The 138150-nt window shown below is 38.8% G+C and overlaps 1 protein-coding gene across 8 annotated transcripts; it reads right to left on the reverse strand.

The window, feature by feature from the left end:
* Window positions 1-2226: 2226 nt before the first annotated feature.
* Window positions 2227-77627, reverse strand: ano5 (anoctamin 5). Of its 8 annotated transcripts, none has more exons than XM_062967783.1 (23): window positions 77345-77627; window positions 53435-53505; window positions 50374-50439; window positions 48921-48968; window positions 43762-43806; window positions 41354-41467; window positions 34507-34575; window positions 31598-31882; window positions 28236-28349; window positions 26381-26496; window positions 24987-25121; window positions 24533-24638; window positions 24370-24430; window positions 23003-23154; window positions 21306-21383; window positions 19598-19820; window positions 18211-18380; window positions 16631-16728; window positions 16217-16347; window positions 14654-14859; window positions 12954-13135; window positions 10745-10850; window positions 2227-9129 (listed from the first exon to the last, which is right to left on the reverse strand). In XM_062967783.1, the coding sequence occupies exons 1-23, from the start codon at window positions 77406-77408 to the stop codon at window positions 8905-8907; spliced, it is 2865 nt and encodes a 954-aa protein (XP_062823853.1). In that variant the 5' UTR covers window positions 77409-77627; the 3' UTR covers window positions 2227-8904. The 8 variants fall into 8 exon arrangements, with proteins under 8 accessions (XP_062823853.1, XP_062823854.1, XP_062823856.1 ...); XM_062967784.1 differs by lacking the exon at window positions 21306-21383 and adding an exon at window positions 20772-20846 and having other exon boundaries at window positions 77345-77625; XM_062967786.1 differs by lacking the exon at window positions 50374-50439 and having other exon boundaries at window positions 77345-77626.
* Window positions 77628-138150: the final 60523 nt, after the last annotated feature.

A 138150-nucleotide genomic window follows, 5' to 3' on the forward strand; every position in this document is an offset into this window, starting at 1 on the left:
GGGACAGGTTCCTGTATGATGGCTGCAGATTGGATAGGTGGATGTGAGAACTCTTCATTAGAAATGACATTGAAGTGCTGTCATCATCTCTATAAGACATCAGTAGGGCACCAGAGGACGGTGCCATTAGCAGACTTGATGGTAGTGATATGTCCAACTTATTTAGTGGTTCAGTTTCGTATCTTAACTAAACAGAATATGGACTTCTCACCTTACCTACTATCCAAATTTTCGTAAAGCTTCTTGTAGTCATTTGCCTTTGCCATGGAGACAGATTTCTTTGTGTCTCGCTTTGCTGAAAAGTAGGTCTCACGATCCTGGGCCTGACGGGTCTTCATCTAACACTTGTATTTCAACTTCTTTTCTCAGATCTTCATTTGCACTTCCTCACTCTATCACTGGGTGACTTTATCCATTTAAGTCTTGTCGGGAGATGTGTTTCCCAAGATAGTGGCTGGTCTACTTCATGAAATTTGACTCATGGACCAAAGGTGAGTAGAAAGAAAAACAGTTCTCAGGTCTGTATGTATGTGCTAAAGTTCTTCTGTTTCTGTGTTTCTCCCACATAATGACATATATGCAGAAGAATAATTACCACCTTCACATCAAGTACATTGAGGGCACAATCCTGGGAAACTGAGGATAATCAGATCTGATTCATGTTAAGGTATCTTTGGAATTCAAAGCATGAAGCAAATCCTAGCAAGGTATTTTTAATTATCTTCTTTCTGTCAGTAATTTTGTGCAAATGCTACGGTATGGAGGTTGACAGTGATGTTCCGTTGTGAACGCTTAGTCTACTCTGGTAGAGAAATGGTTGTGACCATGGTTTATCATGGATGAAGTATGAGGAGCAGATTCCCTGTTGAGGTGTCATGAATGCACTGAATTCTACCTGATTTTAGATAAGTTATGCAAAATGCAGACTACAATGCACAAAATAGGTTTAACACTTAGGATTACTACTATATACACAATTCTATAACAAATTCCAGGGCAGATTGACTGCATGCATGATATAGATTCCTCCAAACACCCCAGTGAGAAACTCTTTTGACATCCAGAAGCAGGCCATCTTGAGGGAATGAACTAATGAGATTGAGGCTGAAGACTATCTGAGGGAAGAGGCAACAAGAAAGAACATGAAAATTAAGATACATGACCTACGCTCTTATTCCATGGGACCAGATTTGTAAGATAGTGCATCTGTCATTACAAAATGTGAAAATTTAGGGCAGAAATAGAGCCTCAGAGCTTTACACTGAAAAATCTGAATTATAAAAAATCTATTTGAAATGTTATTTGGAAGTAGTGCAAATACAGTCCAAAATGGCTTATTAAAATATATGAACACAATCAGCCTTTCTACCATGTTTAAAAAATGCCATTTTGTTGTAAATTGGATTTGCCATTCTCATTAAACACCGTGTTCTTAATCTCTTCACATAATTAAAGAACTATTACTTTAATTTGCCTAATATTGATTCATTGTCTTCGAAAATGCATCCACTTCACCTAGAGGTTGTGCATAGGTCTTTAAATGTCATTAGAATAAATTTTAACAGTGCACACATATTACGCAATTCATCAAGACCATTCCTTCTATTCCTGGAATGATCCTGAAAATATTTTTAAGGCAGCTGTATTAAAAATAAATTAAATCCTACATGTCTCAACTAACATTTTCCCTGTAGACTATAAATGCAATTCATTATTGATGTCCATTCTTCATCTTATGCATGTAGAAAAGAGGAAACCAGCAACAGCATACAGGAAATGCTTTTGCATGCTGACTAAATAACAGCGAGGCACACTACTGTCATGAAAATGAGGGAGCAAAAGCTGTTTATCCTATCTGTGGGGCAAAGATCGCCCAGAAAGGGAATCCCTGTAGTAACTTTGCAGAGGGTGTGGAGGAAAGGGATCACAACAGAAGATAAGGCTTGTGAGCTTTATTCCTATGCAGTGCCATCTAGGAAAGGTTATCTTGGGATTTCATCCTGAATGCATAGAAAAGCCAGGAAATCAAAGCAATGCATGTAGACTATAAATGGGGAATATAAATCACACATGGTTGCAGCTATGCATTTAATCAAGTAGGAATAAAGGGTTCCTGTATGATAGCTAGTGGTTGAATTGCAAGGAACTGGGCTGTAAACAAACCTTTAATTAAAGACATTCAGTATTTCACAGATTCAGTTGAATACACTTGCCATAAACTAAGTATTAAAAAATAAACACACATTTATTGTCTGGTACATTCTGAATCCAATTGTTACTTAGCAGACATCACCATGTTTTTTCACATTTCATAATTGAAGTATTAATGTACTGCATACATCAGCATGATGGCTAACAATCTAACATATCAGTATCTTTAGACGACAGAAGTCAAACAAGCTAAGACATCAAGAAGCTCCACTAGCAGGACAATTTTAAAATCAGGAAGAAAATGTTGTATTTTCTCCTCATTTATTTAATCAAAAATAGGGCATTTCCCCAAAATAGGGGAAATATCCTAACTGAAGTTACACTTAACACCAAATGTTGACATGCCTTGTACTTGTTTGTACTGGAACATAAATATTTTACAACAGTGAAGGAGTGTGGTACCTTTAGTTGCACTCAATTCCAACCTGAGCTAAAACAGTTTTCTGCAGCATTTTTAAATTGAAATATGTGTGTCATACTAACAGTCCTCTGATGGACTAGAAAATGAAATTAAACCTAGCTAGAGGCTGTAAAAACGCTGATGTGTATTGTAGCAATTCAAATGAAGCACATATTGTCAGTGCATATTGAAACTCTTATGCACAAAGGATACTGAGTGTAAGTGTTCCTTTTTCTTCAACTCCAACTCTAGTGCTATAACTATATAACTATAGCTGCCAAACTGGCACTGAATGCCACATAAAAGTTTTAATCCTTTGTTAGTCCAACAGAGCTACTGACTTGACCACTGTACTTATATGTTGACACCCATTTAACCATTTATTAAATTGATGTAGTTTAGTTGGGACTAACAAAATTTCAGCCACTGTGTTACGAAGTATCAGTACTGGCCACCAGTTTAGAAAAGTAGGAAGGATGAACCTTGCCTCCTTCCAACCTCTAACCAAAAGCACTGAGTATTTAGCAGATACATGAAGGTAGATATCCTTATTCTATACCTATAGCATGAAGATCTGAGGCCAGGAACATATGGATGAAATGTTATACTGTTATATTCTCTGAAGAGCAAATGTTACTGAATTCAGTAGACCCTGTTTCTGAGTAGCTTGTACAGGGATGACATGCACACCATTTAAAACTTGCTGGAAGGAAATGTGAACATTTGGAAGCCCAAATACGTTTTGAAATAAGTTTTAAAATCATTACTTTCATTTTTTTTAAAACAACTCTCAAACGTTTCTACTCCTCAAGGTAACCCACTCATCTCTGAAACTGCATGTGACATGAAGTAAATATTTCATAAATATTTTACACATGAAATCTGAATGTATCACAAGACCTATTTGCAAAAGGAGGTGTGTCTCCTTTAAGTTCAAAAGACTAAGGTAGGCTCTGAAAAAAAACCAACATTGCTCAGCCTACGGGAATGACAATGGATAGCTAGAATTCACGTAAGGAGTGTCAAGTAGACTGAAAGAGATACAGAAAAGTCAAAAGATTAAATTGATATACAGATGTAGAAGACAATATAAACACAAAGAGAGTAAGAGTGATATGGACTGGGTCTCTGAAACTGTTCAGCTCAGCAACAAACCAGTGTGTATAGGCAAGTATATATGCCATCAAAACTAATTGACTGAAAGTAAAACACAACATTACTAAGTGTCTTTAGAGATCTAAGTGCATGCATTCCCCGAGTTACAAACATCTGACTTAAAAAATGACTCATAGTTAAGAATGGGAGTGAGACAACAGGAAGTGAGAGAAATCTACCCCTAGGAAGAGAAAGAGTTATCATGGCGAAAAGGTGTCTCAACTGAAGCTTTCTCACCAATACTTGTTTCCATAACAAGCCAGATTTTTCACAATCCAATTATCACAGGGACAGAAAGTGAGGTGAAGCCTTCTGAACAGGGGCACAGATAGCAAAACAAACACTATAGAGGTGTTAAACCTTCCCTATGCTATCCAAAGTGAAAAAAATCAATATTTTTGGCTGGAGTTACACTTAAAAATGTACCTGTTCAAACCTACATACAAATTCAATTCAACAACAAACCCACAAAACCTATCTTGTTTGTAACTTGGGGGCTGCCTTGCAGGATTATTTACTAGGTTGCTAGGAAGCAAAAAATCTGTCATTTGGTCCTCAGCTTGATTTTGATGTAAAACTGATTCAAACATACCCTGCAGGATTAATTAGTTGCAATCCTATGCAAACATAGTCCAGTGTAAAATGAGCCAAGAGGCTATTCATTTTGATTTGGTCTGCAAGTTTAAAGCAGAAGTCCAAAAGACAAAAGATCATATTGAAAAATACTAACAAGTTAAATAATGGCTCAAAGGAAATTGCATACAAATACAAATAGTGAATAAGAAACAATGACAGTGTTGTGTGGTTGTACAAATGGACATGTCACTAAAATTACAATCCAGTAAGAAAGTGCTGTTGAACTGTTGATCCATCAAACAATGCATGAATACTGGGTACACAGAGTCCCAGGAGCATTTGTTGTTACTAGTACAAAACAGACTTGATTATAAGCCAAACAAATGACTGATGATGTGGGTGGGCTTCTGCCTCAGAAGTTGACTTCCCTGCATACACATTCAGGTGTTTGACCCAGTTATCCACAAGCAACAGGGTGTGAATTGTGCAAGTAAACATATCACTTCTTTAACACTCCACTTCCTTTATGCCTTTGGCTACAAACAGTATGAATAGAGGTTATAACAACACGACTTGGGAAAGTTTTTATTTTACAACTCTGGGTGGGATATTCTGAGAAATGTGGTCTAAAAAACAACTGCCCCAAAGTCTGAATAACAGCAACTACTATCTGTGCAATTTCATTTTGTTTGGACTTCTGGAGATAACAATATAGTCATTTTGCCTATGTCAGTTCCTTCCATCTGTGCCACTCTATTTTTAAACTGAACATCCTTAGTGTGATACATTAAGAAACAGCCAACCAATCTATATATGGCTTAAAACCTATTATTAGTCCCAAGAATGGAGCTACTGAATTAATTCTGTTTATCTATGTTTTGACTCATCATTCAACAAGAGAATGAATGAGTCTACTTTAGCTGGGAATTAACAACATTCTTGCTTGTTTGAGAACAGTATCACTTAATTTGGTATACTTGGCATTTTTGTGTCAAGTATTATAATATGTATTTGGCATGGGAATGTTAGGTTGTTAGCCTGTATGAACCTCATGCTGTTCAGTTTTGCAAACACTGGTTGGTTACAAAGTTTTTCAACAATAATACAAATACAACAAGAGTAAAAATACTTCACATTCTCTATTTAGATTTGTAAGAACATTTGAAAAGAAGCAGCAAAATGTTTGATACTCAATTCTAAGAAGGCTTTTTTGGTGTTATATGTAGATTTTGGTGATTGCAATGTATCTTTGGCATACTAAATACACAGTATATGATATACATGCACTTCAATAACAAAAAGATGGTGTTTTCAAAATGAGAAATCAAGCCACTTTAAGATGCAAAAAGGGTGTCAACTCAGAATTTGAGTCTGAAAAAATACCATACTTCATTCTCAGTGCTGTCCAGAGCAAAGTACTAACACTGCTTCTCTGATTCTATGCCTAACTCTGTGATGTTATTTTTCTATGAAGCTTCACAATTATACACAATCAAAAGGGACAATGGACGCTAGAAGGGAAAGAGTACAAAAACACTGACATGGCAGGCATCACACAGCTGGCTATCCTATCCAGTAGTGCAAAGTAGAGATTACAGAAGCTTTCAAAGATGGCCCTATTCTTGTATTTTGAACTGTAATTGTATAACACACTGCATTATCTGAACTGACACCTGCTTTCCTAAAATGATACCTTTTGTCTGATACTAAGCTAATACGTCTACCGCAAAACATGACATGAGGTTCACTTGGCAAAACAAATCAGCATATTTGGACAGGATCCTTAGCATATAGATATACTCTGTAGACCCTTCCATTGGAGCAGTGTATGATCTATATAATTTTGTTGCTAAAATAAGCATGTTTTATTTGTGGATGAAACCAGGGCATTCTGCTCATGGATTTAGGACTTGTCTGTTAACCAGTGAGCCCATGTCTTTGGAATATTTTCCAGAAGTGTTTTAAACTGGGCAGTTGCTGTTATGGTATCAGAATTAGCACACAATGCATACAAATACATGAAAGAGCATATTCAGTGGTTCACATGCAAAACACAGACTAGGATATTTGTTTCAATGCTTAACAGTCAAGCATAACTTCCAAAGTGCAAATATTTCAAAAACATGATACTATGACGACATTCAAAATGTTTCCTTTTTGAAAAACAGAATCCAGGAAACACCTGATGTCTCTCAGGTTGCATTCTTCTGGTGTGCATAGAACTACTCAAGCTAGGAAGTGTGCAAAACCTGCCCTTATTGTTACCAGATACTCCGTACATGATTGAGTGAGAAAGCTTTTTGATAGCTACGAATTCACTGATAAAATACAATATACTTTATGCTAGGCAGTGAGCATTTTCCAAATAAACTTTACCTCAAGTGCCAAGAAAACAAGGCACTACTAAGCAGTGTTATATAGACTTAGCTTTAAGAAATGTAGCAAACCCTCAAAAAACACTTGTGGATAATTGAAATTATATAACAAAACAAAGATATTCTGACACATCCTATGCAGAGTAGAATGTGTATATGACTGCAAAATTGCCTGAAAACTGTCCTCTATAATAATTTCTTCTTCTTCTTCTTCTTCTTCTTTTTTTAAAAAAACAAGAAAATTTCTTAGAATTAGATGTCTGTCTATATCAAGGTACACAACCTTTCAATAATAAAATATAAAGAATACCTGTTCTGTACAAACATGAATAGGTCTGTTACTAAGGCGGATTAATAGCAAATGGCTTTGTTAACATTTTGTAGCCCTGTTGATGTTTTCTTCCAGGATTATGAAACTATGAAACCATTACAATAAAAACAAGAGGCTAACAAAAGTACATAACCGAATTCAAGATCCTCCAGTGGTTCTTGTCTTTATACAATATGCTACCCATTCAATATTACATTTATATAATGAATAATCTTGCCTTCCTTGAAACTATCCGCCCCAAACTAGTCATTTAAGAATGGTTTTCTTTTAAAAAGGGTGAATAGTAAAGTAAACCAGCACAGCATTTGCATAACAATAACACAATATTTGCATAAACCATCTCCATATAATATTTAATGCTGAAAAAAGCTAACTGAAAGATTATTTGAAATAAAACTAAATTATAAAAAAATGTCTACATTTGGATTTCTTTAGATTTAGATTAGGGTTGGACAAATTGTGCACCTCCAAATGTGATGAAACTCTCAGCATTTCTCACCATTGGCTATGATAATTAGGAGTGATGGAAGTTATAGTCTGGCAACATCTGAAAGACAACAAGTTGGCTAAGTCCTTTTAAACAGTGAAGTAATTATATTTAGCCTTTCTGCTTTGTTTTTGTTGTATACATTCAAGTAATTTCTGACTTATGGCAACTATATCACAGGATGTTCTTGGCAAGGTTTCTTCAGGAGCTCGCCTTTGACTTCCTTTGAGGCTGAGAGAATGTGATTTTCCCAAGGCCACCCAGGAGGTTTCCATGGCTGAGTAGGGATTCAAACCCTGGTCTCCAGAGTCACAGTCCAGCACTCAAACCAGTTCACCACACTGGATCTGTTGTACTGTTACTCTACACTTAGGCTATCTGAGCATTAAAAAACCTACAAAGTCTGTTGTAAGGCATTTGAAGGTGCAGATCTGTGCAGAAGAAGTGCACACTTGTGATATGTTTACAATTTTCCAAGTATCAAATGCTCAAATCCATTATGAAAGTCACAGCTAGAAAACTACAAGCTGTTGAACAGTCACTATGAGTAAGCAGGGAATTGCAGGCTAAGTCTTCTTTAATACTGAGCAATGTCTCTGCTTTTCTAAAAATTAGGCACAGTTTGTGTGTTAATAGTACCATTTGGCAAAATCTTCTCGAACACTCATGTACTTGGGGTACCAAGCCCTTTTTGCCTTCCCCAGGTTGACTAAGAGGGGTAGATCAGTACTTCAGTTCCCAATGTCTCCACATTTGGCGACAGACAAACATCAATGAGACAAAGCCACCAGAGTCTGTTGCACCCTATAAAATCTAAAGAAGAGAATGATAAAAGGGTACAAATATTCTTTTGCAACAAGTGAAAGACTATACTTCAGACTCTTAGCATTATAGACTCATATACACTCATGCATGCATACAAAAACAAGACCACAGTTTATTTCCTTCTGGCAACACCCTGACTTCACTGGGGATCGTCTTCTCACATTTGCACAACATGACTTCAAGCCACCACTGAAAATAAAGTACTTTGAGAGCTATTCATTAAGACATTCTTGGTTCCAAAAAAAGCCTAAATCATCTCAGAAAGGCAAGGCAGTGAAAGAGATGCTGCAATTCCACAACCAGAAGCTTGTTTTTCAAGGTTACACAACAGCAAATGTACAGAACTGAAAATGGTTGGTGGACCAACTTCAGTCCATGCCACCTTGTTCTCTTTCCAACTGCTTTGAGAATAACTTTAGGTTCAGAAAGAACTGATTAAAAAGACTGAACAGCTTTCATGACACACTGAGCAGCTTGCCCATCACAGATCCTGAACACTAAAATTTCAGAGGCTGGAATTCTAGGCAGTCAGTCTTTCCAAATGCTACATGAGTTCTGATAATTCAACCTTCCCTTCAGTGGCCATCACCACCTTTTCCATGCTTGCATCAGTCCTTCCTTCACATAGCTTCTGCTTAAGTTTATAGAGTTCATATTCATGTAGTATTTTTTGTGTTAAGTACTTCTCCCGCTTTATTTTGGCTTTCACTTCAGCTGGGACATCAGGTATCATCCAAGCGACAAAGAACTTGACAACGAAGACAACGTGCTGGAAAGTAGGAGAACAACACACACAAAAACAAACATTGGAAGTAAATAACTCTAATGTATAAAGTAACATGCCTTAAGACTTTAATGTTCATTGTTAAAGGCAAAATAGATGTGAGGTTAATTGTGTTAATTGCAGTTACCATGCATATTTTGTTATACAAACAAAAGATATCAAAAGGTGTGGAAAGGAAAAGTTAACTCTTCCACCAAACATTAGGAAGACCTTCTCAGTGGTAAAAGCTTTTTGACAGTGGAATATGCTGCCTCGGAAGGTGGTTGAGTTTGCTGGAGGTTTTTAAACAGAGGTTGAATGACTATCTATTGGGGGTGCTTTGATTGTGTGTTCCTGCATGGCAGGGGGTGGACTACATGGCCCTTGTGGTCTCTTCCAACTCTATGATTTTATGACTCTCTGGCATCATCCAGAAAAAAATCCACACAATGGGTGCAATAGACACTTATATTGAATTGCAAACAGGATTTTTTCCTTGAAATCATGGCAGAAGAAGAAAAACATAAATATCCTATACTCAGTTTTCCTAGTTCAAAAGCTTCTCAGCTTTTCCTTTGGCTGCTATTTACATAACAAAATCATTTGACTGTGTCTCAGAGGCAACGTCACATCTATTTTGGTCATAAAACAATATTGAAATCTGGAAGAAAAAGTAAAAACACAGATCGAAAGAAGATCATAGACATTCCTTAAATAGATGACACACATAATTCTTAAAATGATGACAGATTAGAAACTACTTGAAATTGCTGTCCTACCATAGGAATAATGAGGCCAGACACAAGATATAGGATGAAATATGGGCAACTTTGTTGCCTATTTAACTGTTTTTGGTGATTAACAAAACTAAAGGGAGGAGTATTCTGGTGTGAGACTATAAAAAGAAGCAGACTATATGTTAAGGTGTGAATTTTATGTTTAGGACTACGTCTATTGTGAATGAATTTATTATAGAAACATAAAAATAAAATGCAACAGTAACATACACCGTCCCCAGCCTCCATGGGGTGGAAATTCCAAAGCTTCTGAAAGGAATCCCTGAAACTCAGGGTTGCTCCCAAGTCCAGCTAATAAACTGGAAGGCTCATCAGAGAGTGTAAACATACAAATTGTGTGGCCCCTAGAGAGACCAGTGCCAAGAATAATAAATTTTTCTCACCCTGTAGATCACTTGATACACAGGGGCAAATTCCCATACTTGACCAAACTAATGCCAGAAACTCCTCAGCAACTCATCTCTTCTATCTCTCTCTCCCCCCCACCCTTCACAACACCTGCCAGGAAGTCTGATTTATAACACCACCCTAAGCCAATTGTCAAGTTCTCCATCACAGTATAGGGAAAGTAACAAAAACCCCTATGGAGGCCAGCAAATTGACCTCCTCCTTCCCATTGAACTAAGGTGAGGAGGGGGAAATCGCAGTCCATAAAATAGTGAGTTTCCCTTTGTTTCTATTAACTTATTTGTACTTTTAAAAAGCTACCTCCTTTATGTACAAAAAAGTATTTTATACTATCAAGACTGCCACTTGCCTTCATTAAAGCTATAGTAACTTTCTATTTTAACTAATTAATGTCAAGAGAGAAGAAGAAGATTTACCTCCATAATAATGATAAAAGCCATTTTGGCAGCCAGAATGTGCCAGAACTGCATGGTGTGTGTATACTGCTTCTCATGGTCTGGTGGATACCGATAGTCCCTATACCTGTTGAATACAAACATGTCAAGGTGAAGGGTCACATTCAAACACAGACAGATGACAAGATCTGTGGCACTTACAATCAAGTACAGCTGTCATTTAAGAAGACTTTCTATTCTGATCTTAATGTTTTTCTTTATTTATTTCCCCTAAGGACAAGGCTCTTGTAACTGGCTCATGTCTCCCATTTGCTCATTCTTAGCAAACACAGATTGCGAAAATGTGATAGCAGAGCTATGTACACAAAAGTGTATGGCTGTCATAAGGTGATGTTTGGACAGTATTTATATATCAGAGCAGATTGGAGGCAGAATAAATCAGTGAACAGAATCATAACACAAGGTGGGATCTAAGACATCGATTCTAAACAAACCACCAAGGCTTAAATGATGCAAATTAAAACCTTGGAATTCATGTAAACAAATCATATACTTTAAGAATGAGTTTTCAATACTGATTTTGCCACCAACAAACAATGGTGAAATATTGTACATAATTATGGGAGGATCATGGACTGAAAACCCATGTAGTATCTTGTACTCTGGTATCCCCACACCACTATATGTATCTAACATGCATAGGGCTAGCAGGCATATTTGAGGGAAAGGAATGGAGAGAACAAGAAGATAGCAACAACAACAACAACAACAACAACAACAACGCTTTATTTTATAGCCCACCCTATCCCCGGAGGGACTGAGGGAGGCTTACAACAAAATAAAACACAATGGCAAACATTCAATGCTGAGAATAACATAACAAATCAAAATACAAGTTCAATAAAAACGATAAAAGCCACTTAAATAAACATGACATAATATAATTCACACAATTACAACATATTTAAATATTTAAAACTCTTAAAATTGACTTAAAATGAGATGTTCAACAGCTAGATGAGAGTGCATATAATGTCATTAGTCCTAAGAACAGACTACATAGAATCATAGAATTGGAAGAGACCATATTGTCCATCCAGTCCAACCCCCTGCTGTGCAGGAAAAGCACAATCAAAGCACCCCCAATAGATGGTCATCCAGCCTGTTTAAAAGTTTCCAAAGAGCTTCTAAAACACTCCAAGACAAAGAGTTGAACAGCTCTTACGGTCTGGTCATATGTAACTTTCTTGCAAGGTAACTATAAAAATTAATCATATAGTACAAAATAGTACTATCTAGCACTCAGGCTAGATATAGTCGATTGTACAGGGTTTCACTGAAAAATGCAAATCCATGCTAGTTCCTTATTTTCTTCCAGAGCCTTTTCACATGATAACATTATTGGTTTCTCATGATCTGTCATAGCAACGGCCTATGGAATGCTGTCATTAGTACTTTAGTGAAGGGCATTTACACTTCTCCTTCAGAAGTGTCTCACCAATGCCAGCATTCCATATAATGCAACCACAGCATCATAGTGTGAAAGGGCATCAAATGATATGTAACAAAAGAGTAACATCACCTTCTATGTTATATAGTAAAAGACTGACATCACCTCCAGACACAATACATTCTTTGCTGTAAGAGCTGTTCAACAATGGAATGGATGGCCATCTTCCTGGAGTGCTTTGGCTGTGTATTTCTGCATGGAAGTGGGTTGGAATAAATGACCCTTGTGGTTCCTTCCAACTCTCAGATTATATGATTTTATGTAATGATGCTATGACACATGAATCATTTAGCTTATATGAAAGTGTATGGATATGTAGGGGAAGGAGGCAGTAGTGGTGGTGGTAAACGTGATTTAGCAGTTTTCAATAGCAACCCCAAGATCAGCATTTCATCTATTTTTAAGCTGCCTAATTCTAAATATATGGTAAGAAGTCACTGAAATGCTAGAATCTCTAGACTTCCATAAGTTTGCCTGCTTTTGTTTTTCTGCTATCATATTATAGTTTGCTCACAAGGGGACAAAATATGTTCCCAATATTTCCTGCAAACAAACAAAACCCCAAGTTCTTATATTGCTGGTTAAAGTGGCCTCCATTTCATTTTATAAAAAGAAACAGAATATAGGTTGTGAATTTCACGTCTAAAACTACTACAATTGTGAATTACTTTATTCTAGCAACATACATGCAAAATACAGAAAAAGCTAATTTGTACTTACCTGCAAGTGGAAAAGTTGCCAGGATTTTCTTCAGGCCTGTTTTTCTCAAGAAAATCTGATATTCTAAATACAGAAAGGCTGTCATTGATATATCCACTCATGGGTGAATCAGATTCCGTAGAATAGGCATAATAGTATACTAGTCGAGGAATCATATCAGATGTGAAGGCTACAATGAATGCCTACAGGAAAGAAATTGTGCTGAATGTTACATAAATTCTTTATTTCCCCCATTGAATGAAACATTCTATTATGCTTTGGATAACAAAAAGTAATTTGTTTTCAAACTGGACAGGCTACATTTTATACACAAGTAAATTTTAAAAGTGTATTTGCCCACTAGAATGAAATTCTTACTGGAAGGATATTATTATTTGTTGCAAACTACAGGCTGGTTGAGAGTCAAAATGATGCAACAGAGCATAAACACATGATAAAGAGCATTCATGCTCTGTTGTACAAATCCACACTCAAATAAGTAGTTTGCTGGGTGATTACTCCTTCTACCTCGTCACATTCAAAGCAGTGAGAGGTACAAGTAATAATAACATCTTAGGACCATGGCTTGGAAAAGTTACTGCTTTGGACTTTAATTAATCCCATCCCCCAGTCAGCAAATCAAGTCCAGTGGCAATTATGCAATTCTGTTCTCACTTGGACAAAGCACTATGAAAAAGGAGGTATCTTTGGAAAGAGCCCAGATTGTGTTCTAGCCAGACAGTAAAGTGCTTTGATGTGTGTGTGGGTAAATCAGTAAATTTTTAAAGTGGTTTCTGCTCTTTCTGCATCCTCTTTTGGGCAGAAAACTGAATCCTCACTTCCATCTCCAATGCAGTATGTCACTTTTTTATATCTGGACTTTGGGGATGGGATTCCTTGGGCCTGCCTTCCAGAAGATATCCAGATGAAGAGCAGCACAGCTATTGGGCTGCACTTGGAGCTCAAGTGTTTCACCCTGAAGAAGGCAGCAAAGGCCAACATATGCCCAGATGATGCAGCACTAAGTTGGTTCTTTTTTTTCTTTTTTGCTCCTTTTCAGATTCAACACAAATTAAATAGTCCTTTAAGTTAAAATGTCCCTAAGTCAACCTAATCTGCATCTGGTTTTGGTATTCTTTGGGTGGTCAGAAAATTATCTCAAAAGTTTAGCAGAACAACTGATGATAATAATAAGAACATGAGGAAGATACTTGTCAGGAAAGACTGATATAGCTTGTTATGAAACCTAATATATGTGTCCAACCATTCAAGAAAGTCAAGTAAGGAGAAAATTCCTTCCTTTAATGGGACAGTCTCACATGTAGTTCCTCAGAAGACTATGCTAAGATTAAAAGAATAATCAGGGTTGCTTATGTTACACATCTATTACTATTTATATTATAGAAATGTGATTTTCTTGGAGAGTATCAATTTCTCTAGCAATAGGGAGTCTGTGGCTTTCCAGGTGATTATCCACTGCAACTTCCATCTGTTCCATCCAACATGACCAAATAATCAGAAATGATAGTAGCTGCAGCAAAGTATTATCTACAGATTTCCAGACCTTGGATTAAAAGCATCTCATAGTTACATTAGCACTATCCCCTTAGGAAATGTTTTTATATGACAATAGGCGAGGTGATGATGATTTACGTATAAAGGGTTCCCTGTTAAGTTTTTTAAAAAACAAAACAAAACAAAAGCAAAAAAACAAAACTTACATTTGTGACAACAGATAAGATTGCCATCCCATTGAGAATTTCTTGCCAAATTCCTATGCTGTGTGCTTTGGCTGCCACTGGCCTTCTAAACTGAGTGGTTAGCTTCCAAGAATCAACTCGAATTTCCAAGATATTGTTCATCAAAGCAAGGAGTGGGGCCAAGGGAAAGGAGGCCACAAACAGGGTAATAAATCCAAACTGAATGACTGTTGGAGAAAAACAGAAGGTAAATATTTGAACAATGCCCCCAAAATCATGCCTACTGACATAAACAATTCACCAAATTTATTTATTTATTTATTTATTTCCAGAATTTATACCCCGCCCTTCTCACCCAGGGGGACTCAGGGCGGCTTACACAGTTGGCAACATTTAATGCCAAGAACATAATAATAAAACAAAAACAGTACATATAATCAATTAAAACTATAAAAATACATCATTAAAATACATTATAAAAATTAAAACATAAGTAAATTAGATCCATTTGTCTAAAAACCTCATGGTTCAGCCTTCAATCGGACCATGTCGACGTTATAGAGACATAAGCATATGCCAGAAATTAAAACAATGCAAATATTCTGAGAAAAGGGGAAAATATCTTTCTGGGAAAAAACAAATTTAGAAATGTAGTTGTAGTTATTTATTTATAATGTGAACGAAGACTGAACTTGCAAGATAAATTTCAACATAACATACATATCTGCTCACTGAAAAAAGGATAAAGTAGAAAAAAGAAACCCACTGATTCCCAAGCCTTTAGCTCTACCTCTTAGTTCCCATCTCTAGTGAAGGTGCTGCAGGTGTATTTTGACCTATTATCCCAGTACTTTGATATATAAACATGTACTTATGAATATCATGATATGTATAACATGTAAATAACCTTGTTTAGTGTTATTGTTTCTGAGACTTTGATTACTGCTTCTAATAAAGCTAATAATGCAACAGCCATGCCGGCAATATGTCAGAAACAATATTCTTTGTAGTTGATATGCACCATCTGTTGACTGCTATGTGAAATTGCAACAAAACCACTGGATTCACATTTTCTAGTACAGTATCTTATACTTTTCATACTGCAACACTAGATGACTTATGTCAGTTAAGGCTCAGTGTGGAAATACAATGTGTTTTTTTATTACACATGAAATCTATTTGACTTGAAGGCTGGAGGGATATTCCTGTTTTGAGACTGTAAGAAAGTAGCGATAACTGTACATAAAAATGTGGTTAGAGGTGGAATGTCCAATGGAATGTAGTGTTATGATGGAGTTGCACTGTGTTTTGTGTGCAAGAACTCAACTTTTTCTTAAAGGTCATATATAACTATGAAGCTACAGTGCATACAGAACCATTTATAAGCATGGTACTTTGAACAACTTAAGTTTGGCAGGTCCTAACCCCTAATACAGGTCCATGTTAAAGTGATCTAAATTATTCATTGTTGGGTTTGTGGCTCAACATGAATACGGGGCCAAAAGATAAGATCTGACAAGACCCATGTTAGCAAAAGCTCTTAACAACTGTGCTTTCGATGTCATAGGCAACATTTGTGCTTACCCATTTCCAAATACTCATAGAATAGGCCTAAAGCTCCAAAGTTCTGTAGATCATGGTCCTGCTCCCATCGACCATACAAATTTTCTGGATTGTTCCTGGCTTTCCGACGACCCCACCAATTCCATATCCACCTGTAGTTTAGGAAGACAGAATCCATAGGATGGGATTAATTCCACCAGGGACCCAAAACTAGAGAACAGAGTTTTGTTTTCAAAGCATTTCATCCACAAATTGCAGTTTATAGGACTACGTCAAGGCTGGAGAAGCCCAAAATTACAGGATCACCACAGATCTATTTCAGGATTCCAAATCACACAATTGCAATCACATGCTGAATACAACGGAACTCCTCATGGAATATTTTTTTGCTGTCTTTTAAAAAGACAATGGAGTCAGTATTAGTGCATAACTTACGGTACAAAGGCTTCTTGGATGTTACCCCAAATTTGTTTGCCAGCCATGATAATGGTAAGCTGTGTTGTTAGTTCTATCAAGCATCCTGCAGGATCACACTAAATAAAAGAAAAGCAACCAAACATGTAACTAGTCTGTCACTTGAAAACACAGTGCTATTTTTTTTAAAAAAAAAATGTGGGAAGAATACTCAGTTATGAGGTTAACTCTCTAGGCAATTCCAGAGTCCAAGTATGTGAAATTCTTTTTTCTCATTCTCCCTAGGAAGGGAGAATATGTATGTTTATATTGAGAAGTTCCTTCTCTCTTAAGATCTTCCTTCCTAAAATAGGCTAAGGAGCAATAAAATAATATAACATACATCAGGCTCTGGAACTGAGTATCCTAATGCATGATGCCCAACAGTCACAGTATCTATTGATTCAAGCTATTTGTACAACTTTATAACCACAAAATACCATGGAAGACTTTCTGGCTGTACTGATAGGAAGAGTCAGAAATAGGAAAATGTGCCTGTTTCAAATACTGCATTTCATTGCGTACATTTCATCACATAATAGTTACACTTTTTATCCCTTTTTTGACCAAAAAAGGAGGTATGTGACTATTACACAGTGAGAAAAGATCAGGCCACTGTAAATCATCTAGTTAGGCTTCCTTCTCCATGTCTCTTGCTGCATTATATAAACAACAGCTTCACCCACCTGCCTGCCTTTTGGGTATGATGTTTCATTTGCCCATGCACCCACCTTTCAGGTACACTGCTTCACTTGCCCGTGCATCTGCTCCTTTCAGCTATGGTGCTTCCTGAAAGGCAGGTGAGCAAAGCTGTTTATGTAGTGCAGCTAGACACTTAGAGATGGAAGCCCAGCTAGACTGTTTACAGCAGGGAGGCTGCCTTCCTCTGCTACACTTTCTGTGGGTCCTCTCTCAGCAGTGCATTGGGATGGTGAATCAAAGATGAGACTATTATGGAAGGAAACAAAAAAATACTGATCTGGGAGAGAAAAATAGGAGTGCAACTATTGTGTGGTGGCAACTAAAATGTGATGAAATATGGTATTAGAAGTTAGTCATCCAACATTTGGTGGAGAAATTTAAATAGATAATTCTGCATCTCTCTTTTCTACCCATGTATGACTCTCTTCTTTGCCCATTCTGCCTCCTAGTTTCTCATTCCAGAGGCCATTTTGCCTGTTACTAGGATGGCTTTACCAATGGCTTAGAACTTGGTAATAAATGAAAATACTCAATCATTTTTTGGATAAAAAGTTAGTCAAACTCATCAGTGCTCAAACTGGAGATGAGCCTATTGGTATCCTGAGAACAATAGAACACTATTGTCTGCTGTACTGTTTTAAAGCTTTGAGGCATGCAGCCAAGGAAACCTTGTCCGCAGATAGTCAGAAATATATTTCTAAAGGTATCTTCACCTATGTATATCCTCTTTTTTGTAAGGTCAGAATAATAGATAAAATGTTTATAACACAAATGTTTTTTCATGTTAACCTAACGTTAACTTTCTGGACTATAATGAAAAACTTTTGGGTGGTCTGTTTAGTTGTAAAAATATTACATACCTCTTCATTTCTCCACCGATCAAACATATATGTGTAAGAGCCAGGGTAGCCCACAAACTTCCCTTTGAAGAAAGCCACATAGAAACATGAAGAGTAGTAGTTGACAAACTGAAACAAGAACATCTTCATAGTGAGTCTGTTCTCATATTCAAAGTGAGTCCTTGGGATTTCTACAAGACCAAAAATAAACAGATTTCATAAAGTTTACACCACTAACAGCAAGCAAGTTCATCAAGCCACTATCACAGGCTGACAAATTAGAATTAAACTTTAGCATTGAAAAACAAGTACCATATAGATTCATGTATAAGTTGACCTCATGTATAAGTTGAGAGCAGGTTTTGGGGCCAAAAATATGAATTTTGATATGACTCATAAATAAATTGAGGGTCATTTCATAGAAAAAGGGAAGCACCAATTCAGGGGACCAGCTGTCCCTGGTTGCCATCGCAATTTCCCCACCAAAGCATTCAAAATGGCCAGAAATGGTGCCATGACGGAGAGGATAAAGGGGATCAGTGTTTTTTTAAAGGTTCTCCCAGGATGGATAAGGCTATTGAGTTTTGTCACTCTAACCATGGAAGGGGATGGTTCGTTTTTAATAAGAGTGAAAGTACAACACTCACATCAACTCGTGATAAGCTGACACAGGTTTTGGGGATTATTAAAAATCTAATACATGACTATATAGGATAGTCTTGGAAAAGAAATCAGTTTCCTAAAACACTGTGAGACCATGAATTACCTTCTTACCAGTAGAGGGCACTAATGGAGTTGTCAACAGGTTATTCTTATAAAAACGAAGAGACAAAGTATAATAATATCAATTATGCTTTTATAATCTCATTACTGATAAAATATATGTATGCGAAATAAATACCACTTAAGTGAGTAAATTAACAACACAAATGAATGTAACAGTCCCAGTCTGAGAGTTGTGGTGTTAGCACATTATAATACAGTATAGAATGTCATTTTTTTTAATTTACAAAAGTAACAGAGCTGTAGCAAATGCCTACACATATTGTTGACTCATGTCAACTTGGAAGGAAATTCATAAAAAGGGTAAACTATGAATACTATAATCACTAGAAGAGGAGGACTGGATCATCTGTGAGTATTCTCATCTTCTTTTGTGATACTGCAAAACTGGTAAGATGTCATCAGCAAATTTAACCCTGCTTCAATGATATATGCCCAAGCTCTTATTTTAAGATTATTAAACCAGAATGGAAGTTGTGGACAATTTGGGACCAAATCTTTTTCTCAGGGATGCTAGATTCCAATTTGTATCTGAATGTTTACATCTTCTGTTTCCAGTGCCAACTGAATCACGTGTGTGTGCACACATAGTTCTGTCATTTCAGACTTCTTGCAACATACCTACCCATATCAGTGATCCAGATAGCTATCCTCTCATATAAGAAATTCAGAATCATAATGATGACAAAATTCAGGAATGATGCAGTGACTGAAGTGGCCAGTTGAGGCGTCAGTAAACCTCGGATGGGCTGCAGAGTTTGTGTGTTCTCCATGATACTGGCAAAAGCAGCATAAACAGCAAGGCGATAAACTATCACAGCAATCATACTTGCTATGATTAAAGAGATCTAAGAGAAACCAAGGAGAGGCAAGAACATTGGTAATTCATAGGAACAGTTTTTACTCTTTTAGAATGTGCAAAACTGAAAGAGCCAAACTATATATCACAAATAATAGTGTAACATGACCATGCAGCGATGTATCACTTCAGATTGTAAACAGGAGGGTTTTTAAAAATATTCTTCCATTGCACATATCCTTCTTTCTATAGAACACTATCAAGTCAATCAGAAAGCAAGCGAGGCTTTTCCCCCTGATGTCTTAATTTTCTAAATTAAAGGAACATCCTTTTTTTATTTAGCATCTAGTTAAAGCAGGCAGCTCCCATCTTCAATCAAAAGTGATAGTTCTAACATAGTTGTAATTGTTGATTTATTCAAAATATTAAAAATGACTACAAGTACATCATGCAAGTTCATGCAAAGCACACCAGAGGAATTTCAAAACACACTGGTACAGTTATAGGTAAAGGAGCTGGATATTCCTTATGTAGATTAAAAATATTGTATTCTGTCTCACTTTCCAAACATGAGCATTCTCTTCTCCCTGTCTTGAAATAGAAGATGGATGTGGTACAACCGCAGACTGGAAAGTTGAATTGACTGTGCTGAATTGACGCAATCCATGACACAATTTTTCCAGACCATTAAGATCACGGAGGTTGGTCTAAAGTTAAATGTCCAGTGATTATGACAATAAATTTTATAATTAGGTTTTCAGGCATCTGAAGATATTCTGGGAAATTTAGGCTCCACTTTATAATTTACAAAGAATTGACTACTGTGCTATATCACTGAATGTGTGCTTTGCAAGACAGCAGGAAAACAGCTGGGAAAATTTATGTCCATGGGCCTTGTAGCAAGCAGCACACCAAGAAGAGGTGCAAAGCAAAGTCAAGCTTTAAAAGGTTACCAGTTACTGTTATGTGTGTCCAAGTGAAGATTCAAAAAGATGCTCACCCAGAACAACACTGTCGTCCCTGAGATGCAGAACCGTAGAGCCTGACTAGTTAGAGGCAAATAAGGCTCCAGCTCCTGAAACAAGTCAAGCAAGCATAGCACACATCACCACCCATCTTGTACTGAGCACAGCAGAAAGCAACCTCAACCTCTGTGAGAAAGCAAACACACCCCAAGAAAACCATTCGGATAACCCTGAAAGAGAGCATTTTGGCACATTTCCTCTTAAGGGAGAAAGATAAAAATGGAGGATTCAAGAAACAATATATGGATGGAAAGGCAAAAACAAAGAATAGTTATCCTTTTGAGAAGGCACAGTCATTTTATTTTTGTCCTTTCCAGGTTTGCAAACTGAAGGGAGATGCTGGAGCTGAATGCGGCTTTCAGCACTCTTCATCCATCACACACAGTTATTTCTTATTCACCATCATCCTCCATGATTTCAAGTTTTTAAAATTATTTCCCCACTTGAAGAAATGTCTCATTTCGTTAGTTGCCACTGAAAAAAGCAGAGGTCATGTAGACCTGTCTTACCCAAAACAACACTCCAAAGTACAACAAGCTTAGTTTCCCATATTCATGTAAACTCTTCCTTTTAATCAATTCTAGTTCCTAAAATATCAGACCACGCAGTTACAAAAAAGGTAAAGAATTTGACAATATTTAATTAACAAACACCAGTTATCAGTGCAAGACTTGTGCAAGACTGGACTTGTGCAAGCCAAAAACATCTGTAATTGTTTTGGTTACATACACACTGCCTTTGCTCATTTCATAGCACACGGAGTCAAACCTAGAGGGCTCCAATTAACTCTCTTGTTTAAACTAGAAACTATGCTTGCCAGCTTCAGAACAAATGGTCTTAAACCAGCTTCAAACTATGGTTGAAGATCTTGGTTTAGTAACCCAAACTGAATATTATATGTTGTTAACTGGTAATTTTCTAACTGTATTTCTGCATACACCATCAAAAGAGGAAAGGTAAAGTTGTATATCTGCAAATACCTTAGTTTATCCAAATTTGGACTTTGTGTTGCCTTGTAGCCACCAGATCACATTGAAGGTGCCAAGAGAGGCCATAGGACTGGTTGGTTACATATTTCACTTTGAGGGAACTGCTTGGTGGGGGTAAATCAGCTCCCTTCTCCAAGCATAAAAACCAGCTAGGAGCATGGGAGTTAAAACCTGACTTATAGTACATATTTGTTTGGAGAACTTTTAGGTTTGGAGAACTGAAGGACTTCAGCCATTGTTTTGCTATTTCTCTCCATTCATTTAGCAGTCTGGGAGCTGGCAATTGATTACAAAATACACCTTTTCCCCAGGTCCCCTAGGATTGCCGTATTCCAGAAGGAAAGGCAAAGAACTTATTTATTTATTATTTATTACATCACTTCTACCCCGCCCTTCTCACCCATCAGGAGACTAAGGGCGGCTTACAATATAAACATACACATCAAAAAACAGTTTACATCAGATTTAAAAATCCATCGAGATTAAAAATTTCAATAAAATTAAGAGTATACATTAAAAAATATACATAATTATACATTTAAATATACATTTAAGGCACTGAATGATACCCATGCCCAAAGAAACAAAAAGACCTTACACTTAAAACTAGCATCTCAGGAACTGGTTAGGTAGCAGCTTCCTTCCTGAGGAATTAATTGTATTCAAGTATACAATTATCAAGTATATAATTTTCAACCATCACCATGAAACATAAGAATGATCTCAATTTAATGGTGAAGAAAAATATGCTTTTTCACGGGAATGCCTATCTTTCACAATTGGAACAAGAAGCAATAATTTCAATATCTGACTATACACATAATTGGAATTCCATATATTTATTCTAAGAACTGATGTCTGAGGTGCAGAAGTTACTTTTTTGGATCATAACTTCCAGAATCCCAAGACTAGCGCAGACATGGTAGATGAAAGAATTCTGAATATTACTAGCCAACAAGTAAACTTTCAAATTTTGTTGAGTTGTACCTCTTTCCAAACATTTGCACAACTGTATCTTCTGATGACACAGGTGAATCAACACAGTTCTGTAATTTTTTGGCACAATTCCATACTAAAGAATGAAAAGCTGTCCTATCAGGATGAATGACCAAACTGTTAAAAGACTGCTAATATCTAGCTGAATTCTTATGTATTCTTTAAGCTCTACATTTGTATTTCAGTATTCTGGAAAGCAGTCTCTTCCTGCCTCTAATTACCTGAGTCACTGGATTCTTTCTCTTTTGGGTACATTTTGCTTCATACTCTGGCCTTAATTGTAGTTGCTGCTGTTCTTCCTCAAAATCAACTAAATCCCACTCATATTCAAGTCGAGCTTGACGACGTTTCCAAAACTCCAAAAAAAGGGTAACTGCAATTGGAGAGTATGAAAGAAAACAAGAACTGACAAGGTTATGCAACGCGCAGTAGGTAAGTATAAAGCATAAACACTGCCAAATATATCTTTTTGGATCAATTAGGTATTTGTTTAGTAAAGCTGATCTGAATTCCCTTTGATTCATTTCCTCAATCAGAATCTAATATATCTGCAATTTTGGGACCTGGAAAAAAAGTTTGGTCAGACTGACATGCTTGCTTATTTTTGAATATTAAGGGTTGCGCATTGGAATAATCTATGCACAATAATATGAAGTCTCAGAATGTAAAGAATGCAATTGTTTTTGTTCTCAATAAAATATGATATTGAAATAAAATGTCTGTTTGCAAAGACCCCTCCCCCCATTTTCTAGTGAAAAAAAATCAACCTTTTTTGAATTAAATCACAGAAAACTCTGATTGATATCTTGCATTGGACACATAGTTATAAAGCTGTTCCAATGCCCTGTATTCTCACCCAGCCTTCACAAACACACTGAAAAATCCAGGCAAGTGGGCACCACAGAATGATTTATCCAGACCTCTCTTGCTGGAGAGAGAGGGGGTGAAATTCATCATTCTTCATTTACCAACCCGTGAGTATCTCTTGATATAGCTACTTAGATGTAATAGTGTATAGGAGGCACTTGCAGGCATGGCAATTGTATCACAATCATAAATGTGAATATCAAACAGTTATGATGTTGTACGCCTAGCTTATTGCCTTGTAACAGCTTAACAAGGTATCAGTCACTGTTTCTTCTGGAAAACACGCTTCTTCAAAAATGTTAAATATCTCAAAAAATGGCAAACTCTTAGAATCTCATCCAATGAGTAGAAAATTCTTGAAAGTATTCATTCTAAGATAAGAATGAAATAAGTGACAGTTGACATTTATATAGGAAACGTTGGTTAGCCCTATAGAAACTACATCAATCATTACTAAATGGCCCCATTTGACAATTTTCTTTTGGATTTAACCAATGAATTGTTGCACAGACATGTATTTGGCTGGGATCTGACTATACACAAGACTTAAATTATTTACACAGAGTCTTTTCAGAGTTTCTAATCACATGGAGGCTTTGCTATATAATGATTATAACTTTTGCAAGCATCTGAACACAACTTTTGTGTTAAGGAGTGAATTCAGAATCTCTGTTCCACAAGTAGAAGATCTTGTGTTCAGCAGTAACACAAATATACTCACCCCAGATACCCATAAAAATGGCAAAAAAGAGGGTTGCCACATTGTCAAACAAATGGGAGTACTGAAACAGAAAAATAAATAATTATTTGAAAAAAACTATACCAGAATAAATGAATTTATTGTTTTTAAAAAGAACTCAAAAGCCTCAGGAACAAATACTGACCTCTGAAGTTTCACATGTGGAGTTAAGCCTCCAGTAGTCACATTTTATATCACATAATGGGCACATGATAATTTCTCCCCCAATGCTGGGTTCACAAATTTCTCGGCTGAAGAGGACAAATAAGATTGTCTTACATGTAATTAGGCATGATCTTACATAATTTATGCTTTTTCACAAGTATACTGCTACTTCATGCAGGCATATGATATGAAGCACTGCTATCCCTTTCTGTGCAAAATTATAGGTAGTTTTGTGCTTAAGATATGATAACCAATTCAGCAACTAGTTTATGTGTTTAATATTTCTACAAAAAGCTCACAGAACCAGGCAGTAACTTCACATAGTTAGAAAAATTACAGGAAACATAGTTTTAAAAATGAAAACAGATTCATAAGAGTAAACAAACAGCTTTCTTCAAACATTAGTCATATAACGTTTTGCAGTTTACACTTACCTACTCATATTTTCATTCATTGTAAAGGCACCATAAAGAAAACAAATTGAACCAACAACAGCTGCAAAGAAGAGCATTTCAGTGTAGAAACCCAGCCAGGCAAAATAGATGCCAATTCTTTCTCCATAGTATTTCCTGCAGGAGAATCATGCAGTGAAATAAGAAAACACAAGAAAAAGTCAGCATCTTTGGAAAAGAATGCAACAAAAAGATAACTACAAATAAAGGTAAGTGGGCACATTTCCATTTAATGTTACCAAACAAATTTCAAAGTACAGTGTTCCCTCACTTAGCATGGGGGTTACGTTCCTGGACCACCAGCAACAAGTGAAAATCCGCAAAGTAGGGACACTATATTTATTCTATGTGTGGAGGACAGCAAACTACAGACCACTTACTACAATGGAGTATGTACTTTATTTTAGCAGTTACAATATACAGTATACCAGCAGAGAAAAAGAATGGAAGCTAAATAACCCTTTTTTTATTTCCAACCCTTCCCTACCCTCCCCCCTCTCCATTTATTTCTTCCTTTCCCCCTTTCAAACCCATTTGCACACTGCAAAAACCCACGAAACAGCGAGGGAGTGAAAAGTGAACCACGAAGTAGCGAGAAAACACTGTAATGCTGATAAGCTTACGGTAATACAATTCTAGTTGCCGGCAAACCTTAGTTAACGAAGTCTCTAACAAGAAGCTTCTTTTTATGAAGTCTTTTTACAGGAAATCAGCCCAACTCCAACCCCCCATTTTTCTTGTCTTTTGTCTAGTTGAAAGGAGTGCCTTTGGGAGGATGGTGGTGGAATGGAGAAATACAGGCAATCATCACAGGTAAATGTCATATAAAAGGAACCCAATAAATTAAAGCAGCTTTACACCAATAAATGATGAGGAAAACCATCAACTTTTTGGGTTTATTTGCGAAGTAAATCTAGCTTTGGAATGACTGCATGATATGCTTGACCTGTACTAATCCCAAAAGCTGGATCCAGAAGTGTCATTCTGCTAATGAAAATGGAGAAGAATGTCTTCCTCTTTTCCCTGACAGTCCTCAAAATTTGCTCTCAATAGCTAGAAAAAAACATCTGGATCAGATATCTGGGATGACAACAGAGAGCTGTGAGGGAGAGCAAAGGAAGCAATTCCTGTTACATAGGTGGAGATATACCATTCATTACTCATAGTGTATCATAACAATGGATTTAGCACATTATCTTTTGGCAATGCTTTTCATAAAATTCTGTTTTTATTTTTTTTTTAAAAAAACCTCCAGTGCTGGTCCAATTTATTAAAAACTGTTTTCTATGCAAGTTCTTTGCAACAATGGATCAGCTTTAAAATGTCCACAGTACAAGCCCACAAACTCCACAAATATCAACGTGCAAAGCCCTCACCTGATAAGATCCAAAGGCTGCTCTTTGAAAAAGCGAGGGAACCTTGCCCACTCCCTGTATAATGTGTATCTCTCATTTTCACATTTTGGATCGTTTGCCTTCCTCCAGTACTGACACTGTATCAGTGAACAATTGAATAAAATAAGAAGCAAAACAGAGGAGTTAGTGGCAACCTCAGTTTGTTCCAATACCAGAAGTCTGCAAATGATAGATTGGCAGACAGACAGACAAACAGACAAAGAAGAAAGAGAGAAGAGACACCCAGATTTCAGTGTGTTTTTAGTTGCAAGGAAGGGAAGAGGTAACATTCAGTTGTATGTTCATAGTAATAAATATATGTTTGTAATAAGAATTATGTGTTCAGTTACAAAGGTGAAGGTGTGGGATGGAATAAAAACATTGGTGTAGGGGAAACATTTTTTTCTCTGGGAAAAAAAACAGATCAGGCAGCAAAACAGAAAAAAATTATGGAATATTTTCTTTTAGATTAAACAAGACAAGGTTTTGATATATTAGTATCCCAAAATTGTTTCTAAACGCTATGAAAGAGGAAGATGTCTATGTAACAATATCTACATTATCAAGATCTGGGCTTGGTTTCATTTCTGCTCATTTTATGGAAATAAGTGCATAATGTCTGCTTGACACTATGGAAAAGTAGTGGAGACCAAAAGGATTTTTGGTCTGTTTTACTAATGTTGATGTTTTGCTCTATTTATTCAGCTTTTTTGCCAGTTTCTCAAACTGAGAAAATCAAAGGTTCCTTATAACTTAATTGTCCCTTACAATTCAGGATAAGATAACATATTATTTAGCAAAATACAAACATACATTCATGTTTTCAAAAGTAAGTTCAATCTGCATTTCTATTCTGAATAAACTGTACTTTTAATATGGCAAATGTGATAACTTTATAACAAAGTTATATATAATGGTTGACATTCACAAATGTTTAACCCAGAATATTCATATTCATGATCCCACATATTCACTAGTTTAGGGGATACGTAACGGCAACCCATTTCCCACTTATTAGGTAGCATCCAGTGCAATCAATGGCTAACCGAGAAGCAGCTGAGTGGAGTCCCTTTCAACTGTACGATTCTATGATTCAATGGCTTATGGGGGAAGATGGGAACCTCAATCAGCTGCTTTCTGATTGACAGCGAAACAGACTTCGTACTGACTACTGTGGCTGTTGACCATTAAATAGGGATGGAAGATTGTTAGGCAGGGGACACAATGTCATTATATTACTAAGGTGGTTACACATTCAGAACTGCCTTAGTGAACTCTGGCATAAGAATTTTGAAATTCCTAAAATAATAAAATTACTTTCAAACAATATATTACATTATTGTTATAAAAAAAGATTTTAAAAATTTCTGAAACCCCCCTCAAGAATTCCTCCCACCATCTTCAACATATCCCAAACCTCCTCCTATAGCTTCAACAATTTTACCTCTGTAGTCCTGACAGAAGGGGAAAAAATAATTGAACAAGTAAAGCTATGACTGCATGCCAACAGAGGGCACTGTGACATAAGAGTATATCCAACCTTGCCACCTTAATATTAATTACAGCACTGCTGTAATTACTGGTCTCTTTCCGCTTCCTGTTTTCACTTCTTTTGCAGCCTGCAATAAGCGCCGTCTCAGCTTAGCAATGTGCATTTACATATATGTGTTATAACAGTCACAATTACAGAGAAATGCAGGTGTTATAAAGCCAGAGGACATAATGTGTTATACAAGCCAGAGAACATAATGTGTCAATTAAAAACAGATATGGGGGGGGGGGGGGGCAGACATTTTAGGAATAAAAGACTGAAAGAATTTATGACGATGTTACTTACATCATGGAGAGGATAAGCAGCAGAGTAGGTGCCATTATTTATCAACCTTTTGATGCCAAACTTTTTCTTCCCTTCTTCAGTTCCATAAGGACATCTTGTCAAAATATAGAAAACCTAAAAGAGGTATGAAAGTTAGAATGCACAGCTTAAAATCAATATCTTCCTTGCCAAACGAAATGTATTTCAATGGCAATGAAATTTCTTTCTCTTCCTCTTTATCATCCAAAAATAGGTATATCCACCAATTAAATGAATTTTGATTGTTAAAATGGTAAATTGTTTCATTTAAATACTAAAATATTTCTGTATAAATTTTAGAGAGAAAGAGAAAAACCAGTTTGCCTTATGAAAAAGTGTGTCATGTGCTGTGTCTTTCTGTACATGACTTCACCAACAAAAGTCTATCCTGTCATTTGATTTGTCATCGATCCACTCCTTTGGGTTTCATGCAAATCTACCATTTGCCAAAATATACAATCCTGTGTTGTCGAAGGCTTCCATGGCTGGGATCACAGGGTTGTTGTATGTTTTCCGGGCTGTATGGCCATGTTCCAGAAGTATTCTATCCTGACGTTTCACCCACATCTATGGCAGGCATCCTCAGACATTGTGAGGTATGGAGAAACTAAGCAAGGAAGGTTTAGATATTTGTGGAAAGTCCAGGGTGAGAGAAGAGCTCTTGTCAGTTGGAAGCCAGTGTGAATGTTGTAGTTAATCACCTTGATTAGCACTGAATAGCTTCATCTCCTGGCTTCTTCCTGCCTGGGGGCATCCTTTGTTCAGAGTCGTTAGTGGCCCCTGGTTGATTCATGTCTAAAACTCCTCTGTTTTCAGAGTGTTGCTTCTTATTTACTGTTCTGATTTTTGAGTTTTTAAATACTGGTAGCCAGATTTTGTTCATTTTCATGGTTTCCTGCTTTCTGTTGAAGTTGTCCACATGCTTGTGGATTTCAATGCTAATCAAGGTGATGAACTACAACATTCACACTGGCCTCCAACTCTCACCCTGGGTTTTCCACAGATATATAAACCTTCCTTGCTTAGTTTCTCCAAACCTCACAACCTCTGAGGATGCCTGCCATAGATGTGGGCAAAATGTCAGGAGAGAATACTTCTGGAACATAAGGCCATACAGCCCAGAAAACATACAACAACCCTATACAATCCTCTGCTTTTCTTTTCTATTTCTGGCCAAATAGCTTAACCATTGGCTCATCCCATCAAATACAAAGTCTGCCTAAGGGCTGCTTGTGTCCTCTTGGTATCCAGTTCGTTAGTCGATATGTTCATCGGTTGAATTTTGTTTGTGCTTTATGTCCTGCCCATCTTCTAGATTTCATTGACTACGTCATATTATTTGACACAGCTTTTTATTGCTGACTTTATCTCTTATCGTCATGCCAAACATCCTTCTTCCCATTGGTCTCTGAGTTACCACCAGTTTTTCCTACTCTTAACTTTGTTGTTGTCCATGTCTCAGATGCATATAACATTGCCAGTAAAACTATAGTGTTGAAGATATCTGCTCTGACTTTCATTGTCTGACATGTCTGCTATCTCCCCATGTTGTCAGATGAAAATGGCTAGATCTGAGATGGTGGCGCTCAACACACGTTGAGGAAGAACCAGTGTCAGCTAAAAGCAGACAAATTGCCCAAAATTGGTTCCAGATTGAGCCCCAAAACAGATGGAGGAAAAAAAGGCTATAGGGCCACAAGGGCTAGCAATGACACTGCCGCAAAATTTAATTGCTAAAAAACCCAATTAAAGCCATTATCCAATATATTAATGGGTGCATTTCACTGTTTCACTATAAAAGTATTATTTTTACTTTAGCTCAATTAAGCAGATACTAAAATACTTTTGTAAAGGGAAAAATCATACATATAATCTATGATTGAAGAGAAGTGTGGGCAGGTGGTTGAAGCCTTGGTGCTGCCTTCTGAACAGTGAGTTTCTAGGGTCATAGCTGCTAAAAGTCTCTATGAACCCAGTCTGGTCTGTCAGATCAAATGTTTTTGTGAGCAGGAAGCTAGCAGGGACATAGCAATTTGGCAATTTGGCATCTCACATCTTAAGATATTATTTTTGTTTTAAAAACCCCAAAGCATGTGGTTTCATCTTCATCAGCTGATGCACCAGAGATAAATAGCTTTCTTTGCTAAAGCAAAATATTTTTGGGAAGAAAATAAAGGTCTGTTCCACAAGGCTAGCAACTCTAATGATACACTGAATACTCAATACAGCTGCACTAAAAGTTCTAGTTTCTTAATTGTATCCGTTAGTTGACACATCCCTGTAGCATCGTCCTAAATTCATAAATGTGCTTTATGAATTTAGAGCAGATTTCATCCAATGGAATATTTTCATAAAGAAGTATCAAGTGCCTGGTAGCAAGGCTATTATGGGGAAAGGTAGTTGACCTACAGAAATACCATATAGCCAGGCCCGTAGCCAGATTTTGTTTCGGGAGGGGCTGGGATTTTGGTTTGGGCGGGGGGGGGGGGGTTGAGTCTGTGCAGGAGAGGGTCTACCCTAGCAAACCTTTTATATTATTATCCCAATACCCCCCATGCATATGGGATATATTGAGCATGGTGATCAGATCATGATATGAATGAACTTAACAGTTGAAATAACAAATCTAAGGCCTTCTTGTGGACCACCCTGAGAATTTCGGGCGGGGGGGGGGGGGGGGGAGGCTGAAGCCCCTCAAGCCCCCCCCCCCTCCAGCTACATGCCTGCATATAGCTCCATCTATGGAGTGAGGATGAAGAGAGATATGGCTGCTTTTGTACTGTACAGTGCTTTTGTACTGTAGTAGTATATTCTCAGTGAGGGATACATGTAAGCTATTTCTTCATTTGCTCCAAACATTTGAACATGTCACTCTACATGGGTTCATAAAAAAGTTGGCATGGTGCAGTGATTGGAGTGATGGGTCGGGGCTCTGGAGTATCATGTTCTGAATCCCTAAAACCCATTGGGTGACCTTGGAAAACCCATATTCTCTAAGGCTTAAAGGAAGCCAATGAAAAACCTGCCTTGAATAAACCTGGACAAGAAAACTTTATGACAGGATCACCATAGGTCATGGTCAACTTGAAGACATGTAATAACAAATAACAGAAATTCAGAAAGAACAATTAAGTCTTTTGCTTCTGCATATGCACTTCGCCATTGTAAGCTGTGTGTTGTAAACTGGCTTCCTATTTGTTTGTGGCAACTACAGTAGAACCATTCAATCAACTGAATGGTGAATCAGCACATCCAACTGATAAAATTAATTTATCCTAGCCAAGGCTGACAAAAGAACTGAGCCCTGTGTGTGTTTGAATTGCACAATAAATGGAAGCACTCACAATTCTGTTCCTGACAGATGGGGAGAAAAATGTATTCTCATCATCAATGAGGTAGAGTTCCTGCCTTTCCTTGCTAAATGGGGCTGTAAAGTAGTCTGGTTCTGGATGCATCACAATCTCAGGTAGCCTAAATGGCCAAGCCACCCAGTTAAAGGGGGTTTCTACAGCACAGGGGATATCGTTTTCCTTGATGGGCATTTTGATGTTCAGCACTTCAGCATATGTGGTCAGAACCTCCCATGGTGCATGTATCTTCACAAAATAAGTTTTGCCATTTTCAGATTCCTGCAACAACAAAAAATGATGTCAAACATCTCTATATTTGTTTTAAAACTATAAAATATACTACATAAGACAACTATAATCAGACCCTGCTCCACAATACATACTCATAGAATCATAGTTTCCAGGATGAAGAAGAACCATTGGTGAACATCCTTTGTGTTTGGTCAGACAACCAATTACAAATCCACCTAACAATAGTATTGTCTAGCCCACATTTTACTAGTCTGTTTGCAAGAAGATCATGGGGGACTTTGTCAAAGGCCTTACTGACATCAACATATGCTACATCCATAACATTATTTATCATTTATTTATTTTTATCCTGCTTTTCTCCCATGGGTGGAAGTCAAAGCAGCATTCCCCTGCATCTACCAAGCTTGTACCTCTATCAGAAAAAGAGGTAACTTGTTTGTTTTTGAGAAACCAAAGCTGACTTTTAGTGATCACAGCATTCTTTTCTTAATGATTTGTTCCAGAATCTTTCCTGGTATGTACACATATTGTTCTATTTACACTGTACTACATCTATATTCTATTCACTGATTTCATCACCTTCTCTGTGTTCCCACTATCACTGCTCCTGGCCCACAACAAGCTCCTAGCCAAGCTCTTGACCATTGTGAGTGCTTTTGGAATCAGAATGGGGTGCCCATACAAGCAGCAAGGAATAGAGATGGATGTGTCCTTCTTTGTAGTCACACAGACAACCTGTCTGACATTAGCAGAGAGGTCTGCAACAGCAGGAGCTTGGATGCAGGCCCATGGCTGGCTAGGAGCAGAGACAGTGGCACAAACATGATGCAACCCCTTTTTCGTGTTCATCAGCACAAAGGAAGGGTGATGGCAACCGTGTCTGTTTGCACAAAGGATCAGACTGAATCAAACCCAATCTCACTGTCCAAACTGCCCCCAGACCCCAGGATACGCTGGTATTTCCACTGTAGTTTCCCTGATTTTTCCCATAACAGCAATTTGTATGACAAGACAAATATGAAAATATAACTACAGTCCAGGCCAAATTCCAATTATTAATCACAAACAAGAACCCAGCTGCACATATAAGTAATTCTCAACATATATAGAAATGTATTTATATATTTCACACATTTGTATCTCGTCCTTCTCACCCCCAGGGGGACTCAGGGACCTTTGGAGCAGGCAGCAATTTGATGTTAACACATTTAAAATCAAAGTAAACAAGTACAATTAAAATCCATACAATTAAATATTAATCAAACATCAATTCAAATCACGCAATTCAAAGCATACTCCAAGGCTTGTCCACTTGTCAATCTTATTACTCCATATCATTATTGCACTGTTTCAAATTATTGGTTGAATTATTTGAAACTGCAATAATAATACGGATATATACAACAGCCTTTCCGAGTTTTAATAGAAGATCATTCCATAGAGAGATACTGCATAAGGGCTAGTTGTAATGTATTTAATCATGACAAACTTTCCATTTCAAACACAATGAATAAATGAAATCAAAAAATTCTGAATTGCAAACCAGAAAAGAAAAAAAAAAGATCAGGGTAATATTCCTGGACATAAATCCCATAAGTTTTTTTTTTTTGGGGGGGGGGGTTACTAGGGAGTGAAAAATTAGAACTATTTCCTTTTGATTGTATCTGTAGTCTATAAAGCAGTTTACAGTCCAAGCCTCATACTTATCACTGCACACCAAATGCCACTTACTTCCCCTCAAAAACAAAACATCTTGCTTCTGCATGGTATTAAAATGCTGGGTAACCGACACTAAACCAGGATAAGTAGCATAATAAGCAATACCCTAAATCCTTTTTAATGGTGATAGAAAAATATGATCTCTGTAAAAACAATATAACCCAGCCTCTAAAACAAGGCAGTTATGTTTTTTTTATTTTAAGTCCTAATTTAATATCAGTCAAAAATTGAAACAAAAGGCAGAGAACACCAAGAGTTGTGAATTTTACAAAACAGCATGTTTTAAAAGTACATTTTCTATCCCGTTGTTTTATAATTTTCAATCTTTTGACCCAAATCTTTGCTGTGTCTTAATAGTCCTCTCTCATTTCTATGTTTTTGGTGTAGCAAAACACTCACCAAGGTTTACACAATATGAACAAAATATATAAAAAAGCTCTGCTGCGATGGGTCAGTCCTTTTCATTTCCCCAAATACTCCATACATGCAAACACAAAGTATGCTGAGCACTAAAAAGGAAGTGAAACTTTTCAGGCTTTGAATATTTCATTGTGATTTGAAGTCACGTTGCTGGCTGTTACACAAATTTAGTCTTCCCAATAGTACATACAACCAGGATTTACCAGGGCAACTCAAAATAAGATGGGGATAGCTATACGGTAGAGCTGAGTCGTGCCTGTATAAATTGCAAGGTAAGAACTGAGTCACTATATTAATTATTGTCTGATCAGCATAAGGGTGGGAAACTCCATTCACTGCTCAATCATATTGTCATTACTTATGTGACAAATATTCTATTTCCTATGCATTTTCAAGTTGAGAGCTTCATCTCCATCTTGCTTGTGTGTATATATATGTGTGTGTGTGTGTGTGTATGTATGCATGTATATTATATATTATATTATATGTATATATGTGTAATAAAAATTTACCTTCTTGTCTTCAGTTTCTAGCTCCAGACCTGCCTTTGCTAGATTGTTTTCGAATTCTCGTCTCCGTTCCTAAAGATAAAGAAAATAAACATTTTTCCCCCAAATAGTAATGGCATATAATACTGACAGAAATAAACTTCTAACATTAAAGAAAATTTGCCTTATTAGCTGAAATCCTGTTTGTGGATTACATATCCATATGAAAGAGTACAATGCCTACTTCTTTTATACCCTGGCTTTCTCACCCCGTCTGCATATGATCTTTTATGGTCATTGAGAATGGAGCAACATCCTTGTCCAGGAATGATCCCATGTCTGTGCATCATCCTTTCCACCTGGGTGCCTCTCAAAGATGTATTGGCTTTCAGGAGGTCCAGGAAAATATCTTATTTGTCTTTCTGGTAGGTCTGAAATATTTATTTGTCTACAGGGCCTCCAGACAGTTTCATATCTGGTTTCTTTTTGCAGGGTCTTCCAACTCATTAAGCAGTTGTTGTGTCATAAAACACTATTAGCTCTACACTGAATGATCTGCACAGCTGGCTGACTTCCATTTTGTGTGTATACTAATTCCAATTTCATCCTTAAAGTAATAATGCTCAGTCCCACAGTGAAGTTTATGAAGATCATTAAAGGCGTCAAAGTCCTATGTTTAAAGTTCTGGTGAAGTTTAATATAATAAGCTGGCAACATATGTTATCTTTAAAAGTCATGTTAGTGCTGCATAGATAACAGTTTTATAGCCTGCTAATTGTAAGTCATGGCTTCTCATGCAAGGCTTTTATTTTGATATGTTTATTTTAACTAAAAAATCTATGATCTTGTGATTATTTTTTTTTACTTTTCAATGTCTCACTGCAAATAATAGTTTGTGTTTTGGTAAAATTGCCTCATAGGGAAATTTTCCACACCTACCACATGAATCTAAAGATAGCCATCTCACTATTAGAAAACTAATCATTAAAATGTGCATGAATTAGACATAAATGGATAGGGAATCAGCGAGATTTCCATTCTACAATATTTTAGGACTAGATTGCCAAAATTCCACACTAAAGAAGTGCTTTATATTAATTTCAAACTATGTTGATCATCCAACAATAAAGAAATAATGTTTTGGATGCAATTCAGCTCCCTGTTGACTTCTTTTTTAATGTTGAAAGTGGAAGAGTGTCAAATATGTTTCTTAGCTGTGCTTCTTTATACAAATGTTGAAGTGGCCTATTAGCATATGCATGAAAAACAAAGCAAGCACACAGACTTCTAAAATGTGCAGCTGTCAGATGCATTCCCAAGAATGCTTCTATTCTTAGCCCACAGCACTCTGCCAAGTCACTACATTACAGAATGATTACTGCACAGAATTACACTGTATGTGCATGTTCTCACCAAATCATCAAAACAAACCAATCCTGAAATTAATTGGTGATTATTTTCCGGACTAGTTCTACCATTAATAGAGCTTATGGTTTCATCTCAAGGTTTAAATGGAAGCAAAAGATAAATAAACTCTTCCAATTACATGAAAAACTCTTAACATCTTCAGATTTGCAGGACCAACTACAGATTAGCTAGACTGGAAGTTATTTTAAATATTTACAAGTGATGGCAACTAGTGCTCTGGCAGGACCTAACATCATCTCACACATATTCCAGCTTCTGGACCATTCCATAATCATCCCCAAGACATTCCGAATGTCCTTTTCAGAATCTACAGTATGCTTTTTTAAAATGTAAAAGCATGATTCAGCTACATGTAATCTTCTCCTACAGCTCTTTGAAGCCTGGATTTTGGAACCTACAAGACCTACTGGGTTTGTTAGAAACTGGGATGGAAAATCAGCATTTCTATAATATTTTTCTGAAGGCCTGGTCTGCTTTGTGTAATAATCCTGACATTCTACATTCCTTAGGAAAAAAACAGCTCTTTAAAATAGATTATTACCAGTATTATTCATCCTGTTAGCCATGGAAATGTCAGTTTGAAAAAATGATTTGATGGCTACATGCATAACACAGAGCTGGCGAAATGCAGAAAAGGATAACTATAATTAAGAAGTGGTAGCAATATCCATATTAAAGAAGATTACAATGCTTGGGGCTGCTCAGTTTAAGGGGAAAATAAAGATGGGAGCCTTTAAAATGATGCATGGTGTGGAGAAAGTGGATGTGTTCAAAGTATTCTTGGTGGCACAGAATATAAGTGCAGAACAAGTAAATGCAAAGAAAAAAGTAAAAAAAATCTTGTACTTTTGATAAGAGGGGCATATTACAAAACAACAGGAAGTTTAGAAAATTAATTCTAGGAAACGACCCAATGAATCAGTGATATTAGTCACCCTCTTCCGGTTGCTACCTATGCAGCGCTAAAACAGGCCCAGGATATTTCTATACTGTGTGATCATTACTTCTCATATACCAGATTCACATATTATTTATTTACTTTTACATGAATACTATTACTACAATTCTGTTAGAGTAAGAACTATGAAGTGTGATGGAACAATATATGCTTATGAATATGCATTGAATAAAATGATTCTTTATTTGCACAATATTTCTTCACTATAGTATTTGTGAATATCAAACCAGATGCAAAATGGGACAACATCCTATGGCAAAGGCCATTTGTTAAACAACAATAAAACGTGAAGGTTAACATTCTTGTTTCTGATATGTCAAGAGTGGGAAAGTGCAGCCCTCTTAGGTTGTTGAATTGCACCTAGTCCGGACCGCTGAATATGCTAGCTAAGGTTGCTGACATTTGCAAGACAACAACTGGAGGGATGATCTTGCCAGATGATGAACTTAGGAGATGCATGTATTATTACTGTATTATGCTTATGCTCTTCTGGACAAAGAAATCCAGGTAATTCACAGTCAGCTGCTCAAACAGCAATACATTATATTGAAATGAAAGTCATTTGTTGTAAATAGGGAATTTATGGCCATTTTACAGCCTATCAAACCACCCAAATATCACATTCACGACATAATTGTTGCCACCACACAATTGTTGCACCCTGCTTTTTCAGCCCCCAAAATTGTTCCCCTCCCCCTTTTATCACTTAAATGTTGCAGGGTGGGCAGGTTTCCCAGTAGTGAATGGGAGGGTAGAAGAGAGAAGAAAACCTAGGAGGCAAGTCCAGGGGGGAGTCAAAGTCTGGGACTGGTTGCATGGAACAGTCACTCAAGATCCTCCAGCCCTCTTTTTATTTTCACTTTAAAAAACTGGCTCACTTAAAGATCACACTCCCCTTTTTGAAAAAAAAATGGCATAAAATATGTGGCGATAATGTAGTGAAATACTGTACTTTTCAAATAAAAAATGCCTGAGAAATATGGATACACACAAGTTAAACTGCTAGTTTTAGAGGCCTTAAGGCAAAGCTTGGTTTGCCAACTACCAAAAAATGGATGAGAGAAACATGCAGGTTCTAATCAAGTCACTTCTGGTGAAGTTGGGATGTTTTCATCCAAAACAATCAAAAGAAAACAATCAACAGTCCTACCCTGTCCCTGAAACTCAAAAGCAGCAACAGTTCCTCTTGTTTATTCTTTTGTGCTTGATATGTGGGTGCTTACGTTGTTACATATCCATAAAAAGTATTTTTACGACCAATAAATCTAATTAGCCAGGGAAATCTGAGTGTCTCTCCTTTATCAATCAATCAGTTATATTAATGCTAATCTAGAGACAAAGTTCATAAAGATTTCAATTTTTATGTTGGTGGAATAAAGTTCAACATGTTTCTTTAAGGGCAAACCTGTTCACTCCAAGACTAAGTAGGCTACCTTTTAAACCACATCTGATCAGAAGAATTTTAACTTATGAATGTTCTTAACACAATGAAGGTTTTAACTTTTAAGAGGCCACGATAATATTCTTTGTGCTATGGCAGATTTGCAAAATAATTTTTGATATAAAACCTTATTTCCTAACATGTCACATGCTTGTGCTACATAGATTCATATCACATTTTCAAGTGGCTACCTGAAAATGATCCTTCAAAGTGTCAAGAGGAATGTTGCTGTTAATTGTTTATTAGTGATCCCTTGCATCCAGGTCCATAGCCAGATTTTTTTTTTGGGGGGGGGGGGGGGGTTGAAACAGTTTTAGCAACTCATGAAGAATAGTTCCATAACACATTTTTATATAAATTAGGTTCCATTGATAAACTTTAATGGATACTAAAGACAGATAAACTTCAGTGGACACTCATGAGATTAGGTTAATCAGTTAAAATTCATGAGTAAACCAGGTTTTTTTTTTAACCCGAAAAATGGGGGGGGGTTTAAACCTCTAATCCCGCCCCCCCGCCCCCGGCTACAGCCCTACTTGCATCACCTCTGAAATACAATTCTCAGGGTTAATCTTCTGAACTAATTTATAATGATTAGAGGATTGCCTTTACAGGCACTATAACCTGGACTCACCCCGAGTTGACCCCTGGCTGCCCCCTAGCTGCTCCCAGGACATTCCTGCACTCCTAGTAAGTATCATGGCACAAACTAGGTTAATCTGGTTTAATTCTATGTTAGGAAAAATTGAGGGGTGGAGTTTCAGGAGTCTGCTTGAAACTCCAGGCAATCCTGCGACATTGGGACAGTGTAGGCAACCAGATTTGGTGCAATCTGCTGTCTACACAGAGCACTGCAGGCATTCCCCTTTCCCTGTGCTCAGCAATCCAGGGAAAAGGAAGTGGACTGTGCCCGTGTCACCACAGCCAGTGCTCTCAGATGGCTATAGAGCTCCATGTGATCTCCTGGTTTTCACAAGTGTCCCATTCTGACAGAACTGATCAGGAAGAAGGTGGGGAGAACAGTTCCCTCCTCCCTCTTGGTCAGACTTGCAATCAAAGAACTGGTACCACCAACAGGAAAAAAATAATACAGCTATTTTTCTTTGGTTATGAAATCATTATTGCTGAACAGTCAACACATTTTAACTTTAAATCCTATAACTTCCTGGATGCAGAAACATAAATGACATTAGCAGACAACTGATAATATATGACAGGATTCCATTTAGTCAGGAATTGAAATTTATTAATATTTAATCATTATCAAATATTAGCTTACAACATTTCAAAAACAGTACATGTCTACATCAGAATTAGGAAATCTCTGGCCTACCACAGTAAGTTCTAATCTATGCCCCTACCCTTCTCCTAGTGCCAGACAAAGGAGGATTTACTCTCACCTGGGGAAAGAAGTCTAGCTCTTTGATAACAGCCCACAATGAAAAATCTTTTCCAATACTGTAGATGTTTTTAATGTATTTTTCGGTGCTAATTTTTCATTAAGTGTGGATATTGATTTCCAATATGGTTTCTTTTAGTGCTTTTGATGTAGTGGATTTTTGTTTCATACCAACAAATTAAATTGTTTCATAATACTTCAATCCCTTTCTTACTGTTTACTATTTACTCCTTAAAGAAATCTTAGTCATATATGACAACATAAAAATGTTAAAACAAGTTGTGATGGAACAAATCTGAGGTCATTTGGGGATTTAGAACACTGTGTTTCTATAAAATCAGCCTTTTTTTTTTAAAGCTCCTTACTAGCTGACATTTTGTGAGTCTGCATTGTGGACTATGGAATGCTGGCTACTCATTTGAAAGTTTGTCCTGAAGACATTGTTTATGTGGGAGGCAAGATCTTGCTAGGATACAAAGGTTTGAAGTGAATCTGGGCAAGGGATGTGAGAACCTGGTGTTTCACTTCAACCCTTGGTTCAACTTATGTGCCACTCCAGGAAAGATGGAGTGTGCAAAGAGGAGGAACAAGTATCCCTTTTTGAACAAGATGGCAACTTCAATGTTTCAGTCGCTGTTGATACCAGTAAGATAAAAGTGAAACTGGAGGGTGGCCATGGGATTCCCTTCCCAAACCGGATGGGTCTTGACGTTTTTGAATAAGTTGCAGTGGAAGGGGTCTTCAAAATCCAAGTCTTCAAAGTTGTCTGATAGATTCACTTATTCTTACCATACTGCTCTGTGGTTGAATAAAGTCAGCCAGTGCATTGGACACAGATTTCTTAATATGTTTTTGAAAAATGTAATGCTTTATGCTTCTACATTTATTGTTGGTCTATGGCTCTCTCAATAGAGAGCCTTAAGATTGGAGCATCTTGCTTGCTTGATGCTCCAAAATGGCTACACTGGGCCATTTTGAGAATGGGCTCATCTGTCATAAAAGAAAGATCTTGGTTTGCCATGTTACCAAGAAATAAATTAAAAAAATCAAGTTTTTATGGTCCTCAGTTTTGCAGAACTGTACAATTGATCAGTGTAAAGAAAAGATGACATTCCCAATCTCTCTGAAACATTAGCTTTTATAAATGTTTTGAGAAAAATATGTGCTTTAATCTCCAGCCAGTGATTTCATTTCCCAGCACTGCAGACAAACTGCTTCTAACAGAGGGAAGCCCTTCTTTAGAGGAATCCCTGTTCTGACCTCCAATAATTCATAAAAATAAGAGTGAAAATTCCAACCACTTGAGTAAAGAAGTCTTTCTGTAATGCTGTGAGATAAATGCCCTCTCTTATGAATAATAATTTTTCATGGACAAGAGTGGGAATTTCTCTCCCATCATTACAGGAAAGGCTACTTTCCTCCAAAATTAAAAGGGAATGATCTCCATACACAAAGAAGCATGGGCAAATAATGCTATGTTGCTTTCTGTATAGGGAGATCACTATGACGGCATGGGGAGAAGATGGGGAGACCCATCCCCTTATGCTCTGTGTTTTCAGGGAACAACTAGAATAAAATTTGGTCCCACTTCTGATCTGCTATTTCCTATACTGCTCCACTAGAAATTGTCATGAAAGAAACTTACCACTTTCTTTTCTCCTTCTATTTTTGGATCATCCACATAAGCCAGTATAAAGTCTATTCGTCGGACACCATCTCTGAAGAAAATGGAGTCTTTGCTTTGATGCCGCTTGTCAATCTGTAGGAAAAAAATGCACACTTTAACATCTGCTATTTATGAACATGGTAGGAAACTGTTTACCCTTCAGTTTGTTCCCCAAATTAAGTCCTCTAGTTTGAGCCATACTAAAGTGGGATAAGAACTGTGAATTGTTTCGTGTATTTTATTTTTTCAAATGTATGTTTTCCTTTCTCCCCACTCTTTCCCTTATTTACAGTGTCAGTCACAGGACTGAAGCCCTCACGCATCTGCACTCAACATAGACACCCCAATAATACATCATTCTTGATATACAAATGCTTTATGAAATAATAGCCCCTGAAGCTGGATGGATCTGTATCTGTCAATACACTATACTTCAGATATATTTTTAAAAAACATATATTAACATGTCAAAAACAACTTCCCACTCCCCATATGCTATTTTAAAACAACATTTAGCTTTTGCTTGAAATTATATTTTAGAAGCAGCTGCAAACATTGTGAGGGAAAATATTTTAGTCCTAATCTAATGTTACATCATACAACAACAATATTTGGTCCTAAAAATGACACCGTTGCAATACATGAAAGCAGGAAGCACAGCAGAGGCACATAAAATAAATTTTTATATTTAGGTTATGAAAGCAACAGATTCCTAGCAGCGAAATCTAGCTGACATTGTGTGAGAACACAAATGGGAACAGTTTTTGTAAGGTATACAATTTTAATCAGATTTGGGATGAGTCCCCCCAGCTATTTCCCAGATTCATATTTTCATAGTTGGCTCAGTTCTCCTAAGCTTGCTCAGTGTTTTCTCTCAAATTTTGCAAGATGACTTGGGAAAACTGGGAACATTCCCTATCTATGACCAATCCCAGTTCACTTCTTTGTCCAAGATAATTTGTAAGGCAATCTCTCCTCTATAGCCATTTTAACAAGGATTGTTTATGTTTTAGCTAAATATCATCCTTTCATCTTTTAAACTGATTTTAGACTGTTTATAGTGCCAGTGGATTCATTATCTAAGTTGATTATTTTGATTTTGCTCACTGCATTGGACATTTTTTAATGGAAAGGCAGTGTATACAAAGGTAAACCAAAAGTAACTTAACAATTAAATGTATTTACTGAAGAAAATGATGCAAATCTTCTACTAAATAACAAATAGCAAATCAGTTAGTACAAAGACAGTCGTGTTATCTTGGCCGTTCCAACCAATGCTCAGCAGCAGTCACCATCCAATGACTTTTACCTCAACTTCTCAAATAAAGAACATAAAGCAGTCACACTTGAAGACTTAGAAAATGCCTGGTTAAAGGTTTTTCCCTGACACATGTCCGACTCTAGGGGTTGGTGCTCATCTCCGTTTCTAAGCCAAAGAGCCAGCGTTGTCCGTAGACACCTCCAAGGTCATATGACTGGCATGGCTGAATGGAGCGTTGTTATCTTCCCGCCAGAACGATACCAATCGATCTACTCACATTTGCATTTTTTCAAATGGCTAGGTTGGCAGAAGCTGGGGTTAACAGCAAGAGCTTACTTTGCTCCCCGGATTCAAACCACGACTGTGCCACAGGGGGCTCCTATGCCTAAAGGACATATATTTTGTTGGATGGGAATAAATCAAACCGTGGATACTTCCACAGATAACTAGTTCTACTCTAAATAATTGCTTGGCAAACCCAATGGTTTTTGCCAATCTGAACTCCTGTGACTTAATGTGATCTGTAGCAGCAGAAGCAAAAGTGACCAGATTTTTGCTATTTAATTTATGTTGTCCTAGATAATTTTGTTATCTTATTCAGCTTTCAAAGTTTTCAAAGTAGTTATTTATTTCCATCATAAGTCCTGCAGTGTGAAAGAGATGTTTATAGTTTCTTCTATTAGCTGAAGAATTTTTGGGGGATGATAAGTGGATCAAGTTGTATTTTAAATGTTCATTAGATATACCTAATTTAGAAATCTTTCTGTTGTTCTTAAATTATATCATTAAATTATATAAAGGTTGACACAGAGGGATATAAATAATAATAATAATAATAATAATAATAATAATAATAATAATAATAATAATAATAATAATAATAGTTTTCTTTTAAAGAGGCAGAATGAAAATCAGAAATTCTACTGGATTGTGCTTTAAATTCTCCTGCTTAAAATTCTGTTTTTGTTTGGAAACTACCACAAAAGTATAAAGAAAAAAGGAAACTACAGGGATGTTTATCAGATTTTGAATCTTGTTCCCAATTAATCAGAGACATCACATAGTGAAGCATGTTATAAACTGTAGACATCCAAGCTGTAAGCTGTATCATTTAACAATTCTTTACCCTGAGACGTTGCTTCAGGAACAATTTGAATCTCCTTCCAGTTTTCTGGAACAACCAACAGGGAGTTAACACATGAGTACACTATCCAAAAATCCTAACTCTGGAATTGTACAAAATATGGGGTCAAAAATATGTTTTACTGGATCTGATGGCAATGTGGCAAACAATTTTAGACAGATATGTATGGAAGAAGGATATACACTTCAGATCTGATTCAGGCATTCAAAATTTTGTCTGTGGTATCTGTCTTTGCTATTTCCATAGCATGCTCACAGAAAACGAATCCAAGAGACATTCATGGATAAGCATAGTCTTGCTCATTTGGGGTTCAATTCCTGTGAGCACAGTGTATCATCCTGACAGAACCATGCAATCATGGAAGTTACTTCCTAGAAGTTTCAGAAGGCATGCTAAGTCACAAATAGTGTCTCCACTTAGAGGGCTGTATAAAATGTAGGAAAGAATGTGAATATCTATGATCACTCATAGTACAAATATTTGTCTTACCTATCCATGTGGCCATAAAGAAAAAAATCTGAACTATATAGGCAGTTTCTGCTATCCATTTTGGAACATCTTTAGGGAGAAAGGGATATTTGCAAGAGGGGAGATTTCTTTACTTCATGCCTACCTCTCAGGTTTCTAGTAATGTGCTGTGTGCAAACTAAATGTGCCCTCTAACTTGCAGGGCTAAGAAAAGATAGGAGTCTCACATTTCATTTTAAAATTTAGTTACCTCAAAGGGTGCCTAAAACAAGGTTCAAGATTCTCCTTATTTATATATTCAGTGCAAAAAAGCAAGTCAACTACCTCCTAACTGTTAGGTAGGCTGTTTACAAGGTTTCAGCACCTCATTCCGAGAAGGAGCTAATGGATTCCCTAATTCCAAAATAAACAGGGGGGTTAGCCACCAATAACATGGCAAAGAAAAACAAATTCTGTCTATTGCTTCTGCTGCCAAATTGTGTTAACAGATAAATAAGGAGACTAGATTTTTCATATATTTATTGAGTCTGTAAGAAATAAATTCTATACAAACAAAAATTTCCACAAAAGGGAAATAATGTTCCATAGGTATTGATACCACAGCACCATTCAAAATGCTACAGGGAACAGTCTAGGTTCAGGGAAGCGTACCTGATCAAGCAACACAAAGTGTTGGAAATATCAGTTACATTTTGCAATGCCAGACTCAGAAACATACAAATTTACAAAATAAGATATAACAAAATGTTAATTTAAGCATGAAGTTATGATCAGGGTTTTGTATGGTTCACCATTTTATAAATGTGCAAAACCATCTTGCAAAATTCAAAGTTTTGAGACTTTCAACTTCTGTTTTGTTTGTAAATTTCACTTAAAGCCTTCTGAGTATGAACATAAGGCCTGACAATGAAATCTTGGTACCTTGAACAATTCTTTGTCTCTCATTTTTTTGTCATAGAAATAAACAGCAATTTGCTCAATATTCAGCGGTACAATATTTTGAGTATTCTGGACAACTAGACATACTGTTTCCACATCCCTCACCTTCAGAGCAGAGGGCATGGATCTCTGGTTATGCTTTGGTGACTCAGGGCAGATCTAAACCAACTCATTAGACCAGGGCTAATCCAGCGTGGTAAATGCTGGATGACCCCAGGATGGTTTACCCAGCTGGTTCCTTGACTTCCGCAGAGATAAGGTGGAGTCTCAACTACCTAAATATGTGGAACCCAGATGGCCCCTCTTACTATCACCTCTCATTCTCCATGTTACACTGGTCTTCAGTAGGCCATCACCTTCAGATTAGCCATTGCCAGCAGTGAGGAAGGGGAAGATCACTCTGACATCTCTGAAAGTGACAACTGACCAGCAGGACCCATGTCACACCTGGAGACCACCACAACAAGGAGAATGGGAGGACACTGGGTGCTATCCCATGTTGCTGGTCTGCCCAAGTCTGGGGAACATTGGATGACAATGTAAGCAGCAGCCACCAGTTCCATCTCAAAACTGGCACAGCTGTTTACATGGGACCAAAGTTACTGGTTGCTCCAAATTTGGCTACAATTCTGAATATTCCACAACTTTGGCTAATACAGGTCAAAGGCAGCATTGCCATGTATTGTCCTGGACCTGTTCTATGTGGTGTCTGACCACCACAGAGCTGATCCCGGGACCCTTCATGATAAGTGGTCAGTGTAGATGTGCCCTCAGATTGCTTCTTCCACATTATTGTAATTGTTATTTTTATATTATTCATTTATATTCTTTATTCCTCTCAATAATGAAACTCAAAGAAGCTAACAATATATTTACAAACCATACAAAGGCATCAATAAACATGTCAATATAAACATTTTTTTCAAACATTAAAATATTACAATGCAATATAAAACCACACACAAACCTTAAAAACAACACCACACATCATTAAAACCCATCCTAGTCAGTTTCTAAAATCCTAACTGCATAGAAATGAAAGCAGATATAAACATTTTTTCAGCCTTAAAAAAACCTTATGGTAAAAAACCCTCCTTGGTATAAATAAGAGATTTGCTAAATATTCAAATTGCGAACTTTTTGTGAAAGTGAATAAAACTAATATTCTTGGGTTGAATCAGAATATGCTAACTATTTTATCAAAATTCAGTAAGATAAATGGATAACACTGTAGTATTACCTTGTATAACACCAGTTCCAAACGTTGTGCCTAATATACTACTACTGTTGCTAGAATGTATTTCTATGCCTCCATTTTCCCTGCCTATAATTGTTACACTGTTACCACCAGGGAGTTTAAGGCAATGGGTGTCTGTACTAAGTAATACACTAAAGATTGCTCAACTGAAAGATCAAGTGACTTAGAAACCAGGGGTACCTGGTAGGTCCTCCCCATAAGGGCAGCAAATCCACTCTCTATTTTACTGCCACTCCTCCTGCAGCGGATTCAATATGAACAAATTTTTCATTATGTATTCCTATGTATGGCATTTGCAAAACTCCTCTTTATTTTATGTAAAGGGATATTTTAATTTTTTTAAAAAAAACTTCAGTCAGCTGAAATATATTTAGCATATAATTAAAAATACAATTGCTGTCTGTAAAGAAGTGCATTTAAACAGATGGTGATAAGAATCACATCAAAGAAAATATAGGATCATCTTGTTCCTGCTTCAATATTTTCCCCATTCTCTAACTTTCTGTATGGTTGTCAAACAATAAGGACTACTTAGCACTTCACCAACTTCCAAGACCAAGGAGGGTTTTACAATGACCTTGTCACTATAAAAAAATTACTCATTGCACTCCACAAGTCCCTCTTCATTTACATAGAAGAGTAAGAAGGATGCCTATGGTATAAACTGGTCTCCCAATGGTCCTTGAAACATAATAACATTTTTTTCCCATCCACCACTATTACAAAGATATTTTGTTAGTGATATCTCTAATGTTAAATATAGTAAGACTCCCTTATCCACAAACTTGATATCTACAGTATCACTTCATGCACCAAAAGGGATTCCCTCCTAGTAGTAGGTGTTCCAGTGCTATTCCATGACATGCTTCCATCCCAAGTATAGTGTGTTTGTGTGTATTCTGGAACCTCTACCCAGCACATACAGATGCCACATGGAAAATATACCCAAAATATATAAATGTCAGCACATTCTAAACAATTTTGCTTTGCTGTTGTTGTTGTGAAACAAAGGAGTGGTATAATTATTTTCCATCTAGATCCAGCAAGCATACAACCTTAATGAAAGCATGCATAACACCATATAATATACTGATTCATGCAGAAAGTGCAACACTGCATTTTCACGTTAAGTTCACTATATAGTCCTCAAGGGCCTACTTAGACTTTCCTTTCTAATTATATTTGTAACATTCTCAAAGTTTTGCTGTTATTTTATCAAGAGTGTGAGATACATAATGAAATAGAAATATTCCTGAAAACAGAAAAGTATATTAGTTAAATCAACACCCAATACAAATCTAAGAGGTTTCTTGTTACCTTTCATCATTTCATATCTGCAGCTACTGTTGCAGAACTCCACTAAATTCCTTGGGGATAAAGTGGGTTGCAAACTGAATGAAGAACAGTTTTAGAATCCATCTGAAGTCATTTACATGAGTGTGGAAGAGAATCTAAGTGGGATAAGTTTTATTCTGTTTTAACTAACTGCACATTCATGACAACTTTTTAAAAAGTAAGATGTATCACTTTTCTTTACATTCTGTTTTCAAATTATGCCATTAAAAATACCCCTCACCCAACATTTAGGCTTGTTCTTCCTGTGCAACATACAAAGAGAGGTCTATTAACCATTCATATATCAAGGAGTGGCATGCAGACTGTCAGTGAACTAAAGATAAGAATGATGTCAAAATGAACAAAACAAATTTGCTAGAGACCACAGAATAGACCCAAACACAAAATAAAAAGTCACTCCATACCAAATCCAACAACGGAAGAAATGCTTTCCAGTTTTCATTACAAGGAAATTTATAAAGATTTTTAACATTATGTATTGTTGTATTTACAATTGTCCATTTAATAGTTCCTATGCAACATTAGTTAATGGAACACTTTACAGAATTAATGTTTAGGCAACATTTAAGAAAATATTTAAGAAAAGAATCCTTATTTACAGGGTCATTTCTTATTTTAAAGTACAGTATGACCCCAGTATCTGCGGGACTAGTATCCATGGTTTCATTTGTCTACATCTGACAAAAATGTCTTCTCTTGGCAGTTTCTAGGTCTTTCAACATCTAGTATGGTATACCCGGGCTCAAAGTCCTTCATTTAAATAGATTTTGCTTTGATCTGTGAATTCAACACGAAGTCTGAGAACATATCTTTTGCAGATACAAGAGTCATACAGTATACCAAATGCCTGTTAGTTGAAATGGCAACTCAAAAATTTACATCGATTTGTTCCTTAGCCTACAGCATACTCACTGAACCAATGAAAACTGGTAAAGCAATATATATGTTCCATTGATTCAGTAGGCCTATTCTTCCATCTATGTACTGAACTCCATTAAATCCCTTAAGAAATATCTTAAGAAAACTGGAAAACACATTTTCTTATCTGCCCTTTGTCATACAGTAAGAGACACCACCATTCATGCAAGGATGCATAACCACTGCCACTTTTGCTGCTTACCCCTTGAAGGTCAGAGATGAGTAATGTAGTCTCTGTGGTACTTAGGCCCTGCCAGTAGCACCATGGGAAAGATACAATGCTGTTAGTGTTGATGCAAAAGCAAGAGGATGCTTAAAAACCCCAATCAGCAGCAACCATGAAGTTTTGTGTGTTTTATTTTCAGCTGTGGTAAAAAATTTCTGGTTTAATTTGTAAAGAAACAAAGGATCAGTGAAGCCAACTGACTTTTTTTTTCTTTGAAAAGGACAGAGAATTTCTACAATTATGTTCTGGATAATTATGATGTGGAAATGTTCAAATTTTTATGAGTAAAATTTCAAAGGCTGCTATCTAATCAATTTTCAGTTTCACAGCCATTAAAAATAGCAACAAGTAGGATAACATATATTTTCTTCAAGAGTTGAGTAGAGATAGCTTCTCACAAACTGTGATAATATATTTTTTAACTTTGTTACTATAAGCTTTCTGAAGGTTTCATGGTCTGGAAAACTTGGAAGTACATTCCATTAACTAAATCTGGTGTGTGTCCCAGGAAAAGTTATATTCGGTATGGAAAATGATCCAACATTTAATATACTGGAAGACAGATACGTAGGATGGGGTGGCCTATGGTAGTGAAACATCACAAAACATGGTTCTGACTGGCATCCCTGGGGCGTACAATGGTGTCACATGAAGAAATATAAAGACACATGCTTGTTGTCTCTTTCATATATTTGCATCATGTGAACTAAGATGCATAAATTAGATACATTAATTTCATTTAACTTACACTGGGGTGCACAATTAGAGCTACAACACCGACCAGAAAACCCCAATAAAGTTCTTGGTGTATAAGTTAAACTAAAGTTATAGCTACTGGTTGTCAAGAAGTTTAAATATAAACATTCAAAAAAGGATTGCCTTTTACTTAAATAAAAGGCAAAGATGTTCAATAGAATTAAGAGATTACAGAAGAACAGACAATAACATGCAAAGAATATATGGTGTGAGGTGAATGTACGGCAGTGTAGCAGAACTTGGCAAAACATGCTACTTATATCATGAATAATTCTTGAAATGTGCCTTTGGGTAATGGCTTATCAAATAATTATCATGAATAATTGTTCTCAATATAATGGAATTAAAAATCAATTGAAATTGAAAATATTTACATTTTTATTTAGTGTCATTATAAATATGTTTGCCTTTTTACCATTACCAAAGTTCACTAAAAAAAACTTGAAGTAAAAAACACATTTTGACTTTCTGATTACACATCAGAGAACTCAGTAAGATCTCTAATGTTGGTTTGCTACTTACTTAAACCTTCAGAGATGAAACATTATCTGATCTATATACCTTTAACAAAAACAGAATCTGCTGTACTCTGGACAGAATCCAATACATGAAGAACAAAATAGATCTGCATATTCATGGCCTTGTTTACATAGGTGAAATAAAACAAACTCACCTCAAACCCGCTGCTAGCTGTTCCCACAACATGTGGCCAATTCAACAGCCGAAGCGCTGCTTCTAGCTGTTAACCCGTAACAAGGAGAATCACAAGTTACCATAAGCTACTCTGGAGATTTCAGGAGTGAACCTGGTGTTTTTGATATGTGAACAGATGAATCAGACTGGATTCCAGTATTCACATGTTAAAGCTGGCAGTGCCTTCTGACCTCACCAGAAGTAATATGGCTAACAAGGCTCTGCTAGGGAACTGCTTTTGGCTGGCAAACCTTTGGAAGCCTGAGTGACCTGTTGGCTCAGCTGGACTCCAAAAGGGTCTTGGGGTGTTCCTATCCTGTGTTTGTAGTGAAGCAGAGCATTCTGGAATATTTCGGCTACTGTAGTTGCAACCTTGGTCTTCTTTTGAAAAAAATCAACCATGTTTCTAAAGATAAGAGAAGTTTACAAGCCAATTTCAGAGGAGTACTGCGTTCAGCATGCATTTCTACTGGGGTAAAGGTATATGATGTTTAAAATTAGAGGGCATTTTTACATATCTTCATCCCATAATCTCCACAACATTGCTACATTGACCATGACTGGTAGGCACTGGTAGGGACATTAGGAAATTCAGTGAATATTTATGGCACCCTTATGGGTTCTGGATATGCTCTTACATCATGCAACTAGGGGATTGAAGAAGGAGACTTCCCTTGAGGCTGGCCTGAGGTTTGGACCTTCACTTTAAGTCATACAACTTGGCAGTGGGATTCATGGATTGGCTATCTAGTTGTAGGTCATTTGGGGAGCAACCCAGTCTTTAGGGCAGTGGTTCTCAAACTGGGGTCCCCAGATGTTTTTGGCCTCAAATTCCTAGAAATCCTAACAGCTGGTAACTTGCTGGGATTTCTGGGAGTTGTAGGCCAAAAACATCTGGGGATCCAAGGTTGAGAACCACTGCTTTAGGGTCTCTTTGGGGATCAGGGAAGAAATCCAGGTGAGACCACCTGCCTCAGTTGCTCTCACATTAGGTTGCAAACTACTCAAAGATTAAACAGGCTTAGAATTAAATAAAGTAGCCCCATTTTCAATTCAATCACTGTGCCTGAACTTGACTGATCAGCAAAAAGTACCTTACAGGAACTATAATTTTAACATAATTAAATCTGAACAGAAAAGGAAGCAAAACTTATGTTCTATCGTTTTAAGCAAATCCAATAAAAAGAGATGAAAAATATGATGGGAATTTGAATAAACAATGGATGTATTATCTCATCACATGGGACTACAAAGATGACATTGAATAGATGACATTTTTTTTATCCAAAGCTAAGAAGGTGATTCACACATATAACCAGGCTTCTGTGTATGTATTGCTTACTAGACTAAGACCTTCATGCATGAATTTCATTTGATATGTACCCAGCTAGGCACTGAATTAAGGGTGTACTGTTTCCCAAGTTCCATTCCTGTCTTTTGCAGAAGGCCAATGTTCAGTAACACACTTCTCCTGTCTTCTGGTTTTCTTTGAGAATTCTATAATTGATTTGAGAATTTCTTTATCCAGAGTTCTTTCCATGCTTTTCTACTCATAAACAGTGATTGTTGCACATAAAAACTACTTCTGCTTTGAGGTAATGGAAAGTACTGCTGTTATTTTAAGCTCCTGTACTCTTATTGAAAAGGCCATACTGAGAAATACATATAAGGCAGTGTGCCTGAGAAACATTTTAATTAATGCTGAAAAACCCAGGCCTTCCCATAATTCACTTGCTTATATGTGATTTAAAACTCCACATCTGGGTATGCAGTTAAACTTGCACAAAGACATTATCCAGAGAACATGATACTATATCCTGAAATCTTTCCAAGTAATTTTCACTCCACTTTTAAAATCATATAACTGTGTGCAGATTCACACTGCCATTACATGGAGCTTATTTTAATATAAAGTAACTTAACTCAATTAATACACTGTAATGTCTTCAGAGACATTTTTTATAGCTTAAAATTCAATTTAATAAAGGCTGTACAGCAAACCCAGAATCATAGAAATGAAAGAGACCACAAGAGTCATCAACTGCTTTCCCAAATGTTGATGACCAAAGTGGGTTTAGATATCACCCAAGTTGGCTATCTCCACGAGGACTGTCACTAGTATAGATTTGGGTATGCTCTGCCAAGCAAGAACCTACCACTTGTGCGTGAACAGGTGGAAAAGTACTGTAGCAATTCTGCCATCAGTGATAACACTGAGATCCCCATTCCCTAAAAGGGCACTCCATTGGCAGATCAGAATCAGCTTTGAATGTTCCAAAGCTATACTATTCCCCAGGAGAGAGCCCAATAAAAGGTCTTCACTTATGCCAGGTTGACATAGGAACATTTCCCTTCTTATGAATGAGAAGAGTATTTTTATGTGTTTATTTTTAAAAAAACAAACACAAAAACAAAAGCTGGCACAGGTCAACATTGGATGGCATGAGTCAACAGGGTTGTTGATGAGGTCAGAGATCTAATTCATTGTTTACATTCACCAACCCAATTTAAGAGAGCTCTGTAAATATCAATGATAGTACAGGAGAATCAACTTTCAGCTATTATGAAATAATATTTTACTAAACAATAAAAAATTAATAATATAAAACCATATATGGAGAAAGTACACAAAAACAAGCTACATAATAAATCTACACTTACAAATAACTACACTACAAAAGACTAAAATACAAAAAAAAATTAACAGGGGAAAAAGCAACTACCTAGAGCCGATGGTCATAATTCATCGCCTGTCCTACTTTTGCAAAACACAAAACATTATTTTACTCATAGAGTGAGAAAGTCATTGTTTGTTTTGTCTCATCGCCATTAATGCAAGAAAGGGTACTACATTTATTTAAAAACTGATATTTCAACAGGGTTTTCTTATGCTGAAACTATTTTCAAAAACTTATACAACTGAAGTTTTTTTGATAATACACAATCTAATTTCTAAAAATTGATATGCGGTGTTATTTCAATTTCGGTTAGTTTTAAAGCCACATTTTTGAAAATAAATTATATGCACAGTAAGCCCTTACCTCAGAGTTTCCAGGAAGTTCTGAATCTGTGCTTGATATATTTTCAAATAAAGGTCCATTGGTTTCTTCTCCTGAACAGTACAGGAAAAAAGCTATGTTAATCTCCAGCAAATGTTATTCCTTTTGGAAAAAAAACCCTTTTATTCATTCAAAACCAAATAAAAGCAATCTTATGGCACTTTAAAGATATAACATTTTTTGTTGTGGACTCAGTCCATGAAATTAAAAATGTTGCCTTTAAGGTGTCACAAGACATCTTTTTTTCTTTTGCCCAGATTTTTAAATAATATTTCTATAGTCCATAATATGCAGTAATTATCAGGGCAGATGAAGATAATAATAATAGTACAATATGCACAAAACAGATTTTATAACACCACTCAAATAATGACAGATAAAAGAGTGGATTAAAATTCAACTGTAAACTCAGAACATTAAATGGCTTGGAAGAGTTAAAAGTTTGTGACCAGTTACAGGAACAGTCACAAAGAATGTGTCAAAAAGTTCTTCTGGGAACATTTTTCAACTGAAGTATCACCACAAAGAAAGCCTGCTCCTAGTATACACCTACCTTGGTTCACTTCACCCTCAAAAATTGCATGGCAATATTAATGTTATTAGCAGAACAGTTTTGCTCGAATGTGGGCTCTGTTGTTTACAAATTTTAGCAACTACATTCTAATCAGCCAGGAATGAAAATCCACAAGAAGCATTTTGTAAACGTGCGGAAGTGCATTAGAAAAGACAATGTGCATCAAGCACAACAAAGGGAGAACAAGAATATCTCACATGATGGAAGCTTTCTCATACAGAGTCAGATCCTTAGTTCAGTAAATATCCATGATGTAAGGCAATATGTGGTAGCACTACTGGGATTAAAATCTTTCCCAGCCTCAGATGCCAGTGCAAGGTTGCAAATCTGCATGTAGAGTACTAGGTCTAACACTGTGCCTAAACATTGTTCCTAATTCTCTGGGGGAAAATTACTCTGCTCTACCTAGGAGCATATCCTGAAAATGCAACCATTTTTTTGGATAGTAAGGATCCAATGGATAATACTTTCTTAGTACTCCTCAGATTAGCTAAATGAGAATACAGTGTTCCCTCACTACTTCGCGATTCACTTTTCACGGATTCACTGTTTCACAATAAACTCTAAAAGAATATTAAAAATCACAAAAATTACAATTTACAGCCTAAGGAAGGGAGGAAGGAGAAGCTGAAGGGACAGAAAAGGAGCCCAAGTGGCAACAGGAGGAAAAGGAGGCAATTTATCAACACAAGATTGGTTGATAAAGACTTAAAATAGTGTATAACTACTAAAATATAAATATTAAAATAAATGTAGTGTCCCTACTTTGTGGATTATCACTTATTGCGGGTGGTCCTGGAACTTAACCCCTGCCAAAAGTGAGGGAACATTATACATAAAAGTCTACAAGCAAACATTTTATATTCTGGGCATTTAGGCACTTCAATGTAATTGCATACCTCCAAATCTCATTAATATGAAGGAAATTCAAAACAACAAGACACATTTAAATACTATATACACCACTGTATAAGTCAACATCATGTATATGTTGAAGGCAAATTTGGGGCCAAAATTATGGATTTTGATAGGACCTACATAAGTCTAGAATCATTTCAAGGAGAGGGGAAAGGACCAGCGCCACCCCAAGGGATTATCCGACACTGGCCATTGTCATTTTCATGCCCAGGCATTCATCAAAATGGACTTTTGCCATTCCACTAAGAGAAAGGGATGGTACCTTTTTTTGACAATACTAACTCAAATAAAGACCCATCGTCTTATTTCAAGTAGATTGAGGAAAGACAAGAGCATAGTCCATCCCTGAAGAACCTAAAAGAAGCACTGATCTTATCAACTATTTCAGTATTCTTTTGAGGAGACCAAAGAGACCATTTCCCATCGAGGTATTACAAAACAAAAACAAAAAAAGGCTGTACAATGGTGAAGAGAGTATTTACATTACAGTACTTACATTGTCCTGTGGCTAGGTCAACCAAAGTTTTTGGGGACAGTTTTTTTACTAAAATTTCTAGTCTTATACCTGAGTATATATGTAGTAAGAGTATTACAAAAATTCATATCAAGAATGTGATGGTAACACTCTTTTTTCTTTTCTGCCCTTTGTCCTGAGCTCAGTGTGTGCTAATAATTTTATCAGTTACCATATGACTCATAAAATGTTCTATAATGCCAGTTATGACCTGATATCAAAGCAATAATTTTATTATCTTAATGAGGTAACTTACATGTCAAAATAATAAAATCCATGAGAATATTGTATACATCTATTTGCTTTTCAGAAATGATAAAACTCATGACATTAAGTTCCCTCTTAACAAGAAAGAAAATTACATATGAAATAATATATAAAAAGCATGATGTTTTTGACTTGGACCATGAGATAACTCCTTCTACGACTTCTTCATGATAGTTGCTTCACATAGACAGATAATTCTGGCCCTCAACTTGTGACAAACCTTCTGGATTTCAGCTTCTGTCAAATTCAAAAGAATGTCAAAGTGGGCTGACAGAGAAAATATTTGAATAGTCTTATTGCACACTTCTCATTAGATATAACGGGGGCAAGGGGTGACCAATGTAAACGCCTCAGTGGGATGTATGTACTAACCAGGTAAACATTCTCAGTGGTCTTTTGCTCCGATGTAGATTCACTTAAAGAACCTTCACGTCAAGAATGTGAGTTTCCATTGTGCACTGTGTTTGTTGTGTTGTAGAACAAACGGTTACAGAAATTATTTATGTTTCTAAAGGAAAGCGAGATCTGCCTGGGGCAAAGGAATTACAATTGCACCGAGAGAATACACAGTAATAAATCTCATTCAAACTAACTCTACCAAGGGACTTGTAGCAATGAACAAGTCATTCTGTGCTCCTTCATGGAATGTAACAATCACTAGGCTGGTGCGGATGTAGCAGCAGGAGAAACAGCAACATATTTCACCCCATTCACTCAGCTGAAAGGTCATGTTTGGAAGCATTTATTTCCATTTCAGATAAGACACATCCAGAGAAGTCATGTGTAGCATGCAGATAATGGCTGATCTTATCTAGCATACATTGAAAGAAGGAAAGTTCAAACTGTATTTTGAAGGACTGACTTGTTTCCACCAACCATTGTTTCTATTCACCTTCAAGTCAACTCAATTTATGGGAACCCTTTCTTACTTGAAAAGATTTATGGCAAAAGGAGGCTTGACAATCCCATCTTCTAAGGATGAGTATGACTTGCTTAAGGTCACACAGTGAATTTCCAAGACTGAAGGGAGATCTGGACTTATGATTCCAATACTCAAACCACACATATTGGCTCATTTTCAACATACCATACTTAAGAATAACTAAAATTTAAGGTTTCAATGTTATGCTAAACTAAAGTAAAATTAAAACATAAACTGAGGATTCAAATCTTTTCATGTCTGCATTGGATGAAAAAGAAATACCTAAGACTGAGTTGTATCAGTTGTAGAGCAGATGTAAATAAAACAGCTACAGACATAGCAGATACAGATAGATATATGAGGTCACCATCTATATTTTGTAACTGTCACACTTTATATACTTCCCTCTCATAGCTCAATCACATAATGTCACATTCTAGTATATTTTCTTTATAGTCCTCTTATTATATTCCTCATGGAAAAGATAATGGCATCAAACTACTGATTTCCCCCCAGTCCTTCCTGCTTTTCACTGTAGATCAAGGAGGTTAGGGGAATGCACTAGCCCCTTAAGACACCTTGGAGTACTGTAACACAAAATCAAACCATTTTGCCCCCAATTTTCTTCTATTGAACAAGTGATGCATTTTCAGAATGTTTTTAGGGCCTTCGGGCTTTTGGGGCCTGGGACAGGCCTTTTAAATGGGAAGAATTGAGTGAAAGTCACTTGTTGTTTACTTCTTGGTTTTTTTTTTAATCTTCTAGGTTCAGAGAACCTCAACACAGAGAAAATGCTCTGGAGGGCATCTGAAGGAACTGTTCACATTTTTTAAAATTTGTTGAGGCTTACAACGTCCATTAAACATTTCACTCAGGAGCCATAAGCAGTCTGCATTTTATCCACTCCTCTCTACATATAAACATTTTTAAAAGGTAGTCCCTTTCTTCAAGCTTATGAAACAGAAGGCACTTCATTAAATGAAGTGATCAGGAGAAAGGTGGATACCCTAATCCAGAAATTTCTAAATCATAGAATCATAGGTTGGAAGAGACCTTGTAGGCCATCCAGTCCAACCCCTGCCAAGAAGCAGGAAAATTGCATTCAAAGCACCCCCGATAGATGGCCATACAGCCTCTGTTTAAAAGCCTCCAAAGAAGGAGCCTCCAGGGCAGAGAGTTCAATTTTCCTTAAATTGTGGTGCCCAGAACTGGACACAGTATTCCAAGTATAGTCTGATCAAGGGAGAATAGAGGGGTAGCATGACTTCCCTGGATCTAGACACTATACTCCTATTTATGCAGGCCAAAATCCCATTAGCTTTTTTAGCTGCTGCATCACATTGCAGAGATTAAGATTGTCTGGGGAGGCCCTGTTCTCGGTTCCACCTGCTTCGCAAGTGCAACTTGTGAGGACGAGAGACAGGGCCTTCTCAGTGCCTTTCTGCCTAAGTGGAGTATCTTGCATTTGTCCCCGTAGAATTTCTTTTTGTTAGTTTCGGTCCATCTCTCTAATCTCTAACTTGTTAAGATTCTTCTGAATTCTGCTCCTGCCTTCTGGAGTATTAGCTAAAGTCTGAGTCTAAATAGTCACTGATGGGATTATTGAGAATAATTGTTGCTGTTGTGTGCCTTCAAGTTGTTTCCAAGCTCTGATGGCACTAAGACAAAATATAGTAGTCTCTCACTTATCCAAGCCTCGCTTATCCAAGCCTCTGAATAATCCAAGCCATTTTTGCTGTCAATGTTTTCAATATATCGTGATATTTTGGTGCTAAATTCGTAAATACAGTAATTACAATATAATATTACTGTGTATTGAACTACTTTTTCTGTCAAATTTGTTGTATAACATGAAGTTTTGGTGCTTAATTTGTAAAATCATAACCTAATTTGATGTTTAATAGGCTTTTCCTTAATCCCTCCTTATTATCCAAGATATTCGCTTATCCAAGCTTCTGCTGGCCCATTTAGCTTGGATAAGTGAGACTCTACTGTACTCTCATTCCTAAACATGCAACTGAGCTAACAATCGAGGCACAATGTTTTCAAGCAGCACTGTGCCAGCAGAAGTCCTACCACATGGATGTGATTTCAACATACAGCAGCTATACAGTATTTCCAACTTTGATTTAGTTTCACTGATTTCTTTGCTTTGATATTTGTACAAGTTCCTCATTTGGGCATTACATGCCTTCCTCAAGCAAATCTCCTAACTTCCTTACAAAATTGCAAAATATATTGTGTTACAACTGCATTATGCTTCCAAAAGTAACCACATATTATAGATGCCTACACACAGGGAAAGAATCCAACTCTAGCCCAAATTTTCTTCAACTAAGCACATTCACTTCTAGTATATAACTATAAGAAGTGGCTTCATTAAAGGGATTGTTAGAATATGTTTCTTTTTATCTGAAGACAGCTGTCATTTATTAGTGCTATAAAAAGATCTTGTAATTATCTTTTACATCTCTCTTTTAAAAAACTCTTAACATATTAAAGCTATTTAAATGTTACATTCACTTGAAAACTATTCAGTAGGTATCTTAGATATACCGGAAAATAAGGGAAAAATAGGGAAAAATAAAAGGTAATTCCATCAAATATGATAATAGTTTTGGAATTGATCCCCCAGTACTTTTTTCAGTCATCCATTGGACAAACAACAATAACAAAGCTAATGATTGCTGCTAACCTTGATGTGACATTCAGGATTTTTTCTTCTTCATCTTACCCATGTTTAGTTTATAGTTGCTGGCATTATACATGCCCAGCTTGTTCCAAATTTGCTAACTTTAGTCCTTCAGATCTTGTAACTGATAGTTAAGATAGCCACTTTGGATAACATACCACAGATCACTATGTAATTTCAAAGTATAGAAAAATTAAAGGCCAAAGAAGTTAATTTTAGCTGTGCTGGGTTTGCTGACATACACCCCAACTTATTTCATGCCACAGGGGCTTGTGAGGCCTTGCCACATTCCTGGTATTTCTGAAATTTCCTAACAATCAGGACAACCCTGTTGAAAAAAACCTGTATCTCACTATCATGCTATGGACCACACCTAACAATATGGTGGCTTCTGAAGTATATATTCTTTGGAGCACTTATCAGCATTAGATACCAATCCTTATCGAGTTCAGATGAGTACATCATGTACTTTGCATGATTCTTCCAAAACGTCTGTTTCTCAATTACTCTTTGTCCCTAGAACAACTTTCAATGACAGCTATTCAACATATTGGGATTCAATCAACTGTTCAACAGATATCAAGAACTGATTTCTAACTACATCTACTTTCATCCAGTAAGTCAGAATGTGTCACTGTCATAATAGAAAATCCTCAAAAGGTAATGTTTTAAATGCCATAAAATGTAAAGGGATAAACTTCAAATTATATGGAAGGCTTGAGTTTCTTTGTAACATTGCGTCTTATAGTTTTGCTCTCATGGTTGTTATTTTTTACTCACAAACACATCTGGCATGTAGATCATTGTATACATAATTCCCCATTCATTCAATGACCACAGTGCGAAATTAATTTCAAGAATTGGAGTAGGTGACAGGCCAAAACTGGTCCCACCTGGGAGAACACAGTAGCTTTGGTTCAGAATATCCAAAACAACTTTTCCACAACTCACTCATTTCCGAGCTTTCAGTCAGCCTTCCTTATAGTCCAGCTCTTGCATCCATAGGTTACTACGGGGAATACCATTGCTTTAACTATGCGGACCTTCATTGCCAGTGTGATATCTCTACTCTTCACTATTTTATCGAGATTAGTCATTGCTCTCCTCCCAAGAAGTAAACGTTTTCTGATGTCTTGGCTGCTGTCTGTATCTGCAGTAATCTTCACACCCGGAAATACAAAGTCTGTCATTGCCTCCATGTTTTCTCCCTCTATTTGTCAGTTATCAGTCTGGTTGTTATAATCTTGGTGTGCTTCAATTAACCTGTACCTATTTTTATGTTCAAAATCATTTTCTCCAAAGTTAAATGAATTTGCTATTGACATATGTTGTCAGTAAAGGGACATATTCCTACTACACAGACAATGCTCACATTTCAAATAGACATTAAAGCCATGTCTATCACAAATGTTTAACCAGCTGTTCCACCTTGCAAATAAAGCATTAAGAGCAGCTGTCTATTACTGAAAAATTGAAACTCATAGAGTGACCTTGGACAAGTCATACTTTCTCACCCTCACCCCCAACAAATCTTGCTAAGAAAACCTTGTAGATTCACCACAGGATCTCCATAAGTTGTAATTGACTTGAAGATACATGCAATATGCAACTTTATGTTTCACAAGTCTTCGTGTAATTGCAACCAAACATAAATGGGAATATTCCTGTATTTCTTTTTTGCACAGTTTAGCAATGTTACAAGAGAAATTAGCAATGTTTACTCAGGTCAGTAGTGGGCATCTGATCATTTTTATACTCACTTTTGGAAGGGTTTTTTTGTTTTGTATATATTCTCTATTAAACAAGTCAGCATCCAGATGGGGAGATTGCTGCTGGGAATTAGAGCCATTATAAGCATGCAAAACAAGGACATCTCTGCTTAGTCATCATCCCAAGAGGGGTTAATTACTTCAGGAGAGTTGTTCAACAAACTGAAAAAGTATTTTCTTAAGCACTGACCTGGGAATTGGCATCTCACCTTATCTCACTGCCATTAAAAGGGTTATCTAAACAATGCATGTTAAAACCAGCAGGAACTTCTGGAGTCACATTAAGCCCTGATATACTGATTACTTCAGTATGGACATGAATAAAATATGAATATAGTGCTAGAAGTGGAGGGTTTGATGCTGTAGCCCTTTATTTTATTAACTGTTTTATTTGTTTTATTAACTTTTTATATTAGTATTTACAAAGGCTGCAGGTTTCCATACAAATAAATGGAATAATGGGTCCCATAGCAAATACTCTGCCCTGAAAAGACTGGGCTCAAACTACAACCTTTTCAAATAAGAATCCAGACTTGTTCTGACCTGCAGTTTCAACAGAGGACTACACTCCTAACACAACCCTCCAACAGAACATAACAGTAAACTGCATCTCAAAATGTTGTGTGTTGATTTCTCAGTTTGATTTGTCATTGTGTAGATAAAAACAACAAGCAGCTCTATGCCATCAGGACAGAATACAGAGAAATGGGATGGTTTCCAATTCGGAGGTGGATTGGGCAAGGTTGCATTATTACAACCCTATCTGTTTAATTTGTATACTGAACATTTAATATGTATGTAAAGAAAGGTTGTTCTCAGAGGAACCTCAGAAGAAATGACAGCAATTTAGGATATGCAGATGACACCATACTACTACCAGCAAAATCAAGCACAAAGACAGGTGTACAGTTGAACATTAAGAAAACAAAAATAATGATCACAGATTATTTAAAGTAGATAATGAAAACAGTGAAGTAACTGAACATTTTCCATACATCAGACACAGTAGTAATTAATCTGAATGGAGATTGCAGCTATGAAATCAGAAATATACAATGACTTATAAGGGCAGCTATGAAGAAACTGGTAACATTAGAATTGTTGATGCCATTGTATCCTCAATTTTAATGTATAGTGGTGAAAACTGGACAATGATGGAAGCTGATGTAAGAAAACCAACTCACTTGAAATCTATGGATACTGGGGACTGCGAAAAAGATTAATCAATGGGTCCTAGATCAAATCAAGCCTGGACTATCCCTAGATGCCATGACAATATCTTTGAAGATATGAAGAAAAATACTTTAATATGTTGTGGAGAGATCTGGAAAACTAAATGTTCTTAACTTAAACTGATAATGTACATATCGTTGGTCCATCTGCCACAACATTAGCTGATACACAGTAAACAAGAAACCTGTGATTTAAGAAAAAGGACAAAGCCCAAAATAACTCAAGGCTGACCTATACATGATCATGACAAGTCTGTTTCCACCTTTACACTGTAATCTGAAAGTGCTGTAAAGGTGGGGGGTACTTACAGAGGCATATCATTATGAAGAATCATATACAATTTCTCAATTGCAATGACTGACTAGGGAATGAGGCCAATTAAAATATCTTGGAAAAATTACACTTGGCTAAAACCCCCTGGGAATACATTTCCATCTTCCCATTTTTACTACTGCACTTGCAACTGCTTTATAAGAAAAAACATAGTATGCCACCCATTATGTTCTAATGTTTAATTTCACTCACATTTATTTAAGTTTAGGACATACATATTTTCCAAGTAGCTTACAAATAATACTGTTTATTTGTGGCTGGATTGACACAGCCAAATAAAGCTGTATTATATGGTGAGGGTAGATCCCATAACATGCAGTTCAGTGCAGTTCAAACTACGTATTACATGGGTCTACACTAACCATATAATGTAGTCTGAACTGCATTCTTTCATAGTGTAGCTCCAGGATATATCCCAGTTTTATGACAGCATGACAGTTTAGAGAAAAATCTTTTGCCTTCCCTATTCTTTTATCACTAACCTAACTCTGCTCTGGCTTCCAAAATAAAAGAAAGTAGGGTATATATGGTCAAGTTTTAAAATCAGTACTAGGCCTTAGATCAATAACAATACTGCTCTAAGATCACTTCGTACTAGTAGCCCTAGTGATATCTTTAACATCTTGCCCAAAATGCACTACAAATAAGATTTGTGCAGTGTGCATAGGAATTTGTTCATTTTTTTCAAACTATAATTTGTCCGTCCACACACACACACACATACAATCTGAGGGGCTGTGAACCGGACCTCTGCTTAAAAAAGTTTGAGGACCCCTGGACTATGGCCTATTCTAAGTACACAGCTATGCAGTAGCACTAACCTGAAACTTTCGAGGACTGGAAAAGTTTTGTAGTGGCTAGCATACAATACGATGAGGCATGCTCTGATTTGTCTGTGCTGAGTTCAGCTCAGAAACCTAACAACTGCTACGAATATGCTTGGCATAATATAGGAACAATTCTCACAGTAGTGGAAACGTGGTTTACTTGAATGTTTTCCCAGCTGAAATGCTCATTTAGTACGATAAATAGGATTCTTATCTGTAAGTCTAACAGCACAATCTGCTATTGACTTGACTAGGGTTAACTTCCAAGGGAGTGTGTACAGAATTGTAGCCTAAGGCATGTAAACTCCTGCTCTGTTTCTGTCACAAAATAACTGAAGCCTATATAATCTGCCCATCTGGTCCAATGAAGCTGGTTTGCATACTGGGAGACAAACTGAGAAAACCCCATGTCCTCATTCTATCATCAGTATATATTTGGCTGTGCATCAGGCTCCACCTGATCAGCCTAAACTGTAACTTAACATATAATTTTTTATTAAAGAATTCAGGTGTATATAAAATAACAAGTACTTTACAAAAAAACAAGAAAGCAAAACAAGGAATTCTGATAAAAGCAGTTTTAAAAAAAGAATCTTACTAAATAAAGCATCAGGAAAATGCGCTGCGCCTGTCTTACATACAGTATGTCGATGTTCTTAAGGGCAAGTATACATATGGATGTTATTCAATTAATGCAACTTGTTAGCTGATCTCTCGAAGTAATGATCTGATACTTCAATGTGCAAAAAATGAGTTAACCAGCACGAAGTAATTACTGTAAAACCATCAACATTCTACTGAAATTTGTATCTGACAACGTACAGCAATGGGCACAGTATATTACTTCTATTGTTTCCACTGTTCTGTAGTTCTTGCTAACAAGAAGAACCAATTAGAAATTATGGAAACTGTAGCACAATACTATTTGTAGGGTCAAAGTCTCCTCATCCTCCACAGAATTACCTTTTGTCTCTTGAGTGTTTTTGCCTCTCACTAATATCTAAAAAGAAACTGAGAAAACAGCAATTTCAGCAGTGAATGGAATTTCAGAGCTTTCTACCCAGAATTATCTTTTCTAACTTATTCAAGACAAAATCATGCAAACAGCTATTGTCCTGCTCACTTGACGCAAGGCATGGTTACTTCTGCATGCCTCATCATATTGTATGCTAGCCACTACAAAACTTTTCCAGTCCTCGAAAGTTTCAGGTTAGTGCTACCGCATAGCTGTGTACTTAGAATAGGCCATAGTCCAGGGGTCCTCAAACTTTTTTAAGCAGAGGTCCGGTTCACAGCCCCTCAGATTGTATGTGTGTGTGTGTGTGGACGGACGAATTATAGTTTGAAAAAAATGAACAAATTCCTATGCACACTGCACAAATCTTATTTGTAGTGCAAATTAAAAAAAAACCAAAAAAAAAAAAACACATGAAAGAACCAAACAGCATTTAAAATGAAAAACCATGTTAACAAACATAAACTTACCAGTATTTCAATGGGAAGTGTGGACCTGCTTTTGATTGATAACATATTAGAGTTAAATAGGATGGTTGTTGTTGTTTGTCTTCAAGTCATTTGAGACTTTGGGTGACCCTAAGTCTAAAGTTTAGGGTGGGGGCCAGGTAAATGACCTTGGAGGGCTGCATTTAGCATGCGGGTCTTAGTTTAGGGACCCCCTGGTCTAAGCAGTGAAAGATGCCACACCGCAGAATGGCAGCATGACTCTCTCTCTTCCTTGAATTATAAGCTACGCATTCTGTCTGTAATTCTTTCATTTCCTTAAAATTAAAATAAACAACAACAACATTGTTATTATTATTATTATAATTGACTGCTTAAAACTGATACTTTGGTATTGGGAATTATAATGTTCCTCCAATTGATAGAAAATCTAGCAACACTTGTCACATTTATGAGAAGAATGTATAAATGAAATTATAAACGGGTATTTACAGATTGATCAGCTTGTGTAGAAGCCTATAATATATAGCTATGTTTCTTCCTTGTGTTTTTTTTATTTTTGGGGAGGACATTATCATATGCAATAAAGATCTCTTCTGAATGTGAATAAATACCTAAAATTATTAAAAATCAGACAAGGTAGCAACTTATGATGTCCAAGAGAAAGAACTGTCAGACATACTGGTACTTTGCGACTGTCTATCCTGCCCTTTGGAAACTCTCAGGAATATGACATCTGCTAAATATTTAGTGACATTTCCCAGCCTTAATAAAACAGATAACACTCTCCTCCCCTATACTTAAAGAGATCAGGCACAACAACATTCCAGAGCTCCTTTGTGGGTCAAGGGGATAGATAATGGATGAATATGATGGGGAGAGTAACAGGTTTGGAAAAAAGTACTGGAAAAGCAGACTGGAGGGCAGGAGTGGAGGAAGGAGTAGATGGACAAAGGCAGAGAAAACAATTCAATGAATCATTTTCAAATTGCTTTCTGTGTCATCCTGGCTTCTCCTCAAAAGAAAGCACCAATAAAAAGTACCGGTAGATGCTTTTAATGTAGCTCTGTCTAGAAGAAATTCCTTCAAGAGACTCCATTTCCAGAAAAGGAGATTTATTCTCCTCTCCTTTATCTTGTTATTATTTAATAAAGGGGAGCTTATAACATCATGTGTATGCATGTATTTTCATGAACACAATATAGAAATATACCACATAAAATATGGCACACTAGCTTTTTAAAAATTGGCACACTGGTTTCCAGGCTATTGTAGTTATTTAGTGTTTGTAAAACACATAATATGAAGATTATCACACCAAAAAAATCAGAGGGTATACAGAACTCTGATGTATCCAAGTCCCACCCCCAGTAGCCATATTTGTGTTATGGTGGGAGATATGTGTGTATGTGTGTGTGTGGGGGGGGGGAGCCTTAGACTACTGAGGTCTCGGGTCCCTCCCCATTCTGCTGTTTCTCTTCTTTGGATCTTTGGTCTACCCTCCCACCTCTGGGCTGAATATGAATGCTTCCCATTGTCAAATTGTGTATTAAACAGGTTATCACTGGGAGAAATTGGGTTGAAAAAAAAGGAAAGTATGGTGAGGACCTTTGGTACCTAGTTGGTGTAGGACTGGAATCTGGAATTTGGAAACACTCCTGCATGTAATAAAACCAAAGGAGTAGGAAAAGAGACTTCCTTGGGGATGACCTCAGGGTTCATGTTCTTTCTAAGGTTAAGCAGCTTGAGGGTAGCCATCATAGAGTTAGTCATTCTAGAAAGGGTAAGGCCTGAAAGCAACCCTGCTCCTGCACCGTTGCTCCTCCTGTATTATGCACATCACATAGAAATCTTAAGTAGGCGACAGTTAATATAAATAGGAACAATTTTTGTGTGTGGTCTCTTTATTCCATTGATTCATCAGCTATTCAAACATGATGACTTTCAATTATTGGCTGACATCTTTCATGTCATGGAATGCTTGAAAAAAAGAAGAAGAGTAATCTCTGAAGTCAAAAGGCATAGAACTTGAAAGATCTGTGTGTGGTTGGCAGGAAATGAACCTTCATTGCAAGAGAAGGGCACTACAGTTATTTTTCTAACTTGCATTTTTAAAAAAAGTGAGGAGGTGCAAGCCAAAACCTAATGTAATAGGCTCCTTTCTTCCATTTCCAGAAATGGATGAGTAAGTGTCATACTTTAGGAATGACACCAACTATGCACTTTGTAAATATTAACCTTTCCCTTAGTCATCGTAATAATTTTATCTGAGATACCGATGGGGAAAAACACTGTTATTTTAAAAATGTTTTGAAGGCACTTTGAAAATCAATTTCAGGCAGCATTTCAAAAAAGTAGAATGCTTCTTAGGAGGTTTTACAATCAATATAGAAAACGGTGACAACACATTCCAGCTCTCATGCAATACTGGTTCATTTGGTCCAACTTAAAGTGAATATAATTTTTAAATTGACTAAGGATATACACCAAAACCCCAGAAATTCACACAGAAAGCACTATTCATTCCTCTACCACCAGTACTGTTTCCATAGCTACCTCCAAACAACAACAGAACCATCTCACTTCCCTCGCTAGATTTCTCTCCATCCACACCCAGCTTTCTCAAATTTACTCATCTTGAGAAAAACAGAGAATACTTATTTCTCCTTAACCAAGCTAGTATAGTAAACCATTCACCAATCACATCTTACTTTGATCCTAAACTTGTTCATTTTGTGGACATATGGACAGTGCCAGAATCACAGTTTGGAGAGATCAAAACAGAATCTGAGTCAACAGGAAAACAGCATGTGGTGTCTGGTTTATACATGTATGCTTTTAAACTGGGCCTAAGTAGCCTAAATCACCAGACTATGTTTGATTTTGGGTGTTAAGTATGATCAGCACCGGTTAATACTTAGGTGGGAGATCACAAGTGTATATTAGGTGATTAGTTCATTTTGGGATAGTTTTAAATAAAACCAAAATAAAAAATAATATTACATTTTAACTGTATTTTAACTTCATAGTCATGACAGAAATATTTAATTTTAAAAACATTGTATTTGCCCTGCTTTTAAATTTTATAGGGTTGTATAATGTTATTGTTAACTGCCTTGAATCCCTGTGGGGAGTAAGGTGGGATAGAAATAATAAAGACGACGACAACAACAACAACAACAACAAGCCACTCACTAAAGAATTTGATGTGAGTGCCTAGCTATTGCAGACATCTCTGCTGACATCAGAATAGGGCTTCTGCATGGCCTGCATGAAGAAGGGACTGTGTTCCCGCTCCTTTTTTCATGATTAAATGAGTGCCTTATTGTTACAATGGCAGAAGAACTGCTAGTCATTTGAGTGCCTCTGCCACTCACATGACCAGGAAAAGGATCTCCCAACTCCTTCATGTAGTTCAGATGTCAGCAACAGGTAGGACCTTGCAAAGTACTCAATGCAGTTATGACATGAGAATATATGTTTCATCCCAAAATACTACTGTACTTACTGGCCTTGTGAACAGTGACCCTGGAAGCTCCTGGGCACATGTACATTGCATTGGACTAAGCCCTAAATTTCACCAGAACTACAGGGTGGGACAAAAGTCATGAAGCGGTCCTATATATACTGTATATGATACTGTAGAATTGGATGCCATTAACAAGATACAATTTTTCACACATAATGTGAATTTCTTTCCTGGATATACTGTATATGATGCTATGGTACTGTAAATTAAAAACAAAAAAAAGAAATATTAAATACTGAAACCCCTTCATGACTTTTGGCCCACCCTACCAAACTACCTTTTTTCAGAAACATGTTCCTTTAGCACAACAATCTAAGAATGGTAAAAGTCCTGAGTATTCTTTGCATACCTCTGATAACAGGCCTCAAGGATGTTATCAAAGTGTAGTCCAAAGCAATCCCTAAACTATGATACTCTGTCTCCAAGGTGAATGCAGGGGCTGAACCCCTTATTTTCCTGATCAGCTGTAATACCAGACCAGGAGCACATCTATCTTGACTGGATTACATTTCAGAGCTCTTATCCAATACAGTTTATTCCACATATAGATCCAAAATATACAGTATTCTTGGCATGCTGGAAATGAGAGACAAGACTGGGTGGTATCTACATATTGCTAACTCCAATCCCTCAGATCTTCCATATGAACTTTCCCACCAGTTCTTTCAAGCAACCACTTATTTTTCCTAGGCTCCTAACATTCCTTGACTATGTAAATGCCCATAATTGCCTGGGCAAATATTAATATGAATTTGGGTGGATACAGATTCAAACAACAAAACTTTCCACAACTGAATCAGTATTTTTCCAAATAGAATGAATAGAGGAATTGTTGGGATACCCCATAGTATACTAACATTCTCCATCCAAATACCTTGGGAATACCTGAATGTAGGGCAAAGTGACTCTACGAAATAACATTTCCTCAGATTTTCACATTAACATACCTTCCCAGGGGGGATAGCAACCCAAATGCCAGTGTGAGGCTATCCATATTAGGAAGTTATTGCTTCATTGGCTATTACTGCATATTTCTATGAAGACAAATGTGTGGTATTTCTTCTGGCACTGTAAAACTGTACTCAAATACCCACAACTGTCAGTTTGGGAGGTGAAGTGAATAGTTCCTTTAACTAAGACTAAAATCTTATGCACATTTACTGGAGTATAAACCATACTGAACACAACTGGACCTGTTTCTGAGCAAGCATGCATAGAATTCCACTATATTTTATATATGTGTTTGTATGTGTGTTTACTATTAATTAGTTTTGGATTGATGTCATACACCTTCAATTCATTTTAGAATTAAGGTAGCCCCAAAGTGAACCTTTCATAGGTGTTTCTTGGCAAGATTTGTTCAGAGAGAATTTGTATTTGTCTTGCACTGACTCTGAGAGAGTGACTTGCCCAAGATCACTCAGTGGGTTTCCGTGCCCGAGTGTGGTTTTGAATCTGGCTTCCAGAGTCACAGTCTGATGCTTGAAACTGCTACACCACACTGGTTTCCAATTAGTGCCACACATATTATCCTTAGTTGTCATAGGTTGTAGTGGATTTCATTGATAATTTCTAATTGATGTTTTGAGCTTTATAAAAGTAAAGGTTTCCCCTGACATTAAGCCCAGTCATGTCTGACTCTGTGGTTGGTTTTCATCTCCATTTCTAAGCCGAAGAACTGGCATTGAAGAGCCTCCAAGGTCATGTGGCTGGCATGACTGTATGGAGCCCCGTTACTTTCCCACCGGAGTGGTACTTATTGATCTATTCACATTTGCATGTTTTCAAACTGCTAGGTTGGCAGAAGCTGGGCCTAACAGCACCCGCTCCCTGGATTCAAATTGCCAACCTTCTGGTCAGCAAGTTCAGCAGCTCAGCGATTTAATCTGTTTTACCAACAGGGGGCTTTTTATTTACTATTAACATGAAAACAAAGGAACTGGCACTTGACTATGCCTTCACCTTAGAGGTAAAGGTTTCCCCTGACGTTAAGTCCAGTCATGTCTGACTCTGGGGGTTGGTGCTCATCTCCATTTCTAAGCCGAAGAGCCGGCATTGTTCGTAGACACCTCCAAGGTCATGTGGCCGGCATGACTGCATGGAGTGCCGTTACCTTCCCGCCGGAGGGGTACCTATTGATCTACTCACATTAGCATGTTTTCAAACTGCTAGGTTGGCAGAAGCTGGAGCAACAGCGGGCGCTCACTCCGCTCCCGGGATTTGAACCTGGGACCTTTCAGTCTGCAAGTTCAGCAGCTCAGTGCTTTAACACACTTCGCCACTGGGGCTCATTCACCTTAGGATACTTCAAATCACCAATTTGCATTTTAAATCTTGCACTGTTTATCTTAACACTCATATATGACGGCCCATGGGAGGGTCACTCAGTGGAGAAGGAGATCAATGAGGGTACTTGCAGGTTCTTCTGGGTGGACAGGTAAGTCTGCATATTGCAGACAACTCTAAGCAATATCTAAGCAGTGATTAACAGTACCCCATAACTGAAACAGAATGATTTAACAGCAATTAGCCCAATAAAGGCATTTCTACGCTGCTCTGTAACGTAATGCTGATTTAGTTTGATCATGCTGTTCATAAAAAGCGTAAATCAAATCCTGGTCTAGATAGCTAATGGGTCTTCTGGCTGGAGCATTATAGGAGTTGTCCAAAAATTAACTTTTCCAAGCTTTAGTTTAAGAACAGTAGACTCTTCAACACCATAACTGTGGCTCCTAATCAATGTACTCAATCCATTCAGGAACAGCATGAGCACCCAGAATGGCGTGGAAACACTCAGATCAAAAGATTCCAAAGAATCCACTGGCATCATACCCATTTTGCCCCAAACCCCAATGCACTCTGCCCTAAAGAATAATAGTTATTCACATCATAAATTGTGGTATTCTGATTAAGGATATTGCAAGCATCAATTCAAAAGCAGAAGTAGTATCTAATCTAGTGTACATATAACTATGCCACCCATGATTGCAAGGGAAAGAAATTTACAGCAGTCAAGGGGAAGTTCAACCTGCTATTTATTTGCTGGTAATTTTTTGGGATAAGTTGTACACTGAGAGGGTCTGAGTTCTGTATCAAAAGATATACGTTATACATGATTAATCGCAAAGAAAAATCCACCCAAAGTTACATTTTGAGCTAGGACTTCTGTGTAATATTCTGTGGCAAAAAGAACAACTGATACATCATATGTTATTGGCTTTCATGAGGTACCTTACTGGGGCTAGGATGCACACAATCGTGCTTTTACAACAGCCCCAATAGTTACGGTATGTTTCTGGATCTAATTTAAAGTACTGACTGAGATTTATACCAACATAAATAACATGGGTTCAGGTATCTTAAGAAACAATTTCTTTCATCATACGAGCTTGCCCATATTTTTAGTCACTGAATGCTCTTTTTGGTCCTACCACTATCACAAATAGGGGCCACGGTGGCACAATGGGTTAAAACACTAAACCACTAAGCTGCTGGACTTGCAAACTGGAAGGTTGGCTGTTCGAATCTGCAGGACAGGGTGAGCTCTTGCTGTTAACCCCAGCTTCTGAAAACCTAGCAATTCGAAAACATGCAAATGTGAGTACATCAAGAGGTATCGCCTCGGTGGGAAGGTAAATGCCACTCCATGCAATCATGCCAGCCAAATGACCTAGGAGGTGTCTCTGGACAACACAAGTTCTTTGGCTTTGAAATGGAGATGAGCACCACCTCCCAGAGCAGAGAGGAGCAGCACCACTCCCCAGAGCTGGAAGGGGAAACCTTTACTTTTGTTTGTTGTTTCTAAGCATTTAGTGTTTGCTTTGTGCCTGTGTTTGTTTATTATTATCTGGTGATTGTTTTGAGGCTCTGCAACTTGCACTATAAAAACACTTTATAAAAACCCCTTCCTTGCTGCCCTTCCAATAGCAGATGAACATGTTTTTGTTGTGACACAACTTTGGTAACTGACTCCTTTAGGTGAGAGGATTTTAATGTAATTTATTGCCCGTATTTGTGGGATTTTTAATAATGTGAATTTAAATTACTTTTACTACTGACCATTTCATTATATTTAAATTTCTTTATAGTTTTAATGATGTAGACTTTCTTTGAGAGCCAGTGTGGTATAGCAGTTTGAGTGTTTTGACCATGACTCTGAAGACCAGAATTCAAATTCGTGCTTAGCCATGGAAACCCAGTGGGCAACCTTCAGTAACACACACTCTCAGCTAGGGCTGCCATAAAGCATAAACAATTTGAAGGCACAGGGCAACAAGAAGACATATATCTGCTTTAATTTTTTAAGTCACATTGTACCCCAGGGCTGGGAATAGTACAGCAAAAGCAAGCAAATAAACATTATAACAGACTACATCTTCAGATGTATGTCCTGATAATATAGCTCCTTCTCTATCACATGCCTGCCTTGATATTAAAATCCAGAGAAGACTCCCCCTTGATTCTATTGAGCTTCCTAGGGAATCAACATGCAACCTACATGAGGTTGTTTTGAGAAGGCACCTTGAGATATAATTTTTTACAAGCTTTTTTCAATGCCAGCAGAAGACTTGCATAGACATTTGATTAAATTGGTGTTGCTATTTTGTACACAGTTTTAAAGTATGTATATCCTATCTCTGTTAATGTTTTATTATCAAATATGAGAAGACTGAATGTGTTTTACTGCTATTTGTACTATTTATTGTATTAATCATATTGTTTGACATTATTTTAGTATGGAAAAATAATTATTAATTCTAAAATAATGCTATCATCAGTATTGGCTGCTTCTGCGAGCTTCACTGTATTTTTTACATATACAGCCACAAATTACTTTTTGCATTCTATTGCCATTTAAGTCTAGCTTATACATTTTCCCTTTCCATTAACTTGCAGATAAACCTGCCAAGTCATGATTAAATTCCATCATTCTTTTGAAGTCGATGCCACAACAAATGAATTAGTCTTCAAAGTACAAGAAGACTGCTACTTCGTGTGCAGTTCACACATTTTAAATGCGATCAGATATCTTCTACTTCCTGTTTTGCACTAAGAAGCTTAAATTGCCAACTTTTGCCTAAATTCTGTTCCTTACAGCAAAATCCAAATGCTTTCTCTTTTCTTGCACCTACTTTCAGTTTCCAGCTTCTGCCCTCTTCTCTCCTCCAGTCACTTTCCCCATGGGAAAAGTCCAGTCAAAACTGTTTTTCTTTTCATGTCTGCAAATGTCTTTTATCTTTGGACATCTACTTCTTTTGCATGTAGACACATTACAGGTTAACTGCCCCATATAACACAGATGAACCAAATCATATTTTGGAAAATCCCTTGATCTACACTTTTTGTGTTAATCTTATTTTGAAGTGCTCCCAGTATTTCTGGAAAAGAGCACCCTTGAGGAAATTAGCAAGAATCCATTCTAGTATTGACATAAACTAACTGAATGGCTAGACTCTGCTAGAGGCTATTAGTCTGGCTGGATATTCATTACCAGAAAGGAGAAACTGTAGGCGGCCCTAGCCTATCCAAGCCAAGAAGGGGGGGGGGGGGGGGGGTGAGGCCTCAAGATGTTGCTTGCCTATCTGATAACAATCAGAAGAATGAGCCACTAGTAACAGTTGTGGACAGACAGGTCAAAGTCCAGATGACACCAATACAAGAGATCTTACTATCATCCCATTGTGCCCCTTTGAGGCAGTAATACATCTTCCTATGCTTCACTGTTAGGCCTAGCATGCAAACATTGCTAAACTAGGCCTTGAACTAAAGCAAGAGGCCTCCTTTTAATCACAAGGCATCTTCAAGAATTCTGCTCTTGACAATGGAAATTTTCCAGAATTTGTGTGGTTCTTTCTACACACTTTAAGTGCAATGCCATTGCTTTTCAGATTCCTTTGAGGGTTGCTTCAATATGCACTATCTGTACTGAAAGGATGGAAGCCTCTCTTTAAAGGAATTGTATGACTCAGGTATAGACTATAATGTGGTGGTCCTACATAGGTGATATATGTGGTATGTTTTGTTCTGACAGAACATTTCTCACCCACAAAGCAAATTTTACACAAACCCAATTACAACTGCATTGAGCTCAGAAGTCAGTGAAAACTTGTATCATTTTATTAAAAAGATACAAATATCCACCACTCAGTAACATAGATTATAATTTTCACTGTCTGCTTTGCCTGCACGTTTCTGAAACAATAACATTTGCAGAACAGTCTGTCCAATGAAGTACAGTAGCAAGGCCATCTTCCCAAAGATTCACACATTGTATAAAATAATCACTCTGCTTTTGTTTACAGTTTGAAAACTGTCTTTTTACATAGAAAGAAATTAAGGCCAGTTATTGACCTAAGAAGTGACCATCAGACCCTCCAAAGTTTTCCAGCATGCAGTAATGCCTAACAGCAATTAGCAGAAAGAAATATAAATCCCCTGTTTTCCCAGATGCAACAGCGCAGAGGCTCCTAGAGAAGTTCAATATTCTAAGAAAAGGGTGGACTGGGTGGCCCTACCCAGGAAGGAAACAGCTGAGAACTCAAGGGAAGCATGTTATTTTCTCATGAGAAGATATGTCTCACTAGAAAAGGCAATGGGGTTTGGTTCAAGGGACAGCTTGTGGAAATCCATGGATGCTCAAATCCTAGTAAATACAATTGCACAGTAAAACACTATCTCTACTAACATGGCAAAATCAAGATTTGCTTTTGTGGATTTAAGAAGTAGGTATTCAATCTGTGAGTGATTGGAATCATAGATACAAATACAGAGGACTAATTGTAATGCTTGATAAAGCAGAAGACAGTAGAAAATGAGGAAGGCCACAATCCTGAGAGATACATTCATTCAAGGAAGCCAAAGCCCTGAGTCTGCAAGACTTGAGTTGAGCACTTGGAGGTCTCTTGTTCATGAGGTCACCGTAAGTCAAACTTGACTTGTCAGCAGTTAAGAAAAAAAATGACCTCACAACCTCAGAGGATACCTGCCATAGATGTGGGTGAAACGTCAGGAGATAATGCTTCTGTAACATGGCCATGCAGCCTGGAAAACCCACAACAACCCAGTGATTCTGACCATGAAAGCCTTTGACAACATGAGTTTTAAACATTTTGATCAAATGTAGAGCAGCGACTTTGACATCTTCATTTTCTTTCTTCTCTGGTTTTATTTTTAAAATTTGTACCTGATGAAGAACTTTGTGCATTTGGGGGTTGGCTCGATACAAGTAGGGTTGTCTTGTAGGTTTAGGATGTTCTAACATCAGTTATCCATGAAACAACTGCATTTTCACCTATGAAAGTATCAAGCCACATCATACAGATGCAATGGGCCATTATTTATCTGGTAATTGTGGAAAGGACAGCATGAGCCAGTTTCAAAAAGCTTGCACCCCTTGGACACCTCTATTCACTGTAGAACAGTGCTTTCCAACTTTTTTTTATCAAGGACCACTTGACCAGGGACCACTCTCCGACATTAGTACCAAACATTTTTGGTCAACTTTAGATTCGGTTTGGTTATTTGGGGTGCTGATTCAGAAAACTGCATCAGCTCTAGTTTCTAATACAGACCATATGCCATCCAGTAGTTGCCATCTGCTTGCCCACAGAAAACCATATTTAACAATCTAGATCTGATGTGATCTATCCAATGCAATTTTCTGAATTTGCACCCCAAATAACTCCAAGAACAGGCCTAAAAACAAAGACACCAAGAAAAAAAATGGTTGATCTTTTGTTATTATCTGTAGTATCTGGAGCCCCAATGGCGAAGTGCGTTAAAGCACTGAGCTGTTGAACTTGCAGACCAAAAGGTCCCAGGTTCAAATCCCGGGAGTGGCTTGAGTGGCCGCTGTTAGCTCCAGCTCCTGCCAACCTAGCAGTTCGAAAACATGCCAATGTGAGTAGATCAATAGGTACCGCTCCGGCGGAAAGGTAACGGCGCTCCATGCAGTCATGCCGGCCACATAACCTTGGAGGTGTCTACGGACAACGCCGGCTCTTCAGCTTAGAAATGGAGATGAGCACTAACCCCCAGACTCAGACATGACTAGACTTAACGTCAGGGGAAACCTTTACCTATAGCAGTAACGATGAGGCCGCAGACCACATTTTAGTTCATGCGGACCACTGGTGATCCATGGACTACAGGTTGGGAACTACTGCTATAAAATGAAAAGTTTGACATCACTTGAACTACCCTTGCTCAATGCTACAGAATCCTGGAGTTGTAGTTTGATAGGGTCTTTAGCCTTCCAGGCCCAAGAGCAGTGATTCTCAACCTGTGGGTCTCCAGATGTTTTGGCCTTCAACAACTGGGAAACTGGCTGGGATTTCTGGGAGTTGTAGGCCCAAACACCTGGGGACCCGCAGGTTGAGCACCACTGCCCAAGAGTGTGGGTGCCTCACCAGAGGACGCCTCCCAGGATTCCACAGCATTCAAACGGGGCAGTTCCAGTGGTGAACTATACGGGAGAAAGGGATTTGGCGCGGCCTCGCCCCACGCCCAAGGGACAGGCCCCGGACTCCTGGAGGGAGGGAGCCGCCCTCCTTTCCTGGCCGCCAGGGAATTCCTCGCTCCCGCTGGAGCCCCGACGACAGGCCCACCCTGCCTTCCCGCCTGGAAAGAAGTGATCCCGAGGCGGCGTTTCCCCGAGTCCAGCGCGGCACGAAGCAAGCCGGGCCAATGCGCCATTGCTCAGCCTCACCCGGCGGAATAGCCGCCGGCCCCGTTAGGAGAGCTAGCCAAGGCGGGGGGCGGGGGGGGGGAGCCCCGGGAATCCCCTCCGGCGGGCCCTGCCTCCCTCCCTCCCTCCCCTCTCCTCGGGGGCCCACCCCGCTCCGTTTGGCATACCGTCATTGGCCGGACCCATCTCGATGAGGGTCTCGTCGTTCTCCCGCTTCCCCACTCGGTTCATGACTGCTCCGGGGAGGAGAGCAGGGAGCCTCCCGAAGCAGACCCCGGCGGAGGACGCGGCCAGACTGAGAGGGAAAAAGAAGGGGCAAGAAGGCACCGCCCCCTCCTCCCCCTCCTCTCTCCTTTTCCCCGCCTCCTGCCGCTTATCTCTGGAATCCCGGGGAGAAGAAGGAGGACTGAATTAGCCAGACCCGGCCAAGAGGAGGAGAGGGGGAGGGAAGAGGAGGGAGGCGTGGCTTCAGCCCTCGGGGGCGGGGCCTGTCGCTCCAGAGCTGGGCAGCAGGAGGGGGAAGGAAGGGGGGGCCTTTGGGTGAGTCAGGGTCTGCGCGCGCTGCCAAGGCTCGCTCTCGGGTTGCTCACGCGGATTGCGTCACGCAAGGCGAGCAAAGGGGCGAGAGAGGAAAGAGGCGCCCTGGAGCCCCCCCTCTCTTCCCCGCCCCTTTCCTGCTGAGGCTTCGGGTGCTGATGCAGCTCCTTGGGTGGGGCTTCCCGGCGGCTGGCTCACGCCCACGGGCTGGAGCCCATGAGGCGGTGTTTCCCCTCGCGTTCTCCCTCCTCCTCCGCCTTTCCAAAGAGAAGCGATCCCATTTTCACTCTTGCCGTTCCCCTTTCCCTATCCTCGTAAGTAATTATCGTTACTGTAACTGTGGCTACTAGTAACTGTATGCAAACAGGTCTCGGGACTAACTAGGGGAAAGAAGTTGGCATAAGCTTAAGCATAAGCTTCCTTAGACTTGACGCAGTGCTGTGGAATCATGGAGCTGCAGTTTCATAAGGTCCTCTGCCTTCTCTGCCCAAAGGCGAAGGTGCTTCATCAAAGGGCAACTCCCAGGGTTCCCTAGCATTGAGCCATGGCAGTGGAAGTGGTTCAAACTTCTCTACAGTAGACGCCCCCCCCCCCCCCCCCAAACTCGGCTTCATCATGTCTAGGAAAGCTTATGCTACCATTTTCCCCCTCTCATTCTTAAAAGTGCTACAAAATCTCTTTGCTTACTGATCCAGGATACCATCTATATCAAGTTCGGGCAAACTTGGGCCTTCCAGGGGTTTTGGACGCCAATTCCCACAATTCCTAACAGCCTCAGCCCCCTTTCTTTTCCCCTCAGCCCTATAAGCTAATGCAGCGTATCTCCACAGGCAGGTTCTTACACCTCCACATAGAGAACATGCAATCAAAGGGCAGAAATGGCTGAGGGGGAAAAGAAAAAGGCCTGAGGCTGTTAGGAAGTGTGGAAGTTGAAGTCCAAAATACCTGGAGGGCCCAAGTTTGCCCATGCTTAATCTATGTCTTTGAATATTATTATTGGCTGGAAAGAAGTTTGACAGATAGCACAAACTATTAAAACAACAAATAAATGGGCCCCAGAGCAAATCAAGCCTGAATTCTTTTTAGAAGCTGTCCTACTTTGGCCATATCATGAAAAGACAAGACTTAAAATAATAATAATAATAATAATAATAATAATAATAATAATAAAACTTTATTTCTACTCCTCCCTATCTCCCCAAAGGGACTCAGGGCTGATTCCAATATACAATGGCAAACCAGCAACCTTCAGATGAGCAACCCAACCTTCAGGTCAGCAGTTCACAAGGGTTTAACCCATTACACCACCACGGCCTTCATAAAAACAGACAAATACTTACTAGAAAAGATTATAATGCTTGGTAAAGTGGAGGGAAGGTGGAAAAATAGAAACTGACATTCCAGATGATAGGATTCAATCCTGGAAGCTATAGCCTTGAGTCTGCAAGATCTGAGCAGGGCTGCTGAAGACAGGGTGACTTGGAGGCAGGCATGTAGCTGGGGGGGGGGGGGGCTTGAGGGGCTTCAGCCCCCCCCCCCCCTGAAATTCTCAGGGTGATCTGCAAGAAGGCCTTACTGGTATGTTTTGTTAATGAAAGTAAATAAATAACATTTATTATTTAAACTGTTATCTTTATTCATATCATGATCTGATCACGATGCTCAATATATCCCATATGCATGGGGGTATTGGGATAAGGATACAAAAAGTTTGCTAGGGTAGATCCTCTCGCACTCAGACTCAGCCCCACCCCCCTTGGAATCAAAGTCCTGGCTACGGGCCTGCTTGGAAGTGTCTCATTCATGGGATGCCCTAAATTGTTGACATGACAGCAGTTAACAACAATCTGTGTCGAAACTTTGGGAAGGTGTGAGGAGGAATGTCAACCTGATATCCCTTTTCAGGCCAGTTTACCTCACAGGAGAAGGGAACCATGTATGCTGCTGTGTATTTGAAGGGAAGATAGAACCGTAATACAAGGAAGGCTCCCTCCAAAAGGTTTTCTATTCTCAAAAGGGCCCCATCTTCAAAATTGGTTTCTACCCACACCCAGGAGCACTGACTGTATACTTTCACAAATGTGGAGTGGGTGGGGATGTTGTTTTGCAAAACAAATGGCAAGCTATTGTAAATCAGTCTGTGCATGTTTCACAAGAGTAGAAAGGCCTGTATCACCATAGGGCAGGGTCATGATTGGCACGCTTCTCGAACATCTTACATTCCACCCCAAACTGTGGCAATATGCTTTATATCTGAGCATCTATTATCACTCTGCACTAGATCAGAAAAAGTGAGGTTATGTCTATGAAAGCTCAGGCAGTTAGTTTTAAAGGTTCTGCTACATTCCTTTCCCCTTCCAGCTCCCTTCCTTCTTTTTCAGAGAAGAATGATGTGTGCGTAATCTCCATAGATTTTATCTAATGAATAAAAAGAAAGAGGAAGGAAAATCTCAGCACATTCTTCAACAGATGGGACTCCAGTGATGTCCACTTCATAAGCCAGCCAATACAAGTCAACATGTACACACAGCAAGATTTCATTACTCTTTAGAGGGGACACCATAATAAATGTGTAGCAGTTTCAAGATACAAGAAGACTCTTTGCTACTTTTAGTACTCTGTGTGAAGCAAGCCCTAATGGCTTTCCCACACTATGGACTTGTTTGTACTTTCCAGAACTTTAATGCAAACATAAAACTCACTTTGGTTATCTTTTGCTTCCTCTTTTGCACTTAAAAGCAATCAAGAAGTTTAATTTTGTACTTTGCAGATTAATTTCAGGTGAACATGTGTGAATCAAATCATGGTTTGATGAGCCTTTTTGTCTACAGAGACTCTACATTCTTTCTGATAATCAATGTAGATGCATTTCTTTTGAAGTTCTCTAAGCATTTCTAGAAAAAAGAACCCTTGGGGAAATTAACAAGATGCCATTCTAATGTTGACATAAACTAACTGGAAGGCTAGAGGCAGTTTATCTGAATTGAGTAGGGCAGAGCAATCTACACGCATGCAAAATTATCACTCAAATAGACTGTTTTATAATATTGAAAAAAATCACTGTGCTAGTCTGTATACCATAAAAAGGAATCCAGCAGTATCTTTGAGACTAATTAGGTAATGTTTTCCCTCTTAAGTGTCAGAATCAGCGTCGTATAGTGGTTTGAGTATTGGACTAGGACTCGCGAGATCAGGACCCAAATCCTTTCTTGGTCATGAAAACTCACTCAGTGGGAAAGTCACATTCTCTCAGCCTCAGAGGAAGACAATGGCAAACCTTCTCTAAACAAATTTGGCCATTAATCCCCGGTAACAGGTTTGCTTAAAGTTGACATAAGCCTACTATCTGTATAAGGCCAACATGATGTAGTAGTTTGCATATTGGACTGTGACTCGAGGTAACAAGTTAAAATCCCACACTGTGTGACTTTGGGGGAAGTCACACTCTCTCAACCTCAGATGAAGGCAAAGGCAGACCGCATGTGAACATATCTTGCCACAAAATCCACCATAACCCAGAGCTTGATGAAATATAGGAGTAACGCTTCCAGCATTCCCACACTGGCTGGGTATTCTGGAGGTTGTAGACCAAGCAGGAAGTTTTCAAGACTTGGTCATTATGAATATAGTAAAAGCTCCCCAAAACACTGATAATGTTTTAACTGTTTGAATGTTGTGGGAGAGTTTTAGAACATTATTCTCAGTAGAAGTTTTAGTTGAATTCATAAATACATAATGGTAGTCATGAGGGCAGGTCACAACAAGTCAAGGCTAAGAAACAATAAAGATGAAATCAAGTGGAACATCTTCAGAGAGAAAACAGTTTACACACAGTTTCTGATCATTTTTCATAAGAATTATACTGCCTTGGAACATAACAATAACAGTTATTATAGATAGAATCCATTGTCCACTTCTCCCCCTTTAAAAACCACCTAAACTTGATCATCTTGCAATTGTGTGATTATACCATGCACTGTGTTTTCATGTATTTAAAATTGACTGATTTTTTAAAATAGAAAAGTGAGTGCATAAACATCTCTCTGTCCATCACAGTTACAATTTCATGAGAAAACTATACTGTTTTTGGAATATATAAATGAAGGCTCATTGTTCCTTTGAAACAGGGCCGCTTTCTCACTACACAGTATGATTCACTTTCACTGCCATGCTTGCATCCTAAGGAAACCTGCGATTTGTAGCTAGGGGAAGTATCTGACTGAAAATTCTAAATTCCCTACCTAATCTGCAAATCCCAGGATTCCATAGGAATTCAAGGTGTATACCATCACATATAAAGCCCTAAACGGTTTGGGACCCACCTATCTTCGTGACCGTATCTCCTATCACAAGCCTACACGATCCCTTCGTTCATCAGGGGAAGCTCTCCTGTCCCCACTCCCGATATCCCAGACCCGCCTTGTGGGAACAAGGGAGAGGGCTTTTTCTGCTGTGGCCCCCGATTGTGGAATTCTCTGCCCGCGGAGATTAGGCAAGCCCCCACACTAGCAGCCTTCAAGAAAGACTTGAAAACATGGCTCTTTTGCTGTGCTTTTTGAGAGTAACTATTTTATATTTCTTTTCCGTTGCTCCCTCTAATATCTAACCTCCAGAATACCTGTCAGGACCCAGGCTGCAGAACACCAATAACCATGCGCAGAGACCAGAATCTATCTAATATCTTTATTAGGGAAATATATAAAGTCAATAAAAATAAGTGTAGAATATAGTTCAGAAGTAGACCTTTCAGGAAAGGTCAAATATAGTCCAGGAAAACAATGTCCAATATGTGATATTAAAGTCCAAAGTTATAATCCACTTCACCGAAACACACACTATTTGGCAAGCAATAGTGTGGGGAACTGTCCATAGTCTTTGAGGCTTAAGGTAAATCCGAAGGAAACTGGAAAACAAGGCTTGAATCAGAGAAGCAAGGTCCGTGGTTTAAAACGCAAGGCAAGGCAAGACTTGAAACTTGGCAAGATCAAACTTGAAACAAGGCAAACATGAATCAAAAACTGAGTCCATAGAAGTCCATGGTACAAGGCTGGGCTGGAAACTTGATCCGGGAACTGGGAACTGGAGTACGAAGTCTACACACGATCTCACTCCTCAAGCCGACGAATTGACTCCGCAAGGATTCCTTTGCGGGCAAACACCTATATAGGATCTTGTTTTCCCGCCAAGGAACACTTTCTCTGGGGAACAAGAAACGAAACCTATACTGTGTCCAGATGCATGACTCCTCAAAGTTTCCCAAGGGAAGCAGACTTAATCAGCTAATTGTCTGGCAGCTATCCTGGCGCTCCTGCGAGTCGCCTCTCGAGCGCCCCTATCTTGATTATAATAATCCCGGCGAGAAAATGGGGGAGAAGGCAGAGCAGGCAATAAGAATTAATCCTGCATTGGATGGGAGTATGAGCCTTCCGAAATCTCAGGTCCCTAGCTTGGACATACATTTGGCCTCAGCCCTGAACCTGGAAGCCCATGTTTCAGTGTGGCCAGGAATGTATTTGCACAATTAGAATGAATGCACCAGCAATGCCTGTTGCTTGAGATGTCGGAGCTGGCAATGGTAGTGCATGCCTTTATTAATCCCTGTTTGGATTGATGTAATTCATTCTACATGGAACAGCCTTTGACTAACCATGACTAACCTCTTACCTTGTGGACTATAACTTTGTTTTAATGACTTTGAATGTGCTCCAGTGTGGCTTTGAGGTTTCTCTGTAGCCTAGGGGTGCAAGACCCTCTCTCTGGCAGGCAAATATCTTCTTGTATAAACCAGCCATCAGCTTTTAATTGGCTGGGGTAGTGTAACAGGTGTGCTGGATATGTTGATGTTTAAATGTGTTTTACTACTTTAAAATAATGTTTAAAATGGATTGTGTTTATTCTTTTAAATGATATTTTTAACTGTTTTGTATTAATGTTATGAGGTAACTGCTTTGGGGTCAACATAGGAAAAAGTGAGATATGAGAGAGGGGGGCCGTGTGTGTGGTCATGCATCCACATATAGTGTGTAATATATATAATATATTGATGATTAAAATGCAAATGGTCATCTTTTCTCCCAAGTTTGGGAGAAATATATATATTGAAGCAATAAAAATAATTTAAGATACCATACTGGTTACATGTAATGTTACATTCCTTTACCCTAGTATATCACACATACAGGGATTCAAGCTTTAAACAAAACCCTTTGTACTAGGAACTCAAAAGTTCCTCCAACAGAAGTTATGACCAAGTTATGACCAAATCACTTCAGTGATTTCTCATTCAGTGAAGATCATTGTTTACAGCTACAGATACAGGCACTCAAATCTCCTCTTCTAATGCAAATCAGTTTATGGGCAAACTAGAAAATAACATCTTTAATGAAGCAAGTGTCAAATCTCTCACAAGGTGGTCATAAATTCATGATATCACCATGGTCTGGACTAAGGAAAAGGAATGCTTAGAAAAGTTGATGTTATCCATCCATACTATCCATTCTACAGTAAAGCTGGCATCTAATAACACAACTTAACATTCATATATCCCGTTCCTTAATGTCCCCATCTCCATTGAAAATAACAAAATTATCACAGGTCTTCACAATCAGCTCACTTATTGTTGTGAATGCGCCTTTGGAGACTGTGAATGATAGTGATGGGATCAGGAGAGGAAGGAAAAACCCTCGCGAGGAGGGCTCGTTGGAGGATTTGTTTAGGAAAAGGGTCAGGGAGACTGATGGGGAGTCTTCTGAGGAGGATTCATGTGGGGATCCTGAGGTGGAAATGGATGCTGGGGAACAGGTGTTAATGGAGGAATTGGGCACGGACTGGGCACGGGCACCGGAGATGCTTGGGGACGAATCGGGGCCCATGGATACTGCTGATGCTGGGGAAGCTTGGGTGTCTTCAGAAGCAGATCCCACTTGGTCTGCTTGGAGGAGTGAGAGGCGGTCCACAAGTGTGGATAGAATTGGGCATGGGCAGGATGATTGGGACTCTAATGAGGAATTCGGAACACCTGACCCTAGGGGATTGGCTGTGTGGAGTTCTGATTCAGATTAAGAAGTTGAGACACCTGCTCTTTGGGCATGGATAGTTTGGAAGCCCAGGGAGACCTGGATATATTGGGGTTGTTTGGCCATTATACCTTGCGTGTGGCAAGGTGTTGCTGGGCGCCATTGGGTTTCCTGTGTGTGTGTTACTGAAGACTGGACTGGGACTTTGCAACAGATGTAAGTTTAATCTGGGTTATTCTGCAATGGAGGGCTGGAATTGTGTCGGTTTTCCTGGACTGCACTGTTATTACTATTTTGTATTAGCTGCTGTTCGCCCTCATTGCTTTGGCTCTCTGTGCCATTTCATGTTGTGACCTTCTTGGATGACTTCAACCTCTCAGACCTTGGACCTTGGACTGGAACTTGACTCGGCTTTGCTCTTCACTCTCAATCCGTGGCTTGGCGTCGTTCTCTATTCCATAGCTGTCTGCTGTTGCTGACTACTACCTTCACTCCTGATACCGACGCTGTCTGCTTATCCTGACTTCGGACTGTTCTCCCGCTTGACGACGTTCTCCCGCTCTGCTCCTTTAACCCTGGCCTGGCGTTTGCTTCTGCAGCAGCTTGGCGCTGCTGGTTTATCCCAACTTCGGACCAGCTTGATGACGCTTTCCCACTCTGCTCCTTTAACTCTTGGTTTGGTGTATGTTCCAGCAGCGGTTGCTGCGAGCTCGCCAGCGTCTCGCTGTTTTGCTGGCTTTGCTGCTTTCAACTGGGAGTTCCCTAGCTCAGTTTGGGCGTTTGTTTGTTTTGAACTCCTTTTGTACTTTTTTGCTCTATTTTGATCTCTAATTGGCATCTGACTTTTGACACTTATGCTGATGTTTAGCTGTACTGAAGAACCTGCCACTTCAAGTACATTAAAAGTAATATTATCTACAGCTTGCTTCTAAACGTCAGGTCCATCTGTTACATTGAAGAAACCTGCAGAAAAAGGACCGACTAACTTGAGCAACATCTGTTTCAAAAGAGAGATCCTCTTTATATAATGGATGACAACATCAAGAGAGCAACCATCATTTCACAGAATATTTGATTAAACATACACATTTGTATGTGTTTTGGCAGGAATAATAATAAAAACCTGCAGCCACTGCTGTCATGTGATTGGATGTGCACACAGTTAAAACACTATTGCACCAATGTGACTACATAATGGATGTCCCATGTGGCTTCATAAGTATGAATTAAAACAGGTATGTGTCTTAGTCAAAGCTTTGACAAAAAAGTCCTACTCATTTTCCAGAACAGAAATGGAATGGAATGTCCTAAAATGCTTTGACAAATCACATCCCAGAAAGCTAATCCCAAGAATTACTGTGCTTTAGAGACATTTTCAGCATGCTTTTCAATATATTGCATTCTTAAATAGGAAATTGCTGGATATATTTTTGATATACGGTGCCCTCTGCTGGGTAAAATGTACTCATGTTTTATATTGGTTTGTCACAGCTGAATGATGAACTGTTTAAGGTGACACAAACTTTTCTGTATATGGTGAACCAGATTAAGATGGCTCTGAAAAATGTACATTTCAAGGATATATACATGAAACATTGTAAGGAACACATAAATAAGCCATTTATGTAGATTTATAACTTTTTACTTCCCCCCACTTCTGAGAAAATAGCCACCATTCCTTATTTTTATTACACTGAATCTGGGCACTATTCTTACTTTTACATAAAGAGCTGACATTAAGTAGCAATTTGTTGAAGGCCACAATAGACTCTATAGAATATAGATGCATCAGTTTTGCCTTGAATAATCCTTGATGCTCATTCCCAGCCAAGTCACAATTTGGTTATTTTAATGTCTGTTTTTAAGATAGGATGCTAGTAATTTGTAAGTACTTTCACATTATGCTCATTCTAGAACTCCAGTTGAGTAAATAATAGTACTGGGTTTTGGATTTAGGATTGAAATTTTCAGCACTATGGTGAGTATGTGCGGCATAATGTATTGGCTCCAAAAAGTATTGTACATTTAGTTCTCCTTGTAGTACCTACTGACACTTAGGGGATGCCCAATTAATGTTCAGCTCTGAGACCTTTGATTGTTGTAAGCTCCTCAATTCCTACACTTGTACGTATTTAGCAGAGACATAATTTCTATAGCCAACAAACTGCACAAAGTAAAGGAAGCCATCTTATACAAAGGCTCACCTTAAAAGGAAGTGATTACATTTCTTCTTCCACATTTATGGTTTAGACTTTGCAGATTTGATTATGCATGCATTTGATTATAAATATTCTGTCTAGGGGACCTTCCACACAGGCCCCCATGATGGGTTTTGGATTAACCAGGGGCATGCAAACGATGCCTCAGGTTAATCTGGATTAATCTAGAGTAACCCAGGATTTCCCAATTTCTTCTGAATTAAAAAAAAACCCCAGAAAAGACCCTGATTTTACTGCAAGGCCTGGATCTTTTCAGGTGCTGAGCTTATGAGGATTGACTCTCGGGACCACCTTCTGAGGTCCAATCCCCATTGCCATCCCTGTTCTTCGAGTTCTAAAAGCCCAAAGGAGCAGGATGGCACCCCCACTCTCCCTTCCCAGCCCCCCATTTCTCATGTAAACTTACTGGAGGGTCCTGATTGCATCCTGAGGTCCCTTGGTGAAAGCATCTGATGCATCAAAATGATTCATAAGGAGAGGGGAGGGGAGCAGGGGGCTGAGTAGATGCTCTTGCAAGTTGACCTCTGGTCAACCCGGGAGGGCATGTAGCCACTCCCCTTGGAAAACCTGGGATTTGGGCCCAATGTGTGATCTAAAACATGAAAAGAATTGGGATTTTAAATCCTGGTTCCTTTCATGATTTGGGCCTGTCTGGAAGGCCCTAGCTGACTCTATGTTCAGCTTTTTGCATTCATGCTGGAGAACCTAGAGATTTCTAGAGAGAGCACCTTTCTAGGAATTCCTTGGTTTCCCAACACAATTCTGTGTTTAACTTCCAGTAGAAGTTGGCCATACAGACACACTGAAAGACCTAAAAAATCTTATGCTTTCTCCTTTTTCAGTTTGGGGGAAAATGCTTGTGACAAAAATAGTGTATTTTTTTTCAGTTGCAGTTCAGATGGGAACAGGATGATGAGGCCATGATTAAAAATATTTAGTAGTGATTTGCAAGCCAATTTGTCATATAAATCTGTCAGGGACTGTTACTGTTAAAATCATGATAAATTGTTTTCATTCCTACCAGGGCTTGCAAAGTAATGCAGACAAACATTCTTTTTTTTTCTCTTTAAAATAATCTGTTTTAGAAACTAGTCTCAAAAATCAAAAGCCAGATAGGAAGTTCAACACAGATGGACTTCCTTTGGTTGGATGTTTGACCTTCATATGCATTCTAGGCAGGTGTGTATGTGATCTTTTCAAAAAGCTTGTTCCCTGAGTCAGGGTTTGCTCATCCTAATAACACTGGTGAATAACTAGGATCTGATGTTCTTATTCTCAGGTTTTTTTTAATGTTCTCAGCATGAGGAAACAGATCAGAGAAGGCAAATGAACTTTCCCCTTCCTGTCTAAGGATATGGTCATTGAACTATATACTTATGAATAAAACTTTGATTTGAGACAGCAAATAAGTGAGACAGGCAATAGGAGATGAGTAGGAATTTTGTAAACTTTTTGAAGCATCGTCTGCCTTTCCCTAGAGACCTGGTTACAACAATGAACTATAACAAGCTGTTAGGATGCATATCTTGTGCTTCCGCTGTGTTCATTTGTATATTTAATGTGATTATTTCTTGTGCACACACTATCTTAGTATATAGCAATATAGGCAGTCACCAAGTTATGAACAAGATTGGTTCTGTAGGTTTGTTCTTAAGTTGAACGTGTATGTAAGTTGGAACAGGTACATTTTTAAGTGTAATGCCAGGGTTAACACCCCTGTGGTGTTTGTTTTGCTATCTGTGCCCCTGTTCAGAAGATTTCACCTTACTTTCTGTCCCTGTGATAATTGGACTTTGAACAATTCGGCTTGTTGTGGAAACAAGGATTGGTGATAAAGCTTCAGTGGAGACATCTTTTTCCCATGATAATGTTTACAGGAGGGATTTTCCCTCCCTGGGGGTAGATTTCCCTCACTTCCTGTTGTCCCACCCCCATTCTTAACCAGGAGTAGTTTGTAAGTCAGATATTTGTAACTCAGGGACCACCTGTACTGCCTGGCAGTCCCGCTACAGCATTCAGGTAGGAGGCATCATCAGCAATGTTATCTCTTGTTATGTTTTTCATTACCATTTTAGGTGGGGTTTTGATTTTGAAGCCTGCAACTTATCTATATTGATCCAATATTTTTAAAAGTGTGTTTATTGATTCCAATTACTCTACTACAGAACTCATTAAATCATCAGCAAAAGTCCTCAACTTAATTGTTTCTTTTTTTATCTTCACTCCCTTGACCTCTTCCTTCTGTTTTAAATCTCTCAAAAGAATTGTCAGAATAGAAAGCAAAGTGGAGAGCAAACATCCCTGTAGACAGGAGTCTTTTCCACTGTTACCTTAGGCTTTTTCAATGCAAAACATGCTGGACTACTAAGATTCCCCAAGTCCTATTTAAATCAATTGTACAGTACTTAATGCAAGTACTGTTGGTTTACATAGAATGTAACCTAATCTCTTCTGAAACCATCTCTCTGTTTTTATAATAATTTACCAAATGTACCAGCCCTGGAGACTTGAGGCCTAATTTGCCATTGGTGATAATGTTCACTTACTGTTGCCACACTGAACATTGCACAAGAAAGTTACAATTTTCCTTCTCTTTTTTCTTTCTTTCATTATCTCCTATGTTTGGAAAAGTTCTTTCTTTCTTTCTTTCTTTTTCAAATTATCCCACCGAGCATGGCCAGTTGCAGTCAATTCTGAGAGCTGTAGTCCCCAAACCAGATCTTTTTTCTATTAAGAATATTTATAAAATACATTAAAGATTACAAAAATGAAAGAAAAGGAAGAAATACAAGAAAGAAAAAGTAAAACAAGAAAAAGAGAAGGAAAAGTGCATATCCTCATAATTTCCTCTCCAAATATTACAGCATATTCTTTTTTTTTTCAATAATCTTTTCACTTTAATCATAAGAACTCCAAATCACCAATTCATTTCCTTTTCTTTCCTGCTAAACTTCTATAAGGAGTTTCAGATATACAGGAAATAGTTCTAACAGCCTTTCTTTCATAAAGAAAAATAATCAATTTCTATGGTATTTATCAGCTTTATTCACCATTCCTCCAGTTTGTGTAGGTGTGAATTCTTCCAGCTTTACTCATAGAACAATCATGCTGCAGTATTCATGTATTACAGAAATGTTTCATCTCTTTCTCAAATGTACATCCATCATGAAAAGTTCCAGCTCTAATTGAATGTTAATCCTGAAAGTCAATAAAACATCATGTTAATTACATTTTCAATATTAAATAAACATATCTCCTTCTCAAGGCTTAAACAATACAATAGTTATCTATATAAATATATACTGTTTGAAATACAAAAATTATTCCAGGCAAACCATTAATTTTCATCACAAAAATTCTCCTCAATAATGTCAGACTTTCTCCTATCCTAGCATATCCTTCTCATTTCCACTCTGTGCCTCAAATGAATTCAGTTCTGCCTCATCTGGCACAGCCATGAGGCATGCTTGTTGGCTCACAGGAAATGGTGGCCAGTTAATAGTTTGAATCATGGTGCTTGTGCCATGGTGAAGAGTGCAGGGAATGGGACCAAGGTAATTTCAAAGCCCATCTCTTTTTCCGTTGCAGACCTTGGCTGTTTCCAAAATAAGTCCAATTTGAAGAGGGAAGAACTTTATTCAAAAGTACAGTACAGGTTACCACAAGCTATTATTGTTAGACTTGGATCACCACAAGCATGCACAATTTATAGGTAAACAATTCAAATGTTTGGTACACAAAAGCTTCATTGGACAATTGACCAGGGCAGTGTCTTAAATTGGTGGTCACTTGATAGGCATTGAGGGCAGATTTTGGAAGTCAGTGAGCATTTATGGTATCTATTTTGGTGAAGGAGAAGACTCTGGAATTGCCTCTTTTAGTCCTATAAGCAAGAAGTTGTGGAAAGAAAATTTTCTTGAGGCTGTCCTGGAGGCAAAATATTGTCCCCATCTCATAATACTAGAATCCTTCAGGAAACATTCAAAAATAGTTCTTCAAACAGGGTGATGTTCTTATACATTTATTGTGTCTTATTAGTTTGCAAACATTTGCCTACTCACATGCAGAGTTAAAGTCTGATAGGCATACACTCCAACTTTTCACAGATGAAAATTTGGATATGTGTAACGAGATTTATTTATTTATTTATTTACGATATTTCTACCCCGAGGGGACTCAGGGCGGCTTACACAACTGGCAGGATCACTACCAGTATATCATAATACAATAAAATAATAAAACAGTTAAAATAGTTAAATAACATTAAAATACAATATATAAAAGATTTAACACAGTGCAATGCCGAATATATATGCCAGTCATCCATCAGACCTTGTGCAAGAGCCTTAATCCAATCCATGTCAAAGCTGAGTTCATTCATTAAACGCTTGCGCACATAGCCAGGTCTTCAACTTCTTTCTAAACCCCAGAAGGGATGGAGCCTGCCGGATGTCACTAGGGAGGGAGTTCCACAGCTGAGGAGCCACCACCGAGAAGGCCCTGTCTCTTGTCCCCACCAGCCGCACTTGTGAGGCAGGTGGGATCGAGAGCAGGGCCTCCCCGGATGATCTTAAGGTTCTCGTGGTCGGATAAGAGGAGATCGTTTGGACAGGTACGTTGGACCGGAACCGTTTAGGGCTTTGTAAGTCAAAACCAGCACTTTAAATTGGGCTCGGTATCGGCAGCCAGTGGAGCTGGCTTAACAGGGGGGTGGTACGCTCCCTGTAAGCTGTAAGATGGTAAAAGTAATTAATGAAGAACAACATAAAACTTGGAAAGACTGTTATACTTTTACCTGGTTCTTTAGGGTAAGAATCTGCATCCTTATTTTCTCTAAGCGGTGATGAATTAATTATGTGGAAACAACTTTTGTATTTTGATCATAGTTTGCATTAACTGAAGGAGATAAATTGGGGCAGTGGGAGAAGGAGAGATAAACCGGGGTATTTTAAATGCAGCTTTAAAAAGTGGGCCAACAGGGAATTAATCAGTCAAATCAGAACAGTTGTGGGGTATGGGAATAGATCACAGAGAAAATGGCCACACTTCAGCATCTCAGCCTGTCTCTCCTTCCTTTTTGTATATTGACAAGTTTCTCACAAGAATGTACACAAGGTACTGAAAAAAATTAGCCATGCATACTTCTAGAGCTCCCTTGTTATGAAAGTCTGCTAAAACTTCCAGACTGATCCACCAGAAGTTTTCTTGCTGTCTCTTGTTTCTAAGTCACAGTCTTAGTTTAAACCAAGGTCTAAATCAAACATTTATTTAAATCAACTAAAACATCAAAAAGTCAAGCTTTCCAAAAGGCTTCATTGCAGCAAAACAAATGGTGGAAGGTGAAAATAATGAAGTTTGTCTGACATATTTTAATATTTTGCGGCATTGAATTTGCCATGTTGTACACTGCTCTAAGCCCCCCTCAGGGTGAGAGAGAGCGGTATAGTAATGCAGTAAGTAAATAATAAATAATAAATAAATCTTTCAGAAGATGGTGCATTGGGAAGATTATAAAAGGACTTAAAATAGAGTTGCAGATACCACAGAGGTCTCAGCAATTAGCTGGTGAGAAATGATATTCCGCTCATCGTCATCACTGTAATTTGCACTATTGATCCAAAGGGAATGGTGACAGATCTAACAAGCCTTCCCCTGGTTTCCTTGGCAGGCCAGATGCTGTTGTGGTTTTTGACAGCTGGCACTCCTCTGGCTGCCAGACTTAACTCTAAATTCAGTGCTCCCAAACCAGGCTTTTCAAGCTTCTTGGTGGCCAGCGGGTATCTGCTGTCACTTTGGCTGCAGAGATGAAACTCAAAGGCCTGATGACAAACTAAAATATCAGCCCTTTCCTCTTGCCACTGCAGTCCTTTAGCAGCTGGCTGATGTTCTCTGGAAATGAGGATTAGAAAATTAATACTACCAACCATGACACTTACGTTCTATTTTTCTGTGTGGCATTCATGTGTGAGCCAAGAGACATGGGTTTTTGTGGCTCTTTTGTATGTGTGTTCTGCTAGCAAAATGAAACAAGCAGGACCCATAACATTATCCTTCCCAAATAATGTCACATTCACTTCAGGCTGAGGTGGCTATTGAGCATACAGAAAGAAGAGCAACTTGTCATGAGGTGCTCTGCCATACAATGCTATGCAATTCTGTTCATTACACCTTTGGTAATGCTTTGGCAAATGGAAATGACAGGAAGCAAATCTTTCATGAAGGGTGTCTGGCAAACAAGCAGGCGAGGAGCACATCTCTTTGGAATAAGATGCATCAGACAACCTACATATCAATGAATGAAGCTTTTCACACTGGACAGATGTATTAAAGAAGCCTTTATTCATTATATGGGTATCAAAAAGCACAAAGTATTCTGAAGTAAGGAGTGGCACTAAAGTTCAAGTTTATTGAAAGAATGATTGATTGACTGCAGAGTAGTAAGAAATTACATGGTGTCGGTTTTTTGTGTGAATAGCACTTGTGCTTTTATTCCTCAGTTAGAGGATGCTGAAATGCTGGTTGCTATACATAAATAAAACTCTCCTGCTCTGATATTTAATAAATCTAGATTTGAGGACTCTACCATTCTGTGCAACACAGGATTATCTAAATTATATTAATTTTGATCACAGTGGTTACTCTGCAGGCTTACAAGGAATACATATTTTTATTTTTGCCTAACATAAATCTGTACGTTTATAGAGTCTGAAATTTTCTGTCAGAAGTTCAGGTGCTGCCATTGTTCAGGACTGAATATGCACATAGTAGTGTGAGACCAGGTTATAACATCCATATCTGGACTTAAATAATTCCAGAGAGAGATTTGTTGAATTACCTATCAATGGGTTTACACAGGTGTTTGAAATTTCCTATTCACAGCAGATTTAGAGAAGTGAATTCTTTTATTACAAGCTGTTCAGACTGTGATCAGTGTTGTTTACAAGCTTAGTTTGCACAGATGCATTTCATTTTTTTATTTTACTATCCTTTTAAACATGCACATGCATCCTGTCCTTCCAATGCATTCAGAAGGGCAGCTAACAACTACTTGTAGAATACAGCAATTACTGGGGGGGGGGGGGGGGGGTAAGAATGTGCAAATACAGACTTACAGTTGAACATTAAGGGAACAAAATTTATGACCAGATATGATTTAGTAACTTTAAAGTAGGTTATGAAGACATGGAAATAGTTCAGGATTTTCCATACTGTAGCTCAGCCATTAATCAGAATAGAGACCAAAGTCAAAAACTCTGTAGAAGACTGGGATTTGGAAGGGCAGTTATAAAGTGTCAAGATATATCACTGAAATCTAAATTTTGGATTGTTCGTACTGTCATATTTCCAATTCTAGTGTATTGTTGTGAAAGCTGGACAGTGAAGAAAGTAAACAAGAAGAAAAATCAACTTATTTGAATTATGGTATTGGAGAAAGGTTCTGTGGATACCATGGTCTATTAAAAAGACAAAAACATTGACATTTAGAGTAAATAAACCCTGAACACTCTCTAGAACACTCCCTTGCTGTGACCTGCCTTGAGCCATGAAATAAAATTTTATTGTTATTATTATTATTGTTGTTGTTGTTGTTGTTAGACTTGATTACTAAACTTAGACTTTCATACTTTGATCATATAGTGACCAGACATGACACTCTAGAAAAGATAAGGATAAAAAACTAGGGAAACTAGGTAAGGTAAAAAAAACTAGGGAAAGAGGAAGGTGACATTGCAGGTAGACTAAACCAAGGAAGCAACAGCCCTGAATCTGTAAGACCTGAGCTGGGACATTGATGATAGAGTAACTTGGAGGTACTCTAATCCATAGAGTCACTGTCAAAGTTGATAGCCGTTAATATCAAATATATTACATTTTACACATATGTTCTATCTCAAAGGAGCCATACATCTAATGAGGTGCCAGTGCAGGACTTGGTTGCAGGATGTTTCAATGTATGCTATTCAATAGTACTGCAACATTTGGAAACAATTTTAAAGCCCTAAATTAAAAATACTTAAATAGATACAAAAGCAGTATAGAAATCCCACAAGAAATAATATACCCTTTTGTTTCCTCCTAGATACACAACAGAAAATTTGTTGTTCTGTGCCTTCAAGTCACTTCTGACTTATAGCAATACAAAGGAAAATCCTTTCACGAGGTATTTTTGGCCAGATTTGTTCAAATAGAATTTTCCATTGCTTTCATGTAAAACAAACAAAAGGAGCCCCCAGATGGCGTAGTGGACTAAGTGACTTGAAGGTTGGGTTGCTGACCTGAAAGCTGCCAGGTTCGAATCCCACCTGGGGAGAGTGTGGATGAGCTCCCTCTATCAGCTCCAGCTCCATGCGGGGACATGAGAGAAGCCTCAAATGGTAAAAACATCAAAACATCCGGGCATCCCCTGGGCAACGTCCTTGCAGACGGCCAATTCTCTCACTCCAGAAGCAACTCCGGTTGCTCCTGACACGAAAAAAAAAGTAAAACAAAGAGAAAGTATTTTCTTCAGGATCACCCATCTTGGGGAAATCTTGGGGAAATTATCAAAATCAAGGCATTCAAACCTTGATTTTCAGCATCATAGTCCAATGTTCATACCATTCTACACCATGTTGACTTTCACAACTGAAAGTACCATGAATTCATTCAAGGTGAAAAGGGTGTGCTCTTTAGCCCTGACAACTCCTTTCCACCTCCATCCTTCTCTAGTAATTGGGACCAAACCAATAGTTCGTGCGGGTTACACATATGACAGCAGTATACTTCTAGAGTCTTTACCCTTTGTGCTGAAAAGCAGTATACAAATTAATGAAAATAATATAGCATGAGAATACTATAAGAAGTGCTCTTAACTGTCTGTTTCTGGGAATAAAAGTAAATATATGAGTATGGTGTTGCTGGTCATAGAGGTGTAGAGTTACAAAATATGTATTAGCATACAACCTCCCTGACCTTTTGGAGCTTTGAGCAAGAAGCAATGAGGAAAGGAAGATATTTGATGCAACAACGTAGTGCTTATAAGATCCAATCTGCTGTGAAAGGCATCTTCCTTCCATTTGTCACCATTCATTGATCTCACATTAGGCACCTGAGCCTTATTCCCTGATGACAATCATTTTCAGTGCAAGAACTCAATTCACTCATCTTACATTATAACATTTCTGGAAACTTACAGCATTTCATTTCCCAGGAATCCAAAAAACACAGAACAAGCTAATTAGAGTATAGTAAATGTTTGAAAGGTTTTTAAAGAGAGTAGGGAAGATGGTGACAAAATATTAAAAGCTTAACATATAAAGACAGGATATTGAAATTAGATCGGGTTTAAATATAAGGTGAAGTACCGAACAATGTAATCTCCTGAGCATTTACTGTGTTACAGGTAATTTGTGGTAGTGGTTTGAGCACAGGATGATAACTCTGGAGACCATGGTCTGATTCACCACTTGGCCTTGCAAACCCATTGGTTGACCTTGGAAGAGCCAGCCCCATAAAACCCCTTGATAGGCAGGCCTAAAGGCCAATATAAGTCAGAAACAACTTGAAGGCATACAAGAACAATGGCAAGTATAATTGAGATGAAGATATAGAAGTAATAATCATAACAAATACAAGGCTTCTCTTCCCCCCACCCCCAACCCCCTTCTTCTCCCTTGGCAACATAGTAGACATTTGTATAGATCTAATCCACTAACAAGAACTCCACTACTCTCATTCTCTTTTTTGTTTTTCTTTTCTTTTTGTATGAAAACCCCCCGAAAATGCCCAATAAAAAACATATATATATTATATATATATATATATATATATATATATATATATATATATATATATATATAAAAGAACAATGGCAGCTAATCTGGCTTTCTCAGCTCTACAATGTACAGGAAATTGAAGTTGTTGCTGCTCCTCTATCCAGTGCAGAACATCTATCATGCCCATACATTTCTCATATGCACACTTGGTTTTTTTTTTTTACAGTGCATATTTATAATAAACACTGAAAAATCCTTGGAAAATGTTCAGTGTTTGTCTCTGCAAAGAGCAATGAATGAAGTAGTTCTAAAAAACTGAGCAACTATATTAAGGAACCTCTGAAGATGCCAGCCACAGATGCAGGTGAAACGATGGAAGAAAATGCTACTGGAATATGGCCATACCGCCTAAAAAACTCACAGCAACGCATTGAGTCCAGCCATGAAAGCCTTCGACAACACATTAAGGAAGTTTCAGTTTTAAAGATCCTTGTTTCACTGTTAAAAGGGATGACCTTCTTGTATATCATTTTAGGATTCAGTATGTAGTGAGAAAAGTTTTAGTAGAAGGTTGTAGCAGGAAAGTGTAAAGGTCAATATCTGGGTGTTATTTAATAGCTAGTAATAGTGCCAGTGTTGGAGAGGAGAATCCTTAAGCATCATTCATCAGTTTATCTCTGCAGGAACTGAAGCATTCTTTTAATTTACACATTATTCCCAATTGTCCTTGTGAGACCATGACTTTCCGGATTGGCCACCAAGCATGCCACTTTTTATGCATGAAAAAATAATGGAGGAAGCCCTCAATCCCTCCAACAGTGTTCTAATTATCCTGTAGGTTAACTCAAACCATCCAAAGCATATCCTCCAAATCTGGTGAAAATGCATCTAGCCATTTTTATGTGATGTAGTAAAAATTTTAATTTGATTTATCAGAAAGGCTTGGTGGTGAGTAAACACATCTATAAAATATGACTAGAGCAAAGGTTTCTAATGGTTCTAAGAACGAATGTATCAAAACCACTTAAATATTTCCTTCTTACAATTCTGAGCATTTTGACACAAAAGTAGTGTTGAAAATCTGAAGGTACTGATCAACTGGTGTTATACTACCACATTACTATTTATAAATAGAACAATAGACTATATTACTTTGTCTACCCATTTGCTGTTAGCATGTGATGCAACCAATTTATTTTGGTCCACAGATGTAGGCCAGAAAGATCTAAAACAACTGTGTTAAGGAAATAACAAGAGAATTTTATTTCTCTGTAGATTTCACAATTGAGGAAAGGTCTAGAGAAAATGATATGGTTTTCCTCCAGAAGACGTGCTATTTTTCTACTGCTGATGAAATTAGGTAGTTTGTTTTTATTCTCCATTCTTGGCTGATACCATGATTCTATTTATTATCTCCTCTTTTCTCACAAGCATAAAATGAAAGCATACAGACATAAGGCATTTGTTCCTTTATATCCTTTCATGTTTGTAGGTGAATGTATCTCAGTCAGGCCAGAGTCCTAAATCATTAAATTACCAACAGCTGAATTCCTTGGATGCAAGTGTGATGGATTTTTTTTCACATAATCTCTAAAATTCTGAGATGCATTGTGCTCATGGTGTATTTGATGGTTACCTTCCCTTCATACTGATAAAAGAAATAATAGACCATTGTAAAATGTGGTCAGATATACAGTATCTATTTAGATTTCAGTTGAGAGATAAAAGTGAGAAAGAGCTATGTGGAATAAATATTAATTTTGAGTGGATTGGTTTTCTGCCAGCATGGAGTTTCCTGATTTTACCCCAGGCCAACACTTATATTGGCTTCTTCAGTGCTTTGATCCCCTGGCTGGAATACTGATGATGCTCTGCTCTGAGCCCTTTCACACTATACAGTTATAGCATAATGTTTAACAGCCATGGCTGCATCCTATGGGATCCTGACACTAAAAGTTTGGTGAGGCACCACTCTCTGGCAGAGAGAATCCTAAATACTCCCCCCTAACTTGCAAATTACAGGATTCCAGGAATGCAGCTGTAGCAGTTAAACTGGAATCATGACACTATAATATTTCATACTGTGAAAAGGCCCTGGCTGGAAGTAGCAGGAGCAAGAAGGGAAAGGCTGCAAGCAAGCAAAGGAGGTCAGTCATTGGTCTCAAGATTCTATCTGCATTCCTTTACCACTGCTGCATTGCCCTGGAAAAAAATGAAACCACAAAATCAGGGTACATGAACAGGATGCTAGCCTCAGTCTTTTGCACACTCTAATTGGCCATGGTGCCAATGAAGTTTACAAGAGAATTTTTATTGGCAGCTTAGCTCTCCGGTCACAGATAGGGGAGAACTTTTGGAGCACATACATGGAACTTAGGGTGCATTTGACCTCACTTTAACTGGTATGGCTCAATTCTATGGAATCATATGAGTAGTTGTTTAGTGAGACACTACTACTCTTTCACAGAGAAATCTAAAGACTTTGTAAAATGTTGATTCCCATGATTTCATAGTATTCAGTTATGGCAATTAAAGTGGGGTCAAACGCCATTAATTCTATAGTGTAGATCTGGCATGGGCAAACTTGGGCCCTCCATGTGTTTTGGACTTCAACTCCCACAATTCCTAACAGCCTACTGGCTGTTAGGAATTGTGAGAATTGATGTCCAAAACACCTGGAGGGCCTAAGTTTGTCGATGTCTGGTGTAGATGCAGCCTTGATTATCAACCTCTTGATTAGTACCAATTACTACAGACCAATTCAACCAATTGTTGAATGGGTCAACCAGTCAATATCTAGCCAAATCTTATGAATTCAGTGGGTCTGCTATAGTCAGGACTAAAAGAGAATTTAAGCCAAAGAGTGCATTGCAGGCAAGTTAACGAAATGGAAGAGTAGTATTTCCCATATCCAAATTAGTGGTTAGCACAAAGCCTTGAGTTCTACATTTTAAAAATCAAGCCAAACCCATGTGAATTACTGTGCACAGTTTCATTCATTCCCATGTGGCTTGTTCTGGGAATGTTATCAGGGACGTAATTTTAATATGCCAATTACATGTTCTCTGATAAATGATTCCACTTGACACAACCCACTGAGGGGTAATTCTGTGATACTTGAACCTCTCTCTTTCTCTCACCTCATCTCTAATTGTGTCAGAACTAAAGCTAACCTAGAGGCAGTTTCTTTAAAAGAAATTAAATGCAATTACAGCACCAAGGGTTTAATACAGAATATATGTAAAATGCATATATTTAGATAGAAAGATATCACTGACCAATACACATTTTGATGCCTCCAATGTTAAACCTGTTTCTGAGTATATTTGACTTGCTGATTCCAAAAGTGGCAACAGTTTCCCCTTATCAGCATTAGTTTTTGAGATATGCCATATACCAGTCTTCATCTGTTTGCCTATATAAAATTATGATAACTACATCTAAGAAACTAGAGCTGATGTGGTCTACCCAATGCAATTTTCTGAACCAAGACACCAATAATGTTTTTGTTGGGCTGTGTATTCTATAGGATCTAGATTACAAGGCACATACATGGTGAGTAAGTAATATTCTACAAAATACATTTTAGATATTTACAATAATTTTCAAACATAATTCCTGAGAGTGGTACAGAAGAAGTCCTAGAATTGATTCAAAACAAAAATCTTGCCTGAGAAAAAGGTAGGTAGTCTCTTAGGGGAGAATATTCCACAACTGGGGAGACTACCATTGAAAAAGTCCTGCTTATTGTATGTGTCAGGACCCAGGCTACAGAGCACCAATAACCATACGCAGAGGCCAGATTCAATCTAATATCTTTATTAAGGAAATATATAAGATTAATAAAAATAAATGTAAAAGTTAGTTCAGAAGCTGACCTTTCAGGAAAGGTCAAAATTAGTCCAAAAAAGCAATGTCCAATATGAAATATTATGATCCAAAGTTGTAATCCAATAACCGAAACACTCACTTTGCCAGGCAAAGTGAGGGGAGATGACAAGGTCCTTTAGTCCATAAACTTGAGCAAGGCTAGGAAATAACTTGATACATGAAGCAAGGCTTAGAACGTGGAACAAGGTAACAAGGAACAAGAACAAGGTCCGTGGAATAACTTGGTAAAATCCGTGATACAAGGCAAGGTTTAGTCCCGGGAAACAAGCAAGGTCCGTAGGTAAACAAAGGCTGGAAACTGGAGCGAAGGCTGGATAGCAGGGCAAGGCTTGAGCAGGAACGAGGCTTGAAACGGAGCGCGCTGTCCAGACACAACTCGCTCCGGAGGCTGACGAATTGACTCCGCGAAGTTACTACGCGGGTAAAACACCTATATAGAGTCTAACTTTCCCGCCGAAGCAGTTCTCTGGGAACCAGAAACGAAAGCTAAACTCTGGGACCAGATGTTTGACTCCCTAAAGATTCTCACGGAAAGCAGTCTTAATTGGCTACATTCTTAGCTGCAATTCTAGCACTCCTGCGCGAAGCTGCTTCCAAACCCCTCTGTTGTTTACAAAACTCACGGCGCAAGAACACGGGAGATGTGGGCTCTGGGTTTGTTTGACATACTTCTGGGACACAACTTTCTTGCAGGTGCAAGGTTCCCAGATCTGCCTGGGAAAGATCTGGCTGAGAAGATTCCAGTTCTGACTGGGAAGGTAAAAAACCCAAGTTTTCTTCTTCATCAGGGATTACAATGTCCTGAGCAGGACTACAAGGCCCATGGGTCATCACACTATCCCCCTCCTCAAGGCCCCTCCCAAACTGGGACTCTCTCCCCGAGGCGCGAGGTCGCGGCTTGGCGGGATAGGTCTGATGAAAACGACGGGTTAGATCAGGAGCATGGACTGTGGAGGCATCTTCCCAAGAGCGTTCCTCAGGGCCAAAACCCACCCAGTCAATGAGATATTGTAGGCGGCGGCGGTGAAAGCGAGAATCCAAAATGTCCTCAACCTCGAACTCCTCCTCCCCATTCATCAAAACAGGAGGGGGGGCCGGTTGGTCTGTATCAGGACGCACACCATCCGCCGGAAGGAGCAGGGAACGGTGAAACACTGGGTGGATGCGCATTGAACGCGGAAGTTGGAGTTTGAAAGTCACGGGGTTTAATTGCGCCACCACTTGATAGGGGCCAATGAAACGGGCATCTAACTTCCGGCAAGGGCGGTGGGAGGGCAGAAAGCGAGTGGATAGAAAAACCCGATCTCCTACCTTGATTTCGGGGCCCGGCTGGCGATGTTTGTCAGCGTGGCGTTTATAGTCCTCCTTGGCTTGGTCTAGTTGCTGGAGCAAAAGTTGTTGTACCGCTGTGAGTTCCTGCAGCCAATCCTCTGCTGCGGGAACTTCTGAAGTTTCAATGACAGGGGGAAAGAAACGTGGATGGAAGCCGTAGTTTGCAAAGAACGGCGTTTCTTTTGTAGAAGCTTGAACTCCATTGTTATAGGCAAACTCTGACAGTGGTAACAGAGAAGCCCAATTGTCCTGTTGGTAGTTTACATAACAGCGAAGATACTGCTCCAAAGTGGCATTGGTGCGCTCCGTTTGCCCATCTGTTTGGGGATGATGAGCTGAAGATAAGCGAGAGTCTATGCCCAATAGTTTTTGTAGTGCCTTCCAAAAACGAGAGGTGAATTGGGATCCACGGTCTGTGACTAAACTCTTGGGCAATCCATGTAGTCTGAAAACATGTAGAAGGAATAGATCTGCAGTCTCTTTGGCCGTGGGAAGACCTTCACAGGGAATGAAATGGGCTAACTTGGTGAAAAGGTCCACCACCACTAGGATCGTGGTGAATCCACAGGAAGGTGGTAGGTCAGTGATGAAATCCGCAGAAATTATTTCCCATGGCCGAGATGGGGTAGGAAGGGGATGCAGAAGCCCTGAGGGCTTCTCCCTTCTTATCTTGGAGCGCTGGCATACTGGGCAGGTGTTGACATATTTTTCCACATCTTTGCGGATCTTGGGCCACCAAAAATCCCTTAGGATCAGATGCATGGTTTTAAATAGTCCGAAATGCCCTGCTGGTTTGCAGTCATGACACAGACGAAGCGTTTTTTCCCTGCCCGGTCCGGGTGGGATATAAACATGATTTCTATAGCATAGCAGTCCATCTTTAAGCGAAAAGGGGAAATGCAGACCTTGACGAAGTTGGTCCTGCGCCCAGGCATCTGCTTGCTGACTAGCCCTGATTTCTTGAGCACAGATGGGTCCTGGAGTAGAGGAAGTTGAACCAATGGGAGTGGATTTGGTGTTCCCCACTGTGAGCGTGGCAAAGTTCTCGGGTTGTAGTAATTGGGATTCAAAGGTCTCCTTGCGTCCTGCAGCGTATTCCGGTTTACGTGACAGGGCGTCTGCTTGCTTGGTTTGGGCTGGGGTCACATAATGAATCTGGAAGTTGAAACGTTCAAAGAACAAAGCCCAACGTTGCTGCCTCTGATTTAGTTTGCGGGCAGTTCTTAGATGTTCTAGATTTCGATGATCAGTGTGGACTTCAATGGGAAATTTGGCCCCTTCTAGCCAATGTCTCCAAGTTTCAAAGGCTGCCTTTATGGCCAGTAGTTCCTTTTCCCAAATGGTGTAATTTCTCTCTGGTGTGGTTAGTTGACGGGAGTAAAAGGCACAGGGACGAAGGTGGTCTCCCACCGGTTGTAAGAGTACAGCCCCAATTGCCACATCAGAGGCGTCCGCTTGCACAACAAAAGGGGTTCCAGGATCTGGGTGCTGTAGAATTGGCTGGGACGTGAATAATTTCTTTAGTTGCTGGAACCCTTTCTCTGCTTGATCAGTCCAGCGGAAGGGCTGTTTTCCACGGATGCAGCTAGTGATTGGGTCAGACCAGCGGGCAAAATCTGGAATGAACTTGCGGTAATAGTTCACGAACCCCAAGAAACGCTGCACCTCTTTCTTGTTAGTTGGCGCCCGCCATTCCAATACTGCTGAAACCTTGGCTGGATCCATGGAGAGCCCTAGAGGCGAGATACGGTAACCAAGGAAATCTACCTCTTGTAGATCAAAAGCGCATTTTTCCAACTTGGCATAAAGTCCATGATCCCGCAATCGTTGTAACACCATTTTGACGTGGTTCTCATGTTCTGATTGTGATCTAGAAAACACCAAAAAATCGTCCAGGTAGATTATCAAGAACCTATCTAGATAGTCCTGAAAAATGTCATTGACAAAATGCTGGAACGTTGCGGGAGCTCCGCATAATCCATAATTCATAACTCGGGACTCGAATAATCCGAATTTGGTCTGGAAGGCGGTCTTCCACTCGTCCCCTTCTCTGATGCGAACTAAGTTGTAAGCCCCCCGAAGATCCAGCTTGGTGTAAACCTTGGCTCCTCGAAGCCGATCCAGTAGATCCGAGATTAAGGGCAGGGGATAGCTGTTCCGCTTGGTGATATTGTTCAATGCTCTGTAGTCCACCACCAAGCGTAGTTCCCCTGACTTCTTCTTCACAAACATCACTGGGGAGGCGGCTGGGGATTGAGAGGGTCTAATGAATCCCTTACGAAGGTTTGTCTCTATGAATTCCCTGAGAGCTTCTTGCTCTGGTTCAGTCAGGGAGTATAGGTGCCCTCGCGGGATCGGGGCCCCCTCCACCAGGTCAATGGCACAGTCATAAGGTCTATGTGGGGGTAATTTCTCGGCTTCTTTTTCATTGAATACATCCCAATACTCGGAGTACTTCTTGGGCAGGGTGATGATGGGCTCGGTGTCTGTGGCATGGCAGACCTTGGCTACAAGGCAATGGTTTTGGCAGTACTGTGAAGCAAACTGCAGTTCTCTGTTGGACCAGGAGATGCTTGGGTCGTGGAGAGTCAGCCATGGAATTCCCAAAATCACAGGGAAATGGGGAACCTCGGTAACAAAGAAAGAAATCTCTTCCATATGTTCCCTTATCCACATCCTGGTGGGTTCCGACCACTGACTTACGGGGCCCGTCTTGAGGGGGCGGCCGTCTATGGCTTGCACCACACGGGCATTCTTGAAATCATGATATTGTAATCCCAGAGAGTCGGCATACTCTCTATCAATGAAATTGTTGGTGGCTCCGGAGTCTATCATGGCGTGGATCATGACGGGTCCCCTTTTTGCTGACCATAAGGTGACCACGAGAAGGAACAGGACCCCGGTTGGCGGCTCTTGAACGGGTTTTTTGACCGGGTTGGCGAGCCTCTCTACGCCCGGTCGTTGGCTTCCCCCGCCGGCTGTGTGCCAGCCGGCTCAGACGCCTTCGTCTCCGTGGAGGACGCCGCCGCAAGACGGGCGGCGGGCTTCCCTTTGGCTGGGCACTCTCTGGCGAAGTGGCCCCCGTTCCCGCAGTACCAACAGAGGTTTAAGCGTTGACGACGGGCCTTCTCGGCGGCATCTAATCTGGGACGCACGTTGCCCAACTGCATCGGCACCTCCTCGCTTCCTCTGGGGTATGGGGTTGGTGGTGGGGGTCTCCACACTGGACGTGGCTGAACGCTGGCGGGAGCGGGGGGTTTTGCCCCAGCTCTACCGCTCTGGCCTCGAACCCACTGTTTCCTGTTGGCAATCATGACTTCAGCCCGTAAACATTGATCAATGAGTGCTTCGAGGGTCTGGGGAGGATCCACCTTGGAGATTTCCTCCAGCATTTCGATGTTGAGACCCTCCCGGAATTGTCCCCTGAGGGCTACATCATTCCAGCCGGTGTTATGGGCCAGCACTCGGAACTCGGCTATGTACTGAGACATAGGTCTGTCTCCTTGGAAGAGGCGACGGAGTTTGTGACCGGCTGCCTCCAAATTGTCCTCGATTCCCCAAGTCTCTTTAAGGTGGTCCAAGAAGCGTTGCGCGGATCTTAGGTGTGGAGAGGCTTGGTCGAACAGTGCCGTCGCCCAGTTGGCCGCTGGCCCGTCTAGAAGACTGTAAACCCATGCCACCTTGATGTCTTCTTGGGGAAATTCGGCAGCACGGGCCTCTAGGTAAGCTTGGCATTGGCGACGGAAAACATGAACCTTAGAAGCTTCTCCAGTAAACTTGGTTGGCAACGCCATGGCCGGTAGACGGATTCCGCGTTCCTTCAAACCTTTTATTTCTCCATCCTGGGCATTGAGCTTATCACGGATTCGATCCACCTCATCTTTGTCGATGGTGTAGGTAATCGGCTGGCCGCTCGGCCCAGGTACGGTTCCGGTAGACATTCTGGCCGAGGTTAATTGGTGCTTAGGGTGGCGGAGTCAAACTGTCAGGACCCAGGCTACAGAGCACCAATAACCATACGCAGAGGCCAGATTCAATCTAATATCTTTATTAAGGAAATATATAAGATTAATAAAAATAAATGTAAAAGTTAGTTCAGAAGCTGACCTTTCAGGAAAGGTCAAAATTAGTCCAAAAAAGCAATGTCCAATATGAAATATTATGATCCAAAGTTGTAATCCAATAACCGAAACACTCACTTTGCCAGGCAAAGTGAGGGGAGATGACAAGGTCCTTTAGTCCATAAACTTGAGCAAGGCTAGGAAATAACTTGATACATGAAGCAAGGCTTAGAACGTGGAACAAGGTAACAAGGAACAAGAACAAGGTCCGTGGAATAACTTGGTAAAATCCGTGATACAAGGCAAGGTTTAGTCCCGGGAAACAAGCAAGGTCCGTAGGTAAACAAAGGCTGGAAACTGGAGCGAAGGCTGGATAGCAGGGCAAGGCTTGAGCAGGAACGAGGCTTGAAACGGAGCGCGCTGTCCAGACACAACTCGCTCCGGAGGCTGACGAATTGACTCCGCGAAGTTACTACGCGGGTAAAACACCTATATAGAGTCTAACTTTCCCGCCGAAGCAGTTCTCTGGGAACCAGAAACGAAAGCTAAACTCTGGGACCAGATGTTTGACTCCCTAAAGATTCTCACGGAAAGCAGTCTTAATTGGCTACATTCTTAGCTGCAATTCTAGCACTCCTGCGCGAAGCTGCTTCCAAACCCCTCTGTTGTTTACAAAACTCACGGCGCAAGAACACGGGAGATGTGGGCTCTGGGTTTGTTTGACATACTTCTGGGACACAACTTTCTTGCAGGTGCAAGGTTCCCAGATCTGCCTGGGAAAGATCTGGCTGAGAAGATTCCAGTTCTGACTGGGAAGGTAAAAAACCCAAGTTTTCTTCTTCATCAGGGATTACAATGTCCTGAGCAGGACTACAAGGCCCATGGGTCATCACAGTATGTCCCAACTTTAATTCTCTCTGGGAAGTCATCTGAAATATGTCCAACAGAAGAATGCAGTGCTCATGGGAGAAGATTCCTAAAAGATGAACATTCATAAGGGAAATGATTATCTCTAGGGAACCCTGACCCGTGCATGTGAAGTGGTATTAGGTTCATACCAGCATCTTGAAACAAAGATGAAAATGAATGGGAAACCAGAATAGTTCTGTCAGGGCTGGCATACTATGGTCCATGCAGCTAACATCAGCTTGAATATTTGATCCATTTAAGTTTCAGAACTTTAATTATGTATACTTGCATAATTGTTGTGAAATAAGATTAATTTAGAATTCATTGGGATTTGTGTTTCTTATTATGCTCGCATATTATTTATCCTGTATGAGCCAAGTCCCAATGAACATACATAGCTTGGAAAAGACGGTACTGAAGACATGTCAAGGCAGAGCCAGCAGGGGGCGCTGACAGATTACTTGTGCACCTTTGGTAAGAGTAACTAAAAAGGCTGAAGACAAGAGCTCATTCCATGGAAATACTTTTTAGCATATTGCTACAGATTTAAAGCAGGTCATAGTGGGGAAGGAATCCGAATTTCTCTTGTCCATCTTGAACTTGTTTATGGCTTGAAGGTGAGGAACAAGGTTTATTTGCAAATATATTGCAAGTCATAAAGTGGGAAGCAACTGCGGGATTGACATAAATGTTTTTTGTATTTTTAAGGCTTGACTTTAGATTCAAGGTTTGCATACATTTGACATATTGCACTGTCATTTGTGTTCATTCGGAATGTATCTTGTGGAAGGAAATGTATGATCCTTCAGATGAACTTCAATTCCCACTATTTCTCATTATGGTTGATGCCAGGTAGGGATGGTGGGAATTATAGTCCAATAAGAGCCAAAAGACTACAAATATCTCACCCTGGTACATAGCATGGTTATAACAATTATATTATACTTCTATTGCTACAATTCCATCTTTCAGAGTCCCGAGTTTTGTTTATCAAGGAAGTGTTTACATTTACATCATTTAAAGAGAATATTCAGAAACTAGAGAGAGAAAATGCTACTCTCTGACTGTCATTCAGTGCACCACAAATTTGCTGGTAGAAATTTTTATGGTCCACACCAAACTACTTTTGTAGGATAAACCATTAAAGTAGTATCAGACTGCTGCAATTTTGTAGTACAGTACATTCTAAGCCCAGTAGTTGTTTAAATCAGTGTTATCAGTCCTTTCTTAGTTAAAGAGAGCGGGGCTCATCTAGATGATCCACAATCCCAGCCCCTATCTTGAGATCTGTGGAAGAATTTGGGAAGTCAGGGAAGGTGACTGACACATTTACTTAGTAGCTTAGTTTTTCTGAGAGTTGTCATTGTCTGAAACAAAATTCACTTTGCACAATATCACCCTTCGGCAGTAATTCACTCTTTACTGCCGATGATGGGAGACAGTTTAGCTGTACATGCTCTTTTATGGCTTTGTGATTTTTGTATTGGATGTTTACTTTATGGCATGCCAAGAACTTTAAATTGCTTTTGTCTAAATAAAATGGGGAGAGAAATCCAAGCTTTGCTAACAGCAGAAGAATTGTAGTGGAGCTAGGATTCTTAGGGTTGAAGCTTTGATACTTTTTTATTAACAGGAATGAAGATGCTATTTACAAGCCCCACATCTTCCCTAATCTTTCTGGGATCAGCTGCAATCTCCACCAAAGCTAAATTGAAGGAAATAAGTTCCCAAGCATTGATATTTTGTGGTAATATAATGATTTTGGTGTAGGTTATACTTGAAAAGGAAATTAAGACCTATTAGCTTTCCAAAGTAACTGCTCCTCAAAGAGATGAATACTATTTGCTGGTTTGTAGGCTCCAGCATTGCTCTCCTTGGTAGAATTGTTTTGGGGACTATCACACTGAGTGCCTGCCCTTTGAAAACACCATCTTTTTGTATAGGAACTCAATTCTTAAACAACTTCTAAATAGGCTAATTGAAGGAAAAGAATACTATCTGTGACTAATAAGCTCATGTACAGGATAGGCACTCTCTCCCCCATGTACCGGAGACCCATATTTGTACAATATTTATGTTCAGTGACTACAATTATTTCTTTATTTCCTGAAAATTCACCAGAGATGGCACCTGATGGCTCACATACTGGCACCAAGCCATGGATCAACACTTCCATTATAGCACTACTACAAACTGACAGAAGTGAAAAGTCTTGTTTCTGTGAGTATAGCAAATGTGGGTGTTTTGTTCTGTTTTTAATTATATTTTTAGTTAAGAATATGAGAGGGGGAGGAAATATGTTGAAAGTCAGCAAGACTATATGATGAGTTTTTGTAAAAACCCACACAACATGAACAAAAGTTCTGTTAGGGTTTTTATAATTGCTTCACATTCTCTGTGACATAAATCCAGCTAGGTCCAGGTTAATCAGTCTTACTAATTGCTTTATATTTTTGAAGTACACCAAGGTGGGGACATTTTTGTAGTCATTTGTTAATTAGACTCCTCTACCTACATCAGTGTGGATACCTTCATACATCTCCAGTTTTAGGAGTGCTTATTCAATAGATGTGAACTTACTGTGCCAGAAGAATATGTTCTTTTTTGCCCCTTTATTCCCAGAAATGAGAAAATTAATTTTTTTGTGTTTCATGTACCAAAATCTCCCATGCAGCAAAGGCGGTACATTTTCTGATCTCTGCTTAATTCCTCAAAAAGTGTTATCACAAACATTAACTCAGACTTATAAAAAGTACTTTAAAGACTATAGCTTCCCAGACACTGCAGCTGCTATGGCACTGTCCAAATAGCAATGTCTCCAAACTATGATTCTTTTATTAAAGGACAGAGCTATTACTATTTTTCTAGAGTTGCTACTTTTTCAAAAATGTCATCATTTGGGCTAATGGTGGGGTCAGAGAATTTGTAAAATGTAGCCGTAGAAAAGCTGGCACAATAAGGTGCAGAGCTTTCTGTTAAAAAGCATGCAGCAGTAAGAAATCTTGATTTCAGGAGGAAACATGCCAGTGGCTTGGACTTTGGAGAAAAGAACTAAGCTTTATTGTAGGAGCTCCATTGTAAGATAGGATAGTAATTCAGGGTGCTGATCTAACCTAGCTACATCTTGGAAGATCACTCACAAATAGAGGAAGAGAAACATCCTGAAGAGTATCAGTTTACATTACATAGGGGTCAGTATAGGTATAGAGGAAAGACACTTCAAGTCACTCAGACTATCTAACCCTATTACTATTGCCCACTGTGAGATGTTCTTCATTCTATAGTGCTAAGCATTGTTACACTTCCAACACATTATGTACAGTATCCTCTGGCTCAGCCATTCTCTCTGTTCCAGCATGTTCCCTTTCTACTGCAGTGCAGTTTTCTTACATACCCCTATGGTGCACAAGAGGCCGTGTCTTCATTTGAAGCAGCAAGTAACTAAGGCCCTTTCTACACTGCCATATAAAATCCAGATTATTTGCTTTGAACTGGATTATCTGGCAGTGTAGACTCAAATAATCTTGTTCAAGCAGATAATATGGATTATCTGCATTGATAATCTGGATTATATGACAGTGTGGAAGGGACCTGGGTGGTTGAGATGTGATCTGCAGAGGGCTAGTGATGGTGGTGGTGGGGAGAGAGAGATTGGCTCTGGCGCCTCAAATTGTTTCTTCTTGATTTGGATCTTGCTTTTCTATCCAAAGAGCAACTCAAGGTGCTTGCAACTGTGTTACTAGTGCAAGGAAAAACACTAACAATGTTATAATATTAAATATTGCACTGGAGTAGGGTGGGTGGGTGGATGATCTTTCGAATTACAATTTTCAAAGACTGGAAAGCCATCTGTAACATTTTTAGAATTATAGACCAAAAAAGCAACAATTCGCATTCATTAAGGACCTAATCACACTTACTGATGTAAGCGTCCTAGGATGCTTGCCAGCTAGTTGAGGGATAGATGAGCATGCAGCCTATCACATGACATCTTTCAACTTCCAGTGGAGCTCCCCTCCCCCCCCCAACCAGTGTGGAAGCACCCAAGGATACTTCCTTGTCAACATAGGAAGCCTCCCAGTTGGGCAACCGTTCCTTCATGTGATGGGTGAAGCACTTCTGTCCCAGTTGGGCAACAGTTCCTTCATGTGATGGGAGAAGCATCTCTGCATCAGAGCAGGAAACGGCACGGTGTGTGTGTGTGTGTGATAAGATTCTAAAACACAGCTATAATGCAATTAATACTATAATGTAATTGTCATATTAGAATATAATTGTAATTTTGATATATTGTCATGTTAAAATAAAATAATATTTTAAAAATACAGTAGGCACCATGTTAAAAACCTTTTCCTCAGCAGCCAGCTAGTCACCAGAAGCCTTCCTGACAAAATACGTATTTTCTTGCTGGTGGAAGGACAAAGAAACACCAATTTAGTTTCCCTTGAAAAGGAATTCTGCAGCCTAGGAACAATTTGTAAGAAGACCATATCTTTCACTCCTAGCAACTGTGCCCTCTAAGAAATGTAGAAATTGCTAAAAATACATCAGTATTCCTATGTAGAGTCCTTGGACCCCATGGATTGTGGAGGATAATCTAAAATTTAAGAAATAGTCAAGGATACTGTGTGTGTCTAATGGTGAAATACTTTTACTTCAAGTTGTGGAAAGTTTTTAACATTCATCATACATAATTAAATGAATCTTATAGCTTTAGCTGTGTGTGAACTTGCATTTTATAAACATCAGGCTTTTTGAAAAGATACACTTTTGAACATATAGTCACTTAATATTAATGTATACTAACCTACATTATATCCCAGGTATTTCCCTTGTTCTTTGTCTTCCTTATTTGCATTTATATGTATAAGAATCCAACAGAATATTTTCAAAGGCATACAGTTTTGAATACATTTCTATGAATGACGGGGAAAGCTAGACAGTGAAGAAAGCAAATAGAAAGACAATCTATTCATTTGATTTGTTGCTCTGAAGGATAATTCTATAGATACCATGGATTGGGCCCAAGAGCAAATCAAGTTTGACTGCTCTTTTGAAGCAGAATGACTGAGGCTACCATGCTTTGATCAAATCATGAGACAACATGACTCATTAGAAAAGCCCATTATACTTGGTTAAGTAGGAGACAATAGGAAAAGATAACAACCACATTACAGGTCAGCTTTTACCAACAGTACTATGGATTTTGAAGAGGAAGGTGCGTAAAGCTAACCCTTGTAGAAACTGATTTCCACCTGGAAATGTATGTTCTCACTGTGAAAGACCATGTGAATCTGGAATAGGTCTCTACTGTCACTTACGGACCCACCGCCAAGACTCTACCCTTGGAAGATAATAATACTCACCATGAGTGATAGCCTATGACAATAGTGAATAAACTCACATCAAAGGATCACAACCTGAGTTTGCAGGATCTCAGCAAGACCGTTGATGATAGTCTGTCTTTGTAGCTTTCATTCATAAGGGTCACCATAAATATAAACAACTGCAATGATTTTAAAACATATTAAATATTCTTTTCTACATTCTTTGGGCACCCTTCTAAAATACAAGACAGTCCCTCCAGTATCTTTCAACTTGTCTTAGCATCCAGATTATCTGTATAAACAATCTCAGCTTCACAAATGAGGGAGTGTCAGTAGCATTTCCATTTCAGCCTTGCTGATGGCCTATACCAGTGATTGAAACAGGCAGTAGAACCTGAGCACCTACATTTCAAACAGTATAGTAGGAGCTCTTCACATGAGACTAAAATCAGCGGCATGCACCAGTTTAGCCCAGGTCACCCACAGAGCCTGCCGGCTCACATCAAACAGCACTAGCATGGCTCCCTGGGTGACGGAGAGTGGAGCCAGTGCATGCCACTGCCACGGTAACACAGGAGGGCTCCTGTGTTGCCATTGGAATCCATGGGTGGAAGTTGTGTGCTACATGCTTCCCCCATCAGATCACCCTCAGCTGGAGCCTGGAGATGTGGGGCGCTGGGTTCCACATACCCCTCAATGAAGCGGAGCACCTCCAGCAGCCATGTGACAAGGTTGGTAGTCTACATAGTACTTGCTGTAAAAAGAAAAACAATCAAATGTTCCTTTCATAGTTGTAAATGCTGTGCCAATAAATCAATGCCTGTAGAGTTATTCTGGTCTTATGTGGCATAAACATATGGAATAGTCAATCAAACATTTCAAATAGATGTCACCTTAAAAGACCAAATCAATATGTTCTGAGTTTTATGAAACATAGCAGTCAGGCAACAAGCATTTATTATTTTGTTTGTTTTTCCTTTGAACTCCTAGGTGTGGTCCACTGAAGCACTAGGTGGATTATGGTTGACCTGGAGTGGGCAAATGATATGGAAATGAAGTAACATGAGTGCCTCTGAGCTATCAAAATGGCCCAGGAATTGGTTTTCAGAGTCAACACTGAGCTCCCAATTCACTACACAGCATGAAAATATTGCCCTCCTCTGAAGATACCAGTCACTGATGCAGGCGAAACATCAGGATAAAATGCTGCCAGAACACGGTCATACAGCCCAGAAACCACATAACACTCCATTACCATTTTTGATTGCATTTTCCAGCTAGCATGACCACTATCCATATTGGTTTGGGGAGTCTAGAAGTTGTAGTTCACAAAGTAGCATCTCCAGGCCCTGCATCCAGTCATGCAAAAGTCCATGTCTGGTTTCTCTCTCACTCCCTAGCAAATTTCCCTTATCTCAGGATATTAATTTAGAAAGAAGGAGCTGCGTTTGCAATAGCTGTTGTAAAAGAATAGGATGTCAGACACTCTTGGTGACCTACTTTAAATCACTGAAGACTTGCCAGTATATTACAATCTACCTTCTGCCGGCTCCTGTTCTAAAAATGCAATGAGATTTCTTTGCAGAATAGTAACTGAACATCCTTCACTGGAGGACAATGTAGCAGGTAATACCAAATAACATTTTTTTTTTAAATTTGCTCCTTTCCTTGTGTGGATATTTCAAAGCATGTTTATGGCCTAGAGGATTTCCGGTCTTGGAAGCACTTGTAATGAGTCATTTGAAGTGTTATTAATGGCAAAGATTACTCTGTAAAGTTTATGGTTGAAGTTGTGCTGATATAAGCAAATACCTCCCATTATATTAATGTCCTATTTAAATAACACATTTCCAACAGCTGACTTTATGCAAAGGTTTGCCATACATGAGAGGAAGGGTAGGTGGGATTTATATTCCTGAAACCCATGCACCATTAATAAAAGGTCATCTGACATTTAAGGCTTACAGCTCAGTGTGGGCTCCTTTAATAAATGATGTTTATCAGCTTCCTTTCAGTGTAATAAATAAAGCCAGAAATGACATGGGCTGAGCTTGAATGCTCTGGCAAATCCAGAGAAGGGGAGACAAATTAAGGAGAATTAAAGTTGGGAAATCTTTGAAAGCATCTTACTCAAATGTGTGTTAGCATGACCTACTGAAATTTATCTGACAAGCTGATGAGTTGTTGCTACTGCTAGAAAGCACAGGTGCAGAATTAGCCAAACCCCCTACTATGTGGGTCAATCCATTGCAATCTGTTTGACAAAATATCTTCTTAAGGCTCCTGAATTCCCATGATCCCAGGGTAAAAATGGAAATAATCACATACAGAGAAATTGATTGTCAGAATTCACCAAACACAGCATCCTTTTTTCCTGGATTTCAGTCCAGTAAATTTCTTTCCTCCATTCTATCTCAGACTTTCTGCAGGGCACAGGTTACAAAGATGAGAAGGGAACTTCAACTGAGTGGAGAAATGAGAGAAAAATAAGTTAGTGTTGCAGCCCAGCTGTCTACTTGATCCCTTTTTCACCCAAACACCACACAGATGAACAAGAATAGTAAGTTTATTAAGAAAAGAGTATCTAATATACAAACAGTTTCAAAATACATCTATGAGCTTGATTTGCAGAAGCTTAACAAAAAGCAATGACCAACTCTGAGTAAGAATTCCAAAAATCACTAAGGTAAAAACAAGAAACTGTAATCCAAGGTTTGTTGCACCTAAACTAAAAATATATCCAAAAGCATAGAAGCATGAACATGACCATAATCCAAAGGTTTAATACTTAGACTTGACTATTATTCCAAAGGCTTGAAACTTGAATCAAGATTTGTAATCCAAACAGAAGGCATGGAACTTAAACAGGAAAGCAAAATACAGACCCAAGAACAGAACTCCTAACTTGGAGCTCCCAAGACAGGCAACATGAAAATCCAATGTTGATCTCCCCACTGAACATTGACTTCAATTCCTTAAGAATATTCCTTCTTGCTCATGTCATCACCCTTTCTCACACCTGGGTTTCCTTTGTTTATCTTTCATTCTCTGGGAACACCGGATTTGTCTTCCGATCTGTAAACACTGGGATATCTATAACCTGTTTTGCTTTGTGAAGAATCTGATCATCATCATTATCATCACCATCATCATCATCTTTATTTATACCCCACCCCTCCTCTGAAGGGGCCTTGGGCAACTTACAACAATCCAGAGATACAGAAAATAATAAACCATATTATTATTATTATTATTATTATTATTATTATTATTATTATTATTATTATTTATCTTCATTTCTATCCTGCTCTTCTCACCCCGCAGGGGACTCAGAGCAGCGTACAACATACATTTAGGCAAAAATGCAATGCCTCATTATACAACACAAATAAAACATAACATAAAAACAATAGAAACAATCAACATATAAATACAATTTAAAACCATTAACATTAAGATATTAAAACATAAAATAGCATCTAGATACACCCTACTAGGACCACCCCTCCCGTCATGATCTTAAGGTCTTCTTCAGCTCTCTTGGATGGTGCTGGGTGACTGGGCCTGCACCAGCATCCTCCTTTTATGTCCCAGCCTCTGGAGGCAGCAGGTATTTCTGCTGGGCCTTGCTTCAGCCAGGCAGTCAGGGCCTGAGTCTTCAAGGATCCAGTCTGCCAAATTCTGCCAAAATAGTAACAACTTACAAATGCATCCAAAATTTTGCACAGCTCTACTAGCTACGTATAATAAATGCAGTTCCTTTAAACATTACTCTTGGGATTATGATTCCCAGAATCCTTTGAACAGATTAAAAACTGCTAGGAAATGTTGCCGTTGTGTTGACATTTGTGGGAAGAATCCCCCATTTTGTGACACTTGCCCCAAAATGTATGCATAATTGACCCCCACCACTGCTAATAACATTTACAAAATTACTAAGCCGTTTTTTCATCCATTTACCTGTCCCAAGCCCAGACAGATCTCATTACCAAGTCTGGAGGATCACAAGATCTCTGGCCACAGAAAATTGTTTGTGCCCATCACCAAAGCTCTGGTGATTTCATATCAAAAACAACAAAATGAGAAGAGCAAAATTACTTTCTTGGTGGAACAAATATTGCTTATAGTTATTTTGAATGTTACTGCAAAAAAGCATTTTTAGAGCCACTTTGACAGGATTTTTTCATGTTTTATGCCGTTCCCTTATCAGACCTAAGGGGCTATTTCTTCCTCAAAACAGCAGTGGAAAATAACAGAGAAGTAATGAACAAAGAAACCATTAAGGTAACAAATAACTTCTTTTCAACCTTGTAACAAGAAATCATGGCTACGTGTCAAACGCAACAACAAACAGGAGAAAGGAATACTACTTAAAAACTTGAAAGAGGATCTCCATGTCCTTGATACACTTCTAGGAGAACTGAAAGAAGTTTTAGGTCCTCCAAAAACACAAATTCACTACCAAGAAGAAAATTATAAGGTTTATGAGCAAAATCCAAACAGATTTCTTCTTGAGTGACAGAACATTCCTCTGCTCTGTTTCCCATGTACCCTATTGTTGATTAAGCATAACCTGGTGTGTTGATATTGAAACCTTTAGCGTGGCAACACAAAGGCTATTGCGCTATCCTTTATTTCTCCTTGAGGCCTCATTAGACTCCCATGTGTTCTGAAGAGGGCTAAAGTTGAATCTGAGTAATATTCATTTTCGTATTTTCAGGCACATTGTCAGTTGTCTCTTTCAGAACACCCCCTACAGTTGTCAGTCATATGTATGTTCATCCCAATGTGTTTGAGGGCAATCTGAAAACTCTTGGACTATCCACAAACAGAGGTGCCATGGGAGAGTGAATCTGCTCAGGACTGCAGTCTGAACTGTAAAATGGTTATCAGAGGTGCCGAACTTGTTTGGGAGAGTTCAATATCTTGGACAGGTTCAATAATGCTTGAAACAAACAAACAAAGTGGATTCACTGCCCCCTGACACGGAAGTCACAAATCACTGCTGGCCATAAACTAGCTACATTAATCTGTAAGGAGTGTACCAAATACACAGTCTGAAAAGAATTATTACCTTAAGGAAACAACGTATAACAGATAGAAAGATTAGTTCACTGGGTATACAATCAGGATACAAAATATCCCCAGTTGAATGTCTGGCATCTTTTATAAATCTGGGGAAAAAACATGGTGCATAATTTCACAGGAAAAGAAAATGGGTTCCCTTGGAACTAGAAAGACCATTATCTACTAATTACAGTGAGGCTAAAGTATTTAAACATATAAAAGTTCAATTCATATGTACAAACACAAATGAGGTCAGCAAAACATAAGACTGTTACATTCACATTAAAAAAAAACATTTTTTTCCCAAAAAATTAATAAACTCCTCTTCATATGTCTAATAATAGTTCTTGGGTGTTTATTACAGATGAGTAGATTTCAAATCCTTGTGCAGCAAAGTTCTGTTTTTGTTGTTGTTTTTTTTTTTAAACTGCAAATGAGTAGACTCCAACATTCACCACAACTGGTTCGGCCCACAAGAGCATTCATCAGGTTGTTGGGTCTGTAAGTATTGCATATTATTAATACAACCATACAATTTGTCATATAAGAACAACACGCTTGTATATACACACACACTACTTACTTATCAAAATGTTCAACACTTGAGACGTGTGGTCTATTAACAGTGCTCTTGTTCATGTACTTTTTCTGAACTACTATTAGACATATGAAGAGTTTATTCATTTTTTGAGAAAAGAACATTTTTTTTCTTTTAATGTGAATGTAACAATCTTATGTTTTGCTGACCTCATTTGTGTTTGTACATATGAATTGAACTTTTATATGTTTAAATACTTTTGCATCACTGTAATTAGTGTAATTTCACAGACCAGCTACTATATAGTACAACTAATCCAAAATCCAAAATACTTCTGGTCCCAAGAATTAGGCTACTGAACCAGTATTAAGGCACTATCCTGTGTCCCTTTGATTTTCTATCTTGCCCTTTACAAACAAAATCTATTTCTCCTATTTTACTCTTCCCTTAAAATAGAGGAGGACAATTCCATAGGAACCAGGGGGAAATGTTCACACACACCCATGAGCCAATCCTATCTCGACAGTTCTCTCAAATACGTCAAATACTTTCTGTTAAGAGTCCTTCCCAAAATGGCAACTGAAAGTGACAACACCCACTTTCTTTCAGCATTTTGAAAAGGATTCCAAAGGCAGTAGAAGAATCCAGTGGTGGTATCTGGGTGTGGCTGAAGCACTCTGCTGGCCACTAAATGGGATAGCAGCAGCCAGCAAGTCAACTCCATCGTGTGTCACTCAGCAGTTGATGGGAGCCCTTCTCACACTTCCTTCAATTGCCATTCTGCTGGCCATTGAGTAGGAGGGAAGCAGACAGCAAGAGACAGCCCCATTGTGTCTTGTGTATTGCATAAAATGATCTGAGGAAGTTCTCAGTGGCTGTGAAAGCAGATAATAGCATTGGGCATGTTACAATGGCTGTGAAGACAGATGAAGGCGGCAACAGACAAGAGACCACCAATCATTGTGGTATCCTCTTTCTGTGAAGGTTGTGTGTTAGTCGCTGTGCACCAATCTCCATACATAAAACAAATTCACACACATATCTTCCAAGCAAACCAAACCTAACAAAATTCCCATGGTGATCGGGGAGTAAAGACAGGCAGGACTGAAATCTGGAAACCCCTAACTATAGACTGGCCCATGGGCAGTGGATATGGATTCAGTCATTCCAACTCACCATCAAGACTCTACCTTTGGAAGACAATCATACACCTATGATGATATGGGAATCTCTCCTTATTGTTTTGGGGCAAGAGAAACACTGAAAAACCTGCTAAAATTATATTAAGGGGAGTTAGTGTTGGAGCAGGGTTTGGATGACTGACAGAGGGTTTCAGAATACTCAGGGCTGTTAATGGGACACCCCCCCCCCCTTGGGTCTTAAAACAACAATATTGAGTCTGAGGTAATTTCTTGCAAATTTTCAAATTTGCTCTAATAATTTGTTCTAATAATTAGGACAATCATTCCGTATTTACTAAAGAGAAGCATATTACCCTAAATCCCCATGTGAACCAGTTGGGCAGGGCAATTCATTTTAAAGGGGATTGCTAGTCTGCCTTGGTCTTGATATCCGAGGCACCGGCATTCAAATTGATTTGAACCTGCAGCGGAGAGTTCCGCAGATCCAAAAACAAAAGGAACAGAGCGGGACCGCAGCGGACTATTATTAAAAGATCTTTTTTTTCTTCACTTTCCCCTTCCCTGAACTATGTAACAAATCCCCCAATAAAAAATAGCATTCATTTTATAACAGTAACACTCTATCTGGTTATTTTGTGTCTTTCCCTGACTCCTTCTTTTACATGCAATCCTCCCCCTCCCTCTCACTAACCCATCCGTCCTTTAAACTCTGGCTGAGGCTCCTCCGCCATGGGTTAATACGGCGGACGATACAAATGGGCTCATATCTTTATCAAAATTACCCCTAGCACGCTCTTCTTTTAGTTCTAACCCTTCCTAAGGCTCCTGACCCAAAGACCACCAGCGGAACCAAAATTGGTCCGGTTCTCAGCACCTCATCAGCTGACTGTCAAACGGAACCGACTGCTCTTTCCAAGCCAGACTGCTCTTTTCCAGCCTTATCCCGGACTTTCCTCTCCCCGCGACCCGCGGGATGGTTTTAAGAGATCACCGGTCCTTTTCTGTGAACTGTGGATGAGGGATCGCTCTCCCCGCTGGGGAGACATAGTTCTCCAAGGACCTTCACCCTCTCTACAGCTGCTAGGAGGGTGCCTGGACGGGCGCCCTCCACGTTTCATTCACACCTTCATAATTTTATGAATGAGAAGAACGCTTTTCCCAAACCTACCCCTGAACTTATGAAATCCTATACTTCCAAAGACTGCAACTCACATGTACCTCTTCCCCTTGCTATTTCTATGAATTTCTTCCACCACAGATGAACTCTTCTCCCAATGTACCCGTGTATTTTTATATCCTATGAACTTGGACACCCTCATGAATCACTATTATATGAACTTCTAACCGTTGGGCTAACTTCATGAATTATAAAATCACGCTGCTAAAACTCCACTTTTATGACTTTCCACGCTGGGTTCTCCAGATGTTATGAACTTCGTTCTTATCAAGTATTTTCAATTGTTTATATCATTCATGATTCCCCTTTATGCAATGTAACTCACTTTTATGAATTTTCCCTTATTTCCATGAAATCTATCTATCTGCCTATATGTATCTGTACTCTTTGGGATCCCCGGAAAATATGTATTTTTCCCAGCATGGTTTATATTCCAACTTTATTTTATTTTTCATTTTATTTCATATAATTGTCAAATTATGAAATCAAATAAGAAATATTTTGAACTCAGCATGAACCCCAGAACTTACCCCATTTCCTATGACCCAGGCTTCCTTTCCCAAAAAAACAAAAGGATAATCTGCCACCGCAAAATCCAATCAAATTCAAATTGCATGGACAATATAGGGCTTGAGTCGCCGAATTCGGAGTTGCTGACCTAAAGGTGATTCGCCCCAAGGCAAACATTGTCATAGATCACCCAAAGAAATACCCAGGACACCTCAGGAAGGCGCCCTGCAGAGCCTGTCAATATGGCTCATCACCACCCATCTTTGCTTCCATCTCTGACACCCCAAGGCATATCTGAAATCTGTATTCGTGACAGAAACCCGGACATCCTTGATTGCTGCCATTAATAAAATAAGCACCCTTTAGAAATCAGTCTAGCAGGATTTAATCCTCTGGTTCCTGTCCCCGTCACCTCATTGTTTCGCTAACTCCCGCCTTCTCCCTCCTGCTTGGCCCGAGTGGAGACGTAAGGCAGCTTCCTATTGGGCCAACGGAGCGAGGCGGGAAACGAAAGCCCGCCTTGTTCAACCTCATAGCCTATCAACGACCAGATAGGCGGGGAAGCAGGGCGGGAAATTCAAAGGGCTGTCAGACTGAAATTTTGTATAAGTATGGCTTTATTTTGATTGTATGGGGATGCTGGTAAGTCGAATGATCGCTACCAGAGTCCTCTTCAGCTGAATTGCTCAATAAAGACTCCTTGGCGGATTTTCCTTCAACTTTGGCGGACCTTCTTCATTTCGGCTTCAGGTTGTATTGCGGCTCGTATTTTCCTTTTGGCTCCGCCAAGGTCCGTTCTCTCAGGACCGGATAGGGTCTCTCCTCAAGGGCCCCGATCCCCTAAAACGCGGTGAACAACAGTCTCTAGTATTTCCCAAATCTAATAAAGGTGGGTAACCTGTGACTCTGAGATGTTGCTGATTACAGCTCTCATCATCCTTGTCTGGAATTGAAGAATGCAGCATCTGAAAGGTCACATTTTCCTATATCTGATAAATTTTGTCATTAAAATGATCTTGGGTTACATTTTTGGTAAAAGTTTTATTGGGTAAAAACATCTATTTTATTCCTTTTATATTCAAGAAACAGGAATCATGAGGAATAGAATCTTTGTGACTAATGAAACTGTCTTGTGGAGTGTAGGATAGAATGGTTAAGGGACAGTCAAAATAAATGTTTGCAATCTTGGAAGTAAAATAATAGGTAGCCCCCACCCTTTTAGCCTTTAGGAAAGATTTAAAAACATGGCTATTCCGGTGTGCCTTCGGAGAGTAACTGTTCTTTTGTTACTCCCCTCAACATTTATCCTCTAAACTGTTGCACTATCTGATGTCCCGGTCCCCTGAGGTTTTTATTCTGATCCCTTTCTCACCCCGAGTTTTAACTTAGTGTTCATGCGGCCCGCCCTTGTTATATTGCTTTCTTGATTTTATGTTGTACTGCATATTTTTATCTATTGTATTGGTTAATTGTACTATGATATGTTGTTTTTTTATATTTTGTTATATTGTATTGTCCTGGGCAAGGCCCCATGTAAGCCGCCCCGAGTCCCCGTTGGGGAGATGGTGGCGGGGTATAAATAAAGGTTTTTTTAATTATTATTATTATTATTATGGGCAACATCTGATCCTCTAGATTTTCAAGGATGGCAGCCTCAATCAGCCTTTGCTAGAGTGACCAATGTTCAGGCCTGATGGGAGTTGTAGTTCCACATCTGGTTGCCTTGAATTCTTCACTGCTAACTGTTGTTATTACTTTATATGCCACCTTCTTGTTCTAGGGCACATGTTTGTTATGTATATGTGCATGCAAACTCTGATGATGACATTACGTTTGGAAAGATTTTACATTTCTATTTTTTTCTTTATATGAATGAGTTTCAGAACTGAAAAGACACTAGAGATCACTGCTAGATAAAAGTACCTTTAACTTTCTCTAGTTATAGAAGGGGTTGCTGTGATCTTTCACATGTCATTACATTAGATACTTTACTCTTCATTCACCCTTTGTGTGAAACATTTGCAGGAATTTTGCCAGTCACAATAATGTCTTTACAAACTCTTGCAGGCTCTTGTGCCTGCTTCTGTGGATTTTGTGATATCTTCCTTGTAGGTTAAAAGGTTCCATTCTTTTAGTCTTTTTCAAAAATAATAATCAGTAACCTTTTTTCTGGTCTTCAATTTTTGTCAGAAAAACAAAACAAATAATATTTTTAGATATGTAAATGCCTCTTTCACAGTGCAATCCTGTATAAATCTAGTCAGTTCAATTCAATGGGATTGACATCTAGGTAATTGTATATAGTATTGCAATCTACATTATTTTACAGTAATTCGGTCAGAGGAAAGTTGATGCAAGAATAATTAAGGTTGACTTGAACAACACATTGATTGTTTGACTGCTTGACCCACTTCAGCTCACAGGAAATGAATGAATAAAAATTAGGACTTCAGTGATGGACAGATAAAGTTATTAAAAACATGGGCAAAGAAGAAAAATTGAAATCATTCAAAGACAAGTTGATGAAGAAGGAAATAAAGATATGTTGAAACATAGATTAAATTGCAAAGTCATATACAGTTTCCTACCTTCTTTATTTTAATCCAAATCAACAGTATCAGTTGTATAAAATAACTGTGGGTGTCATTTATTGTATCATGAATATTCAGAATATAGATGTAAATTTGGCATTGTGGGGTTTGTTAGTCTGTCTGTCTTTGCAAAATACAAAAATCTAGGCTACCATTGTACACTTGATGCAGAGCTTTCAATCTTGATTTTAGTTTAAGGTCTTTTACCTGGACACTAAAAGGAAAATTTGATTTTATTGATTTAAATATTTCTAACTGCATAGTATTGCTAACACATGACAAATTGACCTACGGATGTTTACATATTTCCTGCATTGTTCTATTCTATCTAGCTAGAAAACCCAAGGGATGACATGGATGTGTACCTGTCAACATTCAGAGATAGGCTCAGTCCCAATGGAGTGTTATTACTGTAATAACTTCTTGTCTCATGAACATTCATAATATAGGAGTAAAGTTTAGTATTGGGCTAATTTTGCTTCTTTTTGTTAGAGTAATTTCAGAAAATGATTATTGAAGTTGCCTGCTATGCAACCTAAGCAATACAGAATGCAACTTTTGAGAAATCAATAGCAGCATGCTGTATCTACTTAAAACAATTTGAAGGTATCATCTGGAGTTTAGGGGATGGATGCTATCAGCATGCAGATTATATCCTGATTATATCCTATATCTTGATTATATCCTCCTTATGGGAGCATATGGTCTATCTGCTATTTATGATGGTGCATTCCTCTACTAGAAGAAGTATATAAGCTTAACATCTTCATAGAAAGTAGACTTTAATGAGTGGAGGAACAAAGGTGTTAAATATGCTTTGAGGTCTTACAAAGGTGAATGCATTTCCTATTTTTGTGTTCATTTGCTAGACATGATATGACCATAAAAATATCACTTCTGAAACTTTTCAGAAATTGTACTTCCACTTGGAGAGCTTCATAACCTTCATGTGGATGAAAGGAAAATCTGTTTCAAGTATTCAAACATTTTTTTCAAAGTTTGTTATAAGAAATATTCAAACTCTCCTTCTGAATATCTGGAAAGATCCAAGATTGTCTGGGAGAGTCAACTGCCACAAAACAGAGTTGAAGAGCTACAGCTTTGTTCATGCCTGACCTATGACGTGTTCCTTCCCCTTCCTCTTTAAATGCCTTTGTAAAGCTCAGTCCATCAATTGTGATGGACACTTTATTTAGTGAGGGGTCAATCTTTATCCTGATAGATCAATTGTGGAATTTCATGCTTTTAAATCAACCAAAAACACAGATGAACATAGGTACAGAGTGCACAAGTGCAGTGTTATCTGGTGAGCTGTGAAGTCATTCAGGCAGTGATGTACCTACTTGCAGTGTCTTATTGGTTATGCCCAGGGTGGACTGTACTCTTGGCCTTACTCTTGGTATAAATAATAATAAAATTTTATTTATATCCCACCACCATCTCCCAGAGGGACTTGGGGCAGCTCACAAAACACTCAAGGTGTGACACAAAATACAACAAGTGCAGAACAAAACATAGGCAATAAACAGTCAACACATCATAAATTAACAGTACCCCGAGTATGGTCGCAGCTGGCAAACAAATTTTAATTATGTGAAGGCCCTCCAAGCCACCATCGACACCTCGGCATCAAGCGTCAGCACTGAGTCCAGAAGGACCCCCCAGACTGCAGATCTGTGCTTTCAGGGTGAGTGTGACCCTGTCAAGCACAAGTTGCTACCCTATACCCCAATCGGCCTCACAACTGACCAGGAGGATCTCTGTCTTGTCTGGATTAAGCTTCAGCTTGTTGGCCCTCATCCAGTCCATCACAACTGTCAGGCACTGGTCCAGGATCCGGGGAGCTTCCTTGAAGTGTGGTGGAAAAGAGTAGTAGAGTTGAGTGTCATCTGCGTAGAGATGGCACCCAACTCCAAAACTCTGGATGACCTCACCCAGCGGTTTCATGTAGATGTTAAAAAGCATGGGAGAAAGAATAGAACCTTGCGGGACCCCACAGGCCAATGGCCAGGGGTCCGAGCAGGTGTCCCCCAGCATCACCAACTCGGTACGGTCATCTAGGAAGGAGTGGAGCCACTGCAGAGCAGTGCCCCCAAGACCCATTCCAAAGAGCCTCAGTATGCAGCTGTTTTCATGTGAAAGGAATTGCTGATATATTTTTGGGAGACCTGAGTGATCCAGACTAGCCTGGAGGTAATGGAAAAGCCCCTTGATGGGCTGTATGTAGTCTGAGGACCACAGTTTCTCTGTATTCTACCCCTTCCCCTCCAGTTAGATGGAAGTACAATGTGGGTTTTGATTTCTGGTGCAGCACATTGAGATTTTGCAGTTTATTTAGTCTATTACATTGTCAGGTGTACTTTATAAATGGTCTTAATTGAGATTTTAGAATGCCTTGAGCTATGTTAGCATGGTAAACATGTATTCAGTGAAATAAATGGATAAACACAGCAACAAGCTGTCTTCTGAAGGAGAAGAATAATAGGGCTTTTTGGCAGAGCTTCCATTTCTCTTGAGGCCAAGCCACTTTCTCCCTCACTTTGAAAGATCTTTTTATTCCCTTTCTCTCTCTCTCTGAGAATTCATTCAGACAGATCATTTCATATGATCAACATCTTTGACATCCACATGTTCCCTCAATGTAGACTAATAAATGGATTCATTGCTTGATATGACTTTGCAAAGAGTACTTCCTCATATTTTTGCTATAAAGTATTTCATTGTAGTGGTAGTGGTTGTCCCATGCCTTCAAGTCATTTCCAACTTATGACAAGTTAAACATGAATCTATCACAGGGTTTTCTGAAGCTGATTTGCTCAAGATCACCAAATGAGTTTTAACTGCTGAGTAGGGATTTGAATCCTGGTCTCCAGAGTCACAGCCTAACACTCAAACTACACCACCCTGCTGGCTGTCAGTATAAAACTATTATCTGCATTAAAATGCTTCTCCCTCTGGATAGCGTACTGTAATGCAATATGTTATTGGTTATTGATCAGAAAGTCCCCATGTGTTATTGGGCTTCTATTCCAAAATGCTTGACCATAATGATTGGAGCTTTTGAGAGACAATGACAGAAAACATCTGGACCCCCCACACTTTCCAGTTGAAAAAATGCTCTATATTTTTCCCAAATGATCCCTCTCTTTCTGAAATTGGATTTTTTTAAAATTTTGAACTACAACACCCAGACGCATCCATGGTGGCAATTCTGGTGGATTATTTCAAAGGTTGTAGCCCCTCAAAATCAAGTTCTCCACACCTTGGGCTCCTCCCCTCCTGTCATCCAAACAAGACATTCAGGGTTATTCTGTGAGAAACAGTATTTCAATCACAGAAATGTTTGGGTTCTCTGCTGTGTGGAAGCTTAGGCCAACAAATGATGCAGGACAAATTCTCCCTTTTCAAGCTTGCATTTAGCACACTCCATTTTGTTACTTGTTACTAATGTCTATCTAAAGATCTTGTTTTTGTATTTGCAGTTGAGTTGACTTTGAGTTTTGTCCACTTTAGCTTGCTCACTGCAGGTATGCAGGGTTTTTATGTTCCCTTTCTTGTTTTACAATTTCTAGCTTTCCCTGATTCATGTTTCTCCCACTCCATGTTCCTATTACATGCATTTTGAAACTTTACCATTTCCTTTTTCATCTGAGCATGTCAACTTGAGTATAATTTTGTTATTTCCAACTCTATGGTTCTATACCTGCTTTCTGCTCAGTACCTGGATGAGTGCCTTCTAACTTGAGGATCTCATCTTTCAGCACTACATCTACCTTAATTTTGATTTTGGATTGCTTCCTCATAGAAGTTTCAAGGAAAAAGACATCCAGAAAAGAACAATGAACATATTCAGCTACATATTATTTTCCATTAATTCCTATGCACGTTAGCCTGTTTTATCTTTAAGATGCTCACAGATTTTCATGGAAGTTTCAGATTGCTCTTTTGTTAAAGGATTGAAAAGAAGAAATCTTAGACATCATTCGGATACTCCTGATGTTAATCAATACCGTTTCCATCTTTAATAAGGCATGTTAAAAGCCACCTCCATGACAAGACAATGACTTGTGTTTATTGCCCCCTGAAGAATGTTAGTCAAGAATTTGTTAAATATATTGGCCACTAAAGGAAGACAATGGGTAATTGGGGCTTTGCTGCCCTGAAAAATAGTTAATGAGGCACTTAGAGAGCTCTATAAAGATCCATCATGATGACATATATTTTACATTTGTCTACTTGGTCTGCAATCCTGTACCCACTCACCTGCTAGAATGTTCCATTAAACTTAGTCAGACTTGCTTCAGAGTAGACACATATTAATTACCCTGTCAGTATTCAAGGGCTTTCCATTTATTGTTGCATAGGTACTGAATAAATACCTGGTTTTATATGCTATATGTCACAGGAAGGATCTGGCAAAACCACCTCTTAATATTCCTTGCTTTAGAAAAAATAATGAAATTCATGCCATCACAATAAGTCATAGAATCATAGAATCATAGAGCTGGAAGAGATCACAAGGGCCATCCAGTCCAATCCCCTGCCATGCAGGAACACACAATCAAAGCACCTTCGATAGATGACCATCCAGCCTCTGCTTAAAAACCTTCAGAGAAGGAGATTCCACCACCCTGCATGGGAGCATATTCCCTTGCTGAACAACTCTTACCATCAGGATGTTCTTCCTAATGTTTACATGGAATGGATTGCTGTGAGTCTTTCGGGGTATATGGCCATGTTTCAGAAACTTTCTCTCCTGACATTTCACACACATCTATGGCAGGCATCCTCAGAGGTCGTGAGGTATGTTGGAAACTAGGCAAGGGAGGTTTATATATCTGTGGAGGGTCCAGGGTGGGAGAAAGAACTCTTGTCTGTTGGAGGCAGGTGTGAATGTTGTAATTAATCACCTTGATTATCATTTGAGCCATCAGACAAGAGTTCTTTCTCCCACCATGGACTTTCCACAGATATATAAACATCACTTGCCTAGGTTCCAACAGACCTCACAACCTCTGAGGATGCCTGCCATAGATGTGGGTGAAACATCAGGAGAGAAAGTTTCTGAAACATGGCCATACAGCCTGAAATACTCACAGCAACCCAGTGATTCCAGCCATGAAAGCCTTCGACAATACATTTAAGTGGAATCTTTGACAAGCATCTTGAAGCCATATAAACACCATTTACTGAAGAGTGTTATGGTAAAAGAAATTCAGGTGCATTACTTTGGCATACATTTCAGGACACTTTCAACCATGTCAGTTCAAAAAAGCCTGGGTATGGGATTTTTCCTCATCTGTCATCTCCACAGCTGGCCATCCTTTCATTTAATGCTCCCATCATGCCAGGGTTAAGGTTCAGACACTGGAAGCAAAGGCTGCCCCTGTTCTACTCTCTCATGTAGACCATTAACCTCTGTGTGTGGATATGAAACAAATCCATTATCCCTATGTGCTTTTATCTATATAATGACACTCTGCCTACTTATCTAGCCTTCATTAGTTATTCCTCAGAGAAGGAAGAAATATTGTATTGCTGGTGTGAACAACATGCTGCCTGAAGGCTGAATAGTGAATCTCGTTTTGAAATAGATTTCTGCAGTCTGTCTCCCATCTGGCAGAAGCTACATAAATGTGCAATGATCATAGTTCATCATTATCACAGCCAGATGGGGGTAACAAGTCACAGAAAGACCCCCCTCCTCATCAAGTCAGAACAATCTACTGATTTGTGTATTATCAAAAGGGGGTTTGCTTCTTGACTATATGGATTGTTTCCTCTCCAGTTTTTCTGCCAAAGCTTGTGTTATCTGTGTATTCAGGTGCTATGTTCCAAAACGTCTTCTCTAGCACAGCAGTGGGGAATGTGTGCCTCTCCAGGTGTTGACACTCCCATCTTGCTCTTACTATTGGAGGTCACAAAGTTTTAGTACTACAACATCTAAGAGCCATGGCCTGGCTCTGATCTAGACCTAAAATCATAAACACATTTTATTCTGCTGAAGATTCATAATATTTTGATAACCTGAGAATTAGCTTGTAAGGAAGGGCAATATTATCTGCCTGTCATGGCTGAGAATACTGAGATATGCTATGTAATCCCTACTTCAAAACCAGACTTAATTTTCTGATTGTGGTGTGTGAAAATATAATCAAAATTGTGCAAAAGCTTGTTTTAAAACTAGTAGTAAGACAACATTTCATTTCTTTTCATTTTCAAGTGCAGAAATTACATGAGCAAAGATTTATGTTACTAATTTAGATGAGTGTAAGGCACTTTAGACAAAAGTGCCTTGCTTGCCACTACAGTATGTCCATTCTTAAAACCTGTATCATATTGACAACACCAGGCCTGGAATTGATGTAATTGTTTATCTGAGGTGAAATTTAGATTAGGATTTTACTGAATTTTATAAACTAGAGTCTATCAACCTTGGCATCCAAGGATGTGTAATAAGTGTCCATGAACCATATATATATAAAAAATAAATTTTCTTCAATTTTCTCTATTATGGATTAATAGATTTCAATAGTTCATTGTAATTTTTTTTTGTTTCTAGACTGATCTGTGTGAATTAAATAATTCTCCAAGGCAGTTGTCTTGCAATTGTTATGTGTTATATGCTTGAGTGCAGAATTGATAGCATTAATAAGATTTATTTATTTATTTATTTACTATATTTATATCCCACCCTTCTCAACCCCAAAGGGGACTCAAGGTGGCTCTCACGTTTGTGTGGGTTGATGTGTCTTGTTAAGATTTTTAAAAGAATCCAAAGCCAAAGGAGCTAAGGCCCCAAAGATAGCCATCTGAACCAATATATTAACCAGTGTCACTGTGCATCAGAAGTGTATGTAAATCATATATGAGTTCCATAGAGTTTAGGGTTTGTACAGTAAAAGTTATGATTTCTTTAGCTGAAAGATTATTCAGGAGGCAAATTCACTGAAAACATAAGAAAGAAGCACAATTATTCAAGAGCAACTTAATCATCTCACAATTTTGTGCATCAAAATGATTTCACTAAGCAAATTGATTATGCTGAAGTTATTGAAAAATTTGCTTCAACAAAAACTAGGAAATATATTTTGAGATAATTGGGATATATGTTCTTATTATGTAAATTCATATGTTACCTTTGTGTCAGCATTGAAACCAACTTATTTCATTCAAAATCCTATAGACTACCATGTTGCCTAACCTTAGTGATAGGTGGGGGTGGGAGCTGTTTCAGGATTCACACTAACAGATGTCTATAAATGTGAGTGTGTTTCCTTGAAATGTGTTGCCTTTTTGTGTTGTTCAAACACCACTCAGTAGACTGAGACTGGGTTCCTGAATAAGTAACTGAAATGGAAAGAATTATTGGTTAGCAAGTGGAATGGATAGTGACATATTTTCACTTTTCTGCAACCATTTATTCCAGAAGATATTCCACACAAGTTTAAACCAGTTCTGATAGCACTGTAGCCCTTCTAACATTTTCTTCCCAAAGAATTCTCCATCTACTATCAGCTAAAATGAGAAATTTAATTTAGTATAAGTGCTATGGTCTGCAACTGCCAACATCATCAAATTAGTCAAGTTGATGTAAATGTCTCACCTCCCTGGGTTGTCTACTGTAGCATTAAACATTGACTGCTCAATGAACTCCTGTATTTACTTCTCACCGTATCTGAAAACAAGTCTTTAACATTCACCTCCCCCTTGGGTGAGAGATGCCTGGATTTGAAGCTGGAGAAGTGAAGCAAAACTATGAAGAACTAGATGAGGGATTTGCCCTTTCAGAGTCTATACCTGATTTGACAAGGAAAGCTCCAGAGAAGCATGGAATGGAATTTTCAATCATGCATGTTCCACATCACATCACTCAATTGTTTTGAAACCCTTCCCCACTATAATCTGAGAAAGGCACACAGACCAAATACAAAAAGCCCCCAAATTTACCCAGAATAGTTGGCATTCATTGCTTCTAATCCATCTCTGCCATGACCTGCTTATCTTTTCTGATGTTTTAAAATCAATTACCAGATGCCACCATATTTACAATATTTCTTGGCAAGAAAAGATGCTTAGGAAAATATGTTTTGATGTGTTTCTATATAATGTAAAACAAAAGCTTCATAGTACTACATTTTACAGCAGACCCAAAGCTTCCTTTGTAAATCACCAGCCTTTTCTCAAATGACTAAAACCTGCCAAGATAGGTTCTGTTATGGTGTAAATGTGACCTTCAGTCAAGGTTGTTAAATCATTTGGCTTCTATTGCTGTAGCCTCCGATGTGGAACAATTTGCCCTTTCCCTTGACCCATTGTGTAAACATCTAAAACAGAGAGACCTTCTTTGGAGTGTCATTGTACAATAAAAGTTTGGGTCACCCAGATAAAACCTGATTGCTATGTCAAACAGAGCCATTCGGGAATAGAATGTGGTTGCCTTAGGCAAGATTATTTTAGGTGTCATGAAATGGCTCTAAACTATTCATTATTTAATTAGTTTTTGTATTTTTTTAATGCCAGAGGGAAGAAAGAGGATGTGTCAAAGTCACTTGACTTGCTTTAGCTACTACATACCTTGACTAGAGAGAGGGGGAAGGGTTGCCATTTTCTGCAAAGGATGTAATTCTTTGCTAATTAGTTCCCAAAGGAAACAATGAGTAATTTTAGCAATTTTCTTCCTGTTACAAGATTGTCTTTGAAAATAGTGAAGTCTTTGAAAGCTATTCATAGTTCTGTACTTTTCTGCAAAAAAAACCAGACTTTTCCCCCAGAAAACAGCATGGCTTGATGCTATTGAATCCTGGAATTTGTAGTTTAAAGGTTTTGTGAATCCACAACTTCCATGATTCCACGGCATTGAGCCATGGCAGTTAAAGTGGTATCAAACTGTATTAATTTTACACTCATTGACTATGCTATTAAACCCTCCCATTAGCTCCCCCCTGCAAAAAAACAAAAACAAAACAAAACATAAAAAACTGGGCCTCTCCCTATTTTTTTTATACTGGGCACATTCTCTGATTTTTTTTGTGTGGTGAGAGACCTCTTCATGTAGAGTCTGAAAAACTTTCCCCTGCTTGTCCCAAGTGCAAATGCCTATATTATAGTAGCTCAAGAATTCTATTTCTTCCTGTGTGCTGTAATAGATTCATTAGATGGAGCGGACTGGTACACTGTTCTATAAGCATAAACATACATGTCTCCTCTGTGCATAGAGATTCAATCTATATAAAGTCTTTATTTCAATAGAAACAGAGCTGCATCTACCATGTCTCAAGCTTCATTCCTCGCTGCATTTACTGGATATCTCACTTCAGCTTGCTCTTTTCCCCACTGTCTATTGTAATAATAAATAATAATAAACTTTATTTCTAGATTGCCCTCTCTCCCCAGAGGGACTCAAGGTGGTTTACATATATATAAAATGGCAAACATTCAATGCCACAACTACAATACTTAATATCAAAATAATAATAATAATAATAATAATAATAATAAAAATTCCAGATTAGAAAGTAACAATAAAATTAGACATAACAATTAAACCAATAAAAACATTATTGTATTAAAAAAACATTATCATGGCCTAGCAGTGCAACTTACCTTTAGAAAAGTAAGATGGAAAAAAAAATTCCAGCAGTAACAGTAACAAGAAGTGAGTTGTGACATATTAAAGATTATCAGGCTTGCTATGCCCTTGTGGGTTGCACTCTGTGAAAGCTTAAGCCTTATAAAACCAGTTAGTCCTTAATATGACACAAGGTCTTTTTTCTGCAATGTGAATTTGGTGTTCTATGTACAGTATACATATGTATACATATATGTGTACATTTTGGGAGCGAGGAGGGGAAGAAGCAATCATACCAATAATTTGTTTTTGATATTGGCGAAGTGTGTGAAAGCACTGAGCTGGAGACCGAAAGGTCCCAGGTTCAAACCCAAGGAGTGGCGTGAGCGGCCGTTGTTAGCTCCAGCTCCTGCCAACCTAGCAGTTCGAAAACATGCCAATGTGAGTAGATCAATAGGTACTGCTCCGGCGGGAAGTTAACGGCACTCCATGCAGTCATGCCGGCCACATGACCTTGGAGATGTCTATGGACAACACTGGCTCTTTGGGTTAGAAATGGTGTTGAGCACCAACCCCCAGAGTCAGTCACAACAGGACTTAACGTCAGGGGAAACCTTTAGCCAACCAACCTGACTAAAAATGTAATTTCCACAATATGATTGTTAAAAAAAGTTTTAGAAAAAGAAAGAAAGGGGTGGGGGGCGCAAACAAACTGATGAGACAAATGCTCAGAAACTTTCTTCACTTCCCCACCACCATCTCTTTTTTGTTGGGGATTACGAATTACAGTCACTGAATGCAGACATGCCAACTCTTCGCTACAAGTTGTAATTTTTCCTCTTCTATTGAGTGATTTGCATGTTGAAGTGTGTGATTGGAAAATTAGTGTTAAATTCAAGTCTGTGCATAGATTAGCATGGGGCTCTCAGGCAACTGCCCTGCATGCTCCTTAATTTATAAAAAGTAAGTTTTGTAAGCTTTAGAAGGGGGCAGATCAATTCCAAGGTAAGGTAGTGAAGGCTGAAGGAAGCTAATGTTACCAACCAGAGCTGACAAAATGATTATAAAGGACAATTGCCACTACTGGGACCTCAAAAGTCAATAATTTATTGTTCTTCAAACCACCTAAAATTTATTGGATTCTGTCAGATTTCTATAATCTGCCAAGTGTTTCAACCTAGTTGGTTTCAACCTAGTTGCTTTCCCATTCCGGTCTATTCTCCAAAACTGGTGGTTTTCTTACCTCATTATTCATGTTTTATATAGGTTATACCAGGAGTCCCCAAACTTTTAAAACTGGGGGCCAGTTCACGATCCCTCAGACCGTTGGAGGGCCGGACTATAGTTGGCCAGGTGACCACCGAGCAATAATAATAATAATAATAATAATAATAATAATAATAATAATAATAATAATAATAATAATATATATTAGCCCAACCCCTTTCTGTCTTTGTGGACCAAAAGCACAAGCAAAGCATACCTGACAGATGGCCTCCCAGCCTCAATGTTAATAATAATAATAATAATAATAATAATAATAATAATAATAATAATAATAATAATAATAATGGTTGGAAGAGACCCCTTGGCCATTTAGCCCAACCGCCTTCTGCCTTTGTGCCATGAGGGCTGGATAAATGGCTTCAATGGGCCGCATGTGGCCCCCGGGCCGTAGTTTGGGGACCCCTGGGTTATACTGTCATTGTATCGCATTTGAATTGCATTCCTGATTTTATCGTATTTTATTTAATTAAAGATGCTGTTTCTTATCTGTTTTATTTTATTTTGTTGTTTTGCGAGCTTTTGCCCTGTGTTAGCCACCCTGAGTCCCTTAGGAGAGATGGAGGCGGGATAGAAAAATAAAGTTGTTGTTGTTGTTATTATTATTATTATTATTATTATTATTATTATTATTTCATTGCTTATCCATCAGGCTCTGCCTTGACCCTATTTATACCTACTCTGACTGTTGTGTCCTCCTTGGGAAGGGGCAGAAAAACTGCAACAGACAATAGCCCACCAAATCCCAAAATTCAACCATAACTTCCACATTTTTGGACTAGCTCTCCTACTAGGTACTGTGAGAGCTATAGTCCAATGTATATCTTTCCAAAGACAGAGCAAAACTATCAAAAAGGTAGAAAAGTTGAGTTTGCCATTAATGGGGCAACTTGTCCCTTACTTTATGGCTGCATTTCTACCAATATTCTAACAAATTGAAGCTGCCATCTCAGATGCAATAACAAGAAAAAACTTATCTGTCTGGTGGTAGAAGAGATAGCAGAATCTTAGGGAATAAACCTAACACAGATTTATTGGAATGAATAAGCTGAAATATACCTTAAGTAAGCAGATAATATTACTCTCATTGACTTTAGCTGGTGATTTGTGTCTTGGCTAGTATTACACAACATCAGCTCCAACACCTGCTGCAAATCACTCTGTAATAATTTCGTTTCTTCAATTACTACTTTTCTCATAGTCAAATAATTTTCTATTTGGGTCTAGATGGAATATAAATAATAGTTCCTGAACATGGAGATAGCACTGTTTTACATCTATCCCTGAGGTAAAAATAAAGGTCATACTTTGTGAGTAATAAACTGGTCTATTTCCTACTCACATCCACAATTAGAGAAAGGCATCAGAATAGTAATAGTAAACCCTAAGGTAAGCTGTTTCCTATGAGCAAATATAGATCCACTGCAACACAGCTGTGGCTTCTCCCACAGCTGCCCTTGAGTCCAACAGAATTTCAGAAATTCTGGAGCTTGGGTTTATGTGAGTTTTTCAGTCTACATGCCCATGTTCCAGTAGCATACTTGCCTGACATTTTGCCTGCATCTGTGGCTGGCATCTTCAGAGGTTCTGGAGCTTATTTCAGCATGAGGAGAAACTGTGGGATGATCAGCAGCAAAATATAAAAGTCCAAAATTCATCAACCTGGCCATGGCAGCTCCAAAAATCACCCTTTCAAAAAGCATCCAATGAGAAATTGACACTGAAGGGTTGATATAGGATGCACAAAAAAGACACTTTGCAGGGAATTCAGGAAGACTACAGGAACAAAAGTTTGGATGGAACAGAAGATTCATCCACCATGAAGATTCCCTTCTACATAACTTCTCATGAATTCTTACCCAAGTGAGAATGTCAAAGCAGCCAGTCCCATCTTAGAGACACCTAGAACGAGCTCCTGGGGCTGACCCAGACTGGTTTCAGGATCTGGAAATTATACAGGCTGACACAGATGTCTGTGTATTTGATCTTTGATTGCGATAGGCCACAGGATCACTAAGTAAATTCAACCAGAAAACACCTTTCTATCATGGTTAAAGGCCATATTGGTCAGGTAGGGAATTCAGCATTTTTTTTTGTTCAGTTGAGATTAGAATACAAATTAGGGAAAATTCAGATTTTTGTAAATTTATTTATTTATTTATTACATCACTTCTACCCCGCCTTTCTCACCCATCAGGGAACTCAGGGCAGCTTACAATATAAACATATACATAACAAACACTTTACATGAAGGGTTGTTGTATGTCTTTCAGGCTGTGTGGCCATGTTCCAGAAGTTTACATGAAATTTAAAAATCCATTATGATTAAAAATTACAATAAAATCATGAGTATACATTAAAAGACTTTAATAATTATACATTTAAATGTACATTCAAGATGCTTTTCATGTTCCGGTGGGGTCTGTCAGTGAGTCATATATTCATATCTCATCTCTGCTGCTACTCTTGCTCAAATGCCTGGTCCCATAACCACATTTTCGTTCTTTTTTGGAAGGACAGGAGGGAGGGAGCCTGCCTAATTTTATTTGGGAGGGCGTTCCATAGGTGGGGGGCCACCACTGAAAAAGCCTGGTCCCTCATCCCCGCCAGCCGCACCTGTGAGGCTGGCAGGACCGAGAGCAGGGCCTCCCCGGAAGATCTTAGATTCCGCGATGGGTCATAGCGGGATACACGTTCGGACAAGTAAGCTGGTTCGGAACCGTTTAGCACTTTATAGGCTAAAGCCAGTACTTTGAATTTTGCTCGGTAGCTGATTGGCAGCCAGTTGAGCTGATGTAACAGAGGGGTAGTACGCTTCCTGTACGTTGCTCCAGTTAACAGCCTGGCTGCCTCCCATTGGACTAGTTGAAGCTTCCGAACAATCTTCAAAGGCAGCCCCACATAGAGTCCGTTGCAGTAATCTAATTGGGATGTAACAAGAGCGTGGACCATCGTGGCCAGGTCCAGCTTCCCAAGGTACGGGCGCAGCTGGTGCACAAGTTTTAATTGTGCGAAGGCTCCCCTAACCACTGCTGAGACCTGGGGCTCCAGGCTCAATGATGAGTCTAGGATCACCCCAGACTGCACAGCTGCGCCTTCAGGGAAAGTGTGACCCCATCCAGCACAGGCTGTAACCCTATACCCTGTTCGGCCTTCCGACTGACCAGGAGGACCTCTGTCTTGTCTGGATTCAGTTTCAATTTGTTGACCCTCATCTAGTCCGACACAGCGGCCAAGCACCGGTTCAGGACCTGGACAGCCTCCTTAGTGACAGGTGGAAAGGAGTGACAGAGCTGGACATCATCTGCATAGAGATGACACCACACTCCGAAACTCCTGATGATCTCTCCCAGCGGCTTCATGTAGATGTTAAACAACAAGGGGGACAGTACAGACCCCTGCGAGACCCCACAAGTCAATGGTTGTGGGGCTGAGCAGGTGTCCCCCAATGACACCATCTGGGACTGGCCCTCCAGGAATGAGTGGAGCCACTGTAAGACAGTACCTCCCAACCCCATCCCCACAAGGCGTCCCAGAAGGATACTATAGTCAACGGTATCGAAGGCCACTGTGAGGTCCAGCAGAAACAGCTGGACTCCTAATTTTGGGTGAATTTTTTATAAGTACCCAAGTTTTGTTACGGGTTTGTAGAAAAACAAACTGCGTGCAGTCCTGTCCAGACTTATCCAGTCCTTTGTTGTATCCACAATGAGCAAAAGAAAAACAAACAAGCCACGAAAATGGAAGAGAAAATCAAAATTTACTCTTAAGTAGCAGAGTCAAAAATCATAATAAAACTTCCAGCAACAAAAACTCACATAGTCTCTTGCATTAAATTCATGCAACTTCATAGTAGGCTCTCAGCAAGCATTCAGTAAGTCCCCCCAAAAGACATTACAAACATTCCCAGATATACCCCATTCAGGGAGTGGCTCAAGCCTGTTAGCCCTGATTGTTCCAATTACTCAACCATGAGTTGTAATTAACCAGGTGTTTTTCTCTTAACACACACTTACACAAGTAGTGATCCCACAGAAACTTAGTCA

Source organism: Anolis carolinensis, chromosome 1, assembly GCF_035594765.1.
Source record: "Anolis carolinensis isolate JA03-04 chromosome 1, rAnoCar3.1.pri, whole genome shotgun sequence".
In the NCBI taxonomy this organism is placed as follows: Eukaryota; Metazoa; Chordata; class Lepidosauria; order Squamata; family Dactyloidae; genus Anolis; species Anolis carolinensis.

What these genes read in the sequence shown, in the direction of transcription:
- ano5 (XM_062967783.1), bottom strand. Translation starts at nt 77,408, where the DNA reads ATGAACCGAGTGGGGAAGCGGGAGAACGACGAGACCCTCATCGAGATG. An exon ending in AACTTCCTGGAAACTCTGAG is followed by an intron (nt 50,440 to 53,434) that starts GTAAGGGCTTAC and finishes ACGGGTTAACAG; the next exon opens with CTAGAAGCAGCGCTTCGGCT. An exon ending in GGCAACTTTTCCACTTGCAG is followed by an intron (nt 10,851 to 12,953) that starts GTAAGTACAAAT and finishes TGTATTCAACAG; the next exon opens with GTATAGGGACTATCGGTATC.